We start from the raw sequence: 108,430 nt of genomic DNA, 5'->3' as shown, positions 1-108,430 counted from the left end.
TTCAAAGCGATCGCCATGGTGATTCTGCTTTTAAAAAACACACAGTTGGAAATGGACCCTGTCTTTTTTACCTGTTGAGGATCAGGGTCCGGCTGCTGGGCAGCATGCAGTCGGGCTTTAACATCATTCTCGGCTCTTGGCTACACTGCAAAAACTCAAAATCCTACCAAGTATATTTGTCTAATTTCTAGTCAAAATATCTCATCAAACTTGTTTTTAGACTTTTTCCCACTTAATACGAGATATTTTTGCTTGAAATAAGTGGAATGAAATCTGCCATTGGAACTGTGGGGTAGCATAACATAAGCAGCAAGGAAAGTGATAGGAAGAAAGCATCAGCAGACTGTTCAAGTTTCTTTTAAGTGTCCTTTGTTTTCTGGCATCACCATTCAACAATTTTTCACTCAAAAAGTCAAAATCCCACCTGCTTTACACAGAATTCCACCCACAGCTGAACCCTTATTAATCCCTACCATTGAGAAAACAGGTTAGACCAAATAACACAGTCTAGACAAAGAAACAGGAATAAAATCATTCTTCCACTTAAACTCATTTACCCAACTGACAGTTTGAAAAGTCAGTCTCTTCCCACAATCCGACTCATGAGGTTATTTTAAAGTAAATAAATAATTTTACACAAAAGAAAAACCCCTTCATTTGGTTACACCCAATTAACTCGATCATTGACATCACACCCTATATAACCAGGAAGTACTCGGGCGGCCCCTCTCATACACCTGTTTTATATACTGGACCTGCGCAAAGGAACACAGAATGGTAAGTGTAACCAAACTACATGAACAAATGAAAGATTCAAATCAACTAATGATTAACTGACATTTAGCTTTAAGAACATTTTAAGAGTGATGAGATATTTTGACTAGAAATTAGACAAATATACTTGGTAAGATTTTGAGTTTTTGGGTTGGCGTGCAGTAAATGAGAGTGCTTTATACAACTTGCCTCATTCACTCATATATACACACATAAGTGCTTTCTATTCACACAAGATGGATTCACTGGAGAGCAACTTGGGGGTTTGCGTCTTGCCCAAGGGTGTTTGGCATTAAGGCCGGAGCAGCCAGGGATTGAACCACCAACCTTCCAATTAGTAGATGTCCAGCCTCCTGAGCTACAGCCCCCCCTGTCTGTGCAGATGCTTGTGGCTAATGTAACGTGATTACGAATTACTGTAATCACATTACATTTTTCAGTGATGCAGTAATGTATAATGTTACTAAAGAAGTTTCACCCAACACTGCCCATGACCCGGACCATGATAAGCCACAGAAGATGGGTGGATTCATAAAGTTCTGAGGAAAAACCTCAAATGACCAAAAAAGCAGAACAAAATGAAGCAACAGTTTCACATTTTAGGAAACACTTTTTAGCTTCAGCGGAAAACAGGAAGACACTTCATGAAATATTTGATGTGATAGAACTGAAAAACAAAACCTTTTAGTGGAGACTTGACTGCATTTCAGTCAGCGTCAGTAGCATTCACGGATCATCAAGTTACAGACACATGGGCACAGCTGTTTGGTGGAGCCAACTTGTTTTGCTGATGAGGCTTTTTATTCTTTTCGTCACACAGGAACATGTACATACATGTAGATGGAATAGTTTGAAATGGAGAGCAAGATGAAAGTAAACATCACAATACAATTTCATTAAAAGCTCTAAAGTACCTTATATTGAAAATGAGGCAGCCAGAGCTTTTTCATGTAATGATAATACTATACTGTAAGTTTTCACACACACACACACACACACACACACACCTGTTGTCCTCTTCTTCCTCTCTCCTTGATAATCTCCTCCTCTTTTTAATCCTCTCAGTGCTTCATGCCAGCACCACAGTCCTGCTTCCAAATGAAAGTTGAAACAAAAGTAGAGCTCAGGGAGATTTTCTCTCAGGAAAACACTTTTAGGATTTGCCCACAGAAGAGAAAACCTTTTTGTCCTCTTGTTGACAATAATAATGTTAAAACAGAAGTATTGACTGCAATTTATCCTGAATTGGTTGAATAAATATGACAATTTTCAGAACGACAGGGCATCCATCCATTTTATTGATTTTTTTTCTACTAGTTAGCTGACTACTAACCTCATCAGTGTAGAGGAATCAGGAATCATTGAAAACTGTATTCTACAAGTGATATCATTTTATTATTATACATGTGTGCATCTTATATAAAAAATACAATTCTCTTGGATACAATTTAAAAAAACCAACCATCTCTTAGACTGTATTTGACTCCCTGGGTACGTGGTCCATTATATAAGCCTGGGTCAACAGACGCTAGTAGATAAGCTAATTGTCTTCCATGGGTATCTTAAATAGTTTTTTTCACTTTTCTTTTTTTTTTCTTCCACTATCAGAATCTTAGTGGAATTACCCAGATACTATGTTTAGTTTCTTTTTCCTTTCCCATAGAGGCACCGGAATATAATAGACTTAGCTTGCCCCCCCCCCCCCCCCCCCCCCCCCCCCTGCAGGCCATTAAAAAGAATACAGGTTTAAGGTCCTTCCATTCATTTTTCAGACTTTGAAGCTTAAACCATCTTTTAACTACAGTTTATGCATGGGAGTTGTCTCCTATGCCCCTTGAAGGCAGTAAATAGTCCTATTTTCCAGACTTTACTCAGCGCCTCGGGTCACAGGCTTATCAACAAAAGAAATACTAAGTCACAAGCAATGTTCCTTCTAAGCCCCGCGCGTGCGTAATTGGGTCTCTGCACACAAAAAAGATCTAACCTGAATTGAAATTAAAATTAAAACTTTAACAATTCTGTTTTGCAATGTTAGTAAGTGACTGGCTGCTCCCATATGGGATTAGAACGATGCCACCTTATCCCATAGCCCAATGGTATACGCAGCTAATCAACGTTGTTGACAGGCTATGACAGCGTCCTTATGTGCCGACACCAGTGTTTTAGCTAGCAAAGCGGCGTGGCTGATGTGGAGTGAAGCCACGTTAATGACAACGTGTACAACCATTGGAGATGTGAGCAGGACAGACAAACAATTGACGGAAAAAGTGTGGACTTTATACCAGTTTTTAAATTGTGTTGATCGGCCACGTAAAACCAGAGTTATGATAAAAATATATGCAATGTTTGGAAAACGCTGGAAAGCACTCTCCACCTGTGAGCAAAACCAAAAAACCCCACACCTTTTCCTATTGGTCGAAAAATTTAACATGTCGACCAATCAAAAATTATATGGCAACATGGCATTTAGTTGTTTATGAAGGGGGGAAGTTTTAGGAGTGACGGCGGTGTTTTGAGATGTGAGAGATTTGAGACGTTTAGCGCAAATCTTGTGTAGTTAGTGTGTAGTGTAGTCAATAGTTTTGTTGTGTGTGTCAGAACAATGAGGCGACTGCTGAGTGTTACATCTCCTGCTGTCGGGCCTGCAGGTATCAGACTTGTGATGTTCTCCTTTATCTCATAGTGGACAGAAATTATGTTTTGCAGTGGCACAAATAATTTGTGTGGCATCAAATTTGATGCAGAAACACCTGATTGTTCTGTAAATAGTTTGAAATGTTTATTTAAAAAGACGCCTTGGCTGCATTTTTAGGTAAACAGCTGCAAAAACTTTGTTTAACTCAGTTACTTTGAAGATGTAACTATATAATTAATTGCCCAACACTGGTCATTATATACTGTATTTTGCAGACAGAGTTACAGGACTCTCTCCCAGACCACAGACTCATAATACAAGTCAGAGCTTTATTTAAAAAAAGAAAGTTGTGTTTTCAAAATTGGAATTAGTTATTTTTTACTTCCAATAGTGTTAACATGCTACACAGATCATGAACAAGATTTTTTATTTTTTTTAAATTGTAAGTGGGCTAAAGCACTTAATTAAAAGTAGTCTAACATAAATGTAAATGCTGTAATTTGATTATTTTAATAAACCAAGTAACTTGGATGGATTCGATGCCAGCGTGACCACAGTGCACACGTCTGCTGTTGCTCACAGTGGGTGTGAGTTTGTGTTCGCTCAGACACATGAAAAATTAGAGGGAACATTGGTCACAAGTGGTAGTTTATTTATAAACCATGTTATCTGAAGTGGTTACATAGTTGTGAGATCATGGAGGCGTAACAAATTAATCAGAAGAGCAGATTTAAACCTTACTCCATCATAAAAATAAAATTTAATAGAGGGATCACATGTTAGTGATTGGGCAGAATCATTCAAGCCCGTCTGGTTATAGACCAGCCCAAGGTCAACCCTATTGATCCAGATTAGGTTTCCAGGAGGTTCGACCCTCCTCCGGCCTCCCCAAACCCACCCCCTCCACTAACATGAATTAGTAATGGAATGGACTGAAAATCCATAGTCAGTGCGGGCGCTGTAAATGATACAATAGCTGGTGAACATATTTGATAGTTATTCTTGCATAGTGTATTCTTTCTGCCTTCCCAGAAGCACAGTCTCGCTTTGGATCCCTAAGGATGATTTTGGGGGGCATTTTAGGAACATCCTTAAGTCTTAAGAAGATGCTCCTGAGCCAGAGTCTTTGTTTTAAAGGAAGGAAATCGTGGGTGGGATGGGATTCAAACTTCCTCCTTTGTCTTTTGTCTCTTCGGAGCAGAAGGAGTCCAAGCGATTGTACTATACATCTGCGATCTGAACTTACGGGAGTGTTTGTGAATGTGGTGGAGGGGGACTGTGGCGGAGAGATACAGAATAATCTGTCAGGGGTTTTGCTCTGCAGTCGTGTTAAATAGGTCTTCAGAGACATTTATAGAGGAGGGGGTTTGGTGGTGGAACAGTGCTTTATAGGACAGCTCACACCCTAACATTAAGGTGTCAAAACATCCAACAGCATCTTGTAATTGTACCTGTAATAAATGTCTTTAACAGTGATCACAGCAATACTCAGACTCCATTCTGAAATTCCACAAAGGTTAACCAGTGCGTAGCCTGTGGCTCCATGTTCAATATGTGGGGCCGTTTTACAGGCTTTCAGGCCAATCCGGGACTTAAAGCCAAGATATTGCCATATGTTCTGCTGGACTCAGCATTTCAAAGGAAAATTGAAAAGCTATAACTGCTAAGAGGATATGGAGTGCTCTTGCCAATAATGGTGCAAAAGCCTGATGAAGTATCATGGCTGCCGGGACTCTGACACTGAGCCAAACCCAGGGGGCCGAAGCTCCCCGGGGAAATTTAGAGAAAAGCCGGGAGGAGGAGGCAGAGGAAAGAAAAACCGGCGCTCAGGAAATAGCAGTCACTTAAATATCATGTTCATTTACTCAACCACTAAATAGCAGAATGTATACGTGTGTGTGTGTGTGTGTGTGTGTGTGTGTGTGTGTGTGTGTGTGTGTGTGTGTAAGAGAGCAGGCTAATATGCCACTTCATTTGACAAATGGCTGTTTCAGAGCTCTAGTTTAACACAGCGGTCAGCAGAAGCTCATACATAACTGAAACCTGCGCATCAAACTACATTATATAACCATGGCCTTTACAGGCTCATAAACATACCAAACAAACAATTATGACATTACTTCTTTTTTTTACTTATTTAGCAAAGCTACTGTAGCACTCTCGTGTGATGCGACGAGCTAATAATCACTCTCGATGTTAGTCCGCTGTAAAACTTTTAATGCGTACTCCAGCACATGACAAAACACACAGACCGCCCCGGAAGAACAAAACTCCCCCCACCATACTATTCCGGTTGGACTAGTCCCCCACAGTTATGGCAGGTCCGCACAAACAAATATTGCTTGGTGATCATTTAACCAATGATCTACAGCTACGTTAGCTATACTGTGCTAACAAGGTAGCAATCATATCCCGGGACAAACATGAAACTTTATGTGCAACAGGACTTCTTGAAGTATTGATCTGTTTAACTCCTAAACCATGAAGGTAGAAGGAAACAGTCACACTTCAGTCATGAACAGAAGCTCAAATCAAACAGTCAATCCCGGCTGTCGAGCACAGGCCACAAGAGAAACATCACAGGCTTCTGCAAGCCTTCAAACTTTAATAACAGAGCAGTCATTTCCAAAATGACTAAACAAAACTCTTCCCAGAGAGCAATTTAACAGCCTTAATCACTTGTTCACAGACACGAGTGACCATTTCGAGAGATCCTGATATTAACGTCACAGACGTCCAGCTGCTGTTAAATTAACAAAACAAAGGCTGATTTAAGCTAGCATTAAACTAACATTAGCTATAATATATATTCATCCATATATTGTTTTTTGCTAGTTCAACTGAGGGTTGCAGCAGGCCACATGCTTTCATTTTTTCCATGTCCTTCTATCAACACTGCCAACACAGCCATACACAAACATGTTTTAGCCCACTGTAGTGATTCCTGCAGGGTTTTTTGTGGGTTCTGTTTAAGCTAAAGTTTTGGCGAGGCCAGCCAAAGTATGAATGGCCTAGATTTTTCCTTTTTTGGGGGGGGGTGCTAACAGAGAGGGACAGGGGGACAGAGAGCTCAGTTTTTTTTGTTGTTGTTCTTTTTTGTTGTTGTTGTTGCATATACCCCATACACTGTGATTACAGGAACACTGACTAGGACCCCAAACTGTCCTCCACTTGTAGATAAGCCATGTTTTTGTGAACTGTTAAACAGCTGCACCCTCAGAAAAGCTGTTACCAGCCTCGAGTCCTACAATGCTGCTTCTAAACTCCTGGGACAGATGTGATCAAGGCACCTCTTACCACCAATCTCATAGCCTCATAACCTAAACCACAGGTTTCAAGTATAGTCTATTGTTTCCTTACTTTTCCCAAACTCCACTCTGTTTCATTACTTGATAGGTTACAAATAACACATCAGCTTATTTGTGACTAGCTGAGGCCACATTTTTATGGGAAAGCAATGCAGAAATCCTGGTAATTCCCCCGGTACTTCCACAAAGTTTTCTTTTTCAGCTGCACTTGTGGTTCCTAGTTCTGTTTTATAAAAAGAAACTGTAAGTGTTCTCCGCTCGTCCACATTTATGAGAAACTGTTGCACTGCTGTCTGTATGTCCTAGCAGGACAGGGTTTATCATGAACATAGGAAAGCACATGTCCCGCCCACTGATTTACCATAATAGCTGCATGATAATGTAAGCACATTTTTATAACATAATTATATTGCTGTTATGCATACCAAAAGGTTGTCATATTACATTATTACATAATATAATTCAATTCAGTTTCAATTCAATTTTATTTATACTGCACCAAATCACAACAAGTCGCCTCAAGGCGCTTTATATTGTAAGGTAGACCCTACAATAATACATATAGAGAAAAACCCAACAATCATATGAGCTCCTATGAGCAAGCACTTGGGCGACACTGGAAAGGAAAACCCCCTTTTAACAGGAAGAAACCTCCGGAAGAACCAGGCTCAGGGAGGGGCGGGGCCTTCTGCTGCAACCGGTTGGGGTGAGAGAAGGAAGACAGGATGAAAACCTGCTTGAAAGACTATTTATCAGAAGAAAATTGTAAGTAACACATAAGATTCATCAGCAATCCATGCTGACACAATGTGTCAAGACAGGAAATACTGTGACATTTGAATACTAATTAAAAAAATGTGCTTAGCTCTACAGTTACAGTCCGGGGGGGGGGCTTCTGGAGTAAGTAAATGGATATAGAATTGGTTGTTCAATTTCAGCAGTTATGTTTTATTATTATTTTATTTAATTTAAAACAAACAAAAACATCTGACTCAAAATACAGGTGTGTGTGTGTGTGTCTCGTCCCTTTGCATTGGTCAAAGGATTGCAGGGTGACGTGTGTGTGTGTGTGTGTCAGTCAAATGGTTGATTGGATTGTTCTGTATTTGGCTCAGACTTCGAACATCTCCCTGGTGAATTACCCTTCAGCTACAGTAATATGAAACCAGTCATTAACCATGTTGAGATCCACTGAGGTTTTCAGTGTCCTTGTTTAGCGTGCAGTCGTTATCCTGAAGCCTGGTCACCTTTTACCCATCACCTTAATCACAAATAAAAGCTTTACCCCTCCTTGCCCACCCTACCGACACACACGCACACAGTTTTGCTCCTCTTGCCTTCGAGCTGAATCCTATTACAGTGTTTCTCAGAGATAAGCCCTGGTGAAATCTATCTATAAATGAAATTTATGCATCATCGTTTAAGCTTGTAATTGCTTAGAGGCTCTATTTATTTTATTAGGCAGCATATCTTTTCTATTGGGGAGCTGAAAGCGTGTTAGTAGCTGAGATTTCACTTTCTTTTTGGGTTGCTTTGTATTAAGGACAATGAGATGAAAGCTTCGCATGTCAAATCTCTCTCTCCCTTCCACACGTACATATATTTAGAGTATTAAGGCTCTGGCAGTTTCGTGCTTTCTTTTCAGGGTGAGGTTCAGGGCTGAGTTTCACCACTTCCCCTCCTCGTTACCACACTGGGACTAGAGTTGCGCTAGAAAAACACCAGCGCAACCACAATCACCTCGCAACCTCTGCCTCTACACACACACACACACACACACACACACACAGCAGAGCAACCGATATTTGCAGGTAAGGCCGGCCCTCCCACACTGCTGGGACAACATGGAGCAGTTCTCAGTCATGACTAGAATAACAAGGAGCTGCACAGAATTCAATTAAATGGTCTGCTCTTTGAAAAGCTACCACCCACCTGCCTGCATAAACACACTCACACTAAGCTCTGTGCTGTAAGTAACGCACCTCCACCCATCTACCCACTCTTGTATGCTTTGGTCTTCCCACACATGCAGGAAAGCATGCATGAACACACACATACACAAGCTAATATCCATTTCTCCTTTCTCAGTCTCTCTGCTGTGTGTGTGTAATCCCATTGTCCCGTCCTCCTCAGAGGAGCACGGACCTTCAAGTGTCGTCTCTAAAGCTGCCACCTAATTGGTTGCTGGTTGCTGGATAAGCCCATAAAAAAGGCGTGACATCTCTTTACAATGCCTTAAAGGTTCACCTTTTTGTCCTTACAGGGGCAAATGCTTCAAGGACTACAGAGCATCTCCCCACATTTCAGCTCTTCAGTTAGTGATGTTTCCTTCCTAGATATCATCTCACAGGAGAGCTTCTTCGGGTACCACGAAAATAAGATTTCACCTGTGTCCTTGTGACCCAAGACGCTAAGAGAGAGAAATAAAATGGAAAGCTCCACATGTTGATTTCCACTGTCACAGACTCCCTTAGATGATGCTTTTACTGTAGATGTCCACTCCTCACCATGAAGCTTTGGTGTAGAAACATCCCGTACGTGCACAGAATGGAAAACTTTTGTTTTATAATTATAACCATGAACATATAAGACATTATATTTACACTGTAAAAAAATAAAAGATGTTATCTCATTTAAATAGGCGGTTTTTATTTCATTGATACCAGTTTTTAAAGTGTTTTTGATTATTATATTTCTAAGTGGATATTGTATAGATGGTGTATAATTGTGCCTCTTAACCATTTTTTAAAATCTAAATATACATCTAACTGTTAATGTTGAACTAAAATGCCAATTTTAGTAGAGTTGCGATTGTGATTGAAATGACGTTGTGTTTTGACTTTTGATTCTTCTGAATGTTTGATGTGGTTTGTGGTTAAGAGTTAAGAGCAGAAGGTTTCTAGTAAGTGAATAAAGACTCCTAGTTAGTGTTCCTGTAATCACACAGTGTATGGGGTATATGCGACAAAAAAAAAAGAACAACAACAACAAAAAACTGAGATCTCTTTATTTATACAGCACCAAATCACAACAACAGTTGCCTCAAGGTGCTTTATATTGTAAGGTAGACCCTACAATAATACATACAGAGAAAAACCCAACCCTATGGGGTGTCACATGCCCCTATGGTGACAGTGGGAAGAAACCTCGGGCAGAACCAGGGCAGCCATTTGCTCCGCCACGTAGCACATCATTATATAGCAGCTAGCCCAACTTCATTAACCCTACAAACGTCACTGCTGTTCAGTTTTCTGTCTTCATTTATGTGATAGCAGTGATAGCAGTTTGAAATCCCTCAGCCACAACATGGTATCATCTTTAGATGGAAATTAGTGAACTAACGCCCTGCTAACTTCAAATGGCCTGTATTTGTATAGCGCTTTACTAGTCCCTAAGGACCCCAAAGCGCTTTACACAACCAGTCATCCACCCATTCACACACACATTCACACACTGGTGATGGCAAGCTCCATTGTAGCCACAGCCACCCTGGGGCGCACTGACAGAGGCGAGGCTGCCGGACACTGGCGCCACCGTGCCCTCTGACCACCACCAGTAGGCAACGGGTGAAGTGTCTTGCCCAAGGACACAACGACCGAGACTGTCCAAGCCAGGGCTCGAACCGGCAACCTTCTGATTACAAGACGAACTCCCAACTCTTGAGCCACGATCGCCAACTTCAAACTCCGTTAAACTTCATAAATGCTGTTTTCATGGATGCCTGGATGTTAAACTTTAATAAAATGGTCAGCGTGGCTGCTCTCCCAGGTGTAACAATAAAGACAAGTTTGTAGCTCACAGTGATGCCGCAGTGTTCGTTTGACTTTGGGACCTGAAGCAGAGTTTGGACCCGGAAACAGCTAACGACGTCAGACTTAAAGACTGACATTGGCAAAGTGTTAGCAGTGTGCAAGTATGCATATCCAAAGTTTACAATAAATACATTTTTTCACACATTATAGCTTAATAAAAAAAGGGTAATAATTACTTTTATTATTGTAAGAGTATTTATGGACAATAATAATACTGTGTAACACATCACATGTAAACATGCTAGTTACAACACTGCTTTAATATTTAATATTTAAATGAGCATGAGCATAAACTCTCGCTGGAAGTTTTAAACACTGTGGTGGTCTCTGTCATGGTAATGTGTACATCATTTCATTTCATTAGAGACCTTGCAGTAGCATTATGGAATATTAGTTTAAGAGCAGTTAGCGTCTTGTCTAAAGCGTCTTTCTAAAGAACAGAGAGTAAACATCCAGATGTGTTACTGAGCTGTGAGTCACTCAGCAGCCAACAGCTGAGCTCAGATAAACCGACTCTCAGCTCTCTCACGTTTGGGTCACCTCACCAGTGAGGTCTCTTTTGTTAATCCGTTCGTTTCTCCCTCATCTATCGCACTCGTTAAGAATGTGTCCACCATCACCATCCCGCTGCGCTCGACCTTTGGCTGCTCCCAAGGTGTACATGCCTCGGTAGAGATGACCTTTAACCTACACCGTTCTCTTACTCTACTGGGAGATGGCGGTGTGTATGTGCATGTTTCATGGGAGTAGGAACAGAGGTTAACAGAGGGGGATTTCCTGCGCTTTAGCAAGCTTGTTCATCACTACTCCTTTCACCGATACCTGCGCTCCAAAGCACCTTCCAAATCACTCCCTCACAGTCTTCCTCGCCTCCTCCTCAACATACTTTTCACCCCCGGAGCTGTGGTTTTCTTGCTTCTCCTCTGGCTGATCGGGCCCAGAGACTTTGACGGCACCTGTTGTTTTGAATCCAGCGATTATCAACAGTTTTGGTCTTCCTCCCTTGCGCTAACAGCAGAGTCTATCAGCTCCGGCTGAGCCGCTGTTGTGTCTGAAGCCCAGGCTCCAAAGGCTCCACGGCTTTTTGCATAACAGTGTAAAAAGTGCAAGTAATGAAAGGAGCCCGTTTTCTAATTACAGACAAACTAGAACAGAGAGTCTTGTTGGGGATAATTTCATATCATCACCTTTGGATGAATACTTTGTAATAGTAACGTGGGCTTTTAGATTCAATACGAAGCTTTTTTTTTTAATGTGGCTTGCAAAAAGAAGCTCGAATGTGCCTACACAATAGTGAAACCACAGAGAAAAGTGGTGATTTGAGCCCTCATAAACAACACAATTCATTAACCGTGTTTTCTTCACCGTTGGCACGTGACAGCGGTGCAGGAGAACACAGTGTATGAATATGCAGGGTGTGATTTGTGTCTGTTTTTGAAACATGTTTATTCAGGGAGCACAGCGGGTACACGATGAAAGTTTATTTGCTGCCGCTGTCGATGTGAATTTATTATTGTTTTAGAAGCGTTCAACTAAACATGTTTGAAACTTAAACAGAACTACTGCATTATCAAGAGTATTTTTATGTCTTTTAAAAGGACTCATTTGAGGAATATTCTCAGTGTCACCTTTTGTCCTTATTAAGATTTATTAAGCAAACAGGTTAACCTTTGGAGCTGAAAAAATAGGCCAAAACCTGCAGTTCCTCTAGCTGCCACACGAGGCTGACCTCCATCTATACACTACCATATCCAACTTTAACAGAAAGTTACATTAAATAATTTTGTTCACTGTGGATAATTTTGCCCCTCATAACAAATCCAAGTCTGGTTATTTTCTTTTCTATAAATTATCCACCTGGATAAATGAGTTAGTGATGTCCCTGCTTTGACTGACGAGTGTCCCACCACAGGCAGCTTGATGTTGGTGAGTGCTGTGCTGTGCAGGGTCTGTGTAGTTGGTGCTCAGTTTTAATACAACATCTGACTGCTTTGAAATTCTATCATCAGTCCGTTACTTAACACTAATTAGCCAGTATGTCATACAGTTTATGAATGCAGCTCGGCAACCGAGTTACATAGAGTTAGCGGATATAGTTACCATATAGGTAACTTTTAGCTTTAAAAAAAACAAACAAACAAACAACAACAACAACACAGCGTCGGACAAAATGCTAAGTACAAATTTTCAAAAGATTCAAAAAGCAGAGCACAAAACAACAGGTGACGAGCACAGGCAGTGTTAAAGATGGATGTAGCTACCGTAAAATCATCCATTAGTTTTTGAAGTCCTGTTCTGAAGGTTTGAGATGAACGTTTCCATCATATCATATTGGTTGCAAAAAGATTTTACGCTGTGTACAGTGACAAGATGAAGAGAAACAGCAAGCTAATGGGATACACTATAATTAACATCATGAACACATTGCTAGCTAAAAAAAAAAAGTGCTTAGCATGGGCGTTAGGTCTAGTGAGCTTGTAGTATACCATAAAAACATGGCTAACTGTAGGACCTATGCACATGACATTTGGGCTTGTTGATTTGGGCCTGATGATGTAAGGCCCAAGTAAATGATCTGGGTCTTTAGCTGCTCAATATTCCATTAAACTAAATGGCAGCAAAACTTTTTGGCAGACTGATGAGTTTATGATAGTGGTGAAAGAACCAAAACAATCAGTTCATGGGCCATAGATAACCAAACCAGCAAGCTAATAGGTGCTAAAACTTGCTGTAATACTCTGATCCAGACAAAGTGCTTCACATTTCTTCATTAATATCAAATATTATAGAAGCAACAATTACAGAAAAACAAACATATTCTTTTTCCAAACAACAGTAAATCAGAGTTCATCTACATCTCTGCTCAGACTGCTGGCCCGTGACCTGAACCCAGGTAAGAAGCAGAAAATGGATGGATAGTTTGTGTGAAAGTGTATATTTCCAATAAACATGAAGGTGAACTGTTGCTACGCATTGTTGTGTAGACATTTCAAATCAATTTGTGCTTCAGCTACACTTCCCCCTCATCTTGGGCAACTTGAAAGCGTTTATTCTAGAAATAACCTGGAAATTTCCGAATGTTCCCATCTTTCTTGGAGACACCATTACCTCGCCCCGGGGATGCCAACGTGGCTCCTGTCACCTACGTTCCTTAAACTGAGGTAAAAAAGTGCCCAAATGTGAACGATGGAGTTTCCGCCTGGCAGCGTTAGCAGTAGCTTGTGTGTTTTAAAGTCTCTAAAACGACTGAGGCTAATTCACATCATTACTCAAAGCCTCAGCCGTACACTCGCACTTTCATTTGTTCTTCTTATCACAACCTTTAAAAATGACAATAGAAATGAGGCTCCCAGTCAGAGGGTGACAGAGGGAAATGAAGAGGAAAAAGGGGTGGGGGTGTGAGGGGTGGAGTGAGATGATGAGGAGGGATACTAATCAGTGCAGGCAGCATCCATTCTCTCCTTCTGTCTCTGTCTGTCCCCATTTCCTCAAGCTCTTTTCATTAAGACGCTGGTGGCCTCATTTCTGTGCCAGCGTCCAGCAGACCCTCTGACCTTTTGATGCCCTCTGTGCCCCCCCCCCCACCTGGTGCAATTGTTAAGAAATGTTTGGGTGTCCCTTTTTCACCAGCGGCTGACTGCTGCAAGCCCTGCCGTGCCTTCTTTTCTATGCCATTTACTGGGTGTGGCAAGAACGACAGAAGCAATCTTGCTTTGGGTGTAGCTGACCCACAATAACAACACGTTGTCCCCAAACGTTAAAGAAAAAGAAGACAAAGAGATATCATAAAATCCCACAGAGTACATGCAGCATGTGCGTGTAATCCAACCCGCCTCCCCTCTCAGGAAGGAGAACAGGTTGGAGGCCCATCTTTCTGTGCCAGATGGCTCCACATTGACAAATCAATTAAGCTCCACCTCATCACCAGGGGGAACGGCCCCTACCTCCAACACCCTGGGGTTCTCGCTCGACCACTCCTCCGTCTCCCCTCACCTTAATCACCCCCTTGATCCCCAGGAAAGCCTTGGCTGGGTAAAGGGGGCGAGGGAGGCGAGGAAAAAAAAGATAAAACAAAGAGGCTGGCAGCACATGAATCACCTAGCATCAATATGGATGACTTCCATGCTAATGCAGAGGGGACCTGGAGAGGAACAGTAGCAAAAGCTTGATTTTGTCTGAGTGTGTGTGTGTGTGTGTGTGTGTGTGTGTGTGTGTGTGTGTGTGTGTGTGTGTGTGTGTGTGTGTGTGTGTGTGTGTGTGTTTTTACAAGCTCAGTCGGAGCAGATTTGCCATGTGCCAAAGATCCAAATGTCTCTAGTTGTTTTTCCTCCTCTATGTGGAGGTGGGAGAAGAGGTGGAAGATGAGGGGAGGGTGGACGTTTGGGGAAGTTAATCCAAGGAGAATAACAGCGCAGCCTGGAGCAGGTATGCATCTGGGTCGCCGGAGCGGAGGGTGAATCCATGTTCTTCACTACAACCTAGTGGGAGAGAAAAGGCACTGCAGAGAGCGAGAAAGAGTCATGTAGACTCGCGGCTCATCGGCAGGAAACTGTGGACTAAAATAACGTGTTGATGATGTATAGAAATCCAGGCAGAGCTGAAGGTCAAAGAGCATTCTTACCCACTGATACCTGAACATGTGCACTGTCTGTGAAATGTGATCCTATTAAACACCACGAAAAAGCTTTGACAGTGAAATTACTGTAATAACAGACAATAATCCCATCCCAACAAGAGTAAAACTCACCACAGCAGGCTTCCAAAAAAGAAGAGTCATCAATTTATGGAAAATATTTTTAAAAAATGACAAAGAGCAAGCCTCGCTATAAAGTTAAAAAGGTATTTACAGACTGAGGAAGTAAAAAAATCCAACTAGTGTCCCAAAATAGGTGCTGGAGTCTACCCCTGCTGACATTAGGCCTGAGGCAGGGTAGACCCCGGCCATGTTGATAGTGTGCCACAGTGCAAACGCAAGCAGAGAGACTACCATCCACACCTACGACAGATTTAGAATCTCCAATTAGCCTAACACGGATGTGTGTGTCCTAATTTTGCCAAGATTGTGATTTTGCCTCAGCTAATCATTGTTTTTGATGTCAGAACAGAGCTCAGCTCGCCAGTCACTATAAAGATAAATAAAAAGGCTACAGGGAAAAGTCACAGAATGAAAGCCTTCAAATGTATCAGTTAGTTACCATTTACTTTTATTAGTTTACAGTCTGCTGCTAAAACTTTCCTTTTTGATTACATTAAAATGCATTTTAATATCATATTTGCTTCTTCGCTTAACATTTTTTCACAATGGAAATAAGGGAATATTTGCTTGCATGGGTTAATTGCTAATAATAGAGGTATAGATTAAGTACGGAGCCCCCCAGGGGACATGGGAGAAAAAAAATTAGGGAGGAAAAAAAAAAAATTAGGGAGGAAAAAAAAATTAAGACGGACTTTTGCGAGAGCTCGCAAAAGTATTGCGAGCGCTCGCAAAAGTATTGCGAGATCTCGCAAAAGTTTTAGCCGCATTCTTCGGAGGCCGCCAGCTCGAAGCCGACCGGGAGGTCGAGGCACGATGTGCCGGGAAAGTGGTGTTCCTCCCGGCTGTAGTAGGTCTCGACTTCCCGTTAGCTTCGAGCTAGTGGCCGCCAGCTCGAAGCCGACCGGGAGGTCGAGGCACGATGTGCCAGGAAAGCGGTGTTCCTCCCGGCTGTAGTAGGTCTCGACCTCCCATTAGCTTCGAGCTAGTGGGTGTCAGATCTCCAAAAACGTCGGAGCTCTTTTGCAAATATGTGATGTCTTGTAAACCGAGCAGGTATCTGACGTTTACACAACTACATTCACGCCTCAAAATATCTTAAAAGTGTATTTTGTGACCCAGAAAGAGTAATATTACAACTAAGTAGCTGCCGCCATTGTTGGAGTTTTGCGAGATCTCGCAATACTTATTGCGAGCGCTCGCAATACTTTTGCGAGATCTCGCAAAAGTCCGTCTTAATTTTTTTTTCTCCCTAATTTTTTTTTTCCTCCCTAATTTTTTTTTTTCCTCCCTAATTTTTTTTTCTCCCATGTCCCCTGGGGGGCTCCGTAATTAAGCCCTAATATAAAAGATAATGCTAAGCTAAAAGTTAACCAGTGAAGAGAAGCATGCTAGGACACTGCTAAGTCAATGCGAATGCCCTGAATAGATTGGCAATCAGAGAGACACTCACATTCACACTTAACCTAACATGCTTCAGTCTAAGCTGAAAGACAACAAAATGTTGAGCTGAGGGGAGCTGCACAGTCATTACGAGTACCACCTTTCACACCACCGATTAGTCTGGCTGTAAAGTTTGTTAACTCGTGGCAATGGTGACGACGAAAGTGAGGAGTGTGGGAAGGTATCAAAGCAAAAAAAGGGGGAGAGGCAGATCAAATGTGTCATCTTCATCACAAACACCCCGAGTCGAGGCCTGAGCGGGGAAGGTAGGAGGCAGGTTTGCGCATTAGGAGGGGCGGTGGGGTGATGAGAGATGTGTGGGTGCCCTCCTGGCTTGGCTCAATCCCCCACGTCCCTTTACTCATCCGATCTGGGGGCAGCGACGGGAAAGAAAGAGAGAGCTGATGCTGAGACCCCTGGGGAGAGATTAGCGCTGACAGCACAACAAAGAAGAATTATGCCAGGGGGTCCTCAGCTCTTCGACAAATTCAAATGTAATGTATGGCTTTAACCACGCCAAAGGAGGATCAACATAATATATGATCGACCCACTTTGCGGTGCGCTCCGTTGGCAGTGATGTAAAAGCGATTTATGCCCGTAAAGATGTGCAGGCTAATTAAGTAAGACATTGGCACAGGAGCAAATCCAATGAGCTTATGAGAGAGCTGGCAAACTAGCGCAGCCCTCCCTCTGAAAGGTCTACCTGCGGTGAGAGAAAGAAAACTTCCCCGAGCTCAGACCAGAAGCAGGAACTGTCAAAAGTGGCTTGTCGAACGCGGACGTCCACGTGTGAGGCTGTTGATCTGCTAATTGAATTCTTGTTTGTGATTTGTTTAGGGTCCCTCCTCTCCTCGCCCGACAGCATTGGAGGCCCAGGGCCTCTGTAATTACGCTGGGCCTTTTCCACCAATCAGACAGCTGCGTTGAAAAGGCTGTGGATGAAATGTCCTAATTACAGCCTCGGCGGAGACTGGCCCCACCAGGGGAATACATGCGCTGTTAGCTAACATATTCCAGAGCCAACAGTGTTAATGAGAGAGAGAAAGGAAAAACAGAACCACCCCACCTCCCCCCCAATCCAGCTCCTTTCACATTAATCAGAGCACCTAGTTCTTCCTTTGTCTCACTGTCAGTACTTATCACGGCCAACCTCCACCTCACATCTCCATCCAGGCTTGGAAGATCACTTCACAGCTGCCCTCATTTCCAAACGAGGAGCCTCTCCCTTTGCTGCCGATTGCTTCTGATTCCTGCATCAATTAAAAGCAACACACCGAGTGTAATCATCACTTGATGGCCCCCAAAAGCCATACATGCCACTGGCACATAATCGAAAGGTCTCCGGGGGGGAAGAAAAAAAAAAGGGAGGGAGAGTGTTGGTGCAGATGAAGGGAGGGGCAGCCAGCTCAGCCCATTTCTCTAATGAGCTGCTGAACAGGCTGTGTCACAGACCTACAGAGGCCAACAAGTACCTACGCCACGTGTTCCTCGTCGTCACAGGAAAGCAGACGCTGTACTTGATATTAATATTGAAGCCTGGAGCATGAGGTTTTAACCACCAGTTGACAAAGCCAGGAAAGAAAGTATTTTTTATGTGTTTTTTTTAAAGCTTCGAGTTGATTGAAGTCCCGTTCCACCTCTGCATATATACAGCATGCCACTGTTGTCTTTGTGTTCTCGCTCTATCTACAGTTAATTTCCCCAGACCCCCATTGCAGCTGCCGCAGGTAGACCTCAGAGAGGTGTAAGGAGGAGGCCCCGTCTCTCCTATTCACCCTCTTTTCCTAAGAGCTGCCTCATTTCAATTCTCACTGACAACAAGAGAAAATACTGGAGCAGAAGAGGCGGGTTTAGACTACCCGTGTGTGTCTGCTACAACAGCAGCTGTAACTGTCCAAGGGTAAATAAATAGATATTCTGGAGAGAGCCCATTATCTGTCATGGAATGCTGATACAGTCTTGCCTTGTATTTATTGCCTACTTAATGGACTTGATTGTATTACTGAAGGTAAGGAGGAGGGGGGAAAAAAGTCCATTGCCAGCTAGAAGGTGCTTTCAGCATCCTGCAATTACCTTATGTAAATCCTGGCCTGGAATGTTGATCCACCGCTATTTAAAATGCATTGAATTTCCATGGAAAATGATCCACTCCTGCCACCCGAAGCTCATTAATAACAACGACGAGTCGGGCTGACGTTTGGAATACTTACACGCTTACTTAGCATCACCATGCATGCGAGAACACAGCCCAGTCAGCCACGCGCTGCATCTATGACAGCACATTTGGATAAAGGATGGCTTTGAGTTCAAGCGCGCTGGCAAAATGAGTTATTTCTGCAACAGGAACTGGTTCTTCTTCTTGCACATGATGTTAAACTTGTATGCGCTCACACCATCTTTGGTTAGACAGTGTAGGAACGTGCAGACTTCAATGCACCCCCCTTTTTTTGTTGTCTTAAATTTTACCCTCACATTAAAAATGTTACAGTGTGTGGGCCGTGTTAAAGGCCAGCTCTCTCAAATAACTGAAGAAATGCTTTCTCATCTACATTTTTGCTTTTATGTCTCCAGGTTATGTGATCTCTCTCTGAAAAGTGTTTGTCCAAACCCCAGTGCACTTATAGAACCTTGGACATGTTGTGCTCACAGCTCAAATGCATTTAAAAATCCCTCCAGTTGAGCTCAGAAATAGCAGTTTGTCTGGTTTTTGTCATATGGAAGTGAAACAGCTGCATTTAGGAAGTCTAGAGGAGCTGCCGAAGGTCTGAGGTTGTCGGTAGAGTCACAGGTTAAAAAAAAAAGAAAGAATATAAAACAGCATCATTTTACAAAATGACTGATAGGACACGAGGGGAAAAAGTCCTGCTATAGGTACTTGTAAAGAACTGCGGTGTTATACTAGTGTAAAACAACAGAGTCCAGCATATATGCTGTATACCTGAGAATAGCTACAATAGTGACAACAAACTTGATAATACTGCCTTCTGTCACTCGTTTTATTCAATGTAACCAGAAATGGGTGAGTGCAAATACACCCACTCGGAAAGTGCTTACAGAAGTCACGGCCACAGGACGTTTTCCCCTGGACAGGAAGTGTTTTTGTAACCACAGGTTTAGTTTAAAGGTCATTACATCTCAAATGAGCAAATTTATTTTTGAATAATTTCACCTCTGATTTAAATAAAACCTTCATGGTCAAAGGTTTGAATATATATGAAATTTTAACTTAATATATGAAATAATTTGTGTTTTCTGAAAATGGTGTGTTGACTATTTCGGGGCTGTTATTCGCTCACTGAAATCTGCAGCAGTGTTTAGCCCTGAATATCTCAACAACAGGATCAAAGTCTGAAAACCTCCCTGCTTTTACTTACTATGAACTATGAGTATTAGCTAGCTGAATACACATGGAATGAAAAAGAATAAAAGCCTGGTCTTTTTTATCATCAGAGAAAAAAAAGGCATGAGTTTATTTGCAACGGATACATTAAAAACTGTTTGAGTATTAGCCTGTAAAATCCAATATTTGAGTACATACCAATTAAAAAAATGTGACACTGCAAACATAAACCAGTGATATAGCAGCATATAGTTGACAATCATGCAGACTAAAACCTGTAGAACACTTTATAACTTTGAAATTCTTACACAACCTGATTCACTGTGATGGATTCATTCACACAGTGAATCAGGTCGCCGATGAGCACAGATGCCGGTCCCTTTGTTTGCCCTGACAAATGCTGCTGCCTGAAAGCTTCAATCACTGATAAAACATTCAGTATTTTTAACTATATCATCATAAATATCATTATTGCAAATTTCGATGAAATATCGTGATATAATTTTGAGGCTATACCGCCCACCCCTACATAGGTGACATTATATTAGGTGCATTCATCCTGTATTAACAGCTTCAAAAACATATCGAGTTCATATCAGTGTCAGCAGACGTCTAAGTTTGTGTTATCAGACATGAAACTGCAGCGCTGAGTGATGTCGCCCTGCTGCTGCCACAGAAATCATTAATGGTGGCGTAGCAGGCTGGTGGATGGATGCAGAGGAGGTGGAGGAACATTAGTTCATCTGTCAAAGAGATGTTTGGACTGGATTGTCAAATGAAACGTCACTTCTAATGCACATTAGGATCTTCAACAAACCCGTTTCACCAGAAACAAAAAAGAAAGAAAGAAAACCTGTGTAGTAAAAAAAATTAAATTAACTGTCAGTCAGAAAACACAACGTTTAAAAGCTCCAACGCTCTAACTGCTGCACAGCTCAACAACCAATCAGCATCATGGAATCTAAAAGTCTCCTCTTGGATGTCTTCATCTTGCAGCACTGAGCTAACAGCACCTCACGCTTGCTCTCTGAGCTATTGGTAAAAGCAGTTGGTAAAAATGTCTTTACCACAGAGTAGAAAAAGAAAAACCTCCCAAACCATTTTGTTCCTCATTCAGCCACTTTGCTGACAGCCCACCTGCAAATGAAGCGGGGGGGGGGGGGGGGGGGAGATCCATAAATCTTTTATGCTCCATAATGGCTTGTTCACATTACCTGCCCACACCTCGGCCTCCACGGAGCAGATCAGGCCTGAAAACCACTGCAAGCATACGGAGCATTTCAAACACTCAAAGCCTCTCCAGGCCTGCGCTGTGGTCACATCCATGAATTATAGAAATGATCTAATTGTTTTCTCATTTGGAAATACTGAGGGCCCTCCTCCTTGCATCTCAGTTTTAACGGCCTGCGGTTTTCAGCGGGGTGCACGACTCAGTGCTGCCTACCTTTGACACGTTTGTTGAATCCAGGGTGGTCCGTCCTGTCAAAACAGAGCCAGAGCTGAGGTATGAGTTAAACCTGTTGCAATAAATTAACACATAGGCAAAGAGAGCGGAGGTGGTTCAGAGTAGTGGCTTCAATCAGAGGAGGGCATGTGGTGGAAAGAAAAGAGCCTGTAGGCTGGATGAAAAGTTCTGTTTAACTCCCTTAGAGAAAGTACAGAAGATAAATACTGCCAAGAAAGAGGGAAAAGTCACACGAGGTATTCTGCTTACAGTATTAAAAATCTAACATACATGTGACTCACACATGATGTCACACATCACACAGCTTTTGTCATCTGTGAGATACGGTCAGTCATAGATTCTAAACCCTCACATTAATGTCTGCGGGCTAATGTACAGGCTGAAATGTTAAATCAAACCAGGGAATCCACCAACAGCAAGCATTTGGGAGATCCTGAAAACCAGGTAAGAGTGAGATCGTCTGCTATGCTGCTGTCTTCAGGTGTTTGACCTGCCCATTGAAGAACTCCTTTCTTTGCTTTGAGGAACTCTTGGGTCGATTTTGCGGTTTGCTTTGGCTTATCCATCTGCAGTGTGAAGCGCCGTCTCATCAGTTTTGCTGCATTCGGCTGAATCTGAGCAGCGGTCCTGTACACTTTAGTTCATCCTGCTACTTTTGTTAGTAGTCACATTATCGGCAAACACAATTTACAGGTTTCTGCTGAGAGCCAGGCCTGTGCCATAACATCGCCTTCAGCGTGTTTCACAGATGCTGTGGAAAGCTTTGGATCATTTCTCTTCTCATCATTCTGACAGAAGTTAATCTTTGTTTCATCTGTGAAGACTTTTTCTGTCACATCTGCAGCTGATTGTCACCATGTTGTGTGAGGACACAACATAGGTTCTGTTGTGCTTCTTTATGTGTGTGTGAGCTTTTGCATTCTTTTCTATTCGCTGGTGCTTTTGACCTCTCCAGGCCACCGTACTTTCACGTTTTCTGTCAGTCCAATCTACCCTTGCTGTTTTTAGTATAGGCAAAGGTTTACACCGTGTTGTAAACGCTGTTTACATTCACGACATTAACACTGATTATGATACACCTACCTCCCCAAGAGTTTAGTTGCCTGCTGTGGTCTTTCAGGCCTTTTGGTTTTCTTTGTAGCTAATTTGGCTACTCTTAAAGTTTCTGCTCTGTCCTTCACTCCATTAACATTTCTTTGGACCTCATACTGAGTTTCAGTGAAAAGATACCAAATGTATTGACTTAATTTGTCATTAAATAGCCTCATCGGGCCAAGAAACTACTACTATTATATATATATATATATATATATATGCACAAAAAAATGATATGAAAAAGAGGTTAAAGTTAACAAGGTGAAAACAAGGATATTCTGAAACTATAACAACGGGAGGTGTCTTTAGTTGACGTCTTTGATGTGGCATTCCCCCGACAAATGCCACATTCCAAAAATCAAGGAAAATTAAACACTGGCGCTAATAAAAACTAAATTAGATTAAAGCAAACCCACTCTGGAAACTTCCAGATATGGAGACAACTACAGAAAATATACACACAGGCTCTGTGTGGCTTTCAGCAAAGCAGAGTTTGCTCCACTTCGTGCTTCTTAATCAGAACTGACACTGTGGCAATTACCTAATTAGACATCAATTAATCCACACCCTTCAGGTCTGCAGCCACGTTTGACCTGAGACGTAACGACAAAAACGGCGTTTGAAGAACGGAGAAATCAGATTAATGGAAGTGGAGCGGCAGAGGTTGGGCCGCGTTCAAGAAATCTCCAGAAATACACCGACGTTTCATTTCATAATTAACAGGTAGGAAAATAATTGATTGAGACATGAAAGCTTAATCACTCAATTCAATAAGCAGGATATCAGTGCTGAGTAGATTAATTCAATTATGTAATTAAAGACGAGGGAAAGGGGGGAAGCTTTAGAGCTGATTGAAGGTTAAACAGCCTGCTAACCTTTTCTTCACGTCACATCCACCACAGCACACACCGACGTGGGTTTGTCTTGTTTTTTATTAGACATAGCAATTTCACAAACAGCAGTTAGCCTGAAAAGTACATTCAAATGTATGCCTGACCATGCGCAAACACTCCAGATACACCTGCAAACAAAAGTAACAGTCGGTCACGGGTTTTTTTTTCTTTTTCACAATCTGTCTATTTTTCACGTTTTTGATTCAAACTTCAACAAAGTCAGACTCTTTCACTGGTTCGCCATCAAAAGCACACATACCTCAGTCACTACGACAGTTTAACAGCTACTTTCTTTCCCTGTACATACGCTCCGAAAGGGTTTAAAGGCTCTTCTTTGCGTTCGAACAGCCGGGCGCCATGTTCCCCTGTCTGAACACTTTGTAATATTAGCTTACGTGAGGAGAAGGGTCAGCAAATTCACGCGAAATGGTAACACTGAAGTTCCCAGAAGTCCGCTTTGTTGGTTTCCAGTAACACCAGGACTGAGGTTGGCGACCTTTCTCGCCACTGAAGTTTTAATGAAGTTCACGAAGGACCGCGGCCGGCTTAACGCAAATGTTACCAAAGCACGTTAGACTACACGACACACAGTTTGTTACAAAGTGGCAACACAGGGATGCTTCTGCTCCGATTTGATGCCATTTACCTCACTCGGCACACTCGTGTGTCAAAGGGTTAATGGCCAACACTGGTTGAAAGTGGGGGCGGGGGTGTCACTAATAAGTGGGATAAGTGTAATTCCAGTTCATCCAAGAGCCAAAAGACAGTCTGTTAGCTTAACACTGATTATTTTTCCACCTCATCCAAATACTCAAAGGGCTCACACGTCACAAACGAAGCTTCACGACACAGAAACCAGAACCACTGCTGGTCGGATTCCACCAAGAGGTGCGAGCAGCTCCACTTTCATTTACTGGCCACAGGGAATCCAGTGTATGTGAAAAACACCTGAATACTCAAATCCACCACATCGTCCACACGTCATCGCAGCACCACTCTGAAAAAAACTCATCTGGCCCCACTACTCGCAGCAGGAATGGCAACTGAACAAGTGGGTGAGATTTATACACTTTGTTTTTTTCTTTTAAATCATCTCCAAAACTTCTTCAAGTGCAACACTTTAGGAATTTTTTTTCTGCTTGGTCCACAGCAATGTTCAGTTCAGTCCAGAAACAAAAGAGAGGAGGGGAAATGGAAAACAAGTCCGTGTTTGAAAAGTGTGGCATCCTCTTCCTAAGTAGGCACCTCTACCTACCAAAAATACTTTCGTACTCGAGCAGTATAAGCTCTACTATCTGGTTCTGGTAGACCATGTGGACCGCGATGTTGCCCGTCTCGGTCTCGGGCCTCAGCAGCGTGGGTCCGAACACGATGGCCACGCTCTGCGTGGTCATGCGGTTGGCCTCTCCGTGGTCCACCACCCTGGAGAGAAGAGGAGAATGGGGAGAAGAGGAGATTTAAAGATTGCACGTTTTATAAACAGCTTCAGATGTTCGCCGGCGTTCCGGTTTCATCTGGAGAAAAGTGCATTACATACATCTTTAAGGCTCGAGCCGGAGCGCAGAAGCAAACTCGGTAACACGACAGAACGCTCCAGGCAAGAGCATAATAGCTTTTTTAAATAGAATCTACATCCTTGCATGCAGATGCACAAAACAATAACATATTCATGGAGCGAAGGAAAAAAGAAGGCAGATTAAATCCCCCTGCTGATATATGTAGACCTCCATATACAGAATGTCACGCTATAAATTTCCTCATGAAACACCACTTCACAGGTACTGAATTACAGCAAACACGGCACCATATAAATGCAAATTGGAAAGCTAGGCAAATGTCATTGTGAACATATGATATTGCCACTGGCTGCAGTGAGCCAAGAATACACAGCTGGCTCAAGTTTGTGTTTGCATGTAGGCTGATCGGAACGAGGGAGAGTAAACAGCTGAACGGGTCCGTTTGAGCCACGCGTGTGAAACTCGTTCAAGTAAAACGTGACCCAATAAATCAAAGAGGACGGGCATTAGAGAATACACACTTGAAGGCGTTTACTTTCTCCGTGTCGGATGTTCCTCATAAACGTTTATCACCAGTTATATTTTTCAAAGTGACTGCTGATGAGTTGGCCAACTAGTTATGATCCTGGGCTTCACACTGGGATGGGCTGGTTACAGTTTTCAGGCTGTACTTTTCCCATGTGTTGATACAGACACAGGTCCGAATATTTGTTTTTATTTGATGGATCTTCAGGGTAAAATGATTTATATCTGGGCTGAAACAATGTTTTGTCATTATACCTTAGTGTATAACAAAATACACAGTAATAAATAACTAACATACAACACAGTGGCTTTAATTCAGAGAATATCCGACTTCAATTGGGAAACCTAGAAGTGAACAAGTCTGACTGATGACTCTCTCACTTCTGAAGACAGTGATGAAATTTCACAGGTTTCAGGATCTGAAGAAGTTATTTATTAAATGGATGAATGGAAAGTGTCCCAGCGCACTGCTTACCTCCTCAGGTGTTTGAAGAGGATTTGCATTGTGTCATGGTTGGGCTTTGGCAACTTCTTGATTAAATCTTTGATTGAATTCACTCGCTGCTTGTAGTCGGAGCACTCTGAAGAGGAGAAGCAGAATCAGCGAAAACACATGGATGCAGTGCCACCTTGTGGTCACACCAGGCAAAGGATTTAACCTAAAGATTGAGAGCGGCACTATTTTAACCGTATAACTCACTGATGGCATTCACAAAGTCATTGAAGGATCCGTATGAGAACAGAGGCTCTGGAAGCTCCCTGAAAAACATCTTGAGAGCTCCGGTGGTGACGTGGATGTCCTCCCACTTGCTATCATTGAGATCCACCTTCTCATCTGACAGATGACGAGGAGGTAAGGCAGAACACAACTATTACCAGAAAGCTGACCCTTTACATCACATCACATATAGAGATACAGTGTAACTAGATCTTACCATGATTCACAGCAAAGCGAAGCTTCTGGATCACTGCCAGGTTCCCGCTCACTCGATATAAGCCGTCAATATTAAGACCTGTGGGTGTAGTTGAGAGGAAGGGAACACAGACAGGAGCAGGGAGTGTAAACGACAAGGCCGCGTTTATGTTTCCTGACTTTAAAGCAGCAGCACCAACAAAGAGAGACTGATCAAATGCTTTTGTCTTCACTGCCTCGCTTTGTGTTGCTCTGGAACAAACTGCAGGTAGTCTGAATGAAAACAGTTGCAGTTGATGCTTGAAAGAGACTAAAATTACGCCTGATACAGAAAGTCGCAGCATCAGAAGCAAAAACAATTTAAAAACAATTGAAATTCCACACAGATGTTTAATATTCTGAACTGGCTGAAGTGGCAGAAAACCTGAGTTTACTTCTGAAAGACTCTGCCTCTCTCCGCCATGACCTGGACACAGGTCATGTTACTGGCCTGTGTCTATGTAACCTCATCGGCTGGAAGATCTATTTATTTTTGTATTTACTGATTTTCAAACATTTTTTCCATTTAAATACTTTTACACAGCCTCTTCCAGTTTACGACTCGGGTAATTGGCTCGTGTACTTTTAACCTCTGGAACTCTGTTGTTTAATGTGTGTGAAAAAATAATGCAACTGTAACAAACGACTGGCTGAACATGAAATAAAACTGAGCCGAAACCATCGCCATGGTGATGCATGATTTATAGCAACATATTCTGGAGTCTTTAGATTAGAATGGGGGAGCTTAATGTCTGCATTTGTGAAGTTGTATATAAAAATCGATAAAAATAATAAGCAGTGTGACATATGCGTATGTATGGGGGGCTCGTACCTGTGTTCTCCACATGGTCGATGCACATTGTGACAAAGTTGGGCACTGATGTGTTCTCCCGCTGACACAGACTGGTCAGACTGCAGCCGAACACCTGATCTGTGAGCACGCACAAACATTTATTTCCATCTTTCACCCGTCTGGTGGAACATCACAGAGCACTCTCGCTGGAGTCACGTGCATAGAGCTGCTGTCCGCTTACCTTTAATGTATCCTTTGTCTCGGACAGCCTGGTATGTGGGTCGACGAGTCAGGAACTTCTTGAGCTTCATCCTGGTTTTCTTCTGGTCTGATGAATCCATGCTCACAGAGTTCTTCATTGCTGTAGGAAGACAGGCTCCATGTGAGTGCATCTCTTTTGCAAACACACTGAATGTCCATTCTGTAGCGCAGGGACACTCGCAGACTTACCTCGGCTCTTCTTAGAGTCCCGGTGCTCCTTCTCCTTGTCCTGTTTCTCAGCTCCCGGAGACTCTGGCATGTCCTCCTCAATGGCTTCATCCGACTCCCACGCCTGGACGGGGAAGACACATACATGCATTACATATTTAACCTTTCACTGCAGTTTGTTTAAACAGGTGTAAACTGGGATTTCAGCTCTGGCTGGACTTGCACTGAATTGTGGGAAAAGTATCTAAATTAAAGGTAAAGCTTCTGTGTCCTCCACTCACATGTGTGTTGATGGTCTCTGTAAGGGCGCGGTACCAGTCACTGATGACACTGTCGATCTCAGACTGTATCAGGAGCTCTGTTCCCTGACGGGTCTTCAGCTAGAGGAGGAAAGGATAAAAAGCCAAAACAGCTCAGCTTGTTCTGACATGTTTGAACCGAAAATGACTGAAAAAACAAGAGCTGAGAGTTGGGAGCAGGTCCAGTGGGTCCAGCACCTCGATGACGTGCTTCTTGCTTGATTTGTCCTTGGAGGCCCACTCCACTGTCCCCCCGCGCAGATCCACAGTGAACTCAGGCTTAGACTGATTGCTGCCAAACTTCTGGAACAGAGAGACGGGACACAGTATGAGAGACAACATCTGACGCACACATAATATAACAGGGATGTCATGCTGTGTCTGTACAAGGATGAAACCAGATATGCAACAAAGGGGTAAAGACTTAACACTGGACTCAGTAAATAACACAACAGTTAATAAAATAGTCGTTAAATCATCTAAGAACCTCAGTTATGTTCATTAATATTGCATTGATGTCAGAGGAATCACTGGTGGAGCAGGAGGTACATATTGGATCTCTTCACACACAAAGATCTTTAGTTTTGTGTTACGAAAAAGCAAAAAGGCTATTAGTTATTTATATTAATGTCATGCATATTAATAAACACGATGTTTGGAGGTTTTAAATCTAACAGCGTTGTAATTCAGTCAGAGCTATTCCTGGAAATATCACCGGAAAGTGATGAACACCGTGAGCCTCCTAAATCTCTCTTCTTGTCAGACATGCGGTCCATATGGCAAATGCCTGAAACTGTGCGAACAGATTCCTGACATCAACGCCTGGTCAGACACCCCAGCAGAAAGCTGCACGTTGGAGCAGTTGATCAACTCCAGCACTGTCCCCAAAGTCTGGCTCTTCATGTGTGGGTAACTTTCTGGAAGGGGATGCCAGGACACGACCCAGCACTGTTATTAATCACTGGAGCTGTGGTGTGACCCGTCATAAAACAAGGTCAATTATAAGTATCTCCACTTGTTGTAAATGACCAAGACAAAATTTTAAATTTGGCACTGGATTGTAGAGTGACTTGCTTTATTTTATTGTGCCTCACTCTGGACAATGTAATATATTTTTGGAATAAGACCAGGGAACCCCTCTGACTCCTTGGGTCCTGGACCTATGCTTGGTAAGCCCTGTTAGCATTCTGTATTTCCTCCCTGTGTCTTTATATGCTGCCATAATATCAACTCTTGCCTCCTCTCTCTCCCAGTATGCACTTTGTGCTTGTCTCTCCGTGCTCTCCTTCTTTTCTCTTACTCTCCACACACAACTACCAGCCAGAGGTTTCTTCCAGCTAAATGAAATATCAGTACTGCTTAAAAAAAAATAAATCTTTCAGTGACATCACAGAGAAACTGTATGAAACACACTGATGCAGCTGTTGGGTGTGAACCTTTCATGAAGGTTTGATCACACTTTGTTCTTCCTCTCTTTAAATCACTTTTCTATAGTTACTGGAATGCTGATTTTCTTTAAACTCTTTGCATTTTTTCTTTCTTTTCTGCATATTTTTACTCACTTAATACTTAAAGAGCATTCCATTTATCAATAAAGTATTAAACACACTTGCCCCAAGTAAAATATAAGTGGATGTCCTCCTGAGGAGAGACACACTGCATACACTTTTATCCAACAGAATAATTTAAGTCCTCTTTATTAACTATTTTCTGTTTGTCTGTCTGTTTGGGCTCCACTGCTGCTCATTAGTGTATCTATGGCTACGTCCACACTAGCCCGGATAGATTTGAAAACGGTGTTTTCGTCTGAAAACACTCCGCATCCACACACTATCGTCTTCAGTCATTTTCACAGAGTTGTGCGTCCACATTGAAACGGGCGAAGACGCTTACGTTCCAGTACTGCGCATGCATGAAACACAAGACGATTCGACCTGCCTCATTTCTGCCTGCCGTTTATTTACTTTCTGACTCTTTGAAACGTCGCAGCAAAATGTCGAGAAAAAGCACCGAGTTTTTTTTAAAGTGGACTAACAATGAGGTGGAGTTGTTGGAATTTGAAGAAAAGCTATCTGAGGGATGTACAAACTGATATCAAAATTGAGAGCAAACAAAACAACTGCTGTATAATGCCCACCGCTGTTTAATTAGACACTTGATTGCATCACATGACTAAAATGTATCATTGTTTTCAAAAAGTCTCAGTTTTTGCTGTCCACACTGCGACACAAAAGCACCATTTTCAAGTGTATGCGTTTTCCTTCACAGAAAATGCTGTCTGAGTGTGGATGGGAGGCCAAAATGGAGAGAAAACTATGCGTTTTCCAACGAAAACGCATTAGTGTGGACGTAGCCTAAATCCTGGCTGCTCTCCAAGCACCAGGTAAAATGTGCAAGTTTAATGCCACAAAGTGCAACAAAGATCAAAAACGTACGGTAGCTGCTTTCTTGTAAATTTAAGATAAAAGTATAAATATCACACAACCTTTAAAAGAATCCTTTGATCTCTCTCTAAACCGCTGTTTCTCTAAAGTGAAGTTAAGGTGAGTCAAGCTTGACAAACACACGTCAGTCAGTCTCCTGGTCAGTCACAGCAGGGGTGAATGAACAAATGGGAGAGAGGTGGGAGCGCATGCAGAGAGAGAGGGAACATACAGCGGCAGCCTGACCGGGCCTACAGTTCACATAGGAGACAGCGGGACGGGGCTTGACTGAGTGCTTCCAGCTGCTAAGAAGAGTGAGGAGCAGCTCTGGGATAGAGTCGCTGCGGTAGTAAGACTTCAGAGAGAAGAGGAGAAAACTAATGAACAGAAGTTGACAAACGTCACAACACAGATGGCATGAAGGCCGGTGAATACGCAGGAATATGGAAAAGGAAAATATCAGAGAAACAAATGGAATGATAAAAAAAAAAAAAAAAGCAAAAGAAGAAGTCCGAGGTCACAGGATACATACCCAGCTGGTGCTGCCCCCCTGACCCTTTGCAAAGAGCAGGGATGAGCCCTGCAGCACAGTCCATGAGGAGGTCCAGTTCTTCCTGTTAGTCAGAACAAATGTGTTAATGAGATTCTGTGGATGCAGAGAACACTTTTAGAGAGTAATCACGTCTTACCTGACTTTCTTTCCATTCTCTGTGATTTTGGTGACATTGAGAACTCCACACTTCTCTGAAGGCTGAAGAGAGAGACACACAGTGGCAGATAAAAACCTGCTGGAACACATGAATGAAAATACACACACACACACACACACACACACACACACACACACACACACACACACACACACACACAGATCCTCAACAAGCAAATGGAGCGGAGCAAACAGTCTTAAAGCTGCTGTGTTGCCTTGTGTCATAGCTAAACACCACCAGCAGATGGCATCCTAATGCTGCAGTGTTGAAATAGTAGTTTAGTAGGTAGGTGATAGGTTTGATGCAGGTAAATATGGCATGCAGCAGACGATAGTAAACCAACTGGGTTGTTGAGAAGATTAAAGATGAGAAGTGTTGTCTTTACATGCAGAGACAGCAGGATGATGATATGCAGTGTGCAGTGCAAGCTGGGATACTAACGGTCAAGGGGTGCTTAGGAGATGAGGGGCAGGAGTCAGAGTCTGGAGAGCTCTGCTTGGGCACCGAAGCACACTCCTACCAACAAGAGGCACAGTGTGATAAGTCACTAATAACTATACATGTTATTAGTGACCTACTGTCTTCATGTGTAGTCATGTGTAGTCATGTGTAGTCATGTGTAGTCATGACTACACATGAAAACAGTAGGTCTGAGGTTAGAGAGTTATGGAGAAGAAACCTGGGATGGAATCACAAGAATGAGTTATTGTTAATAGAAGTCATTAAAAGAGAAAGATAAAAAAGACAAGTTAGGGTTTAAACTGCAAACATCTTGGATTTCGGCTTCAGAGATGTTCAATATTTAGTCCAATAAGCTTCTTCTTTTCCTGATCTGCATCAACAACAATGTACACTGAAGAAACTAACAAAACACCAACATATAGGGTGTTGTTTTTAAATCTAGCCACTCTTTAGCCAGTTCTTTTAACTCATGCATATTGTTAGATCCCATATTAGAACCATTTCTTTAATGTGACTTGCTAAACTCTGCATCAGGGAGGGTTAAAAAAAGAAAAGAAAAAAATACGTGCCTAGTTGCATAATAAAAAGTGCAGGGACTAGTTTTTGGAGCTTTGCCCAAACTGAAGGGTAAGGTTGAGGATGTCTAAATCTCTGCAGCGTCTCCTTTCTTGTATCAGTTTGTATTCTGTGAGCTTTCCTTTCAGAAGCCCTGAGCGGAAAGTGAGAAAAGCTTGTGGTGATTCATTTTCTAATCTCTAACACGTTTATTTTCCTCCTGACTTAAAAGGTAAAAATCAATTTCAGACCGTTTTACAATGTTTTACTTTTTCTACCTGTGAAATGGGAAGAAAAAAGTTCTCCAGTTGAAACAGGTGAAAAGAAAATTAGCCAAGTTTGTAAAAAAGTTTCTTAGGTAAAAAAAAACAAAACAAAACAAAAATGTATTTTCAACCTGTGAAAAAAGTTCCTCAGAGAAGCTTTGACAGGGGGGAAAAGCCCCCCACCCAAAAAACCGTTACAGAAGCAAACATTTTTGTTCTCACAAGAGACAAAAACAAAAAAGCACTCTCACAAACAAAGACACAAGCGAGACTGATAACTGACCCAGATGGTAACAGATGTTGCATTGTTAAAAGGAATTCAGGGACATTCAAGTGTCAGCGTGTGGGTTTGTGAGCTGTACTTTGTGGCTCTGGCCCGTTTTACATGTCACAAGATTGAATCACACACAACATGACGAGCAGGTGCCCACTGTCCTCACAGAGATATGCTGGCTACACACACCATGAAGTCGTCCCCAGAAAAAGCAAACTTGTTAATCCATTTTTTTGGCCATCATTAATTTTCACAACAACCTGCTCTCTTCTTTTCACACACAGAATTATTCACCACCTTTCCATATGCTGAACTCAAATTGCACACAAAACACAGCATGAACAACACAGCAGAGCCTTTTTCCATCAGCCTAACACTGTTTAACTCCACATTAGTGGTGGTCTCTGTCCTACCTTGTCATTGAGGTCTAAGACATAAGTGCTGTGCCTCCACTTAGTGAGGACAATGGGCTCCGGCTGCTTTCTCTCCAGGCTGCGACTCTTAGGAACCTCGCCAGGCTGAGGGGAGATGTTGTACTGCAACGACAGAGACAAGTGGTGATGTTTACAGTCCAGATGTTTTTCTAACAGACCTCACATCCCCTTTCCCTACCTCTCCTTTTACTGTCCACAGGATCATTGGACAGAGGAACTTTCCTTACACAGCAGGCATTGTTTACAGTAAAGTCCACTGACTGTACCTGCGTGTGCACTGGACCACTGTTTACTCACTCTGCAAACGAAGCGGTCTATTCTGATCGCCTCTAAAGCCTCCAGATTAGGTGGTAAAGTGCCACTAATAGCCAGTCACTTAGAGTTCAACGTAAACTTGGCTCTTCCGTGAGCTCTCAGAACTTCATCCACTTACAACAACAGGACTGGTCTCAACACTGCTAGGATGAGGCAAAGTGTGTTACAGTGCAGTGGTGCCAGGTGATGTAATACGACAAGACTTGTCATTGTCACAGGAAGGAACCTGCATTAGGTGGTGGATGTCTGATGTAAAGAGCGAAGACAAAGCACACGGACAACCAAGTTCATCATGTAATCTTACCTTAGGCAATTCCCACTCTGACCTGGAGCCATCAGCGCTGTAGTAGTAGGGTCGGCCTTGTTCGTCCACATGTTTTATCCACTGTAAACATAAACACTGGTCAGCTGCAAATAAAGAAAAAGCATCTGATGGAAGTGCAGTCGCTAAGGGTGACAGGTGAGGTCACCCGAACTCTTTTAAGCACAATCAAAATCAGATTCCACCTTCTCCTGTGTGTATTCAGACACATAGAGGGTGTGTCCATGTTCATCCAGCTCTTCAGACCAGCCTCTAGGGGGTGACCCATACTGGCTGTCAGACTGACTGGAGTGGGTGCTGTGGCAGTTTTCCTCTGAGGACAGTGGCTGTGGAGAAAGAAGGACAGCAAAGAAGACCTTAAAGCAAAGAACTGACTGAACCAAGGGTCACACGTATGACCACACGAATGACCACATGGCAAGTTTGTTCTAACAGGACACAAAGTTATAGTCAACCAAAGTTAAAAATTGGCTGCTGAGTATAAAACTCCAACATGTGAGTTACAGTGGATGTTATGCACTTCAGCAGCATCTCCATGGCTTCATGTTGATATCACTGTAAGGTACAACACCAACATTTAAAAGGTTCTCAAGTAGTTTTCAGCATCAATCATCTTGCCCAACTGTAGGCAAGAATGTAAAACTGTAAACATCATGTAAACATTTTAATGCAAAATGCTGCAGCTACACTACTTATGAGGACCACAAAGAAAGAGCATATTTCGCCAGTATCAGCTTCTCTTCATTAGGTTCCTGTTGAATCCCCCTCCTCACATATAAGGTCTTAAAAAAATCAGGCCCCATCTTATCTTAAAGACCTCATAGTACTGTATGACCCCGATACAACCACTTTGCCTGCAGGCTTACTTTTGGTTTCTAAAATATTTAAAAGTAGAATGGGAGGCAGAGCCATCAGTTTTCAGGCCCCTCTTCTTTGGAACCAGCTTCCAGTTTGGATTCAAGAGACAGACACCATCTCTGCTTTTAAGATTAGAAGTAAAACTTTCCTTTTTGATAAAGCATATAGACAGGGCTGGATCAGGTGACCCTGAACCCTCGCTTAGCTTCCCACAATGCACTGACTGTCTCTTTTTCACTCACCTTTTTTTCCCACTCTTTGTGTTTAATTCAATTCAATTCAATTTTATTTATACATCGCCAAATCACAACAACAGTCTCCTTAAGGCGCTTTATATTGTAAGGTAGACCCTACAATAATACATACAGAGAAAAACACAACCATCATATGATCCCCTATTAGCAACCACTTTGGCGACAGTGGGAAGGAAAAACTCCCTTTTTAAACAGGAAGAAACCTGCAGCAGAACCAGGCTCAGGGAGGGGCGGGGCCATCTGCTGTGACGGTTGGGGAGAGAGAAGGAAGACATTTAATCATTAGTTATTAATCTCTGTCTTTTGTCCTGTCTTCCTCTCCTCACCCCCAACCGGTCGCAGCAGATGGCAGCCCCTCCCTGAGCCTGGTTCTGCTGCAGGTTTCTTCCTGTTTAAAAAGGGAGTTTTTTGTTCCCACTGTCACCAAAGTGGTTGCTCATACAGGGGCCGGGGTCATCTGATTGTTGGGTTCTCTCTGTATGTATTTACCTTAAAATATAAAAGGCCTTGAGGCTGCTGGTGCCAGAAGAGAAAAAGAGTAGAGAAGCGTTCAACCAACTATATTTAGTGAATATAAAAGCTGAACAACCCAAGCATCAAATAACATTTGACGTGTTTCTTTTACTTTATTTATTTATTGTTCTTACTTTATAGCTGACTAATGCTTTTATTTGTGTAAAAATGGTTAACAGTCACAGCTGGAAAATAACATATTGAACAACTTCACACTAGTAGCTGATGGTATTTGCAAATGTCAGTGGCAGATTTATCTGTCGTGTATCGCCACGTTTTTCCTCAGGCTGGTTGGAATTTCATGTTTTAAGTCTTTCAGCCAAGCAGCACAATCAACAACAATAAAACAAAGGTCCTGTGACAAGCTGGAATCAACACGTTTGTTTTTTAGGCTATAATAAGCCACACCAGTGCTCTATCAGTTATACATCAGTACATTAATGCTTCACAAGGGGGCAGTGTTGGATAGTTAGGATGAAATGACAACCTACTAAGAAACCGAAAACATGGTTTCTCTATATCAAAGGCGCACTTGTCTTCCCACCTTCGTCTAACCACAACATCTTTTAAAAGTGAGGTTGACCACAACTTCAACAGAGCCTGTTTATTTAACGTGAACTGCCAGAGACGCCATTTACAGACCATCATGACCTGATTCCTGTTTCCACATCCACTCACACCTACTAAACCCTTTGGCCCAAACAAAGGATTATTTGTTTGAATGCTTGTTCATGTTTGACATTTATGACTACTTACAGAAACAGATCATTTTTAGTATCTCTCTTCAAATACTCCAGGCACCCCTCACCTCACTCTCCGCTGTGCACTGACTGTCTCCTCGGGTACTGCTGGTGCTGCTGCTAGTATCCCTGGTGCGTGGTGGCTTCCAGGTCCGCTCCCCAGTGGCCCGGTTGTAGTAGAAGTGCCTGCCACTCAGATCTTTGTGGGTCTCCCAGTCACCCAGGATGTGGATTGGGGAGCCTGAGGGCACAGGAGGCAGGCTGGACTGAGAGATCTTCAGCTCCTGGAGGTTGGTATAGACAGGTGAGTCGGACCGGCCCTGACTTGTCGGTGATGTTGTCTGGACGAGACAGATGGAGGAAAAGAGGGGGAAAGATCAGGATTTGTGGTGCATTCATTCACGGGTGGCTGATCATCTTTTTTTCATTTATATTCACTGAGTTGTCCTGGGAATTTACGACTGTCCTCACTTTATTCTGAAAATTCAATGACATTCCAGGAATTCCATGACCACAAGACGCCAGTGTCTGCTGACATCCAAGCTACAAACAGCAGCAGCTGTCACAGCGTGGACCCAACGGTAGAACGTGATCAGCTGAGCTGTTTGCTGCAGCACAGTTAGCATTACAAACATAAACATGGAATTTAGCTGCAAAGAAATATAACTGTTGCACAATAATCTAATTTCTCCATTTAGAAGAAGGAAAGTGAGTGAGTGAGGAGGCAGACAAAGGCTTTGAGCAAGTCTGGCAGTCTGCACGGCAGGATGGAGGCGGCACATGTGGCTTGCAGTCACAGAGGTTGAAATCGCACCATATCAGTGAGACTTGAACCACATGCACTCAACAGAGTTATGTAATCATTTATCTGTCAAATCAGAGGCAAATGCTCTGAGGACAAATGTCTGCTGGTATTTTAATGCAAGAAATACCCATGTGGGATAAAAGATATGAAATGCAAAAGAAATGAAATGGTGAATTTCAGAGATTTTACTTCACGGTTCATGCATGAGGCTGTTTAATAGTTATATTAAACAATATGTAGATTGTTTTGGTATGAGCTGCCCAGTTTTTCAGACAACTTCTGCAGCAAGGCTCCTTGAATGTATTGGAACTGTTTCTACTCCTGTTCACACAGTTATTTATTATCATACAAGCCTAAATCTTAACCTAAAGCTAATGATACCATGCTGTCACACTGGCATTAGCACTGCCAGAGGTACAGGTGTAGTTTCAACTGTTCACTAAAAGGACTGCAGATTTTTCTGAGTAACTGGGTCTTAATTCCTGGAAAGAAATATGGATTTTTGGTGCTTTGAGCACAATTTACTTCATCAAGAGAAGGCAGACATACAGCAAATTTCCCCCTAGCACACAAAAAGAGCTCTACAGGTCAGAGGAAAATACAGAATTTTAAACAGAAAGTTTTCACAAGACTCTGTGCAGGCTTGTGAAGAGCTGTCACTTTAAATGTGGCTTTTTGCCATAACAGACAGCACTGTCACGGCACGGCGACCTAACAGCTAAACATCTCCTTAGCAACCATAAATATTGCTTCAAATTGTGCAACAGCAGGTTGGAAAGATTGAAAAATTTGGGGAAACAAGCGTTAGAGAAAAAAAAAAAAAAGCACGTTGCACAGCAAAGGCAAGAGGAAGTAGAAGAGATAAGTTACGTGTGTCTTTTGTGCAAATGGCTGGTATAAAGTGCCGATGCGGTATAGAGATAAAAAGGTTTCTATTAACTAAACAGTTTGTCTTCCATTTAGATCTTTACTTTTACACAATCTAAGAGATGCCGTCTGAATATATTTTCCTGGATTTGGACCTGGCCCTGCAGTGTCAGAGCAGATAAACATCAAAGACAGTTTTTGAGATGGTCTTTTAAAACTTGGCAGCATCCGAAGGTCACTCCACAAAAGGGAAAAAGCTAAGTTACCATGGCTACGGCTCAGAGCGTTTAACGTTCTGTATGCTCTGAAAAAAAAAAATTGGGGGCTTTTGGAGCTGAGCTGAGTCTGACCGGTGCCAGCTTTGGGTGTCTCTAGCGAGCAGGAAAGCATTAGATACAGAACGCTGTGCCAGCACTGCCTCTGTTTGTTACAGGTGAGGAATGTAGGGGTGGAAACACACTTCAGTTACAAGCTTTTGGGCATCTTTCAGGATGCAGATGGAACTTCCTGCCGGTTTTGGAATAACAGGAATATTTTTCACATGAATTATTATTTAATATCCTGCACACGTGCTGGACCGGAGCAAAGGCCTCGTGGCACCCTGCTGGCTTCAGTTAGTTTTACCCGCTGCTTCTCAGTTTCAAGTCCAACACAGAGCGAGCAGCTGAACGAGGCAAAGCGAAGAGACATGACAGTTTGGCTGAACTCGAGTTCAGACTCGTCCGTCGCCACCAGAATGGATCCAGTGTGCTGCAACTTTAACTGCTCTTTTTTTTTTAAAGGAAGTAATACAGCAATGATGGAGTCTCGCGGCTGTGGAGAGCACGGCTGGGGTCAAATCCATTTAGATTCCACTCAGCCCAAACAAACCTGAATGCATCTGGTGGAGAAGTAATTTATATGCTTTAATGTCTGTTTTGACAGAAGGGAAACCAAAACATTTTTTTTGGTTTCTGCATTCAGAGTCATTTCAAAATGATTGTAGTCTGAGTGGAGTGTGCACACGCTTTATTACTGGGTAAAGGAACACAGTTCAACTGCTGACCACACATGCTACAATCATTTTATATCATATTCTGCTGCCTGCATAGAGTGTTTGTCTTCTTTAGCTGCACTGGTCATTTTGCACCACCCTAACATGTAACGTTTAAAAGGACGCTCAGCTCTTCGTTGTTGTTATTAGTGTTATTACCAAAGACTGGACGAAGCTCCCTTTGTGTTTCCACAGGCTGAGTAGTGCTCCCCTCAGTGCTGTTAATGTGGAACATAATGAGTAACAAGAAGAGCACAACCAACAGAGTTTATTACCAAACACCCGACTAATGACTACTGTACACTCAAACTTAAGGCAGTGAGCAAATGCAGATCACAGTCACTGCGTGTTAGCATGACAACGTAACCACAAAGCTATAGTGATAAACTCACTATAACCTTCACCAAATTCTGTGTCGTAATTCCCAATGACATGTAGATGTTTTGTCACATGAACGCTCACTTTCTGTGTGAAATCAAGCGCACACCTTAAGGTTTCCAGTACATCAAACTTTATATATTATTTGCTTCCAGAGAAGGTACCATGATGGTGCACACACACGCACAGACTAAATCACAGGATGAAAACAAAACTAGCTTTGCTGGTTAAAAACAAAACAGGAAAAACAAAAACAAAAAATACAGCCTCTAACACCATGATTCACAGCTCTTTCATCCTCATCAAGCCATTCAGTGAAAGCTCATTACAAATGATGATCCACTGCTTTCCAGGAAGAGACCACTACCATCAAGATAGATATGTTTCATCGCAGCATACAGGTGACGACTCAGGACCATTTCTAGTGTACACACAGAACTGAGATATCACCAGCAGATTCCCTCCTTACTACAAATGGTAAATGGACTGGACACTTAAAGCACTTTAGCACTTTGCCTCATTTAACAGCTGCACTGCAAGCTGGATGCATCAGAAAGCATGGGGTTAGCATCTTGCCCAAGGATATTTGGCTGCAGACTGGAGCAGCCAGGGTTCAAACTACCAACCTTTTGATTAGTGCTCTGACTTCTGACTTGCTCTACCTCCTGAGCTACAGCGACCCCATGCAGGGGTTCAAAGTCTAGCTTTTCCTTTTTTGTTGCTAATCTGTATGACATCTAAACTCGAAAGAGGGAAAAAAGTGGCAACTCCCTCGAAACTAGACAGAAATGAAAATAGCAACATGAAGAGAGGCTGTTCTGTATGAGAAAGAAAAGCTTCATGCAATGTACACCATACACTAAAACACAACACATATCTGGTATTGCAGGAGACAACAGAGGAACTTTTTTTTTTTACTTCAAAATTAAACTTGACATGAAGAGAAACATCACTGGCAGTCACCATCTGTTCCCTAAATTCAGACTGGCAAACTTTCACTATGCTGTTATTAATAATACCTGGAATCCAATGCAACAGTTTCAGGAGAACAAAGCTGCTGCTTGCTGCCAGTGCTGATGGAAAGGTCTCAAACTATAAATGAACAGTTTGAGGAAGAGCACAGAGGAACTAATTGTTATGGGACATCAAAATCCATCTGTGCTGGCAACGCAGAGGCACTGTGCTATATTAATGCAGAGGGCAGAGATCTAAGCAAGCTGACATGGTGAAAATATCTAGCAGTCTCATTTGTGTCACCTTGTGTCCAGAGCTGCACACAAAGACGTCGTCGTCATCCTCCCCGGCTCTCCTGTAGCCTCTGAACACACTGAATGCACGTCGCATGGTGATGCACGGCGGCCATCAAGTGCAACGGGGCACGCGCTGTGGTTTCAAAGCACCCCTCACCAACACAGACGCAAAGAAATACACCGCTTTCACTCAGTCCTTCTGACTTGTAATGTTCCAGCTGAAGGTAACAGGAAATCTGAGACCTCACTTTGTGTGTGTGTGTGAGGTGGAAGGATTCTGTTCCCCTTTGCACTTGTCAAACACACACACACAGAGCGCGGCAGTGTACACAAACGCAACTGACACAACAGGAAACTGCTGAAATAGTGTGAGCTTCCCCTACGAAGAATGACTTTCTGTGGGTTTCGCTCAGACCAGCCGCCGACAAAACTGCTTCACCAAAGGCCAGACTCTATTTTTACCACAGTGTAGAGACCTGAGTGTGCTGATGAGAGATAACACCCCCGATCACTACTCCTGTGGACTCTTCTTTCACCGGGACAAATGAGTGCCATATGACAGATTAGGCAAAGTATATTTAAAGGAGGTTTGACAGGCAATAAAAGTGATTAGGAGAAGAGGAAGGTGTTATTTAAGTTTTAACACCAACGGCAACAATTCTCTAAAGATTTTTGCAATTCCATGTGGCAACATGCTGAAGCTCTTTCACCATTACAACACTTAGTTTTGATCACCGATTTCACTTTGTATTGTTTCTAGATGATACCTGGCACACGACAGAGTGTTAAAAATTACACCGGTAATCTTTTAACATGTTTTAGGTGCCGTATTTAATGTACTTGAGAAACAGTTGAAAAATACATCTGAGAATGTTACACTACAGCAGGAAAAGCCATAGTTAATCTTCAGGTATGACAAGCTGCAGCCGACTAAATTTAAAGCACACACACATGGCATCAGTTATCTATGTGTATCATGTGAAAGGGGTCACATGTCATGATGCATGTGCAGAAAATTATTCCCAGTATTGTCATATCTCATAAGAGCTGCAGGGACCAAATCACAATAAGAGAGATACCAGGGTCAAATAAGGAGTGGATGTAATGACTGCACCTCCTCTGATAGCAATTACCCAAGGTAGGCTATTAATGCTATATTAAATATGACTTGAAACTATCAATGAACACCAAAAAGTAATCAGTAAAATGGTAAATTAGGTCATAAATCAAGTGAGAAGTGGGGCAATTTCCTCATTAACTTAAAAAGTGCAAGCTTTAGTTGACAGTCACCTCTTTTTGCAAACACTTTATTTCAACTAATTATATTTATTTAATGCTAAATCACAACAGTCGCTGCGTTATATTGTAAGGTAAAGACCTAATCGGACGAACCTCTGTGTACAAGCACTTGGTGACAGTAGGAAGGAAAAACTATCTTTGATTAAGGAGAAAACTTCAGCAGAACCAGTTCAGGGACGGGCGTCCATCTGGGGGTGAGGGGAGGGAAACTTGACAAAACACAACGATCAATAACAACCGGGAGGCTTCCCCTGCTGGTCAACAGGAAGACTGCAAGTATAAGGCACTTCCTTACCTGTAAGGTAAGTAAGATACGATTGTGCTTATGATGATGATGATTATTTTGATGATAATGTGCCAATTTTAAAGATAATAAGCATTATTTAACCAAAACGTATGACACATTAATTTAAATAATTCACTCAATTAAATAACACACTTTTTAAAACACTCTTTTTCAACAGTACCAGAAAATACAGGCACACCTGCTAAAATCTTCCCTGTGGTATTACACAGTAAAATACAGCAGGCAACTTCAGCATGACGTCCTCCCACAGTATACTCCCAGTACCCTCACTGTAAATCGCTGTATTCTCAACAGGCAGATTCCTGGCTGAAGTGAATGAGATGTGGCAGAGAGCGGGGAAGGAGGGATCAGGACCCAGGGTCTCTGACAGGTAATTAAAAATAGAGAGGATCTAGGGGATGGGTGGAGGGAGCGAGAGAAAGAGAGCAGGTGATGAGGAGAGAGGGAGAGAGGTGCTGTTGAATACAGAACAGTCTTCTTCACAGCAGAGCAGCCTGTCTGTTGGCAGAGCCGTGATAAATGAGTTTCAGACTACAGGCCAGTACAGTATAGGATCTCCACAAACTGCATTAAGAATGCATTACGCAGGCTGAGTGTGTAGGCCCGTGTGGTTTCATGTCGTTAATTCAACTCAGAGGTCTAATGGAGAAATTGAAGGAAGCTGGGAACGGACGTGCACAGCAGAAAACAAAACAACTGATTAGAGAGAGGTTTACTAATAGATCCCGATGAGCTTAGGCTCTGTTGCAGTTTGCTATCGCCCTTGTATTTATCGCCATATTGAGAAAAGCACACTATAAATCGCCTCCCTTCAGTCAGCCTCCTGTCCCACAGAGCTTGTACAATCGCTGGAGAAGGACTGCACCCAGCAGTGCGCTGTAAATTAAACCATAAATAATTCTCTGTGTAAAGAAGTACAGGTCAGGGTGAGGGCAGCAGGGAAGCACAGGCTGCAGTTAAACTGCAGGTCCAGTAGGTGTCTCCCTTGGGTTACGACAGTAGGCACAGGGGTGGGAGGGGGGAGAGTTTCCATCACAAATATCTGGCCATGAGGAGAGTACCGTGAGGGGGAGGGGTTTCTAGCACATGGCAACCCACTCTGCAGCATCTCCATCAATGGTAGCTGTGCAGCAGTTTGCAGTCCAAACAGCACACAAAGGCAGATCAAACACAGGATCCTGACAGACTAAAAAAGCCGAACACATTACATAATGTTTACAGATCTCACTTCCCTCCTTTGTGACACAGAATCTACGTTTCTGAATAGACACAGATATTTAAAAATGAACAGAAACAAAATGTCTTTTATGTCTTTTAAATGTCTTTAAATTGTGGGTCTGAAATGACACAGCCCCTTAAGACATCCATGCTGTTGCACTTGGTTTTGCAAATGAAAAGAAAGGGAAGTAGTTCCGCAAAGATGAAAGCACACAGCATGAAACAGAAGTTCAAACTTCCTTAACACGGCTCCACCTGTACTGCAGGCCAGAGCCTGGATAATACAGACCTACTGTGCAGTGTTTTGGGTCTGATCACTAATAGTGAACACCAGCACATAACTCCTTACTGGTAAATGTGATGTTATTTATTTGCTGGTAGGCAAATATTCTTTCCCACAAAGTCAATCTTAGGAGGTCTGCATTGAAAATTAAAGGCAGCAGAGAGATTCAACAACAAGCTCCACTCTCTGTAATAACTGTTGTTAAAATAATAATTCTGTATTCCTCCCTCTCATCACCGACAGCACACGGGTCAATCTCACCTCTGAGCGTGGCTCTATTCCCCCGGTAACCACCTTACATAATGCGACTGAGTAATTGAATTAGATGAAAGCAGGTTAAAGGAAGTGCGGTGTGGTGGTGAGAATAGACGGCATGGTGACTGAGACCACGGAGACATCCAGCCAATAAGGTGGTCACCACGAGAACCGTTTGAAGCTAGGTCATGAGGGTTGGAGAGAGGGAGGGCAGGGGAGAGCATGCAGCATCGCTGAAACGCTGCCTCAATCTGCTCCCATTCCCTCTGTTCTTTTGTCCTCAGCTCTCTCATCTTTCTCTGCTGACCTCTTCCCACCGCCGCCTTCCTCTCTCGCTTCTGTTTCCCCTCTCAAGCCACGTTTCTCTGCAGACACACACACACACACACCAAACAACCCTTTCATCTGCTGCATCTTTTGATAATCATGCACCAAAACCTCTTTGGCCATTCTTTCCCTCTTTATCCTGTGCCACCTTTCAGTCAGCCAACGCCCTACTGCTACCCCTCCTTCTCACATTCATCATACTTTCTCTCCCTCTGCTCCAGGAGATATGATGCTGATGACGATGGCCACATCCATATGATCAGATTAACCTACATTTCCGCGTTGCTAGTCATCGCTCCGAACACATTCGCCCACTCTCTCATCATAATATTTCTGGCAAAGCCCTCCCTGTCTATTTTCCATGAACATGAGAAAAGACGCATGCACACACGCGCACCACTCCTCACCTCCCTTAGCAACCAGTTTAAGAAAAAGAGAAAAAAGAAAAAAACGTCTAAATAGTTTGTGCAGGGAAAAAAATGTTAATGAAACATATATATGCAACCTGCACAGGTAGACAGGTCAGCACTTGACAACCAGGGTTAGGCACAAAAAAACAAACAAAAAGAAAAAAAAAAAGCAAAAACCAAGAGATTAAAATCGAGTCAGCATCTTTTCAGCGGTCGGCATGACGACAGCTCCTTTCATTTCACGGATCAGAAGGTTCGGTGAGGCTCATGCGCTGATAGAGATGCGAACAATTAACCTTTCGGTGTGGAGCTGATAAGGCTCAGCTAAAATGTCAGTTTGTTGTGATAAACCTCCAGATAGCTTGTTGGAGAATAACAAGTCTAATAGACACAAACTGTTGCTGCCTGGATACAGCAGACAAAAGAAGGCTCCAAGTGCTAAAACAAGCTGCAGTGGACAAATGAATTTTTGAGTTTTTGTTCCAAAATCATCTGTTTTACATGATTTAAGGCTTCTTCTTTTTTTTTTTTTGTTCAAACAACATCTCTGCAAAGAACAGAGGGAGTTTCACTGCCACACACTGCCTCTCCAATCAGGTTTCCTTCTTGAAATATTAATTGAGTGAGGGGTGGATTTTGAGGACAGGGGAAGCCTGCAGCCATGTTCAGTCTCCTGTGCATAAGGGGGAGACTGTCGTAGAGCCAAGAATGAGTGTGCGGCACTGTGCTCTGCCTATCTGCAACAACGCAACTGAGAATAACTAGAATGAGCCAATCAAAAGCTTCATTTGTAAAGGACCCAAGGACCTGGTTACTTTACAGGTAAACATCAGATCACAGGGGTCGGATTCTATTTGGGCCTCAACACGAATCAAAGTGTGAATGCGAACACAGACGCAGAGAGAAACTTTTTTTAGTTTTGATCTTTTCTTTAAAGCACATGGAGACATTCCCAGACTATTTAAGAATGTGTGTGTATGTGTATGTCAAATATCACCAGGTCAGTGCATGCAGCTGCTCACACTAGCAGGAGAGACGGATCAGAAACATGTTTGTTGCATGTGCTGCTACTGTCAGTGTATGATGTGATTTGTGTAACAAGCCGTTTCAGGTGGGTACCACATGTACCTTTGCTTCACCTGGCTGTGCTCAGTCTCAGTGGTCAGTGCCTCACTGCAAACGGTGTGGTTCTTCTAGAACAGGGGTGTCAAACTCCAGGCCTCGAGGGCGGGTGTCCTGCAGGTTTTAGATCTCACCCTGGGTCAACACACCTGTTTCAAATGATTAGTTCATTACCAGCCCTCTGGAGAACTTCAAGACATGTTGAGGGGGCAGTTTAGCCATTGGAATCAGTTGTGTTGGATCAAGGACACATCTAAAACCTGCAGGACACCCGCCCTCGAGGCCTGGAGTTCGACACCCCTTTTCTAGAAGCTCCGTGCAGTCTCTATACTCACAAGCGTAAATGATTAAGTGCATACTTGACAGATCTGTGGACCTATTACACTCCAGTCTTACGTCTTGACTCCAACAGACTTCCATTGAATAGATTATTCATATTTCATTAACCAGTTACGACAGAGAAACATATCTGCCTGTAGCAATCAATTCCACAGCAGTGCATGCAACATAATGAATTTTGCTGGAATTTTTTCTAGAGTGGAGCAAAGTTGCTACTGTTATCATGCACAGTGCTATACAAATGAGCTGATGCAACAGAGTGGATGAATTCGAAGATCTGGACCTAGGCATATTAACTGCTCCTGTAGCTGAAAGACAACCATAATGTTATTAGCAGGTTGGACTAGTCACAGCATACATCAGCACTTCAGTTTTCGCTCCACTCCATCTTTACGCATCAGCATGTATGTAACCACCTAACATGTTCTCACTGGTTCTTTTGGATGCCCAGAGGTTAGTTTATGGTGGTTATGGACACCCCTGGCGCTCCATTGGCTAATAAAGTTAGAGTCATTTAATATTGTTTTAAATTAACAAACTTCTGTGGGTTTAATTCACTGCAAAGTTTCACTGTTTAAAGTGCTGGTATAACTATGCCTTTTCTCTAAGAAATACTCAGTGCAAAGGATTGTCTAACAGAGTAACAGATTGCAACAAAGAATCTGAATGCGCATGCTGGGGGAAGTTAAAGGCCACCGATCTGCACAGGAGGACAGACTCCCAGACCCCCCAGGAATGTGTCCAGTCTGGGTCATACCCCCCCTACTGTTCAACTCCTTTTGCTTTTCATTTTCTGCCAAACTTGGAGTCAAACTTTCACTAAAAGCTGCGAGCCAGCGTGTGTGCTCTCCGATCAAAGTGTGAGACACGCAGCCAGACTTGTGGGAAAGGACGACAGAGCCGTGCTGCAATCTGTTACCCACACAGCCGTCCAATAAAAAAGGAAGAACAGGATGTGATGGATTTTGCGTACGCTCCTGAGAGAGAACTGGAAGGGGTCTGATAAATGAATTCAGGCTGCACCAGTCAAACGACCTGCCAGCACCCTGACAGCATCAATTTGTTCTGTTTAGTTGCAGTGGGGTTATGGGGGTTGGGGGTTGGGGTATCGATGACGCGCTGAAGGAAAATTCAATTTCTTTAATGGAACTGGCGTTGGCAAATCTCACTCTTATTTCTCATTTCAAGTGGCCCTCATAGTACAAAGAGTCTCTGTGTTCAAATTCGCTGCCATCAGGTTTTCTCTGACTGCAGAGCCAAAGCTAACAGAGGGTCTGTTCTGTGGTGACACCACTAAACATTACACATTACATTCTGACACTTCAGACTATGAAAACTTGCTTAATTAACACAGACAGTGTGCCTGTTTTCAGGTCCTCCTGTATCCAGGCTCACAGACTGCATTACTGCACCAACATCTGTTGGACATTAAAAGAGCAGCACCGGGCTACATATGCAACGGAGATATTTACAGCTGGTGTCTGATCCATCCACCCGTGGCTACGGCTATTAACAGAGCAGAGCGGCAGACAGCGCCACTGTATTTTAAGAACTATTTCGCAGGCGTAATTTTTGTTTTCTTGCCATGTCTTGGTGGCACAGGGCTGAAGCAGAGGCTTAGCAGCATTCCTCTGTGGCTGACAGCTGACAGCTAAGCCCCCAGTTAATGACTAATCCTGCCCTAATGCCTTCAGTGTGATTGGTTCAAGCTAATTACACCGACTCCCTTCCCTGGGTGCAGAATGGCTGGTCGGGTGGGATGGAGAAGAGGTCAAAAGGTGTGTGGACTTGTGCAGCAGAGATCTTGGTGAAAGATGAACAGTCAGAAAACTAACAAGGACCGATTCTAATCAGCTGATTAAGTTGATTGATTTAAGCAAAGCTTTAAAGCAGATTTGTCAAAGTTTTGATAGTTCTAGCTTTTCAAATCTCAAAGCAGCTTCTTTTCACTTGTTGCAACTAAAAGCAGCCACTCCAAAAGTCAAGAGTGCTGAGGCCCACGTAGAAAGCAGAAAACCCCACAGGTCTCCCCCAGTTTTAATCTTCACTCTACTCAAAATACAAGACAAGGTATTGTATTTCTTTGAAATATTTGATTAAAAAAAACATAAACAACACAGCCTGTTATGTAAAAATTGCTGCTGCTTGTTGAAGTTAAGGGCGATATGTGACAAGCCTTCCACTAGGACCCAAACTCCAATGCGAGCATATATCCAGCTCGCCATTGAGTTCCTGATGAAGGCTCTTAGGGTCCTGTTGATCTTGTATCCAGCTGTGGGGCATTGAGTCATAGGCCTTCTTGTAATCAATCCAGGCAGTGCACAGGTTGGTCAGCCTGGTCTTGTAGTCTCGGCTGACTGGTCTGTCTACCAGTAGCTGGTGTTTTACGCCTCTGGTATTCTTGCCAATCCCTTTCTTTGCCCCATGTATTGACCCGGGTGTCTCTCGTCAACTAGCAGCTGGTTCATTTCTGCTGCCAGACGCTCGTGGAGTGCAGTCAGCTTCTTTAGCCAGTAGGCGTGAACCATGTCGGGGCCTGGTGCTGTCCAACTCTTCATACTAGAGACCCTTGCTTGGATGTCTGCCACCGTGATGGTTACTGGACCCTGTTCAGGGAGGTCGCTGTGGTCTGCCCTCAGATCCACTAGCCACTGAGCATTGCAGTTATGGGTTGCGTCCTTCTCCCATATGCTCTTCCAGTATTGTGCCGTCTCCAGCCTTGGTGGTGCTGTTCTCTTATTGTTCCCTTGCCACTGAGAGTACACCTTTGCTGGTTCTGTGGAGAACAGCTGGTTTATTCTCCTGCCTTCTATCTCTCTGGTGTACCTCCTCAAGCGGCTGGCCAAGGCTGTGAGTCTTTGCTTGGCAGTTTCCAAGGCCTCAGGTATGGACAGCTTGCTGTACTTTTTATGCACTTTCTTTGTCGCACCTTTCTGCAACTCCGTTAGTTGGCTAACCTCCCTCCGTGCTACTTTGATCTTGCCCTCTAGCCTCCTTCTCCATGGAGGGTACTGCCCCTTGTGGCTGTTCAACTTATAGCCAAGTATCTCACTGATCACTGCTGCCATATTATAGATCAGCTTGTTAGTCTCGGTAAGCGTGGTTGTAGGTATCGTCCGTAGTGCTGCATTATCATCATCTAGCAGACCTTCTGAGGGTACTTCACGTAATATTTTTTATATTGTACCTCGTCAATCTCTAGCTGTGCGAGCAGTCCCTTCTTTCGAATGTTGGAACACTGAGCTACTAGTTGTTTCGCCGTCATTGTGGATGTTGGGTATCGAAGAATCCATAGGTCCTTCATCCTATTCATGTAACCCCTTCCGCCAGGGTTACTTGCGTAGTAGCATTCCAACAACGCCCTGTTTTCGTGTCTTGCCCACCGATGCCTGTCTCGCTCATGTCTGCGGTAACATCATGACCCACCAGGGGGCCCCACTCCCATTTTGGCCATGACGCACAAAAGAACCATTTTGGATTTAGCTTTAAAGGTTTCCTTGGCCCCGCCTCTCGCCCTGTGGTAGCTGGGATAGCCTGATAGTTCAGCGTTGCTTCTAACCTGCTTAAATCACCACAAACACTTCTGCAGAACACACAACCTGCAAGAAAGATGGTTATGATCAGCTTCGAATGGATGAAAATAAGTTTTGAATATGCAATCTGTTGAGCCGTACATTGGTAAGACCACGGTTACCATGGGAACCTGCAAGCATTCAGATAATCCATAAGAGGCCTGAGTTTGTTTTTTGACGTTATTACTATTTTTCATGCCCGGACTTTATCTGCCGACAAACACTGCAGCACTGCTAATGCTGCAGCTAACAGAACACAGAAAAGAGAACTGATTGGTTTGTTGTACTAATTTTTTTTAAGTCTTAATTTTGGTAAACAAAGCTTTTATCAATTAGACCTCAATTACACTCTTATACTTCTTGGAAGTCCACCACCTGGGACACACACATAGTTGGTGCCTTATAATTAAAATTCTCAGCAGACGAGTCTGTTACGTCACAAAAACCATTCAGATACACGTCCACACAGACCTGTGTCACATTGATCCGGGAGGACCCCAAATAGTTGCCTTTCCTTTCTGTTATTTATTGACTGGGCTAACTCAAAGAAAACTTGACTTGATCCACTATCCTTGTAGTGCATTACTCCGCAAATGCAGCAGCACAGGATCTGTGTTAACCCAGCTGCTTAAACAAAGCCATTATCCTTCCACTTGATGGTCTCATACCGAGCATAGCAGGCAGGAAAACCTCGGCTTTCATCACACACAGAGCAGAGCTGTTATTGGAGAAGTCTATCCAAATGCGGCATTCTGACGAGCCGTGTTTGTTTCTAGTGAAATACAGATCTATTTTTATTGTACAACATTGCTTTACAGTAGATACAACACACTTTACTAAAGCACAAACTACATCATAAAAACACATATTCAATCTGTAACAGCTCATTAGACAGAAAAACAAGGTCAGCAGAGAGCTGAAGGATTTCATTACAGAAACCAGGCTGTTATAGCATTAATCTACTGCCACAGCAGCCTTTACTTTTATGATTTTAGGATTTTTAAGAAATGCTGGAACCAGGCTGCAGGGATCTGCTCCCATTTAGCCCCAGGCATATTTGTGAGTTCGGCCACTGATGCTACCTGATAAGGCCAGGCTTCGACCACAACACTGATTGATTACAATGTTTTAAAATTTGTGTCTGAAAAAGGTAATAACTACATGACTCATGGTGCACCTTGTTAGCTGACAGTTGTGTTCGGGTGGTAGTTGAATAACAGGTACTGGTAAGTATAAAATTCAATCTTGACTTAAAAAGCTGGAACGGGTATCATGACAGTTTATGGGGTTTGATTTATTCAGCTCAGCTCTGTGTAGTTTGATTTTCAAAGTTTTCCCATGGTCAACCTTACATCACCCGACTTCTAGGGATGGGTATCGAAACCCGGTTCTTGTTGAGAACCGGTTCCCACTGTTTCAATTCCTTGAAATCGTTTGCCATTTTTGCAAACGATTCCCTTATCAATTCCAGTCGCCCCAAATGACGTCACCATGTTGCAGAGCGTCGCTTACCTGGCAGGAAACACGGTGCCTAAGCGGCTCAAACGCTCAAAAGCTTGGTTATACTTTACGAGAACGGATGACAACAGGGCAACTTGCAATACTTGCAAAGTAGATATTTCATTTAAGGGAGGAAACACTACGAATATGCAAAAGCATTTGCTCACAAAACACGCGATCGTGTTTTTAAATCCGCTCCGGACTCGTGAATCTCAACCCAGCAGCAGCGGTAACGTTTACACGTCCTCTCCCGTTAATGCGGCAGGTAAATAATCAACTAACAGTGCATATTATGTTAGCGCGATCTGCCTTATTACAAAACCTGCTATTACTGTGCATTTAGGTGACCATGATGAGACAGACAGAGTCTGGCTCAGATGCTGGCAGTTCTCACTGCAGTCTACTGGTAGCGTCTCCTTTCAGGCCAGGATAGACGAATGTCACCGAGCAGTGACTAAGTTTGTGGTAAAAGGCTTGAACCCATTTGCCACAGCAGATGCCCCCGATTTCACTTTGGTAAGTGAATGTGTTTAATTGTAGGCAGGGACATTACTGGATATTCTTGTGTAATTGCTACAGAATAATTTATGTTATACTTTGTTATTGCTACAGAAGAATATTTATTTTATTATTTTACATTTACAATTTTTTTTCCTGGGGACCCTGTGACACCCCATTGAAGAGCCGTAGGCTGGATCTCTCAAGATCTCACTGTTGGGTTTGTAAGGCCATGTTACTCCTAAATTTCTATCTTGTTCAAAGAGAAGATATAAAACAAAGTTCTAAGCTAATCGACCTTAGTGTTCTCCTTTTTTAAAAATAAGAATCGATAAAGAATCGAATCGTTAAACAGAATCGAAAATGGAATCGGAATCGTGAAAATCTTATCAATACCCATCCCTACAGACTTCATACAAGGTTTTAGACGGAGCTAATGTCTCTGGGGTTTGTTCTTCAGGAGCAAGCGGGGGGAAATATTTTCCTCGTGAACATCAAACGTCAAGGCGTTTCCTTGGTTGGCACAAAAGCTCTGTCCCAAACCCTAACAACCCCCAGTCCCATTATGACAGCATGTGATGGTACTGTGCCCACTAAATCAGCCAATACAACATGGCAACCAACACAAGCAGAATGTATCATTAACATGCCCGTTTCAGACTGCATTTCATTTTGCCAATAAGAGTATGTTTAACTGCGCAGGACTTCATGTGCGTCAGCACCTGGTTTTTATTTTAATGAATCTGACTGGAGCCTGAACCAGAGGTCACTTCCACTCTGCAGCAGAACAAAGCTGGAACATTGGCTCCACACAGAAAGATGGAACGAGGCTTTGTTGTTGTGAGAGACGAGGAGAATGTGTGCACGTGCACATATCCTTTTAATACATGTGCAAGGGCTCATACGCACGCGCACACACACGCACACACACACACGCACGTTTCAACTTTTTATAAAAGAAGCGTTTTACACACAAAGGCTTCAACATATAAAGAAAAACGTGTCAGTCTGCAGAAAGCACTCCCTCAGTGCTCCCTGTTTTAGTAGATTAGGTTTCAGAAATCACAAACTGTATGCAGCAGTGGAGGTACATAATGACCTCATTGATGAGTTCTGGAAACATGTTGATGTATATTAACATCTGTATTCTTGGTTTGTCAGCATTTGCAGGCACTTGGCTCAAATTAATCAAATCCTGATGAGTCCTGAGCAGGTGAGAAGAAAACAGCAGGATGTGTCATGCAGTGAAGGCGTGATTAGACCGTTTCTCAGCTGAACTAAAACCAGTGATTCATTTCACGCCGATAACACCGAAACAGTTACATAAATAATGATGAAATAAATCCTAGCCGACTCCTGGAAGAGAAGGAATGGTGCACTCCCGTCCTTCACTGTCATCTCAGCATCCAAAAAAATGTTCCTGCTGCAGACAGATGAGCACTTGAAGCAGGGACTGGGACAAAAACAGATCGAGTTACTGTCTTCACAGTACAGACGCCAAATATATTGCGAGTCAGCTGCCATCAGAGCTGAGATATCAACCTGTTAGATAATTGGGACTTTTTTAGTGATGACAGCTTTTACAGATTACTAAAATCTACACATTTGCTGATAACACGCTGATGGCGTGTTCATTTTGCAAACTTAAACAAACAGTAGAGGATTAGGATAATCTTATTGATCTATGCTGCAGAAAAATTTCTTGTCATCCTCTTCAGGGATTCCAGAGGTCAGGGGTGGCTACTAAATGCTGGAACAAGCTAGCATGCTTTAGTTAAAGCCTTTCATACAAAGAACTGCTTCTCCCAAGTCAATCATCAGCTGTTTTCACACATCAGGATGTTCATTAGAGTTAGGTCACTTGTCATAGCTTAATTCAGATATTCCCACACTGGTGGAACAAGTCACAGTACACAGATATTATATCTAATAAACTGTATAAACAGAAGTGAAGTATTATTTTTACGCTAGCTGACAAACTGCCTCATTGTCTGGAATAATTTATCTTAAGACATTAATAAAGTAATGATTGCAGCTGATCGGTGTAGCTACTGTAAGTTGGCATAAGCACAGAATGACACAGTTTTTGCTATTTTGGTTTTGAAAGCCAAATAGTGCAGTTTTTTGTTTTGTTTTGTTTTTTTGTGGAGCCTTCCAAGGATCATCATCGTTTACTTTTACAAAATAACAGGATTTTAGTTCAAGTGCATGTCGGTGCTAGTCCATCCAATCCTCACCGAACTTGGAAAAAAAACGACTCAACTGCTTCAACCTTTTACACACCTGGAAACTGAATTTTGTGTCCACTTGCGTCCTTTGTGTTACTTTTAACTGTGTATCTTTTACTATTAGTATAATTTTAAATACTCTACATCATTGTCAACAACAGCTAGCCTTCAATAACATGTAATATGTTTGACATTATAGGTGACCCAGTGCTGTTCTGGGATATTTAGACTTTTGTCTTATATTAATTTTTTAACATCTGTGATTTCCCACAAGGTAGTGTAGATTATTCCCGTGCATGAAGAACAAACTGGTCAGATGCCAACAGATTAGTCAAAACGAGTGCATGTCTAAAAAAAGTTATACTGCTGCGAGAAAAACTGACAACCTTAGGTTCAAGATGTCACATTTTATAAACACCAGCCCTGTGTTTGCATCCTGTGAAGCTGATTATGTAATACCTACAGTAGCCTGCTAAAAAAGGTCAGCCTCGATTTAAGTCACTGGACTGTAGTAAGTCCTGCTACAGAGGCAGCAGTGGAAGAACACTAGTTTTAGACACAGAGAGGTGTGTGTGTGTGTACAAGTTTAGAAATCTTTGTCTAAACAAATTGGCAGTAGGTCAATTAGATTTGTCCTCACTAAGATATGAAAACAAATGTGTGTCTGTTTTTATTGAAGAAGATTCACCTGCAATAACAGAAATATGTCAGAATAAGTCTCCCTACTTTATGTTTTGTATGTGACAAAAACATTTTTTAAGGTCTGTTACCTAAAATTATATATAAACAGCCCTCTTATCTAGACAACTCACTGGGGCTGCTGCTAACTGAGGTCTAATTAATTCACCGTAATTACAAACATTAACTTCAGTGAGTGATTGTTGTCAATATGCACAAGCCCTGAGGGGCAAATGAAAACCGAAGAGAACGGTGGTGCGTTACGGCTGCAAGCCTTCCAAGCAGACCGCAGGTTTGAAGGTGTCTGACACCTTTTCATGGCAGCAAATAAACCCGAGTGCAACCAATGACATTTCCAACATAAAGGCTCTATTATAGTTATGTGTTCCAGTTCCAGGTGCTATAATCCTATATCTAATTAACATCCCATGCATGAAAAAGGTTTATGGTTAAAGCAGACATTTGGAATTGTCACAATACAAAGAGCACTAATAACATTAATTACAGCGTTGCTCCATCCAGGTAACTGCAACAACGTCGTTGTTATATGAGCCGACACAATGAAAAGAACTGCAGGAATTAGTGATTCACCGTTATGCAACAGTCAGACATGGTACGGGTCTTTCTGATCGATACTGGCCTACGGACTGAGATGAGAACTTTATGCATGGCTGTGGCCGTTTATCTATTATGTCACATCAGTTTTGTGAGCCATTTGAAAGCTAATCATTTTAAAATATTTGTGGTGCACATACAAAGGTGTCACTGAATAATTAAAAAAAGCATAAATTAAACACAAAAAAGTACAGATACTGGAGAATTTGTTGATTGAAAAACTGATTGCTGAAACTTGAAATAGTTCTTTAAGGAAAAACACCTTATGAAAAAGTGCTTGCCCTACTGTATCAAGTCAACATGCTTCATGATAACAAATGCTAGAAGAAACAGTCATCACTGCTTTATACCAGCGTTCACTGAACAGTCAACCAGTGCTGCAGTATTAAATGATTATGTATCATATGAGAGGGCTGGATTAAATGTGACAACTCTTCGTTGTCCAAGCTTACATCTGCATGCTCCTTGTTTACTGGCTGCAGTCTTCCATAAAACAGTTAACGGGCAGAAATAGACGGTTTCACAGTTCACATAAGAAGAATTTTGAAATTGTTCTGGTACATGTGAGGTATTCCGCTATCCTCCCCTTCACTGTCCTGTACATTGTGAGGAGGGCTGATGGAAAATACAGGCCCTGAGAGCCTGGTAGCAGTAGGTCTGAGGTCTATTGATGCTGTGAGCGATGAAGTGCAGAGACGGCACACAATACAAGGGTTCTTGGTACAGAGGATAACAATGACCAGTCAGCCTTCAGTCACTGCAGCTGAGCAGCTGACTATGACGGGGGAAATGGAAGAAATGGGGGGGGGTTTAAAAAGAGGTGTGAAGTGTCACAAGGGTTACTTGGTAGGAGGGAGGGAGCGGGCAGAAACATTGTGACATAGGCAGACACTAACAATAGAGAACAACAGAGCCACAGTAGGTACTACTGTGGTTGCTGTGGAGAGGTGGTGGGTGGAAGGGGTTAAGCCAACCTGCCAGTTATTATTAGAGAATAAAAGAACTGTCTGTACATGGTGTATTTCAGTCTTTTCTTCCTTCACACTGGAAGGCAGGTGTGTGGGTAACAGAGAGGAGGGGGGGGGGGGGGGGGGGGTGCTTCAACTCATCAACCCATGTTGAGGAAAAACTTTAATTGTGAAGACAATCACCTCAGAGCACGCAGGCGAGGCACTGTCACATCTCACAATATCAGCTCTGTTCACTGACACAGTCTGTTCTCGTTACAGGCCCGTTCAGGCTGAACTGCATTTGCCCCGTGGTTAAGTGAAGGTCAGATCCTCTTTATACTCACTCGCTCCGACTCCCTTTTGATGCTGGAGGAAGAATGTGAAAACAAGCATCAGCCTCTTCTCTCTCATGTAACCCGAAACAGACAGACAGCCAAGGTTTAGAAATACTCCTGAGGATGCTTTAGTCTTACCAGGGCTGCCCCCTTCAAAGTCACTGTTTCAAAGCAACAGTTAAGGATCCCTGATTCAACTCAAAAGATTAATTTATCAAGATGATAACATGCGTTGTGCTCGTGGCTATCAGAAGAGAGAAGGCGAAACCTTAGGTAAAGTAATTCCCTGCTAGCTGAGCCCCTCTCTAAAAAAAACGCGGTCATGTGGGTGACCTCCTGTGTGTGATGCAGGCCCGGTGTTGATCTCTCTCTGTTGGTGTTTTTCCTGGATCGTCATAATTGATGTTGGTCCAAGTACCACATCGCAAGTCAACAATCACATTACTGTGACGTCATGGTTTCCTGCAATCCTACACACATAACCTTAGCCGCTGTAACTTTATCACTAACCACGATAACGCTCCCAGCCCTGACCCTAGCTTCCCATTTTCTGAGTTTTTTTGTCCTGAGTGGACATCAGCAGGGTTTTTTTCTGCATTGTAAAACTATGACATCATAACAATGTGATTGGTTACTTGTAGTGCTAAACCTTAACCAATATTCATTATGAAGATTCAAGGAACAACACCAATGCAGAGATATCAGTACACACTGAGATGTAACCCTTAACAACACACAGCTGCTGTAGTTATTCAACCAACCAAGAAATGCCTTTGAGTTGAAATAGTGTTTTCCCCCACCAATAGCATGTTATTATGTCAAAATAAAGGAATTGGTATTTGAATCACTGTAGTGAACTGCAGAATCAGAGTCAACTGAACGGGGAGGTCCTAATTGTCAACCTTCTATAAGTAAGGCCCAGTTGAACTTGCCATTCGTGTGTTAAATGTTACTTTGACACATAACGCCCACGTAAAGGTTGTTGAAGATGCATGTTCCCCATGGCAACCGGTTGCCTAATTCAGCAGGATAATGCACTCCACCGAACTTGTCCCAGATCTCAATCCCAGGCTGAACATTTATGGGACATTTCAGTAAATCCCCATGAGACAACACACAAGACCCACAGGAGCAGCTACCAATGACATGCCTCGACTTTTCTGTTTTTATGTCACGGGGTTGAACGGTGTTAACCAGGTGGTTTTAATAATTGCGTATATCCTTTGGATGTTAGGTCTAACGTTTCCACAGAAGTGGATCTTGAGTGCTCATATTGTAGAAACCTACCGATCAACAGTTAAACCACCCTAAAGAACGCCTTGCTAAACTATATGGACAAAGGTATTGGGCCAACCTCCTAATGTGATTTCAGCCCCACAGTGTATAAAATAAAATACATTGTTGAAAAAAATAGGTAATTCTAAAGAGCTCACTGAATTTAACATGGTGATGTAAGAATTCAGTCAGTTCATGAATTTTCTCCTCTCCTCGATATTTTACAGTCGACTGGAACTTATGCCCCCTGCTGGAGTGTGTGTATAAGGCATTTCTGCATTGGCTTCCATTGTTTAAACTTATGAGCTGTGGAATGTTTTAGTGTTACTGTTTTGGTGACTGTCTGGTAAACAGACATAGCTCCAGTTCTATGATGGATGCTTTGATTATAGATTTCATATTATCATATAGATTGCTATATTGCTATTTACCAGTGTAGTTTGGATTACTGTCATCTTTTTTAGTTTTAATTCTCTGGAACTTCACTCGTCATGGTGACTACTGGGAGCCAACAGGTACAGCATGAGGTACAAAAGCAGTTTTACTACGAAGCTGCTCTGCTGCTATTCTAATTAAATGATCAACTCGCACATTCAATTTTTAACGAGAAACGTAAAGTAGCACCTCTAGCTCTATATTTAGTATGCACTTAGGTGAAACAACTATGCTACAGCATAGAGGTACTTGTTTATTCCTATTATTTAAAAACGAAATATACAGAAGTCGGATATCTAATAGTATTAGTCTTTTTTATGGAATTATTCTATCAATAACACATGCTTTTTACACAAGGAAATTACAACAGCAGCAGGGCTCGCAAAATTGCTAGCCCGACGTCCCGGGGCTAGCGATTTTTCTGGTCGGGCTACCAAAATCCATCTCAGCCCTGCCCGTCAGGCTGTCATAGGAAGAAAAAATATGTCAATGCTTTTGCATTCTTTGGCAAACGTAGCTGTCAGTATGTGACATATTGAAATCGCGTTTGAATTTCCACTTGTTTTTTGCTTCACTTTCACTTTGCGATCGCGCGAACTGTGAATAGAGAGCGGCAGCTACTGACTGGTGAGTGACAGATTAATTGCGCACTAATTCCTCTGACATCGTCTTATCACTCATTAGCTTACTATTCAAACGTGACAAGTGAAATCTCCCGCAGCAAGCTTAAACATGTGATACAGGTTGATTGCGCAGAGAATCGCTGATCATTATGCAAGTGCCTGTGTAAAAGCAGATGGATTTACGCAGGTATTTTAGTTCTGCAGAGCCAAATAAGACAGGTCAGGGTGAAGAAGGGACAGCCAAAGAAAAGCCGATCACAAAACGGAAAAGATATGACAAATCAGGCTATGAGGCAAAAGGAAAGCGCAGCTTTTTTTGGTTTCATGGACAAAAGAATTTCTGTGGCTGGAATATGACGAGCTAAATAACATAATGTTCTGCGAGGTGTGTCTTGAGTTTCCCTCGATTTCTGAGTCAACAAGCACCTTTGTTACTGGGACCAGTAATTTTAAGAAAGACCCCATTAGAACCCATGAGAAATCCAAGAAATGCATTATTGCTCAGTCTGCAGTATCTTTCCCAGAACAAACGCCAATTGCAAAAAAACTACTAAAAATAAACCCAGCACAACAAGAAGTCCAGAAGAAACGCAGAAGAAAAAGCTGTTTAGAACAGCGTGATGTTGCAAAGAGTGAACTACCTTTGGCAAAATTTTGCAGTCTTTGCAAACAAAGCAAATGGCCTAGATCTTGGTTCCACTTACCTCTTACCCGTGACTTCAGTGGAAATGTCAGATTCAGGATCTGACACAGACTGATTCATGTTCTACACAGTTCTTACAAGTTCATAGAAGTTTCTGTTCAATTAGAACCAAATATTTGAGTTGATGATTGTATTTTTTTTTTTTTACAGTTGTTGTAATTTGTGTTTTAACAATTTTTTAAGTCAATCAAAGAAAAATTGTCCTCTTTTTTTTCATGCTACTTAAATTTATTTTGGGCTACCATAAACTGAAGAGTGTCTGCCCGAAGGGCTACCAGAGATTTTGAAATTATACGAGCCCTGAGCAGTCTGCTGGTACAGCATGGTAGTGATTATCAGAGACCATGACAAGATCCCAGACTCACCAACACCTGCTCCACTTTTCCCCTCAGCCAAGTAGCCTAAGCCTTGACACATCCAGTCCCATTCACTAAGCCTTCTCTTACACAGTGCACAATGGCAGCTACTCACAATGTAATGAGGGGTCCTCAGGTATGAAAACATGGTCCGAAAGAAGAGAGACGAGTCCGGTCAGGGCTGGGGTGGTCCTGAGCAGGTATGTCGATGTGGCAAGTAGTAGCTACTGTAACAACCTGACTACATCCACACAGTCGTCACGGAGAACAGAAGAGGCCTCAGCGGCCGATTAAAGGATCTTAAGAGATCTATTTAGGGCTCTGGTGCTAGCCTTAAATAGGAGGACTCATTAGCTGAATGACCTGATCCTCTCAGAGACACAGGGAGGGAGAGAGGGAGATGGATGTAAGGAGGGAGAGAGAAAGAAAATACAGAGCAAGATGAAGGCAATGGCAGAAAGAATCAGAAGGGACTGCTTGAGAAGTGGCCGTACCATGGACAAAGGCTATAAAAAGGTCAGAGTTCACAACCTTGGGGTCATAAAATCTGGTTCACACGCTCCATTTAGAGTGACAGACGCTCCAGTGAATTCTGCACTGAAAACTGTTGTGAATCTACTCACGACAAAAGCCAAAAACTAATCTCAGCACTTTCCGAGACACAACAAGAGCTCAACAAAAGCCATCGGAAAGCCAATCGCAAACAGGAAATAACATCCAACAAGCCGCAATGATCAAATTGCCAAAACCCACCGCCATCGAGATTAGATTTTTGGCATTGTTGTAAGTCTGCCACCAGCTGTGTGTGAAAACAAAACAAAGTGATCACAGCTGATCCCAGTGCCCCCCTTTTTGTGTGTGGTTTCAGTCTGTGAATGGAAAGGTCAGTCAAAACAGACGAGGATGATGACAGATTAGAGTCACTACCTCGTTAGCCGGGCAGCAGATCGGTGGGAGGAGTACGTCGAGCGCACATCACGGTTTTGTTTTGACGAGCCAGGTGACAGAAGGCATCAGTGCAAGTGTTTGGTGTGGGTGGAAATCCGAGAAAGGTATCAAACTCATACCCTGCCTCTGCTGCAGTGCACAGGTGCGCACACACACGTTCATAGACTCACCAAACACACAAATCTTTGTACTATAAAGGAGAAGATGGCGTTTACAAACTGGCCTGAAATGTACCTGAAATACAACATGATAATACTTTCTTCCTTATTTGATGTCACCTATTTATGTGAAGTAAACATCAAGTACTGATGCAGTTAAATGGCTTTTTTCCTCTGCTTCTGTAGCACTAAGCCCGTCCATTACAGAGCATGTAGCAGAGGAACTTCATAGGCCACGGGCGACGTTTGGGTCCCAGCTTACTTTGGCTGACAGCATTAATGCTCATTAAACAGTAATACAGTCAGCATAAACAAGCAGTACATCAAAACATCCAAGGTTTCCCAACCAGCTCCTTCTCAGTGACATCTTTTCCGCTTCACACACCCATGTGAAGAGTTCTGCTTGTAGCAGAGTGCAATGAACAAGTTAAAAACAAACAAAGTAGAGGGGCACTTGGAGAAAGCAATGTTAAAGCCTTAATGTGGATACAAGAAATACGAGTGTGTGCGTGCGTGCGTTAGGGGTAGGATCTCTCTGTCTTTATAGCAAAGCCAGGTTTACTTGAATACATATACTACTTAATACTTGAACAGCATTGTTTCTCAACTTGACTCCCGCTATATTAATGGTCACCCAAGTGCATTTTGTAACTCATTTTACCATTTAATATTTTCCATCCTCAGATTATCTCCACGCTCTTATTTTGAAACTTCAGCTGCTTCTTACCAGCCAAGCTTTTGACTTTACATGTCACATTCTCTACACGGGAGTTTGATTCTGTGCTGACCCTTCATGTCACACAGCTGCTTCTCCACACAGTCTCTCGTGGACTCCAGCTCCAAAGCCGTGGATCGCGGCTAACAACAGTACTTATTACCCAGAGCACTGCTCTGCCTTATTTGATCCTGCAGTTCAGGTGGAAATGACAGGAAAGGTAGTCTGTTACAGATGTGGTATTTATTGTTCAAAAGTAATTGTTTTGTCATTTTTTGGGATTCAGTAAAGTGCATGTGCCGCTCTTTTTGCATGTGTGGGCCCGCTCATGAACTCATTACCTGCAGCTGTACAGGAAAACTTATTTCTGTCCTTTCACACGTTGAAAACTCCAAAAGTGCTTTACTTCCAATCGAGACTGCTCTGATTAAACTTTTCATCATGTTGTTTGTATTTCTTCGCTAGCCTGATATATCATACTTGAGTTTTTATTCTGACCAAAGATTAACCTGGAAGCACAGCTTACCAAATACAGAGTTCAACTTGAGATGTTATTTTTATGTTTCTATGTTAGTTGCTTTATTTCTCTTTTAGAGAAGGCTCGTGGCAGAGACAAAGGGAAGCTTGTCTATCTGTGCTCAGACACAAGATGACTCATTAGTGGAAAGAACAGAGTGGGAGCGCCTTGGAGCCGCCGAGCACGCAGGTTGCGGTGCATCAGGGTACTAACCCCAGTGAATCAGGTTAATTGAAAATCAAACGTACAGCGAGGAGTGCTTTTATCTCACAACAGCATTACAGGCAAAATATGAAATGGGATGGCAAGCTGCGTGAGTTGTGAGTCAGTGTGTATCTCCATCTCAGTGTGGGGGATTGTGTTTGCACCATGCATATGCATTAGTGTTTTCATGTAGCTGATTTCTAATGCTCCAGATTTAATGATCCTCCTCTCCAGAATGTGACCCAGATAAACGCCACCCTGCCGCCCTCGAGGTTCAAATAGAATAATTCCACACATCTCCCTCTCTCTCTCCTTCTGTGTATCACCCTGTAGCCGTCTTTGGAGTGCTATAGGGTGTGAGGGGTGCGAGAATGTGCGTGCGTGCATTTCATCATGTGAACTGAATTATTAAGGCCCCTGGTTGCGATCACACTCTGCAGAAAGCTGACACAAACCATGGTGAAGCTGAGTGCCAAGTGGTACCACTTCACCAGACAACAGCCAACCGCAAGGGAAATGGAAACTTCCTCCAAGAAAACAACCTCAAACCAGCAATCTGTAGTAAATCCAACTCACGCACAAACACAGGCAGGCAAACAGGAAGTGCAGGTTGTGCTTCGACAGCTTTCCTTAAATTTAGGCTGAAGGTTCTGAATATTTAATGAGAGTTTGAACAAGCTACACCACACAGGCTCTGATATATATCAACATAATGAAAATGTCTTGTTGCCATGTTGGGTTTTGTTGTAGCTGCTGAGTAAAAAAAAACCTGAAAGGCAACCCAGGATGTGCAGGATATTCAGGTGTACCTGATACTCTCATAGGACAAGCAATGCAAATTATCATGGCATGACAGATACAGCAGCAGCAACATCTATAGAGCAGTGAGGGCGAGCGCTAAAAGAGGAGGGACAAAAGGTGAAAAAAAGAGCTAGGACGGAGGGATGAGGTGGTTTGGGACCGGCAGACAGTAACGGCACATCTGGGCTGGGAGAGGCTGACGGCAGGGACCCCCCACAGAGCTGAGTGCTGCACTCGCAGCTCGTCTACAATAAGGAAATGGAATTACCTTAGCAGAGCGAGAAAAAGAGCCCAGAGCACAGCAGGTGGTTTGGACAACTCATTCTGCTTAAGGCAGAGAATAGGAGGGGAGAAAAAACAGTTACTACATTTACAACTCTGATTTTTATTCGTTTAGTCCTCATAAACAATCATCTAAAAATATGCAAAGAGTTCACAAATGAATCTTGCTGAATTAAAAAGGGAAAGGGAATACGATAATGATCAATACTATAGCGATACATGCACAAATACTTCTGTGTATTTTCATTACAGAAGTGTTGATTTTCTTCAATCTGAAAATGTCTCCTATAGATATTTTAATCCACTAAAGGGTCACAAAATATCTGAAGTCTGAAAATTATGTCTTCACTTTGCATTGTTTCTTTATGTGATCAAAGGTTTGGGCGACTGGAGAAAGATGTTAGCCATCACTGAGTCAATTAGCGATTAGCTTTTTATTCCTTCATTTTAGTGATTTTGTAACAGTTGTATGAAAATCCTCAAATGTCTCCACAATGTGAACTTATGAGCTTCGAAATCTGGCCAATGGGTTATCATTCTTTAAGAAACGATGGTATTCTGGATTATAGTAGCAAATTATTATTTTCAGTAATCCTAATCTAGATTATCAGCACCATAGTTCATCAATTTAAACACCATGCCTTTAAATGTCCTGTCATTATTTCTATGAAACAAATAAAAACAAAGACTTTGACGTGGTGGACATGGCTAACTGGTGGTTGGGTAGGCCCAGTAAGGCTAGCAGAGGCAGGTGCCGGACAGCCATCCAATACGAAAGCAGTCCAGCTTTACTGATCCTTGGAGAGCCACAGACTAAGACAGCTACAGGCAACATTTGATGAGCCTTCTATAGTTTGACCTGTGGGGGGCCTTATATGACTTAATTTCCTGATAGATCCTCTAATTTATGAGCTTATGAACCAGTTCATGCTGTACAAACGACAGTTCGAACAAATTTGGGGAGAAAAGAGACAATTACTTTATTTATTTACAAATATATTTCTAATATTTACCTTGAGTCATGTGGAAATTCACATAAAAAAACCCACTGATGGCTTTCCACTGGACAGAAAACCCATTGATAACTAATCATTTCCGCTGTATAGACGTTATCTACAGATTTGCTGTGTAAATAAATTCTTCAAAATGTTCATTTTCAAAGCCACATTGTTCTTGTCAAGCTATCAGCGTCACCAGAGATTAATTGTTCAATCTGTGACCTTAGTAGCAGTGAAACAGTGGTTCGATGTATTGATTGGTCATTTGGAAGAAGCTGAGCTGATGATGTTTTATCACACAAGAATGTCACACATTTGATTACAGCTACTCGAAAGTGAGGACAGGGTTGTTTTTGCTCTTCCACCAACCTCAGCTGAATCCCACTGGTTTCTTGACATAAGTAGAAGACTTTGCTTTGGGCTCTGGTGAAAGGGCAGCGTCACTGTAGATTAGTTAATAATGATTTACCACAGCCTTTAGTGACAGGGCCAAGGAAAGTGGGCTACTAGGCTATACATACAATTAAAAGGGCACATTTAAATCTCCAGCCTCTTCACCCCACTCTACCCACTGGCCTACATAAAATGACTCAGGGTGTTCAGCTGTGTGTGTGTGTGTGTGTGTGTGTGTGTGTGTGTGTGTGTGTGTGTGTGTGTGTGTGTGTGTGTGTGTGTGTGTGTGTGTGTGTGTGTGTGACAGAAAGATGCATTGTGTCACAGGTTATGGGTCAGGCAGCCCACAATCTGGACTCTGCCAAGCAGCCGGCCCTCCCCTCTTTGTGCCCCCGTCCCGGGGTATATCCAGCCAGAGAAAAGTTCCAGCACGGGAGCAGCCACTGTAAAAGCCATTGTTGCGTACAGTCTCTGCCAGAGAGAGGGCTGCCTTGTCATCTATACTGCCTGGTCACATGTTTGGGGTCTTTAGAAAAGTGACTTGCATCATCAGCTAGCCACTGGTCTGCATGTGACACAGAAAACATGACTACACACTGAACTGTGCACTGCTTGCCACCTCCTGAGTTACACGTCAACATATTCTTGGCAGTGTGGTGCTCACATGCTGTTAGACTTGTATTCCTCTCATATTTGACAGAATCCCACTACCCATATTTAGGTTAGAAAATAAGAATGTATTAAATAAACAAAGAAATCTGGTTTAAAGTGGTGGATTTTCATTATTCTAGGTAGGAAAAAATGATATAAAATACAGAATATAATCATGCTACACTAAAGCACAAGGGAAAAACCAACTATCACATGTACACGCATTCATGGGCTCCAATATCTTTTAACAGATAAGCTTGTTCTCCTTTGTCCTCTGGTTGACCCACATAAAGGTCTTGGTTGGGTAATTGACTGTCACAGAGCTGCTTCTGTAGAAAGCAATTCAATTTCCACTGGGCGAGTTTGACCACATTATCGAGAATGCCGCCATTGTTTTTGTCAAGCCAGCAATGGCACGTAAAGGCAGCTCAGACCAGTGGGCCTTGAACAGAACGTGTACCGGGCAGCGCAGAAACTGGGGCAGTCGGTAACCCTGAGCCATGAGGTGGTCCCCTCCTGCTGAGTGGTGCTGACAGCAATCTGGAACGTGGCTGTCACTAGGTTGGATGGCATTTACGATCAGGGTCAGTGGGTTTGCTTCAAAGGAACAAAGGGGCATTGGAAATGGGACCAGATGAACCAATGGGATGGTTCAGAACGGAGAGGCGTTAACACTGCCTGTTAAGAACAAGAATGGATCAGTTGCCCAAAATGTAATCTTGATCCGTCAGCTATTTATTGGGGTTTTTACATGTATTTATAGTCACACTTGGACTGTAAACTATGACTGGTGCGTAGAACTGAAAATATTAACCTGTATATGCATTGGTCATTATCCAGACATCTGCTGGTTACATTGGAAGCCCCAGAACATTGGTCTTTGCCCCCATAACGGTATCATCTGATACCTTTGTAGACCTTTTAATCAAAAATAAATGTATTAAGGAGTCCTGACAGTAAAGGTTGTTTGCTCAGCATGATGGTTTGGATCAGTTTTAGCTGAATAAAAAATACCAACAATCTGCAACAAATGCTGTAGCCTTGGTTCCTTTTTGTTGTCCTCCATCCAAACTATGGGATGCATCAGGATTCTCACAATTCTAAAAGGTGAACTGAACATGTAATTAAACTAACATATTTAAAGCAAACTGGTGTTTCTGTGATTGGCTTTCCAACACCCTCATCCTTAAACAGTGTCTCATACACAGCATGCTTAACATATCTAAAGCGCTGCAACCTAGTAACCAGTGGAGTGGGTGCTATCTGCCCAGAATATGTCACCATGGTTGCAAACGCCCACTCATTTTAGATCAATAGATGCTCAAGAGCCTGGGGACTGGCTGGCAGATCAACAACAAACATTTTTACTGACCACCAGGAGGGGGTCCTGGCCCGGGCCACCGAGCACTCACATAAACCCCGACTCTAAGAAAGGCAGATTACTTGCCTGTCAGTTACCACTGAGGGTTTTTTAGTGACACCCCAAAAATAAGGAGAGTGAATTTGTAAATTAAGCGACAAAAAAAGACATGGAAGCAAACAGCAAGCACTCTCGCATCTACCTAGGCCATCAGTATGGCACACTTGGCATTTGGATAAGGTGGGGTTTTGTGATTTGCCACGCCACAGTGAGGGTCAAGATAAGCACATTGTTCAACAACATGTTGGTGTGGGATGAACAGGAGTTTGGAGGGAGGGGTTTAACCCAGGAATGTACCGTGCACAACCCCCTTAATCCAGATATGTAAGAAGATTGCATTCTAGTATGTGTATGTGTGTAGAGCAGTGTGCCTAGGCTGACCAGTAAAGCCCCTCTGTCTCACAGTTGCCAGTGCAGGAAGCTTAGCCATTGAAGCCTATAACACTTTTCAGACGATTATGGCACTCCAGCACGGTCCATCTCTAGGTTAATCCACTCAAAACAATGTTCCAGTCGTAGCACTTTTCAGAGAAAACAAAAAATACACTCAGGCTTTAGTGTGCCATATATGTTGAATTATACACAAGCTGATTCCCTGATGCACACAAACATGAGACTGTAATACAGAAAGTACACCAGAGGGAAGTGAATCACTGGACTCAGACAACTGACCTTTGTCATGGGGCTGCTTTCAGGATTTTATTTGTTTACTTAGTCAAGACTTAGTTTTTCCAATTTAATCTAGAAAATGAAAGATGAAACAAATTCAAAAATAAAATATTAGTCCTGATCTGTCTAGACACTTCCAGACCTTCACAACACCTAAAAAGCTATCAGAGATAGACATAAAAAAAGAAGAAGCAAAGAAAATAAATACAGCAAATATATCTAACCACCACCCTGTGCTAAAGTGCCAAGAACTGCCGCTCCTCTAAATGCCAGCATTAAACAACTTAATTACAGCCAAAACACAAAAGTGGTCCTGGCCAGTATGGATAATTTCTTACAATAAAATGATTGCACCTCAGGTAATTGATTTTAACGCATCTGCTTGAACTATGAGAATATTGCAGTTTAGGGGCTGCTTCGATTAACCGTGTGTTGTAGCAGGCAGCTGCTGATTTGGTTCATTTGAAGCGCTGAACTGGAAAACTGTGTTTAATGAGATCATTTAGCAAATAATATGGCCTCCTGTATGGTACAGAGCATCCAAGAAGTTTGTGATTCAGGTTTGGTGAGTGGAATTCTAGTGTTTAAGAGCCTGTTGTTCTGTACTGATCAGCAGGTATGCGTCTCTGGGCATTACTAGCTCCATAAATGCTTATGCTGAGGTTAATGGGTGACACCCTGTGGCTAATGTTTATATCTTATGATCAGCATATGCCAAAAGGAACTACTGGCTGACGGCCTTTCACTGTGGAAACAAGAAGAATTTAACCTCTATTAGTGGTTTCGGTCACATCCCACAGCCAGGGATCAGCAATACAGAAAGAGAAAAATAAATCATATCATGCCAAAATTTCAGATCAAAATTTAGATCAAATCATCTTTCTATCAAGCTTAAAAGTTTGAAAGTATTGGGAAAGAATCCCACAAAAACAAACAAAAAACCTTCTCTATACATCAAACAAGTTCGAGAAGTTTTGTACACAAAGAAGAACATTAACTGACATATTAACTCAGTTGTGGTACCCTTATGCTCCAAAAAAGGTAAATCAAATACATTTTTTTTAGAAAGCACATGAAGTGCAATACTGTCTCTGAGTGAATCTCATCTATGGATGTACAACCACAAACCTGATATATATGACACATATAGGGCCAAGTACTTTAAACAGATGCTTAAATCCAATATATTCAACTATGCTAACTGGCACCATGTCTTTTACAGTAAAGTTACCTGTTGCATTTGTGATATTACTGTGTCTCTTCATTTTCTGTTGTATGGTATGCTGCAAGAACAGTCGTTACGTTGTGTGTGCATTGGGTTGTGCAGGCCACCCAAAGCAGTGTCTACTTCTCTGTCTGTCCTTCTCTTTTGAGGCTTGGGTTGTTTCCTTTCCCTGTGTCAACCTAATTCTCAACTATTCTCATCGTCACTGGCCGTTAGGATGAGTTCTATCGACTGTATATTGACCGTGTCTCATGTATGCATCGATGAAAAGTTTATTTTATTTTATTTTTCCCCCATTTTATCGACCGGCCATAACCACAGCCAGTGTGAGAAACAACATTAAAGAAAAACAGCAGGAGAAGGGAAAGAAGAGATGTTTGATCAGATAACTAAATGTGTTGTTACGGAGAAACTGACATAAAGAGGTGCAGAAAAGTATTCCTGATTTCTTTGTTCTGTTTTTGTATATTTCTCACACTTAAACGTTTCCGGTCATCAAACTAATTTTAATGCTAGACAAAGATAAACCAACTAAATACAAAATGCAGTTTTTAAAATTTGTTTTTTTTAAGGGGGTAGGGGAAAAAAAGCAAGGCCCTGTGTGAAAAAGTAATCGCCCTCTAAATCTAATAACTGGTTGTATCACCCTTGGCACCAAAAACTGCAATCAAGCATTTGAGCAATGAGTGCTTCACATCACTCTGCTTTAGTCTACCCTTCTTTGCTGTATTGCTTTAACTGAGCCACACCAGAGGCTTTTCGAGCGTCCAGTATAAAGTCATGTCAAAGCATCTCAATCAGATTTAAGCCCAGACTTTGATTTGGCCGACCCCGGGAAGGTTCAGCACTGTTGCAAGTTTTTCTCCATTTGGGGATAATGGCTGTCAAACCCTTAGAAATGGCACTGTAACCTTTTCCAGACTGACAGATGGCATGACTTTGTTTCTCAGCTGTTTCTTTAGATGGTGGCATGATGTGCAGCGTTTCACGTCCTTTTAGCTTGCTACTTTGTCAGACAGTTCCTGTTTTAGTGATTTCTTGATTCAGCAGGTCTGATCGTAGCTAACAAAACAAACTGAGCTTTCGAAAAGGTGTGGTTAATCACAGATAATTTATGATTTAACAAGGTGTGTGTCTTTTCCTTTAACAATTAAAATCACCACTTTGAAAGATTAGTCAAATCTCGAGTAAATACAAACTAATCTTAGACTAATACTATTTTCTGATGCTGTGTATGTTTATAGTTTTTCACAACACTAGCTCTGAGCCCAGTGAGAAAGACTTTGCCTTTAATGCTCCTTCATAAAAGTATTTGCCACAAGCTGTTTTGCATCGTGTAGAGTTAATCTGAATTAATTTAAAGAAGTTTTTAAAAAAGTTTTAAAAGGGGTGTGCAAGGCAGGGGTAATGCACTATGTCACTGGTTCCAACAATCCCCAACACTTGGCTGTTTTGCTCCCATTCAGCTAATGCTTACCTGACCAAGGTCCATCACCAAGGTCATGCTTCAAACAGCAAAGGAGGGGAGCAGAAAATAAGGGAAAGAAGGTGATCATCATTCTAAAGGTTCCACAGACCCTTTTCTTTAATGTTGCAAAGCTTCTCAGATGAACTATGAACAGGATTTTGTCTCCACTCCTACACTTTAAACACGAGCCAGTCTATACGTTTATGACGGAAACTCTAATCTCTCCCTGACAGAATAACCAACGAGCTGTCAATCAGTTATAAACAGGGGTGCACATAAGTGGTCCGGTGCGCATTCGCTGTCAAAATAAAACACGCGCACCAGATAAGAAGTTGCAACGTGCATTTGCGTACATATAAAGGCACTGTTTTTGGGATTTTCATGGCATATTCTGCACCACATCTCTGTGCGTTCATCATTTGTTTGAAGCCAGCTCACCTTCTGCAACCACTTTTCCAAGAATACGCGCTTCTTTTGCGGTTTGGACTCCTTCTGACATTTCTTTGGAGGTGGAGGAACACCTGATTAAAGGAGATTGCTTCTTGACATCTTTAAGAGTTCTAAACAAATGTCTGTCCTCCTCCAGAAAATCTTATGTACGCAAACGCGCGTTGCAACTTCTTATCTGGTGCGCGTCTTTTTATTTTGACAGTGAATGCGCACCGGACCACTTATGTGCACCCCTGTTTATAAAAAGAGCTGATCAGCCCAGCCAACAGCACTGCAGAGCCAGCAGAGCATAGAGGGAGCACTGAGACATCCGTTACTGCAGACATATCCATTTCATTAATGGACACCGGGAGTGCCTCTCTGCCAATCAAATGCAAGGGCACTGAAAGGCTCCTGGCCTTGGAAGGTTCTTCCATGTGTTAAAGAGAACTCTGATCACCATCCTAACGCCTATATTTTATCAGTAAGCTATTTCTGGTCAGCTTTGAGGGAACGTACAGACACACATACTGTATCCCCTTAAGGCAGGGTTTGGTTGGAGGATTCCCCACTGAGCTGAAAGCCCATCTGAGAGCAATTATAGGACTTGTGCTGAGGCTGTGTTAAAATTGGATTTGCTGTTTGGTTACAGAGCTGTAAAGCTGGCAGAAGGATCCAGACTGATCCACAGCGGTATAGTGTGTCCACTCCCTGTGTATCCCCTTTGTTTTTCCCTCTGTAGCATCTCTGTTCGGCGACAGCTGCTCGTGGAAAGTTCTGGGGACAAAAACACAGTTTCTGGAAAGTTGGTTCAGGGGTAAACGACTATCTGGGCCACGCATGCTCGACCGCGAGCCTAAAAATGACCTACACGAACAGAAAGGATTACACACCCACTGCAGAGCTGGTTCAACTAATGCCTATAACCTCAGTGCCAAAAAAATCAACACTGTAGCACTTCTTTGTGCTACTGAGTTTTATTTATTTTTTAAGTAGGTCAACTAGTGCTAGGCTTCATGCCCAATAATTTGACTAATAATATTCTAGCAGTCTGACAGAATGTGAAACATAAAGAAAATATAATTACACATATAATAGATTATTTTTGATCAGTTTGTAAGCTTCTGATGTATCTCTTTAAATGTGACAAACGGTGTTTTCATCCCAATGAAACACCAATAAAAGACATTTAGATTATTTCTTGCATACTTTGTCTCCACAAAATGATTCTGCTTTGTATTTTTAGGTACTCCTGCAGCACTTTGTAGTGCGTTAGGTCAAACAGCAACTGTACCAGCCCACAGCAACAACTCTACACCTTTCCATGCGCCTGTACACTCCACCAGATGATGTGACAGACCAATTCCATTCTCCTTTTAACAGTAAATGACCTCTGGCAAGACAGCCGCCAGCAGAACAATTTCGGCGTTGATCGATTCACTGCTCATACTTTGTCTCTTTGGCAGCTGCATTAAGTAATTAATGATAGCAGCAGCATATGACGAAGACAATACGTGCCCCTCGATGCCTCGAGACTCCTACGCTCTGATGCTTTCACCAGTCCTCCCACTCGCTGGCAACCAGCTCCCAGCTGCAGGTCTCCTGAGGAAAACACTGAGAGCAGAGAGACACAGCAGATGGCTCTCAAATATTGTCTTTGATCTGCAGGAAATTGCTGCAGTGTTGCGCTAAATCGCTGAGAAATACAAGCTGTTACACTCAAAGACAGAGTGCAACAAGTCAAAGAGCAGCCAGAACCCAGGGAAGAGGGCGAGAGGGCCGCAAGAGTTTTTTATAACACACTGATTAGTCCAAACTCTGACTTTACATGCAACGCCATTACCTGCCAAGTTGTGCATTTTGGATAGAAAAGCTGTTAAAGAAACAGTTTTTGAATTGTAAACATTAGAAGCATGGTGACGTGATTTCAAAATTCAGTCTTTATGCAGGCGAAACTAGCGTGGGCGAAGAAAAACAAACAAAATGCCAAGAACAGTGGGATACTGATGGTGCTTCACTTCAGCGCTGCGCTGACTGTGATCCCTCAAGGTGCAAGTACAAACCTCAAACACAGATGCAAAACACTGCAAATTCTAGCACTCTATTAGTCTGTTACTTAACACTAATTAGCAGATAAACGTGCCTGTGCACTGCTCCGGCACGGTTTATTAATGTAGCCTGCTAACCTTGGGTGATAACAGATGCAGCAGTTTTGAGCACGCTGGTCACTTAACAGCATATGTTATTTATTTAGAGACTGAAATATTCAGTATACTTAACAATGGTTTTATTTAGGTCCTAGTTGATTTGTCCACTTTAAAACAAAAATAACACCAATTAGGTAATTTAGCCTCCTTTTCTGCAACAAGCAAGTGTGTGCCGCCAGATACCGTTTTATCATCAACACAGAAAGTGCAGTATTTGTGAGATTCTTAAGAATAGCTTGACCTGACCACTCATCCACACCAAGAGGCAGCTGGAGGGTGTAAAGGACTAGCAGCTGTTCAAAAGGCTCTGGACACAGCGAGAATCAGTTATGTAACTACGCACTGAGAGCCCAGTGCCCCGAGCATCATCACTTGTGTGCAAACAGACCTCTGTGGAAAACACAGCAGAGGGGGAGCTGGCAAAGTTACTTTCTAAATAAATCCTACACTAGAACACCCACACGTGCCCAGCACCATATCAAACACATAAGCGTACACACAGCAGTTGGTGCTGTCGGTCTGAGTGTTTCCAGGTGAAATGCCACAGGCAGAAGGGAATGAGGTTTCCACATTGATTACAAACAACAGTGAAGGGGAGGGAGAAAGCATGGACAGGGAACGATCCAGAGGGGGAGAGAAGACCAGAGGAAGGCAGCTTGAGAAAAATAATGTAGCCGAGTTATGAAAAGCAGCCCAGATAGGTGTTCTTCTTACCTTTTCTGGGTACATGCTGTCCCAGTGCATCAAGCTACAGCAGTGAGCCAGGCTCAGAGAGAGAGAGAGACACGTTGAGCGACAGGCGAGGGACTAGCTAAACAACAGAGAGCTGCGGAGCAAGGACGAGCAGAGCGAGATAGCCGGAGTGAGCAAATTAAACAGGTGATGTACCCCCGTCATCCACTACATGAATAGGCAGCACGCTGCCTCACAGGCTGACAGGCAGAGCAGCTTTAGGGATGCTGGATACGAAGAACTGCAACTAAAAAGGGAGACAGAAGAGAGGCCAAGGCTTCGGTCTCTCCTGTGTCAGCTCTGTTCTTCAGTGACATGCGGCTCACTTACATGTCAAGTTTACACTCATTACCTCATCTTGGAAGAACACAAGGTAATGAAGACAAGTAACAACCGATGGATTTTAAACACTAACCAACCTGTCACTCTCACTTGAAGGAGAAGTTGCCGTCTAACCAATGCAAAACCAATGTTAAATGATTATAAACTACATAACCTGCTTTTTCCCAATAACTGAGCAGTAACTGAGCAGATGTAGAATATTATGGTTTTCTAGGAAATCACTACAGAACAGCAACCCTATTAGCTTGTGAAACAATAACATGTTCTCTTGCAGAGCACTTCTTTGTTACTGAAATGCCTAAGGTCACATGGAGTATGTATGCATTTCAGTAACAAAGAAGTTGTTACTTCTGGTTGTGCCCGGTTTTGTTTATGCCAACTGCAAATGAGGAAACAAGCATTGACAGAACTTCTGCAGGTTAATATAAAGGGATTTGTGCATACACTGCAGCCTTCACCTGTTCTACGCCATAACTGATAGATGGGCATCTGAGAGCAAACATGCAATGTAGTCAAAGAAGATATCAAATGATCTCCAACCTAGTACATGGTCTGTGTGTTGTCTGATTGTGCCCTCAATCTTTAGCTGGCTAATAGGAGTGATTATTGGAAGTACGAGCTCAACATCGGGGAAAAAAAGCCTCTAAGAGTATGCACTTCTTTTGTGGACCACCAAGTGAGTAGTTACCCTTAGGGTATCCCCAGAACTGTTTGGGCTGAAAACTCCTGATGTCCTGACATGTCCGTGTCAGTTCTCAGTTATCCAGGTCTTGGGGGAAAAACAGGCATCTGGACTTTTTGTGGAGATATTTCAACTCTAATCCAACGGCTTCCTCCATTCGAAAGAAAAGGTGGAGAGGGCCAGGTATTTAACCCCTAGTGGGGGTTGTCTCTTGGCCTCTTAGACGAGAGGAGGAACCTCTTCACAGGTTCAGCTGCCTTCTTTTTTCAGGCTCTTAAGATTAACGTCTGAACCTGTTTTTAGGAGTGCATGTGCGAGCAGCTTACGCCCTCCAATGCCATCGTTCCTCTGTTCTGAAGTGAGCGGTTTCCGTCATATTCCTTCCTGTTTTCTGAACAAAATGACTGGGTGTGCATCATAAGTTAGTACGGATAATGTCTGCCTATGTAGCTATGTGCTAACCTTGAAAAAGCTGGGAACCTTATCTTGTGGTCAACAAACCACATCTTTATCGATATATATGGAGGTGTCAAAACTCGTCATTAAGGGTACTAGGTGAGGTCATCAAATGACGTCTTTATTGGGGAAGAAGAAGAATTAAACTGGTGTGACACTTTATGACAGATTGGTCTCTCTGGCTCCTTTCATGTGAACGCACACTGTGACTTGATATGAAATCTTCTTATATCAAAACATTAATAAAGGAAAAATGGAAAGCAAGCAATCCCCCATAACAGCAAGCCTTAATATCAGCTATTGTGGGTTTCTTAAAGCCTTGTTGCTTGGGGCTTGTGGATATAATCCTCATGCGCATGCGTCACAGAGGCATGCATCGGGATGGATGTGGAGGAAGAAATAAATAGAAACATCAGAAACATCAATAGAAAAATCTCATATCCCGATATAAGGCATTTATCGTCCCGACAACGATATATAATAACAAAAATTTTACATTTTCTGTAAATTCTGTTAATCTCGGGCAACTTGACTTGCGTGAAGTGTTTTCAGCTGGGCGTTGTGTACCTGGAGTCGAGTGTTACGTATTTATTACACGGCGTGCTGCGGGGGAAAGCCTGTTCTAAGCTTTTTCTTTTTTTTTTAGCACCTGACAGCTCTTTTTAGCTTCTCATGCGTAAACACTCTGCATTCTATTTCACTTGATTCAGTTTATTTTGAAAAATCTCAACAGGCTCTTCAGCTTTATTGTGAAAGGTTTATGTGGAAAATAAACATGCGGACGGCGGAGCCACGCGGTGGTTTTACCGTCGTTGTTGCTAACGACAATGCATAAAAACAATCACTTGTCCGTCTGTAGTGTGGCTATATTAAATATAAGAGAAAGAGAGAACTTCAGGAAATTATACAGTGACCATCAAAACGATGAAAAAAATATTGCCGTAAACAGATGATTTTGCGACACCACGAAACAAACGATAACATAATATGAAACAGACGTTTTCACATCGTCATCCGATATATATCGTTATATCGAACAGCCCTAGTCACCGGTTGGAAAGTGGACCAAGAGGAGCCATTCACTAAACTCCAGAGACAGGTGTGCAGACTGACTTAGCAGAGGGAGCAGCAGAGAGACAGAGCGAGGCAGAAAAGTAGAAGAGAAACCTCAATGCCCAGACAGAAGAGAGAAAAAGAAGAACTAGGAAGAATGCATGCAGCCAGATGCACGCACTCGCAGAGACAGACGCTCACATGAGCACAGCAGATGCACTGTTTGCTCAAGTTTATTATTAGATTACCAAAAGGTCTAGTGCTGCACTTCTGAGGGAAAAGCAAGCCTTCATTGATTTTACTCGCTTGTTGCCTCACCGTGAGTGAGTGTGCGTTTGTAGGCACTGATGCAGGAATGTCAAGCACGCGCTGGAAAACAAGCAGGGGCCTCCTTTTCAGCCGGACCGGTAGCAAGTCTCGGCACAGGAGATGGTTACAGCACTGCTTGCGCTCATATCTAGTGGAATTTACTGTCTTTGTGTAATAAGAGTGTATGCTTTCTTCAAAAGCTTTCAGCTTATTTGGAAATTGGCTGTAAAGAGTCCCTGCACATAATTTTAGGCTGCACGCACAAAGGGCCCATTTAGCAAAACATGCAATTAGCAGGTTATTGTGGTGCTGTGTGTTTAAGAGCAGGTTGTTTCTGTACAGTAAACTCAAGAGCTTCCCAGGACACTCAAGTGGGACAGAAAGGCTTTCTCACTATCCACCTCACTGTCCTTTCTAAGAACAATACACACATTCTGCTTCACGTGGGAGAAAACGCACGTCACTGAACTTTAATGAGCCGATTCAGCACAACCAAAATAACAGCGGTAAATTCATCAAACCTTTCAGCGAGCGACTGCAGTTTCAAAGTGCATTTAGGAGTCTCAAGCAACCGCACGTAGCGGTATATTTCATTACACTGCTAAACCCTTGATGCACATTCCCAAACTTTGCTCTGTTGCGCAAGTCAGCAAACATACAATGCAGGAGGACGGGGCCAACGTGTGCACGTGCTTCCCTCTGCGTTTCATACACAGGAAGAAGGAAACAGCAATGAGCAGGCCATCGACATCCCAGCATATGCTCACACATTCACAACACCCGCTTTTAATGCTCTCCTCCATCTTTAATGGTGACCTTGTAGTGTCGCTATTCTGGATCACTCAGCTCACCGTGGCAGCTGCTTAGAGGTTCACAGCTCACGTGCTACAACTAATCTCCTCATTAACCAAAAATATGACAATGTACCTGTCTGGGATGCCTTTGCCATCCCATAACCGGGTACGAGCAGCAAAGTCAGGGTCCAGGGCATCCAAGCCTTCCCCCCGTCTATCTCTCCTCCTCCAGGCACGACTAGCAAGCAAAAAGACCACAAAGCAGGCTGAAGGCAGGCAAACGCTGGCCTCAAAACAGCAGCATACTTTCATTTTTAACCCCTCTAAGAATCCATCTGGATGCATACAAGCTTGTTATGTCACTGTGGCTACACAGCAGCCCTTCAATTAGATTTCTCTGAGAGGAGAAAAAAAATAAAAACAACAACACAATACTAGAAGACAGCTTATTTAATGGGAGTGACTGATCCATCTTGTAATCTCAGGGAATTACCAGTTTCATCACAGACACAGAGAGTGCAGCCTGTGAGGATTTACTTAACAGCCAAATGTGTTGGAATTATGAAAGAAAGGGAGGGTCCAGCAGTGTTTAGACACTGATTGTGTCAAATGGTATAAATCCTGGCGTGAGGGTGGGGCCTTTAAGGCCTTTCTACCTGTGAGTGCCTGCAGGGCAGCTGGCCGACTCCATGGCATAAAAACACAGACCCAAACACTTCCAGGGCCACCACATCTGTGTGACACATCCACTGAGAGAGAAAACAACCATCCGACCTCTCCAAAAATCCCACAGAGTGGCATTCATCTGCTCATTAAGTCACAGTGCTTTGGAACAAAGAAAACTGCTTCCAGTCAAAAAAGAAGAGAAGCTGAGTAAAAAGCACTCCTGAGGAACCTGACTCAAAATAACTTTCTTTGTGGGGATACACACACTGTGTGGTCAGACAAACAGACAAAACAACAGATAAAAGCAGAGTAAGCGTAGAGAAAACCAAGATGTTTATGTGGAAAAAAGGGCTTTAAATCACATGTTTGCTAAATTCAAAAAAGAAAACACACAACAGATCCTACTGCGAGGTCCCCGAGAAGTGAGGAAAAGAGGCTTATTTTGCCCGTCCAATAAGAACGTAGTAGCTGTGCTGTCTAGACGAGAGAGGAGGGGGAGGGTTGGTTAATAAAAGGGAGTTGGTTTGGATGGGGCTGTGTGACCACCGGCCCAAGCAACCTCCAGTGGTGCAGAGGAGGCGTGGAGTGAACCATCAGTCTCTGCCAGAGCCGGCGAGATAAGCAAATTACACGAGGAAAGCATGAAGAGACACGGAGGCGTTAATCGCCACCCGCACATCAAATCAAATCAATTAAGAGGGGGCCAGCTGGCACTTGAATCCTCCCATCCAGTCTCCATTCATTCAAAGGCTCCTGAGTCGATGTGCTCAGGAGAGGAAATGTGTTTGTGGATGGGTACCGTTACTGCAGCTTTAGCCTCTTCTAATAACCTGATTTGTGGACAAGGTTTGTCCTCCTTGGGTGGCTTTAAGTTTTAAGTGGGTTAAAATTAGTCTTATTAGATGATACTGCCACTCCAGACAGCCTGACAGCAAGTGTATTAGTGCCTGGCAGTCTGCATTTTCACTGCACTGGCATGCTGGGACACTGGACATGCTCGTTGCCATAGAGATACATCATGACATCATGGTTTTGCACCTTCAGTGAGGATCTGAGATGACTGTGACGTTTACTGCAGCTTCAACAGTGTTTGCTACCTCACGTTTAGACCAGCTTCAGCAGCTTAACAGAGAAGCTCCTGTATGTCAATGAGCTACTCAGCCTTCAGTGTTGATAAGATAAGATAACCTTTATTAGTCCCACACGTGGGAAATTTGTTGATGGGCTATATGCTAATATATCGGCCACTGTTTTCCCCTTTCAGAACATGAAACAATCAGATTTCCCTAAAATTTGTTATGTTATGGGGAAGAGAGAGATGAGGAACATTGAAAGTGCTGCGAGGTTACGCAAATAAAAGTTATCATCTTGTTAAAATGGAGTGTTCACAAGCTTGGATTCTAGTATTTATGTGGATGCTAATTTGAAATGCACCACCTACCTAATCTGTTCCAGATTAAGCACACTCTTCATGGCACTTGGCAGCTGACACCTCCCAGCAGGATACTATGCACTGCCACACCACAAAAACTTAAGGTAGTCACACCAGATCGCAATATGCAGAGCGGGGCTGATCCAGCACGTGATTCATGCTGGACCAGCTCCGCTCTGCAACCCAGTGGACACAAAAGCTCTAATGCCTACATGCCATGTTGCACACCACAGCACTGCCATATCTATGCCACAAAGGTCAGAGGTGTCATAGTGGTGCGATGGTGGCCCACCTTGGGTCAATCAGATAATTTTATGTATGTTTTAGCAAGTCTCAATCACAATACAGTGGAACCCCGACTTACGAATACCCCATTTAACAAAAAATTCAACTTACGAAGGCACTTAACGGCAATATTTCTGCCCGTGTTACGTCAAAATGCCCGCTTAACAAAATCTGCTGGCTCTGATTGGCTGAGCCCAGAATGCCTACAATGCCCACAATTGGCTTTTGTACTTGCGCTTCGCTGTTCCACTTGAATGACGTATTAGTGTTGCAGTTAGCAATTAGCCTATAGCCTATCGTTCACTCAAAAGGCGCAATGGGTGCTTCGACTTACGAAAATTTTCGACTAATGAAAGACCCTCAGGAACGAATTAATTTCGTAAGTCGGGGTTTCACTGTATTAAGTAAACACAAAGGATACAATTAACTATTTTTTTTTCAAATCGCATAAAAGTGAGTTTTACCACTCTGGCACTAACAAGTGTCTAAAACCAACTTCTAAAATACAATATTGCCTCAGCAGGAACCTCCCTCTGCCTCTCTCTCTTCAGGGGGCAGTTTGCTTGTACCCGTGCAATGGCAGGAAGCAGTGGAAGGAGAGGAGCTGAAAGAATTGGGCTTTCTGCAGGGTCATTCACTTGCCTGGCAACAGGCCAAACAGGACAAGCTAACACAACAAGGTACAAAGAGAGAGGGAGTGGGTTCCACCTGCCCCGGCGACTACAGACACCGCAGAGCTTGACGGGGAGCTCTGGCTAAATCCTGTCTGCTGTCTGTTACTTATGCGCCAAAAACCACCCCAAAGAGCTGCCCATGCAAATGTAAATGCCTGAGAGTGAAATGTGTTTATTTTGGCCAAGCATATAATTAACTCCAAAAGTTTAGTGAAGACAGGCAGTAACAAAGAAAGCAACCCTTTTCTTTCTTCTTTTTTTTGTTTGGGGGGGGGGGGTTATGTCAATAGCGACCCACCAACCCGTTGGCCATCCAACAGTACATCTGTGGCTCTGAAGCCATAAACTGTGTTGGTGTGCTGCCATTCTCACTTTCCTTCACATGGCGCATCACACATGGCATTCACATGTTCTCGCTCACACAACGGTCCCCGCAGCGGGGCGATCGGGGGCTACAGACTGATCCACGGCAGATATGACCTAGTTTCTATTCAGGCCCGTCTCTTTGTTCACTCAACAGTGGAGGAGGCTGCTGCAGCCCGTGGAACAAAGAACACAAGCAGCACTTGGAACCTTGGAACCAGCTGACCCTGCCTGGATACGGCCGGCCCAAAAATGGCTCGTGAAGGCAGAGCCACATGGCCTCCCACTGTCTTCAAATCTCCTCCTTTTTCCTACTTTGATCTACCAGCGCTCCAGACAAGGGAGGATAAGCCCCAGTTCCTGCAGTCTCCCACAGTCCCCCTGTCTGAGAGTGATGAGACATATCTCGTGGCCTGAGTTATCAGTCTCTGGGACGGGAAAGAAAGGAGAGGGAGGAAATAAATTTTATGATTTCAAAGTGTGTGTGTGTGTTGGGGGGGAGGTCAGGAAGTCTAGATCTCTGCAGATACCAAAACCTTTGCAGAGATAATCTGTCTCAAAGCATTAGCCTAGCTATAATGATACCTTTACACACCTTCCTGTGGTACAGCAACATAAAAGTGTTTGAAAAGCTAAAGTGACAACAAAGCTGCACAGCCTTATATTCAATCTACCTGAAGACTCAGTTATAGAAGCCTGCATTTAACAAGCAAAACCATTTAGTCGTTAATGGCCCAACTACAACGCAACCCCCTCACCCCACTCCGTCTGTACAAACCAGACAAATTCTGCTTCAAAGGCAACAGCAGATTTTAATAAGCACGTGCAACTGTTGATGCGTTTACTCAGAACTGGCAAATGATGCACAGCTGATGAACGATTGCAGCTAAGCAAGATGATGAATGAAGAAGCTGGAACTTCTCTCTACGCAATGACAGAATGTGACTGGGACGAGGGCAGCTATTTGCAGATGGCCCAGAGGAAATGTGAGCAAAGAGTGTGAAATAAACCAGGGAGAGAGGAAGACGTGAACAGAAAAGGGAAAAAAAAAACATAGCTGAGAGAACAAAGAAACAGAAAATGAATGGCGATCATAAGAGTGAGTCACTTTTGCTGGGAGGGGAGCAGTTACAGAACCAAAGGTGTCACCCTGTGTGGTATTTGGTGCACCTGCAAAGCAATGCACAAATGCGCAAAGCAAGGCTTACTAATAGAAATTAAGCAGCAGCTTACCTGCATGTGTTCTGTTGAGCTGCTGCTCAGCTCGTCTCCAGACTCCGAGTCGTTGCGGAGCTTGTTTAGCCCCTCTCCAGGCAACTCGCTCAGAGGGGACGTCTTGCTGCCATCCGGGCTTTTGTGGTTGTTCCCCGATTTTGGTGTTGGTGAATCAGCCCGCGTCCGTGGCAATGTGGAATTGTTGGGGTGGTGGTGGTTGTTGTTATTGTGGAGAAGTACCAACTCAGCCACCAGCTTGCAGTGGTGGGGACTCCCCACGTTCTGGTTAGCATCCTTGGGCAGTGCAGGCGGAGTGACGCGATCAGAAGATGGAGAGGGGGTGGAAGAAGGCGACGGGCGTCCGAAGCTGGACATTTCTGGCTGAGGTCTGTTGAGGTTCTCATTGGAGGCCCGGCAGATGTCCAAAACGGCGGGCTTGGCCCTCAAGGTGGGTTTCTGGGGGGGCATGAGCGCCCTGCGCACTTCCCTGACGTACTGTGCTGGCACATAAAATGCCTTTGCGCCTTCGTCCTTTCTCACCTGCCACCAGTCCTCGTTGGTCTTCTTCACCAGCATATAGCACTCTCCCTGCCGGATAGCCACCATCTTGTCTTTGGCCTTGTACTCGTAGTCATATTCCACCTCAATGTAGACCTGTCCCGGAGCAATGGGCAGCCCCTCTCTGTCAGCCATGTCTGTGGGAACAAGTGCTTGCCTCAGCTGATCAGCAATCTGGGCCTGCAGGGTTCCTCATATCTCACTGAGGAAGACAAGACAGAGGAGAACCATAAGTTGTTAATTTTTATTTTTTTTAAAGACTACAAAACTTTGAGCAAAGTTGAACACACACATCCAGTAAACAACACAAACCCTCTGCTATTTATATGGCCTGGGTATCCACACCCCACTTTATTACTCACCTTATAACCACAACCACAAAGCGCTACTGCTGAAACACGCTCACATTATGACACAATGTTCCCCCAGTCAGACGTGCTCGGATGGTGAGTCAACCACAAGCAGGCAGTCAACACTGACTGGCCCTGATAACGGATACGACCACTAAGGATATCCAGCCTGGTAATCCGATCGTCCTCTGCTGAGCTAAAGGTGATGGCAACATGACCCCACACACTAATCTTAATGACTATAACGACACTGTGGAGGCCACGTTCTTTCAGTGGCTGCACTTAAAAATAAAGTCGGCATCATTTTATTAGCTTCTTGTCATGCACTGTATAAAACCACTACCAGCCCGTGGTAGCCTTTGTGTAGCTCTCAGGCACACAAGCAAGGCTGCACTTCAGTAAATGTGCTTCATGGATGTAGCTCCCCCGTCTAAAAAGTAAAGCCCAAGTGCAAGTGTCTTCAACATGGAGTGTTTTTAATGGCCATTAACATGCAGTTTCTCAGGGTGTAAAGAGAAGTCCAATTGGGAGGAAGTCTATGGGAAAATCCACTTCCTTCTTCCTTGATCTATGGCCTCAATAAAACCTTTCCTCACGAGTTCATAGTTTCAGTCGATAATGTGAAATATTACGAAATAGATTGTTACGTTTACTGTGTAAATTTTGGTCCCAATTAGTCTCCAGAAAGACAACAAATAATGTATAAAATAATTTTAGCTCAATTTCACATGTAAATAATAATAATAATAATAATAATAATGGATTGGATTTATATAGCGCTTTTCAAGGCACCCAAAGCGCTTTACAATACCACTATTCATTCACTCTCACATTCATACACTGGTGGAGGCAGCTACAGTTGTAGCCACAGTTGCCCTGGGGCAGACTGACAGAAGCGAGGCTGCCATATCGCGCCATCGGCCCCTCTGGCCAACACCAGTAGGCAAGTAGGGTGAAGTGTCTTGCCCAAGGACACAACGACCAGGACAGAGAGCCCAGGGATCGAACCGGCGACCTTCCGGTTACAGATGCGATTCCCAACCCCCTGAGCCAAGGTCGCCCACAAAAGAGCCATTCGTTTAGAAAACAGAAGCTATACAGCTTGAGATGTGCAATTTCAACATCCCTAAGTTCTTCCAAACTCATCGAGAGTGTCATTACATGGATATTACAATTTACAGATCACACTGGATCTAGAAAGTCATAAAACCTTCATTTAGAGAGTTGTAAGGAAAATAACAGTTTTCTGTTTTTCATGATCCAAACCATTGTTTAGATTTTAAAAAATAATAATTTAAATCGACGTGCATTTTTAATCCGATGTGTTGTAATGCTGGCATCATCGCACCAGGAATATCTCAGTATTTTATTTAAAAACTGTATCCTCTTGCAGGCTGGTTCTGGACCACATGACTGGAATCCCTGATATAAAGTCTATGAGTCCTGCTCTGCAGCTTTGGCATCATTACTCATTAATGCAGCTACAAGACACTGTGTGAAACCTCTTAAAAGCTTGAGGCGATCTCTTTGCTATATCATGTACACTCAGTGTGTGAGTCAGAAGACAGCTGGGCCCCACGCCATTCCTGTGCAGTTTGTTTTGGGACGAGACCTGTCATTGAGCCATCAGATAGTATCCTTTCATCAGTTAACCTAATATCTCCTCATATTGAATTCTTCTTCTTCTTCTCCTGCCCCTGAAATACCAGCCGCCACAGACTGAAGTCTAGGCGGCAAAAGCAGCTGCTATTAGTGAGGCGTGAGAACATGCCGCCAAATCTACAAAGGGCCCCATCCTTACGTAAAGAAATAGACAGCTACACCCAGAATAGATTTACAGTGGTAAGAGCCGTCTGGGCCAGAGTGGGAACCCATGAAAGATGTCCATAATGAGCTTTAATAGTGTCTGTTTCATCTGTTTCAACACTATGAAGTGTTATAGTTGCATCAAGCCACAGCTTTCTGGGTGTGTGTCTCTGAAAGCAGCCCGGTCCAGGCTTGTCCCAGCACAACCTCCAACTGTAATGTCAAATTACACATGCATCAGCCTTTATGAATGACCGTCTCTTCAGGAACATGCAAGGGCAAGAATGCACCACTCAGACACAATCTACAGTTGACACCATGAGCAAAGCTGCCAAAGATGTAGTCACGTGCCTGTTAGGGCTTCCACGTGATAACACCATTATCACCATAGTTTGCATGGCAGTCACTGTCCTGACTTCATCACAGGAAGCTAACACAGAGAGCAGTGAGTTTAAGCTCTTCGGTCCCTGATCGCGTACGTAGTAGTATGCAAGGTTGTAACAGATAACTACTAGCATGTGAAGCTGAGGCACCTATCTGAAAGGCTCCCAAATATACCCAAGGAAAACCATTTCCCACACTGACCACAAATGACCACAAAACCAAACGATTAAATCTGCTCTAATGGGAGCATAAACCGAGAGAAACTGGCTGGAGATCAAGCATGACATCACTAGCCTCGGAAGGGGCCCCCAGCTCCACTAGTCACTACTGTTAATTATTAAAAGCAACTTCTCAGCAAGAATGCAGCTGAAATATGGAGCTCCTCGTCTCTCCTTTCAACTGCTGTGGTTCTGGCAGAGGACTCGAGAGTAAATCTTGTTGGAAATAAATCCCCAGCACTGCACAGCAGGGTGTCACAGCACTGTGCAGCTTTACAGGAGCGCACTGGCCAACTTGTTGCTCAGCAGACTCTTACAAAAAAAAAAAAAAGGGATGTTGTGCAAATACTGCCTGTCCCTGTCGATATGGACCTTGATAACCATAAACTTACTGTGTTTCTTTTGTGGAGTTTTAAAAGAGGAGCCAGGTGGTTCGAAATCCTCAACCAGTGACAACAATCCGGTGACAGAAATAGGTCTCTGGAAAAACATTTTTAAAGATTCTTAACGAACATGTTTATGACTTGCACTGCTGCACACCGTTAACATGTTAAATCAGTGTCTCTCAGCTGGGTGGGTGTAGATGGAAGAATATTAAGCTAGGCATCAGTAAGGAGATCACGACCAGAGCGTTTACCTGCATACATCTGCAGACAAGCCACTGTAGCAGCAGAAACACCCTGAGACCTGCACTGCCTTTGTCCCTATGCTTCACCCAAAGCAGATGTGTGGATGAGCAGCATCCACTCCAACATGTGCTCCTGCTGCTGCTGCTGCATTGCAATCCCATCTATGCGGGTTATTTGCTGCATATGATGAGCATCAATGGGAAATAAACGCTGCTTCTCCCTGACACAGCACTGGAAAAGCCCCCTCTAAAGGCAAGCAGTCTATAAATTGTAGGGGGGGGGGGGGACTCAGAGCATGCCTGAGGGGGCAGGCGATGGTGAGGGGCGGTATAGGTGGGGGGTAGGGTCCCTTCCACACACACACACACACACACACACACACACACACACTGCAGTAACGCAACACAAAGGAGTTTAATCCATGTGAATTCATGACAAAGGGTCTCCGAATCGACATCACCAAGGATTCCCAGGAGCGAGGGGAGAGGAGGGCATGCCTGCCAAAGAAAGCCCCCTCCTCCTATTTATGTCGCCTCCCGGACCGGGACAAATAACCAAAAACACCGAGAGGAAATTAGCCCATCAACACGGAGTGATGCTATCACGTGGAACCTTTAATTACCCTCTCAGTAGAATATCAACAACGTTTCTTTAGTTTATTTTCCCACTAGCAGACATTTTCGGGGTATTTTCGAGAAGCTTCATGCGTGGACAAAAGCACTGCAGGTTCACTCGAGTACGAACCACCGCGCGCTCTGCCACAGCGTGCCATAGCAACAAAGTAATTCCGACAGAAGCCAATAGCCTCGCGCTGACCATCGCGCCCCGCCAGGATAAAATCACTCACCTCGAGAAAAAAGAAACTCCCGCTTCGTCTCTCCGTGCTTCGTGCCGACCGCAGAGGTACTCCGAGGGAACTTTTTTCTAACCTATTTCAGTCTCGCCTGCTCCGACTGAGTCCGCAGAAGACCTCAAGTCCTTCAGCCAGCTTGTTCGCAATCCGCCGCCTCTCCACAGGCTGTCAAGTTCCGAGCGGAAACAGCGCACATCCGGTCATAATTGCCAAAATAAATCTGCCTCCGTCAAATTCTCGCTATTGGAGATAATCACGATAACGCTATCACCATAAGAGCCATATTGATATAATCATAACAAAAATAATAATATTATTAGTAACAGACAACCTTGCCTTTGCACTTTTCTATTTCTTGGAAAATGAATTACGCTTGATGCAGTCACACAGCTGTGGGGCACTGACAGACTCTGTACCCACAAATGTACAAAACAATGGAAAAGAGTTTTATTTAAAAAATATCAAATGTGCATTAATTACACATTTTGGAGGTTATTTAAAAAAACAAAAAACACGGTTATCAAATCAGCAACAGATAATTATATTTCTTGGTTATTTTATTGTTTTATTCGTCTTATGCTACGGGAACTTTACAGGGAACTTTTGTTTTGAAGTTAATTTGCATCGTAAAGAACACATTTTATTATATCTATATTTTTGCTCACTAAAATTTATATCACAATACTCCGCAATACTAATTTGTCCAAGCATAACAATCTCCTCGCTGAACGGAGTTGTAGTCCTTGGACTGTGCTACTATATTATCATATTATACACATTTCATCTCAGAGGAAATCCTCACACATAAACACACATTTGTTTTGTTTTTTTAGGAAGAAAATTTTACTGTGTAAAAAAAACAAATCCTTGAAGGCTTGGGGAGTTAATTAACTTGCGTTTATAATCCTACATGATGTGATAAAGTAATCAGCAAAATTTTCAGTTGAATAGTTTTTAGATTTTTGATGGACCTTTAGTTTCATGAACAAACAAACTTGTTTCCGGTTTGAGTTCGCGTACTTTATTGCACCCTGTGGCAGTTGGGGCATTTAACACAGCAGTCGTCTGTCACTCCCACTCCGCCCGTCTGTCAACGCTGATAGACGGGTTTCAGAGCCTCGAGGTCTCCCTGGCCTCTCCCGGCCGAACACCCTGGGGGTCTTTGACTTTGATCTGGTAAACTTGGAATAGTTGTAAATTTCCTCAAGGTAAAGGTCATGACAGTAAGATGAAATTATTTCCCTTCAGAACCAGGCTTTTAATTCTCACAGTCTTTAAATCGTGTAACATCACCAAACATACATAGGCTACTGAGCTGAAATTTCTTTTGGTGATCAAAGAAGAGTGTTTTACCATCCAAGCAGGAACATGAATGATTTAGTGCCAGGAAGCAGGGAGGCTTCAGTGGAGTCACTCACCCAGACTTAGCCTCTGGCAAAAACACTACAACCATAGTATCTTAGAAAAATGTATGAATGTGTCATAAACAACTCTGTGTTAAAACACAACATGTTGTTGTAAAGAGGAAATGACAGTTCCGAGCACTGATTTCAGTACACATCAGTCTTGTTTAGAGAGGTTTTTTGGCTGTTTTGCTCTTTTTTTTAACGTTTTGCTAGTGTGCTAGCAACTTGCTAACTTGCTTTCAGTTTTTTCAGAAAATGTTAATTCAGACTTTTATCACTGAGGGCAACATTGCACTTTTCCATGCGTATTGCTGTTCCTTTCGCTTTTGCTGTTTCTTTGGAATTTTGGAATGCCAACTCAACTTGGATTTCCTACTCGGAGAGTCAGAGCAGCCCCGCCAACCACAAGTTAGCAATCCAAGATGGCGGCCTTCAATATAAACAGTAGAAAACGAATCCCGTTTTTTCTCACTTTCCTGACTTTAAAGCTGGAACAGGCTAACTCGGGAGTGTCTGGAAAACAGCATAGGAATGCTTTCAGTGACTTGCCTTGGTTGAGTTAGGACACCATCCTGTGGTACAAGTTGGTATGACGCAAAAGAACAGCCAGGACCTTTTTCAGCTCCCGTTGATGTTGTCTCAGTCTTGTCAAAGTTTAGATCTCACTCAGATGTTAAACTGTTCAATGGTGCCTGAGTTGTGTCTCCCGCGCTAAACTGAAAGTAAAAAAAAAAATTCCCAAAATACAGGAAACCAAGTGTCTGATGCTCAGAATTTTCTGAGGCAGGATTCCCCACCTAATGTGTTAGGTAGGGAATTTGTTTTTCTTGTATTTATTTTCCTACTCGTCTTCTGGCTGCTCTTTTTAAGGATTGCCACAGTGGATCATTTGCCTTCATGTCACCCTATCCCGAGCATCCTTCTCTGTCAAACCTGTGTTTGGCCCATGACATCCATCAATCTTTTCTGTGGTCTTCTTTTCCTCCTGTTTGGTTGTTTATTTTCATACCCTCTCATATTTTCTACATTAATCAGCTCATCAAAGTCCTCCTTTCACCTTTTCAACACTCATCATATGTTAGCACATTTCCATCTCTATTCTTAATCATGCTGCACATACTCAATCTCTGTCTGCAGCCAATCACCACAAGTCCCTTTCTCCTTCCTCAGCGTCCAGTCTCACATACAACTCAGTATAAGCTTTTTCCTTTGCTACCGCTCACTTTAATAGGTGCCCCCCCCTCCCCCATATACTCCTGTGTAGTTTATTCATCTCCTCAACTGTGTGTTATACTTGTATAACTATGCATGTGACAAATAAAGAACCTTGAACTTGAACTAACCCCCCCTCCATTGAGTTATCCCGATGGTACAGGAAATAAAGTCACCAAGCAAGCTTTCAAATTAAAGTTTATTAATAATTATTAATATATACATTTGAAAACTGCAGTGGAAGCTGAACCCAGCACTGTAGTAACAGATTCATTTAATAAAATGTTAAATGTTTAAGGGACAAAAAACTGCTGCTTCAGCATCATCGTTATTAGCTTGTTAAGCTATCACACCAAAATATGACAGCAGTTCCAGATTGATTTTATTGAGGTATCTTTACAATAATAACAATTACACATAGGCAGATCATTCTCTGTTCTATAATGCTAGACACGGTCATGCTTTATGCTTATGCCATTTCTGCCCTCTGCTGTCTCCAGCAAAAGGTGCTGCAATGCAGCAGTGCAACTTCAGTGACATAAACTAAGACACAGTCGTGAAAAAGAAAGTTTTCACAGTAGTCTGTGCAGTCCAGTGAAAAACTCAGTACACCCCACAATTCAGTAGCTCGTATAACCTCCTTAAGCAGCATTAACTTGCAGTAATTGTTTTCTGTATAACTTTACATCATGTGAGAATTTTGGCCAACACAACTTTACATTGCTTCAGTTTGTTGAGTTTTGAACTGAATTTATGCATAAGGACATTTCAATCAGGTTGAGGTCTGGACTGTCACTGAGCCAAAACAACACCTTTTCTTTTTTTCAGCCATTGTCCTGTTGCATGACCCAATTTCAGCCAAGCTTAAGCTGTTGGACAGATGGTCTCACACTTGGCCTCATCTACCCAGAGAAGTCATGCAGTTCCTTCAGATACAACTTTGCAAACCTAAATCATGCTGCCATCTTCCTTTCCAATAGATGAGACTTTCTCCTGGCAACCTTTCCAAACAAGTCATACTTGTGCAGTCATTTCCTAATCATCCTGTCATGAACGTTAGCATTTAGCATGCTAAGTCTCTTAGCTCTTGGCGGGGGTTTTTTTGTTTTTCAGATTTTCCAAAAACTCCACAATCTGACCTTGGGGTGAATTTCTGGTGATTTTCCCCTGGGAAAACTGTGGAACATTATTAAAACACATCCGAATGTTCCAGACTAGCAAACTGGCAAAACATCTGTTTCATAGAGGCGCTCACACTCGCTGATGATCTGTTAATCAAGTGCATTTGATTAGCAGCACCTGGCTACTATGTGCCCTCGTAAATCCTATGGGAACAGTAAGAGTGGACTGCACAGAGTCCTGTCAAAACTTCCTTTTTCCTATGAGTACAACTAAAGTGGGGGGTTTTTTGCCTTCAAAAGTTTTTGTGACATCTGTGAATTGCACATGTCACATTTTAACCAATCAATAAGTCAACAAACAGACGAAAGAATCAAGGCCTTCGTTCAGCCTTGTTTTCATCTCTGCTCTCATGCTGAGGTGGCCATCAAGGTCTGATACTGTATGTACATGCATGTTGGCACAATGTAAAATATTATCTGTGCCTGGGAAAAGGAAACACACCAGCCTGTCATAATAAAAGTGGATTTTGCAGGACACTATTACACGTTATGAGTGCTTACAGAGCTTAAAAGAGCAGCTTTGCAGCTTATGCTGCGCTTATGTACAGTAAATAAATACACATTTAGACATTGGAAGAATAGTGCAACGATTCAGCTGATGGATGTCCACGTCAGTCTGCTTCTTTGGTTTTGTATCTGAGTGAGTATTAGTACCATCAGGGACTGTGAGGGGGAGAAATTTTGACAACAATTAATAATGAAGTCCATAAACTTGTGGATAGATGCAAAAGAATGAATGAGAAAAGAAACATGAATCATCTTAGAGTTGATAAGTTGGTCATCACTGGCTTGTCACGTTTTTGTGTCCCCCTTTCTACAAGACTGAATTAATCAATTTTCAATATGATTAATTTATCTCTATCAACAGGATACGTATCAGAGGCTTTTAAGGCAGCTGTAATTGAGCCATTATTCAAAAAGCCTTTACTTGGCCCATCTGTCTTAGCTAATTATAAACTGGGAGGCCATCTTCAGACAGAGGTTACTCAAAGTATTAGGATTAAGCAAACATGAACGCTAATTCATAAACCTGGGACTGCAGGGAAACAGGGTGCATGTTTTTCTTGCCTGTTATTGCCTCCTCCTCCCTTAATGCCGGTAGGGTGGTTGTTCTGGATGAGGTTGGACCTGTTGACACTGAAGTTTATGGGAGCCCCTGGCAGCTGACCAGGTCTGATAGGCTTGGCTGGATTGGACACAGCGAAACAATAACAATCATTTACAGAGGGAAGGTTAATGGCCCACTGATATTTTTAAAAAACCCAAACACTAATTTCTTTCTGTTTGAGAATCAGATGAGAACATTAATAAAATACTGACGTATATGCATCATTTTAGTGATAAAGCTAGGCGGCTGTTAGCCTAGCTTTATCACTTTAGTGCTAAAGCTAGCTGGCTGTTAGCCTAGGTTAGCATAAAAATAAAAAACACTGATCAATGATTAGCCTGATCCTGTCCAAAACAACAAAAAAACTACAAAACGTACAAAACCTACTATAATAATCATAGTGTTATATATATGTTCCCTGGTCCCAAACTCCGCCTAGATTTGTTAGTCAATCTGGATGAAATTTATTATATAATCTGCCCAGGGTACCAGGATTATCAACATCTATATAGCTTTTGAGAATTATTTTTATAATGTGTCATACCTGATCTCAAAACAAACAGCAAGATTACATCAAGCTTAGCTAACTGCTACCTTTTAGTCTGGTAAAAGACGTCGCTTTTTAAAACAGTGGTGCCACCTACCTATCTGTGCTGACCCTCTCCTGCCCATGTTTTTAGGCTTGGCGGCATCCTTAATGCGCTCCACCTCCTGTTGGTAGCGTTTACGGTCATGGGCTGCATTCTCTTTGGCTTCCTTTAGGGCGGTCTCCAGGGCTTTGACCCGTTCAGCGGTGGCCCGCAGGCGCTTCTCCATCTTTGGGATTTCGCTGCGTAGGTCATTGTTGTCCCGTACCAGCTGTGGAATTTAAAACAGAAGAGAAAAAATAGAGCTTTTAACCTTGAGATGCCAGTTTGAGTGGGAGACACTCGTCTCACTTTGCTTGCATCTATTTCTACCTGCTTGTGAACTCTGGTTAGCTGCTCCAGGTTGTTCTCCAGGAAGCTGATCTTTTGCTTCTGGGCAGCGCTGCTCTCTGTGTCCTCTGAGTCCATCTGAGCATTCTGTCCAAGCACAGCAAACAACTTTGTTATCTATGTAATTTATTTTGTTGCTTTCAGTTTTTCAAATCCGTGTCAAAGTGAAAAATAATTCTGTAACCAAAGAGCCCTGATCCAGATAATCCCATCTGTGCCTAAATGTGGTGATAAGTAGCAGTTTTTGGATGAGTACAGCAGCATAATATATTCTCTGTGTGCTCCAGGAAAGCCTGCTCTGCCTTTGTCTCATCAAGCTTCCGCTGGAAGGCAGGAGATGAGCAGCACTGAGGGCCCAGGTCCCTAAATTACAGTTGCTACCTTTGAAGAATCAGATGGCCTACTTATTGCAGACACTTTCTGTTGTGTTCCCTGGATTCATTAAAATTTCATTAAGGATGCAGATTTAATGGGAGTGTTGCCGGTGCATGAGCGAAATATGGAGCTGTTTGACTCACTCCAGGTAAACGTCGTGGTCGAGGCAAGAAGAGCTCATGTGATATTGTGTAAGACAGGAGTCTTAACAGATGACAAATCAGATCACAAGATGGCAATTACTGTGATGATCCACCATGGCAACATTCAGGGAATGGGAGGTTACATATCTGCTCCGAGAGCTGAAATGTGTTCCATCACAGAAACACTTTGAGGACTTGTACCTTTTTTAATCTTGTGGATAAGTCTTGGACAAAGAGCCTTCTCAGGTTGTGAAGTGTCTGCAGCTCCCGTGCCTAACACAAGACAAGAAAGACAGGTTTGCAAAGAATAACGGTGACAAGAAATCGCCCTCCAAACTCATGTCACAATGTATCATTTGCTGCTGGCAACAAATCTGGGTTATATCTGGGCTAGTGAGCCATAAAAATAATAGTGAGGCTGTACTGAGATGTCACATCATGTCAGTTCATACCTAATTATTGCTCCCAAAAATTACATCTTTGAGCACCACTACTCTTTGTGCAAAAATACATGAATGTGGCAAGAGGTCACATGATTAAAGCTGATTAAAGGAAACTAATTACACCAATTTCACTAGAAAGGCTTTCCATAATCCATCAAATCCATCCATCTATCCATTCATCCACCCACCCATAGACACCCATTCATACTCACAGTCACACCAGAAGTGACCATATTTGCTAATGCTAGCTGAATGTTAAAAATGTTACTGTTTTTCCTCTTACCTCTGTTGTATTGGTGGAGATCGAAATCTCCATAGCAAATGGCCTGGTAAATGGCCTGTATTTGTATAGCGCTTTACTAGTCCCTAAGGACCCCAAAGCGCTTTACACATTCAGTCATCCACCCATACACACACTGGTGATGGCAGGTCCATTGTAGCCACAGCCACCCTGGGGCGCACTGACAGAGGGGAGGCTGCCGGACGCTGGCGCCACCGGGCCCTCTGACCACCACCAGTAGGCAACGGGTGAAGTGTCTTGCCCAAGGACACAACGACTGTCCGAGCCGGGGCTCAAACCGGCAACCTTCCGATTACAAGGTGAACTCCAAACTCTTGAGCCACAATCGCCCAGCAACATACTACTGCTAACAGCTACTTACATAAGAGGTTTGTTGTGTAGTAGGTGAACTCATTTTCTAAGCAAATACAGATTTCAAAACTTGTGGCAATAACTGACCACAGTTTCCTCCAGTCCCTTCAGGTCCTGTCTGGCCTGCTCCCTCCTGTCCTGCTGCACCCTGCAGCACATGAAACAAGCATTAATAAGACTGGAAAACAGTTCTGCTAAACAAGTGTGCATTTTCCTGTTAAATAAACGCGAGAGATGTTACGTGAGCTCTTCCAGCTGGCGGCTCTTTTCCTGGTCAGCAGCCTTGAGCTTCTCATGCTCCACTCTGAGCCTCTCCTGCTCCAGCATGATCTGCTGGTTCAGACTGCACAGAGGTCAGGGATAAAATCAGCCGAGTCATGTAAGTTTCGCTCAAAGAGACAAGCGTTAGGTGATGTGGTGTCTTACTCCTGCAGCTCAGTGATAAGCTTCTCCTTGGCGTCAAGCTCATCTCTCAGGCTGCTGATCTGCCTTTGATGGGCCTCTCTGTGAGTCTGGATCTGCTTCTCCACAGCTTCCTGAAGACACGGAAAAAAACAGCTAGTCACTGCATGAGATGAGGTGGGCAATCACACTTTGTACGTGTTACAGTACCTTGACTTCATTTGCAGACTGGATCTCGTTCTCTTTCTCCATGGCATTAACCTTCTCTGGAAGGAGAAGAAATGATCCATGTTATTGGGAACAACTGGGATATAACAATGGATCTTCTTTAGTTTCTTATGGCACAAACAAGTACAAACAGTATTTTTCTTAAGCTTGCCACGTCATGTAAACCCTTTTCATAGTTTACTGGAAACAAGATTTAAAGGAGAAACAGGTATTACTTGACATGACTTTCAGGGAAATCCATAAACACAGATACTTCTTTGAACGTTCAATGCTAATAATCAATACTTATGACTTATTCAAGTTTAGTTTTACAAATTCAGGTTTAAAACAATAAAAATGTCATGGTCCCTGGATCTTGGACCCAGGATTTTAAGTTTCTTTATGGTTTTAAGGATACCTTTAAGTTTGCCCTTTATTATATTCTCAGTTTGTAGGATTCTAGTTCACCTTCTTGCTTATTAAATCTATATCTTTTGTGATCCCTTTGTTCCCCCAGTGACGTTCCCGTGTCTGTCTAGTCTTTCTGTGTTCTGTCTCTGTGTTTAATCTTCTATCCCTGTGTTAGTTTGGCATGTCATAGTCTGGGTCTCAGTGTGTATGCTTGTTCCTGTTTTATTGTGATAGTCTTGTGTCAAGTTTAACTTCCCTTGTCTTGTTATTCCTGATTTGTTCCCACTTTGTTTCCCATCTGTTTCCTCTCCCTTCATTACCTGCTGTGTATCAATTGTCTGAGTTTCCCCCTTGCTCTTTGTCACATTGTCCCTCTTGCCGTGGGTCCCTGTGAGTTCCATGTTTCCAAAGAGATTTTCCTAGTTAATAAGTTCTATTATTATTCTGCACCTTGGTTCCTATGAAGCCACCAGTAAAACTACCGTTAAGGTTGAGTTCTGTTCTCTGTGTCCTGTATTTGGGACCTGCCTGCTGCACTGCGATGCACAACAAAAAATGTATCCAAATATTTTTCACATGTGAGTTGTCACAAAGAATTAAGACAGCTGTGAAGACAAAAGGGGTCAAGGTGCACCTAATGAAGTGGCCGGTACATATAATAAATACATTTTTAAAGAAATGTGGATTTTACCCTATCTGACTGGTCAATAGCCCTAAAACACCGGAGAAGATTAAATCCTTTTATTCAGGGTTGTTTCCAAGACTTTATTTTTTAAAATCAGTGTGTGAGACTTTGTTTTAAGGTCACCATTGCACCACTGTACCCACTTGCTTTAGCTTTTATGTCCTAAAACATTTGAGTCACTATACAGCAGGGGTGGGCAATCTCAGTCCACGAGGGTCGGTGTCCCTGCAGGTTTTAGATCTCACCTTGGGTCAACACACCTGAATCACATGATTAGTTCGTTACCAGGCCTCTGGAGAACTTCAGGACATGTCGAGGAGCTAATTTAGCCATTTAAATCAGCTGTGTTGGTTCGAGGACACATCTAAAACCTGCAGGGACACCGGCCCTCGTGGACTGAGATTGCCCACCCCTGCTATACAGACAACTATTAGTTAGTTTAAGGACCTCTTACAGCAGTTTCACTGCCTTCTCCACAACAAACCTTTAGCCAAACAGGGCTCCTTGTGCAAAAACAGAATGGAGAGCAGAGAGTGTGTTGCTCACCCTGGGCCCTGGTCCTGACTATTTCCTCACTGAGAGAGTCCACATTCTCTTCCAGCTGTCTTTTCTTCTGCTCCACATTCTGGAGGGACTCCGTCAGGGACTTGATTTTGGCTTCTTGCTAAACAACGACCGGCCAACGAAAGACATGAAAAGGACTCATACAAATTAAATGACAGTTCTTTTAGGCCAGACCCAATTGTTAGGCCCCATTGTTATTGATATAGAACCACATAATCTGACATCTTAACTATATGTCACTATGGCGACAGCATCTGAGATGGCAGCAGTTGTTAAGCAGCTGTTACCTGGGAGATGCGGAGCTGACAGGCAGTCAGCTCGCTCTCAGTCTCGTCCAGCTTCTGGGTGCTCTCGGTCTGTGTGCTCTCCAGCAGCTTGCTGCGCTTCACCATGGTCTTCACCTCTGACTTCATCTTGCTGATGTAGAGACGGGCCACAGTGAACTCTTCGTCAATGAGACCACTGCTCTCCTGTTGCTGAGGACGTGAGAGAACATTACGTAGGTCAAAGACATTCCTCAGACTCAGTCCCACTCAGACCATCCATGGAGTTTAAAATAGATTAGGAGTTTATCAAAATTTCTTGAAGAGCATGCAGTTGGAGATACACTGGAAACCAGTGGAAACAAACCAAGATGCTCACAATTCCTATTAAAACTAGACAACAAACTGATTGACTGTCGTCTGATCATAAAATATGCAGAACATTAGTCTGCTGAAGCGTTTTCTGTGAGCATATTTGTGCTTTTACCAGTTTTACATTTGAATCAATCAATTTCACACTGTTGGTTCAACCAAATCTGTTTTACCAATTTTTTAAGGACTATTGAAAGTCATTATCTGCAGAAATTCAACACTCATAGTTTAGTTTCTGTTTCTTATTTTTCAAGATTGGGTGCTTTTCTTTTTTTGTGATAATAAAGGTTGATTTGAAGTTCTACTTTGGCAGGAACTTTATCAAGGTTCATGTTCTACATTTTCTGACTGAATCCACTAAATAAATTGAATGAGAGATACATCCACAGTGGAATTAAGTGCTTGCAACCAGCCTATGCAAAACCATCCTCATTTTCAGCAAGGATCACCTGAATACCTGATGATGTTGATAGTTCTTAGACCACAAGTTGTTAGCTTGTGGTCTAAAGCACTGTTATTTCATAGTTTTAACCCAAATGTCACTTTTCTGAATATGAAACAGTGTATCAGAGCCAAACTGGGAACCTTGATGTCATTGCTTCCCACAGCGATGCCTATTTCAGCCAGGTCTTTGAGTAATGATGACATCATCTCAGTGACCCTCTTTTTCTGGTGGTTGGTCATCTCCTTCAATTTCTGAAGCTCTGAGTCAATGGAGGCCAAGGAGCTCTAGTGGTGGACGATAACACACATCACAAAGCATCTAGGATTAGGATTAGTGTTTTTACTTCCAGCAAATTCCCCCAAAGCTTCAAGCTGCTCACCGATTTCTCGTTCAGCTCCTCACTGAGAGCCTCAAACTCTTTGGTTTTGTTTTCAACTTCCTGACTCTTCTGGTCGTAGTTGACAGCCAGCTCCTCCAGGGCCTGCAGCACTTCCTTCACTTCCTCCTTGGAGGCTTCATTCTCCGCCAGCAGCCGGTTCAGCTCCGTCTGCAACGTGTGGTGGTCACGGCGAGAGGATGCTAATAGCTAGGAGAGGTAAATGATGCTCAGTGATGCTCTCCTATGGTCAGGTTTGAAAGTATGTTAAAAAATGTATCAACAGCAGGGACTACAAAACAGATTTGTGAACAGTGAAGAAAAATGTGCTCAATCTGGTGAGGCTCCTGTGCTTGCTAAGGGTGAGTTACAGTTTGACCTCTCCTGCAGGGCTACTAATGGTCTGCAATCAGCTGTCACACCAGGTTTATGCTAACAGGAGTGCCTAGGGGGATTTGGAACAGCGGGAAGGCACAGGGGAAGGAAGGAAGGAAAGAAAGGAAGGCAAGGCGGATGCAGTGTCACCTCCTCCTGATCCAACATCTGCTGCTTCAGCGTCTCCACCAACTGAGACTGCTGGTTGATCTCATCGTCCTACAGGAAAGGCAGAGGAAAAGAGAAATCCAGTAATGTTTCATTCACATAATTCTCCTGCCAAAGAGCAATACTGAACAGCAACCAGTTGCACCACCTGCTGGTCAAAAGAAATAAGTTCACCACAATTAATTAGAAGACGAATGTTGGTTTTCACATAAATATATTCTCTTTATTCCAATATCAAGAATGAATTTACATTATTAAAACAAAAGAGAAAGATGAAGTGAAGATATTGTGAAATTTCATGTGACAGGAATTGTGAAACCTTTCATAGTTTTCATCCTGCTCTCACAAAGTCAAAGTACTACCGAAATAGATTCAGTGTTCTAGTTTTTACTGTCATCCTGCTGGAGATTAATAGCATGTCTTGCCTGAGGTAATGTCTATTTAAATATGTTAAAAAATCTGTCAGTTGCTACTGCATTGCACTTTATCTGCATGTTCTAATATATACATATATATACACATTCATATATATATACATACATATATACACATACATATACATACATACATACATACATGTATATATACATGTACACACACACACACACACACACACACATACATACATACATACATGTATATATACATGTACACACACACACACACACACACACACACACACACATACATACGTTGTTTCGTTACCTTGTCGTCCAGCTCTTTGTAGAGCTTGGCCATTTCCGCCTCGTACTTCTCTTTCTCTGCATCTGTGAGTTTGACTCCTGGCAGGGAGCTCAGGGCAGGTTTGGGTGGCGTCTTGTCATTGTGGTGGGTGCTCTCCAGGGCCTGGACTTCTTCTTTGGCCTTTTCTTTGTCAAACTGCTCATCCGCTGGCACACTCTCTCCTGCAGGGAGCAGCAGAAAGATGATATAAGAAGGTCTGTTTCCACCCTAAATAGCTCCCCATCAGAGAAAATATTATGACTGCACACACAGGAATCCTTTTTTTAACAGGTTCTTAATACAAAAAAAAGAAAGGAAAACTAGTCAAAATTAACGAGCCTTCATGTGTAGCATTAGTGCAGGACAGGCATGGTCTTGCATATTTTTCCGGGGGACTGTTTGTCGTTATTAAATATAGAAACAAGGAGCTCTTTCTTTAAAAGCCTCCTGTTAGGATCCATGTGCAGCTCAACTCTAATTGCTAAACACAAGGACACAAGATTTAACCTTGTTATGAACATATCCATACTAACATTAAACACATAAAAACAATGATCATATGTCTGCAAACTCCTCTGCCTCTGCTTTAATGACCCACACATAACCCACACATAATACAGCCTGTGGCCCTCACCGCTCCTCCAGCGGTTCAGCTCATTCTCAAGCCAGGTGACTGTGTTTCTCAGTGTCTTGTTCTTCTCCTTCTCTTTCTCCCATTTGCTCTTCCACTGCTCTGCTGTCAGTTCCACATTCATAGTCACTTGGTTCTTGATGGTCTTTGCTCTGGTGAGACACAGAGGTGAGAAAGTGGTAGCGGTCTGTTTTGAATACTAACAGCACACAGTTGAGCCTGGTTTCACCGCAGAGCCAGCTCAGAGGTCGGTGTTTCTGAGCTTAAGTCGGTGCCCTGTCTTTATGGAGTCAGACACCAAACCTATGGATCATTCATATTTATGACTCTAGACCACAGTCTTCTTTGCCTCTAATCTTTTAATATTAAAACGTAGCTATTTGTGGAACACCTTTCAGTTCAGTAACATCATTTGTACAGATGTGATGACAGGTTTGTGTCTACGTACCTCTGTCCAAAAAGCAATGTAGTCCTGGTCTCTGCATCATTGTAAGCCGAAGGTGAGCAGCAAATGACCATAGTTGTCCGACAGTTCCCTCCCAGGGAATCCTGCAGGATTCTGGTCATCTTACTGTCTCTGTATGGTATGTAGGACTAGGCGGATTGAGAGGGACCATATGTCGCATTATATGATAATTCTGCATGTCACAAACAGCATTTACAACAGTGAAGCCTGTTGTGATGAAATGTAACTGAGCAATTTAAATTAAGGACTGCGGTCCACTATCATGCACTTACAAAATATAATATACTCAATTTGTAACATTTTAGCAATATAAAAACCCTCTATGGAGGCTCCTGAGCAGTAGGCCGATGGTTCATCTCAGGGTTCCTAGAGCTTTGAAATAGGTGCAACTCCTGGGATATTCAGGGTGGCTTAGATCAGGTCTTATGATAAATCTATGGTATGTAAAATGTATTCAGGTTCTATAATGCCGTCCTACAATAAAAAGAAACAGTAAATATTTAAAAAATGTCTCCAGCTGCAGGCTGATGTTCCTATTTTTGCACACAAGATTGTTCCACAGTATTGCAAGTCCTTTAACCTAAACAGCTACACAGGTGGTTTGCACTCTGATGATTTCACAACTTTTCATAAATATACACCTTTGCCTTCACATTTTAGCATGCTGTGCTCATCTTTAGCATAATTTTTTGAGGTCCAATCTGGTCTGATAGTCCCCCCAGAACTGGAAATAGTCATAGTAATAACCAAGAAAATGGAGATATGATGTGATCAGTAGATCAACATCTATCTTGCACACATTACATGGTGATATGCACATTTATCCAGTGTGTTAAGTGTTTAAGGCGCAGACATCAGCAGAAACAGTACAACAAATTCTTCGAATTCAGCGATCTGCCTTCATCTCACCCTGTCCCTGTCATCCTCTTCTGTCACACCAACTCTCTGCATGTCATACAACACTACATCCATGAATCTTCTTTGTTGTCCTCATTTTTTCCTCCTGCCTTGCAGCTCAATATTCAACATCCTTCATATCCACTCTCCCTTCTCTGAACATATCAAAACCACCTCACCCTTGCCTCTATAACTGTCTCCAAACCGCTCATTTTTACTGTCTCCGATGAACTCATTTCTAATCTGGTCCAGTCTGGTCACTGCCAGTGGAAGTCTTAGCATCTTCAGCTCTACCTCTCCTGTTTTTTTTTTGTTAGCCACCGTCTTTAAACCATACATAATGGCAGGTCTAACTTTCATCTTGTAATTTTTCCCTTTCACTCTTGCTGCCGTCCTTCTGTCAAATCATCCCAACGCTCATCTCCACCCACTCCACCCTGCTTACACTCTCTTCTTCACCTCTCTTGTGCACTGTCTGTTGCTTTGGATGGTTTAAGGTATTTAAACTACCTCTGCTCCACCTTCTTATTCACACACATGCATTCTGTCATGCTTTTACTGGATTTCTTTATGCATGCTCAATCATTTAGGTAAGTAAATCCCAGAAGGTTGATTCTGTTCATCTGGACGGAGCGTTTCCAGTGGGAGAAACGTTTCATCGCTCATCCAAGTGACTTCCTCAGTCTCAGCTGACTGCAGGTTTCCCCAACCTTATAAAGAGCACATTGCACAATGACTGAAACTAGCACCACTGGATGAACAACGCTACGTCCAGATGAACAGAATCAACATTTTGGGATTTACTGGATTTCATTCCTCTTCTCTCCAGAGCATACCTCCACCTCTCCAGGCTCTCATCCACCTGCTCTCTTTTGTCACCACAGATCCAAATGTCCTGTGTAAACATAATGGTTCACAGAGACACCTGCCTGGCCTCTTCTGTCAGCCTGTCCATGACCACCGCAAACAAGAAGCCGTTAAGAGCTAATGTAATCCCACCCCACTTCACAGCTCTGTCACCATGCTCATGCAAATATAACTTATGGGATCAAAATATCTAATGAACGAATCAGCACATTTGTGATAATAAACTCACTTCAGCCTCTCCTTTTTACGAATTTCATTTATAAACTTTGAATCACATTTTGGAGTGGCAGTAATTCTAACGCTTCACCAAGCAGAGTCGCAAACTGTCTCACCGAGCCTTCTGCCAGAGCTGAGATGACAATTCCCAGTGCAGACAGGGACTTGTTAATCATCTTGGCTTCATCCAGCACTGTACCCTCTGCTCCAGTTTTACCCACCTTTGAAACAAAAAAACAGCACAATTGTCATAGTGAAGCTGAAAACTGTGTCACATAACAGATGCTCAGAACCTTTTTCTTTTAACAAGATCAGCTTAGTAAAAGAAAGTTGACAAAGCATGTCAATGGCTTTCCCGGGGTTTAGCGCTATGACTGGTCTGTTAACATTTTACACTTTACTGATGGAAGATTGCTCTAGTTTCCCCCCTGAACTGAAGTGGCACGATAGCATCATTAAACTTTTATCATACCGATCCATTTAATACAGACACACTTTGCCACTAGGGAAAAGGTAAATGAGAGTAAAAGAGCTGTTTCCACCCTGAGTTTTAAATCAGGCCTGGTTTCTACTCTATTAATAAACAACTACTTAAAAGCTACTCTTTAGCTGGTTCAAGTCAGAGGCGGGCTCTTGAAATTGGGAAAAAACACATTTGCAGAGGTTATGAAGATGAGAGAGGTCAGAGAGGAGGAGGAGGAGGAGTACTGAGGATCATACTTTTTCACTCCCAGCCAGATCGACGAGGTACAGCTTGCCGGTTAATTTCTGTTCAGTCTTACTGTTTTCCTGCTTGATGTTGATGAGGAAGATGCTGTGACTCCTGGAGCTGTGCTCATTCATGTCTGAATGTACATGTGGGCACACAAACAAAAAAACAGTTATTACTGATTATATTATTCTAGGTTTGCACGCTATAAAAATAATAGCCCATTGAAGTGTTTTTTCTGAGGGATTACCAAGGTAAAAGAATGAGACTTAACCAGACTAGAATACATAAAAACTCCAGCTGCGACTAACACAGGTAGCTGTAGCTGACTGGTATCTAAAAGGCCTCACATCTTCTAACACCTCTTGACTGTCCATATGCTGTTCTTGCCTTTTTAATGGAATTATTGAACATAGAATATGTCCTGCTGAGTGGAAAGATAAATGGAAATGGACTGGTATTTTTAAACCTGCAGGCACAGGGAGGATATGCAAACTCCAAAGTCCAAAACCAATCCTTGACATCTGGAATGGTGGTATAGTGGTGAGCACAGCTGCCTTCCCAGCAGATCAGCATCTCCTTTAATCTTCATGTCACAGCGTTAAATTAGGAGATCACACAGGACCTTCCGACTGTGTTATCCTGCTGATCTCAGGTAGAGCAAAAACGTTTGTTGTGGTGGCTGCAGATCAGGAGGCAGAGCAGGTCATCGACTAATCAGAAGACTGGTGGTTGCTCCAGTCTGCATGTCAAAGTATCATTGAGCAAGATACTGAAGTTGCTCACTGGTGCTTCCATTGGAGTATGAATGTTACATAGAAAGCAGAAACAAGTGCTGGTGTGAACTGTTGTAGAAATGCATTATGTAAGAACCAGTCTGTTACCATCACAGTGGCTCTATGCATGGACCTGCATGCAACCAAAGTCTGACTAGATACAAACAGTCAGCTTCCAGCTTCCAGGACCAAAAATGTTGTCCCATGCTTACAGATTCTGTATGTGTCAAGAATCGCTGTGTGGCGGGCAGGAGTTGGACCCAAAATGCAGGCTCTCAGACACGAGGGGTGAATGCAAAATCACAGCGACATGGAACAGAGGGAGATTCCGACATAAATACACAGAAGGTAATGAGTGAGGTGGGAACACACGGGGAGCACAGCTGAGGACAATTATGCATAACAAGACAGGGAGGGCACAGAGCTGAAAATACTAACCCAAGATGCGGACCTTAAACGTAACACAGGAAGAACAGAGACACAGACAGGAGGGGAGAGAGAGCATGGGGAGAGCACATGAAGAAATACACGAAGGGAAGAGGAAAACACGGAACACAAGGAGTGGGAGCAAAACACAATAACTCACATCACTATATAAGACAGTCACACAGAGGGAGACACAGAAGGCAACAACACAGGGGGAACACATGGGCAGAGAAGACTAAACAGAACAGAGGGCACAGAGAAACATGAGGGGCAGGGGATCAAAACCTAGGAACCATAGAATAAATCACAAATGAACTTGACATAATACAGAAACACAGGAAAACTAAGAACGCTGGGTCAAATGACCCAGGATCCTGACAGTATGTTCATATGCAGATGTCTGTTTACAGAAATTATAATTTTCCAACAAACTTAACTGATGCCATAATGGGATCCATTTAATTCAGAAAATAAGTGCATAATTAAGTCAGCTCAGCTTCAGTTTAAATCGTGTACCCATGGTTAGAAAGAACCTGACTTTAATGTGTTTTTCACAGATGTCTTCTTGGCTCAGCTTTTGGGAGTGTGGCAACAGTCAGGAGACTCAGTGAGGATGAACCCATGAGAGGCCGCAATGTACGAACTCACTTGTGACAGCCACGCTTCGGTTATTTTTGCCTTCGTCTATGGCTTCCATGACCTCGTCAGGAGTGCAGACAAAACGCTCGGTACAGCCCTGGGGACACATGAACATCACAAGGAAATATTATTCTCAGTAGCCCCACAGCAGGACTGGTTTATAGAGACACATTTATTAGCTGAAGGGACCGTGACACGCTAACAGTCTCCACTGGATATTTATGAAAGGAGAGCTAGTGCTTCATGGTCTCAGTAGCTTTTGTATCTCCTTGGATTTCTTCATGCAGTCATGGTCTATGCGACTTATAGCTGAATGCCAAATGAAATACAATGATCTGTAAAGCCTTCTTACCCTTTATACATAAAACCCTGTAGGTAAGCTATCACATTAGCATCATTGTTTTGCTCTGTTGTTCATAACTAATGCATTAGAACCAGCAGGGAGAAGTTTGTGACTGTATGACTGCAGACTTTGAGTTTAATCAGAAACAATGTTGTGCCTTGAAAATGAAGCACTCAGTCTGTCTTACCTTGACATATGGGACCCTGTTCTTGTCCTCATGTACAGGAAGGTTGGTCTTTGACACTGTGGAGGAAAATGAAAGCAAAGAATGAATCATGGTCTCTGTAACAGGGTCTGACTGATGATGAGCCCCGTACATACCATCCAACAAGTCCCTAATTTTGTCCAAATAGATTTCAAAATATGAAACCTGCAAAACAAAAGCGCACAGTGAGACTTTATCAGATCTTTTCATGTGCGCCTGCCTCGTTGCTCAGCTACATACTTTGATGTGGAACTCCAGGTTCTCATCCATGGAATAAATGTAGTTAAAGATGTCTTGCACAATTCGAGGAATGATTCCCATCATTTCAGGGTCATGAAGCTTCCCCTTCAGGACATGATGATAAAAGTAAGACAGCACAGAATCTCAGGCTTTTCCTGGCTATTTTTAATATGTTTGACCAGTAGCAAAAAAAAGCAACAGCTGATACTTCATAGTACCTCCATTGTGTGTGTTTTGCCTGAAGATGTCTGCCCATAAGCAAAGATGGTCCCGTTGTATCCCTCCAAAACATCTGTACAAAGAAGTAACACATTTAGGATTGGGGTTTGGCTTTGTATTTCATGAACAGATTCCAATGCACAGCTTACCTTTGACTATCTTCTGAGCCACAGCATTATAAAACTCCTCCTGAGTTGTCTTGGACTGGAACACACGGTCAAAGTAGTATGGTTTGCCCTTTAAACAAGAGGTGGAAGCAGTGAGAAATAGTAAAGTATACCATCAAGAATTTAGAGTTTGCTGCACAACAGCAGCCCTACTTTTTCATGCTCACTGCACAATCTTTTTTCCCACTGTTTTCTACTTTTAGTTTGTGTTTGTAATATTTTATCCACTGTTCTTAGGGTCTCTCTTTTAGTCTTGTTTTACTTTGAAGGTCAGCTCTTTGGGGGGGTATTGCTTTGCTTTGATTTCCTGTCTTTATTTATTTCCCACCCATGCATTTACATAAGCCTGTATTACTGTTTTCTCCTCATGCCATCTTTGAGTCATCTGCTTCTAGATCAGTGTCCCCCCCTGGGTTTTCTGGTTTGAGATTTTAATTTTTCTTTCTTTGAAATTTTCTTTGTTGAACATGTTTGTTATATTTAGCAAATTATTTATATTTAATATATGCTTTGTTACTTCCTCCTCTGCCTTCAGGGTGTCCTCAGCTGAGGCACTTTAAGAGCATCAGATTAAAAACACAAGATACTTGATGTGACACAGCTCAAGTGTGTTCGCAAGTTACTAAACAAGTGGGATATGTTTCTAAACTATTTTACTACAGTGAGGAACATTTTGGGGGATGGCTGTGGTTTGGCAGGTTGAGCAGGTCATTTACTAATTGGAAGGTTGGTGGGGTACGAATGTTAAAAAGCACTTAGACATTAAAGAAAGTGAATGTTCATGTTCAACTGCTCCGAAGCAGTCACATCAGCCAGTCACACTGCAGCAACTCAGTGCAGGCATGGTGAAGATGACCTGTTCAAGTTGATTTAAGTGGCTTGCATTAGCCTTAATTAGCCACTGTTAGTGCCTCCAAAATCAGCATTTCCAACCCAAAATATAGAACGATGTAAAAAAAACAACAATTTCAGTTAATAAAATGTGAAAAGGTCTGCTTACTGTTTCGCACACTCACCATCAGCACACAGTCGTCCCCCTTAAACTTGGGTATGTACTGGTCTCCGCGGGCCACCTCAGCGCTGTTCAGCGGCCTGAAACGGCACACCACCTTGATGGTGCACTCCGCCGCCGCGTCCCCCATCCTCGCCGCAGTGGATGAATGGATGGATGAAGCGCTCAGAGAACAAAAATGTGGTGCTGCTGAAGTTGTCTGTCGCTCGGCTCAGAGACTTTCCCCGCAAAAAGAAGTCAAAAGTAAAAACTGTAAAACATACATTCATTTGTGTTTCTATTCAACACTTTTCAGCGAAAGCTGACAATAAAAGTCGGCTAGAAGAAACCTAACAGCATGCTCGCTTCGGGCGCAGCATTGATGAAAAAGCCTCTTTGCAGAGCAGGGCTGAACTAAAAAACGATTAGAGCACATGACACATGAACAGAAGCGTCACATTGCTGCTCATGATCTGCGACGCTGTTGACCACCCGACGGTCAGAAGTCACGTTTAAGTACTGAGTAGCTTCAGGTATTTTAAAAGAAAGAAGGTACATTTATACTGTAGGGAATTTGAAGTAGGAACTCTGGGTATTTTACAAGAATATATATCTCACAAGAAAGAAAGACAAGTGACAGTGTGCACTTTTTTATATAAGTGCTGTGGATATAAAAAGTAAACACACCCGTGTTACAATGCCAGATTTTTGTGCTGTTAAAAAATTAGACCACAATAAAAAGAGAGCGCGATGAGGAAGATGATCCCATTGCTGATGAGGACTGAGATGAATGTATCAGTGAGAATTGTGAGTATGATACCATGAATGAGGACGAATTGGAGAAGTTGTTGAAGATGAGACTGAAGACATCAGACTTCATTCCCCTCTTATAGAGCAGTTACCTAGAAGACACTCTGCAAGAATATTAACAGGCTTGGTACTTAAACCTCTGAGACAGATGTTACAGGAAGCTGCTCTGTCAAGTTTACCAAAGAGAAGCTTGGAAGTGAGACTGCTCTGAGACTGCTCTGTGCAAAAAAAAAAGAAGAAGAAGCAGAGAGGACGCTGTGAGCAAATTCCAAGGATACTAAATCCTCAGCTTTTTAGCCCTTTAAGAGGCAGTGAAACAGACACAAACTACAGAGAGTGTGCACCGTTAAACTCAGCCCTCAGCTCCTCCTCAAACAATAGATTCTGAGAGAGACCTTTTAAGTGCCTAATGTGAGTTATTAACAGCTACTCAGTTAAACAGTCTTGTTTGCAGGAATGGAAAACTGTGATTCCCTTACATGGTTGGCAGGCTATATTCTTGTGCCAGGGCCTGTTTTTACATATATAAACATGCACTTTAAAATACTGACAGCTGTTCTTTGCTTCTCTACTGGGCTACATTTGCTTTTTCTGCATCTGTCTCAGTAGGTACTGATGTAAATAAGCAGGGTT

The 108,430-nt window shown here is 42.8% G+C and overlaps 2 protein-coding genes across 2 annotated transcripts; both read right to left on the bottom strand.

Annotated features, from left to right (window-relative positions):
• Window positions 1-23,549: 23,549 nt before the first annotated feature.
• arhgap12b (Rho GTPase activating protein 12b) lies at window positions 23,550-86,855 on the bottom strand. The gene is made up of 19 exons (XM_085362606.1): window positions 86,702-86,855; window positions 81,928-82,669; window positions 36,229-36,501; window positions 33,981-34,121; window positions 33,778-33,858; window positions 33,138-33,260; window positions 31,609-31,683; window positions 31,147-31,208; window positions 30,990-31,071; window positions 30,690-30,812; window positions 28,233-28,337; window positions 28,017-28,115; window positions 27,757-27,859; window positions 27,548-27,667; window positions 27,346-27,444; window positions 26,497-26,574; window positions 26,262-26,396; window positions 26,037-26,142; window positions 23,550-24,941 (listed from the first exon to the last, which is right to left on the bottom strand). Exons 2-19 carry the CDS (start codon window positions 82,600-82,602, stop codon window positions 24,767-24,769), a joined length of 2,655 nt encoding a protein of 884 aa, XP_085218732.1. The 5' UTR covers window positions 82,603-82,669; window positions 86,702-86,855; the 3' UTR covers window positions 23,550-24,766.
• Window positions 86,856-91,162: 4,307 nt separating this feature from the next.
• LOC146625056 (kinesin-1 heavy chain-like) lies at window positions 91,163-107,138 on the bottom strand. Its single transcript, XM_085363259.1, has 26 exons — window positions 107,013-107,138; window positions 105,979-106,066; window positions 105,829-105,902; window positions 105,611-105,715; window positions 105,487-105,535; window positions 105,353-105,408; window positions 104,832-104,919; window positions 102,993-103,117; window positions 102,389-102,493; window positions 100,275-100,420; window positions 99,830-99,978; window positions 99,178-99,377; window positions 98,455-98,523; window positions 97,933-98,139; window positions 97,694-97,837; window positions 96,761-96,949; window positions 96,456-96,573; window positions 94,817-94,872; window positions 94,631-94,740; window positions 94,446-94,547; window positions 94,292-94,352; window positions 93,311-93,382; window positions 92,574-92,678; window positions 92,259-92,472; window positions 91,575-91,692; window positions 91,163-91,169 (listed from the first exon to the last, which is right to left on the bottom strand). The coding sequence occupies exons 1-26, from the start codon at window positions 107,136-107,138 to the stop codon at window positions 91,163-91,165; spliced, it is 2,883 nt and encodes a 960-aa protein (XP_085219385.1).
• Window positions 107,139-108,430: the final 1,292 nt, after the last annotated feature.

Source organism: Diplotaxodon limnothrissa, linkage group LG9 (assembly GCF_057381915.1).
Source record: "Diplotaxodon limnothrissa isolate DT_005_m linkage group LG9, D_limnothrissa_male_GT1.1, whole genome shotgun sequence".
NCBI classification, from domain to species: domain Eukaryota; kingdom Metazoa; phylum Chordata; class Actinopteri; order Cichliformes; family Cichlidae; genus Diplotaxodon; species Diplotaxodon limnothrissa.
Note: the sequence above shows the minus strand (reverse complement) of the source record. Positions and strands in the feature narration are given on the sequence as shown.

What these genes read in the sequence shown, in the direction of transcription:
- LOC146625056 (XM_085363259.1), bottom strand. Translation starts at nt 107,138, where the DNA reads ATGGGGGACGCGGCGGCGGAGTGCACCATCAAGGTGGTGTGCCGTTTC. An exon ending in ACATTGCTTTTTGGACAGAG is followed by an intron (nt 99,979 to 100,274) that starts GTACGTAGACAC and finishes GTGTCTCACCAG; the next exon opens with AGCAAAGACCATCAAGAACC. An exon ending in TAACCAGAGTTCACAAGCAG is followed by an intron (nt 92,473 to 92,573) that starts GTAGAAATAGAT and finishes TAAATTCCACAG; the next exon opens with CTGGTACGGGACAACAATGA.
- arhgap12b (XM_085362606.1), bottom strand. Translation starts at nt 82,602, where the DNA reads ATGGCTGACAGAGAGGGGCTGCCCATTGCTCCGGGACAGGTCTACATT. An exon ending in GGACTCTAAGAAGAGCCGAG is followed by an intron (nt 27,668 to 27,756) that starts GTAAGTCTGCGA and finishes GTCTTCCTACAG; the next exon opens with CAATGAAGAACTCTGTGAGC. An exon ending in CTCTTCAAACACCTGAGGAG is followed by an intron (nt 24,942 to 26,036) that starts GTAAGCAGTGCG and finishes TCTTCTCTCCAG; the next exon opens with GGTGGTGGACCACGGAGAGG.